This window comes from Natrix helvetica (genome assembly GCF_964273705.1).
Source record: "Natrix helvetica genome assembly, chromosome: 1".
NCBI lineage: Eukaryota > Metazoa > Chordata > Lepidosauria > Squamata > Natricidae > Natrix > Natrix helvetica.
In genome coordinates, this window is record NC_138548.1 from 55,790,285 (window position 1) to 55,932,162 (window position 141,878).

General features: G+C 40.1%; 1 protein-coding gene across 10 annotated transcripts; it reads right to left on the reverse strand.

Moving 5' to 3' along the window:
* Positions 1 to 23,370: 23,370 nt before the first annotated feature.
* Positions 23,371 to 78,017, reverse strand: GPATCH2L (G-patch domain containing 2 like). Of its 10 annotated transcripts, none has more exons than XM_081947971.1 (10): positions 77,840 to 78,017; positions 75,929 to 76,596; positions 64,755 to 64,819; positions 62,674 to 62,850; positions 61,957 to 62,036; positions 51,470 to 51,537; positions 49,668 to 49,722; positions 46,664 to 46,749; positions 35,376 to 35,473; positions 23,371 to 27,435 (listed from the first exon to the last, which is right to left on the reverse strand). In XM_081947971.1, exons 2-10 carry the CDS (start codon positions 76,585 to 76,587, stop codon positions 27,395 to 27,397), a joined length of 1,329 nt encoding a protein of 442 aa, XP_081804097.1. In that variant the 5' UTR covers positions 76,588 to 76,596; positions 77,840 to 78,017; the 3' UTR covers positions 23,371 to 27,394. The 10 variants fall into 10 exon arrangements, with proteins under 10 accessions (XP_081804097.1, XP_081804095.1, XP_081804093.1 ...); XM_081947969.1 differs by having other exon boundaries at positions 23,371 to 27,453; positions 77,840 to 78,016; XM_081947967.1 differs by having other exon boundaries at positions 23,371 to 27,456; positions 77,840 to 78,016.
* Positions 78,018 to 141,878: the final 63,861 nt, after the last annotated feature.

Here is a 141,878-nt window from a genome sequence, read left to right on the forward strand (position 1 = left end):
ACTCAGTCCAACCAAGATTGAGTGGTTGTGGATATTAAGAACGCTGGATCTGCATTTTCACATTCAAGGCTGGGGAGAAACCTGGGGCTCTTGAACTCACTTGATGAGTAGGTGGCAGGTGTGGATGGGAGGGCCTTAACACAACTCCACCTAGTTGAATTGGACTGAATTGAATTGGACTGAATCTCATTGCTTGTGTTTGGAAAGTGTCCAGGACAAATAATTTTAATTTGCGTAGCATTGAACATAAGATACAGGACTCTAAGCTGTGTGCTTCTTCTGATTACAAAGTTATCCCTCCCCCTCTTGTTTTCTCTCAAACACATCTCTAAGTCCAGCATGTTAAAGGTCACTGCAGGATCTACTGGGCCATCCCTGCGTCTAGATCACAATGTTAACCGATCGCCATTTATCTTTGTTAGTTTAGCAAGTGTTCTAGGGAAAGTATACCCTAAAGATCACATCTGTTGGGATAACCTATTGATTTCTATCACATTCCACCCAATTCCTATTTTATTCTTCTTGAAGCAGGGACAAAGATGAATTAAAAATAACTTCTACAGTCTGAGTTGTCAGAATGGAGGAATGTTGAAATCCACCCCTCCCCCACCTCAGGGAAACTATACAGCAGTCAATAGCTGATTCGTATAAAACCACAAACTGCCTGTTAAGAAGGGCCACAATTCAGAATAACATATAAAACCTCTGGAAGGAGCATTCCTGTACTTCTTTCAATATTTTACAGTTATAGCACAATCCACAGAAAATGTGTGTGTGTGTGTGTTAAGAGAGTCAGATTTTGCTGCATGTATTGTTGCTCTTTATCTATAAATCTTATTTCTAATACTGAATCACTAGTTTACTTGAATGTTGTATCTTTATGACTTTCAGTATAAATAAGATAGTAAAATCCTACCCAAGAGGCTGCCTTGAATGCTAGTCAGAAACTGTAGTTGTCACCTGTGTAGTGATGTGGGTAGATTGGCAAAAAATGCAATCACTTATTTTCTGAAATAATTCTATTTGTTGTTAGCCCATTTCCAAAAGCACGGTCTTCATGGTGCTGCTTTTGATCTCGTTACTTAATGTTACTTAAGCATAAACCAACTAAGCCCATCTCATTACTACTGAATATGATTTCTATTTGCAATTCTCAATGCAGCCTACACAAGCAAAGGGCCAAGTCATCTAATATAGGTCCTTGGACTTTATGGTTTATCATGCCACATTGATGGCGTTGTATTGTAGACATACACCACTTCTCACAATCTGTTTGATTAACAGAAAACCCACTTCAAACTGTTCCACCTACTTGCTAAGAAATACCATTGGGACTTCTTCTTGATTATCTTGTTTTGTTATTGTTAAGGCTATGAATAGAATAGAATAGAATAGAATAGAATAGAATAGAATAGAATAGAACAGAACAGAACAGAACAGAACAGAACAGAACAGAACAGAATTCTTTATTGGTCAAGTGTGATTGGGCACACAAGGAATTTGTCTTTGGTGCATATGCTCTCAGTGTACATAAAGAAAAATAAAATACATTCATCAAGAATCATAAGATACAACACTTAGTGATAGCCATAGGTTACTAATAAGCAATCAAATTATACTAGGAAATAAATAAAACAATATAAATTTTAAATGTACAAGCAACATGGTTATAGTCATAAGTGAGAAGAGATAGGTACTAGAAAGGAAGAGAAGAAGAATAGTAACACAGTCTTAGTAGGTAATATGACAGCGTTGTGGGAATTAGTTATTAAAATGAATAAGTCCTTAGTTTTCTCTTTGCCGTCACGCTGCCATTATAAAACATAACAAAAGAAATATGAATAGTCCTCATTTAGTGATTGCCCCAATTTGCGACCATTTGCAATTACAAGGCATTGTGCCTGCATTTGGGACAACTAAAGCCTGAAGTGGGAAACAGACTAAGATCTGTTCTGTTTCAGGCATCCTTTGCAGGAGGGATCTAATCAATTAATTAAGCTGAGCTTGTTAACTTGCCTTAAAGAGCCACTGTGATGCAGAGAATTGCAGCTCAGGAAGAGATCGCTCCTTTAAGCGATCTCTCCACCTGCAAGGGGGCAAAAGGGGGGAAAGAAAACGGATTAACCACAGGACACTGGATGAGAGAACTTTACCTGAATAAGACAGTAGCAACCAGCAATCTTCACAGCATCCCTCTCTGTTACATGGATCCCTTTGCAACCAAGTCAGTTAGTGAACATTTTACTGGAACAAATTGCAGTGGCTAAATAAGGACAACCCGTATTCTTTTAGAAATGCTGCTTGCCCTCAGAGAAAGCAATGGCTTCTCTATTAGCATGCCAGCCCGAAATGGGCCACAGCAACCATGGTTAGCTGGCTCCATAGAAATGGCCATTTCCCACATAGCGGGCATTCTATCATTTCTCTCCTTCTTTTGCTTACGTTTATTCTAAACAGCTCCTAATTTCATGTCCTTTTCTCACAAAGGAGAAACATCACCCCCTTGAGAATATTGATTGCTCTTTTTTGCATTGCTTCCAAGTCTGCCACAACACTGTTAAGGCTTGCTATAAACATAGACCCCGGGGGGCAGTGACTCCTTGGCTAAGATGCTGAGCTTGTTGATCAGAAGGTCGGTAGTTCAACAGCCGCATAACAGAGTGAGCTCCCGTTACTTGTCCCAGCTTCTGCCAACCTCGCAGTTCAAAAGGATGTAAAAATGCAAGTCGAAAAAATAGGAACCACTTTTGGTGGGAAGGTAACAGCATCCCGTGCGCCTTTGGCATTTAGTCATGCTGGCTACATGACCACGGAGACGTCTTTGGACAGCGCTGGCTCTTCGGCTTTGAAACGGAGATGAACACCACCCCCTAGAGTTGAGAACGACCAGCACATATGTGCAAGGAGAACCTTTACCTTTACCTTATAAACCAGGGGTGTCCAAACTTGGGAACTTTAAGACTTGTGGACTTCAACTCCCAGAATTCCCCAGCCAGCCATGCTGGCTGGGGAATTCTGGGAGTTGAAGTCCACAAGTCTTAAAGTTCCCAAGTTTGGACACCCCTGTTATAAACATAGACAACCCTAATCCTGGTGAAGTGCAGATAGAAGCATTTGAAAGAAAAGCTTTTCGTGTTGAAATACTTCCCAAGCTTTCCCCTTTTTTTACAACAGAGGAACGGGAAGACTTCAAATGGTGAAGACAGTGCTAAGAGTTAACTAGCGGTGGCCGCCAATGCTTATTTACAGGTGAGGAGAAAATGCTGAGAATATGCAGGAGGAAGAAGCCTTCTGGAGGAGTCGGCAGAGACCAATTGCAGCGGAGGTGAAGTGCTTTAATTCTGCGCTCCCTCCCCAACTCACCTCCGGTGGTTCTGCGGGCGATTACTCTGAAGCACCCAGCCGTACCAAAATCAATAAACAATTTCAACGCAGCCCTGGGAACTTTGCCACACTTAATAAAAGTCTCCAGTCACAGTTATGGCTTCATTTCACCTTAACGTCTTCTTTAACTGTCCCTTCTTTTCAAGATCAATTAGAGACATGTGCAAAGAGAATTAAACAAAAACAAAGCACAAGGTCAAATCAGCTGCTGGGATACACTCTCTCCTCCCACAACAATATACAATGAAGGAGAAGTATGAAAATCCGACAGGCCAGCACCCAGCACACAACTGACACACTAAATACACTTTCATGTAAAAGTACTGGTAGTAGATATACAGAGGTGAAGCAAAGTTAAGATTGCTAGAGTGACTAGATACAAACATGGGTGAGATCCTGGATGTTTTTGTGTATAAACATTGCTGGTATCTATGTTGTGGCCTGGGGATACTAGTATGTGGCACATTCCACAAATAAAAATTCCCTTTTTGTACACTCCAGTGAAAAGGAGTAAAGTACTTTTCTCCTTTGCTTAAAAACCAATGTTTCTAGATTTTGTGATGCAGTCATCCAATCATAGACTTTTACACCAAAGTTTAGATGCTGATTTTTTAACTTATGACCTTCCATTCCCCTCCCCTACATTACGTCTTTCTCCCTTCTAAAAAAAAATCCATCAAAGATGGAGAAAGTGGAATTGTCACACAAAGCCTTTTCAATAGTCAGGGCAGGAGTTCTCCCTCCGAAGCAGAACTTAAGGACAAAACAAAACTTTTTCCATGTAAAACTTCAGAATTTTCTGCAAAATTAAACTAAGGGAAATTCATTCTGGATACCATATATTGATTTTTTACTTTTTGAGATTGAGACTTTCTCTGTTGTCCCCCCCGCCCCCCGAAGTTTACTTCTTTTGTAATGAACTCACCCAGCCTGATGTATTGGGACCACAGTCCTGGGAATTCCCTCTCAGGTTTTATAGTTGGGAGGAAGGGAGGTGGCAGCCTTAATATTTACACCTGGATGACTACAGACTTCTGATGTTCTGGGCATTGCAAGAGTCCCCAACCAGCATGACACTAGTTGAGGATTGTAGAAGTCGATTTCTGCATATCTGCAAAGTTGAACTATGCTTACACCTATTCTCAATCCACATATTTTGAAAGATTTGAAGTCAGCGAAGGAGAAATCTCTAATTCTCACAATGGAGAAAGACATTTTTTAAACAAGAGACAGAGAGAAGAAATCTTAAAGAGCACAAACAAACATTTAAGTGGTTTTTGACTTTAAAACAAGGAAAGAGGGAACACAAAAATTTAAATATTGACATTAACATATACACAGGGCAGTTTTCTTAGCTGCTTTTGGAACCAGTATGCCTCACCACAATTCTTTGGCAAGGAAGACGATGTTGACATGCGGAGGCAAAATTACTTGCCAAAATGAATGTAATTTCTATTATGGCCCAACAAGTTTGAGGAAAAATTAGATTAAGAGTTACAGGTATTTCTCCAACTTCTATATAACTGTATATAGTACTGAGGCAATACATGACTTAATGCAGAGCTCTCCAACATTTCCAGCTTCAGGGGAGGGGATGGTTCGTGCAAGTGACTGGCAGGTGCACATGCATGCACAGAGCTCCGTTTCCACAAGTGGCATGCACCTGGACATGCAGGATGCGCATTCATGCATGTGCATGCTTGCTGGCCGTTTTCATGGCCTAGTTGAAAATCCCTCACGATCCACTAGTGGGCTGTGGTCCACGGGTTGGTGACCCCTGGCTTAATGTATAAACCAGAGGTGGTATTCAGAAGGTTCTGACCAGTTCTGGAGAACCAGTAGTGGAAATTTTGAGTAGTTTGGAGAACCGGTAAATACCACCTCTGACTGGCCCCGCCCCCATCTATTCTCTGCCTCCTGAGTCCCAGCTGATGGGGATTTTGCAGTAACCTTCCCCTGGAGAGGGGTGAGAATGGAGATTTTACAGTATCCTTCCCCTGTCACGCCCACAGAGCCAAGCCCACCAAGCCACGCCCACAGAACTGGTAGTTTAAAAAATTGAATCCCACCACTGATATAAACACACGGAGTTCAGACCTGTTGACAGATCTAAATTTTCTAGATGGATTTCCAAGGATTCCATAGAGACAGTGAGGTGGGTTGACACAGCCAGAGAAACAGGAAATCAAACCACACACAAACATGTGCAGCAGCAACATTGATTTTCAACCGTTACATTGTTTAACACTACTGTAGTAGTAAATTGAATGACGATACATTGCACATTGGCTTGAGAAAATCAGTAAATTGCAATTACTCATTCTGATGGTGGGAAAATGCTATTATTGTTGTTATTGTTGATATTAAAAATTTAATCTTCAATTTGATTCACAGTCTGGAACTGGTAAAAACAGTTGAATTCCTAACCAAGAATCTAACAGCTGTTATGGTAATGTCCAAGTATATAGGCAGTTTCAAGTAAGGTGGTTTTTTTTTGCAAAGTCAGAATATTCAGGTCTAATAAATTCAAAAATGCCATGTATCTAGGCAACCCTTTGGCTATTGCTCCTATTACTATTGGTACAACCATTGATTTCTTCCTCCACAGTCACTCAACTTCAATTTGCAAGTCACAATACTTTATTTTTTCTAGCGGTATCTCTTCAATTCATGCATCACCTGTTATTGCAGTATCAATTAACCACACTCCCCCCCCCCCAAGTGATGTCAGGTGTGTTGTGGGCCAGATGTCTGTCTGTTTGGATCTGAAAGTCTCACAGGATCTTGACTTGCTCATGTTCAAGAACTTTGTCAATTTGGTCTATGGAGATTCTCAGACTATAACTATTTTTAGGGATGAAATGAACTAAAGAGAAAGACATTTTCAATTTTATTTTGCTAGTCTTCTTTATCTGTCTCCTGGTAAGTGGGATCACTTCTACTGCCAATGATACAGAAGAGAAGGCAAAAAGAAAGAGAAAAAAATAATGGGTGTCCCTGTCTACTGCTCCACCTCCACATTCTCTGATGTGCCAAAATATACTCTGTAACATAAAACAGTTTCTCATCCTTCCTGTAATACAGTGCTTCTCAATCTCAATAAATTTTAAGGTGTCTGGACTTCAACTCCCAGAGTTCTCCAGCCAGTATGCTGGCTAGGAAATTCTGTTACTTGATGACCCCTCACTTTAAAGCTGCTCTGGTTGAGGAACCCTGCTGTAATATGATATATATTGCTCTTCGTTTGTATTATAATACTTGAATAAAAATAAAGTCTCTGACTCCTAGTAACTGTCAAGGCTGACTCGCAAAACTCGCAAATCACCTCTTTCTTCTCACAGCTTGACAAAAAAACTAAGGGAGGGGGGAGTGATATGATTGGATGTGGGAGAAGCCAGGAAGGAGAGAAGGAATCTACATGGTCTGTTGGAGCCTGAGAAAATCTTGCAACTCCAAGATCATGAGTTGAAGACTTTTGACAGGCGCAGGTTCTTTTCTCAAAATGAAATGCTTAACCTGGATTGGAGGACAGTGGACACAGGGTGGCTCAGGGGAAGGAAAAGGGGGTTTTATTCAGGGGTGGGCTTCAAAAATGTCAGCAACGGGTTCTCTGCTCAGTTGCTAGATGGGCGTGGGCATGTCCATAGTGGGCCTGGCCTAGTCGGCCTCCCGCACAACAGGAAGGGGGGCATTTTCATCTTCCCCAGGCTCCAGAGGCCTTCTGGGAGGCCCATTTTTCGCTCTCCCCAAGCCTACGCATGGGCCCTGCATTTATCTTGCATCCAAAATGAGCCGCGTGGAAACTCCTGGGAGGGGTGGGGGTAGCGGGGGCCATGGTGGGTGGGGCCATCCAGGGGTGGGATTTGGAGGTTCTCCGAACCAGCCATAACGTTAGCTACAGAGTCTCCCGAACCTGGGCGAACTCATAGCAGCCCATCTCTGGTTTCATTATACTGCACTTCATGCCAAAATCTCAGAACTAGCTTTGCTGCTTCTCTGCCTATATGATCTCTCAGTAAAATTTTACTCTTGGTAATAAAAAATGTCCCAGGAGTTTCTTTTGCTGTGCATGCCAGTGGGATGGTTGATAGTAACTTCAGGGATATATTTATATATCATTTTCTTAGCCGCAATATTATCTGGCAGACTTCATGTATTGGCAGTGATATGGAAATATTTTACCATTACCTCCTTCTAGAATGTTTTTTCAGATTTTCTGTGTTGTCTACAGCCCCTGGGATTTCCTGGCAGTCTCAAGTATTAATCAGATATGATTCTGCGTAATCCCCCCCCCCAGGACCACGTAAGGTCAACGTGATGTTGCCATATACTTTGACTTCTATTGTTTGAAGAAGTCCTTATTTCATGCAGTGAGTTTGGTCATCATTTTTACATTTATTATTTTTAATAACACCTTTGACTCATTTTTCTTCCAGAAGCTGAGAACAGCTTATACTTACACTTATGTCATTTATGGTATCCACGCAAATGTGTAAGACAGGTAGGCTAGTTTAAGCAGAAGGTTGGACATGGCATTAAGGAGGCATGGAATTGGGACACAGAAGGCAAGGAGGGAACTTGGAATTCTTTATTTTCTCCTACTTCCAAAGACCTCCTCCCCTAAAACTGGTATTTGCACTGAATAAAATCTGTTTGTTCAGCACTCCATTCTCTTTAAGTTATGTAAGCCACTTACATTTTTAATATCCATGCTAATTGCAAATATTTACATATCTATTTATTCACCTGCTAGTCAGTAACTAAGGCTCTTTGGGTGATTTATAATAAAATGTAAAATAATTAAAAAACAAATAGTCAAATAAACATTAAATCAAAAGCATCATGAATACAACATTGCTAAGCCATATAGGCTAGCTGGTAAAAAAAAAAATACACACCTCACCATCTTACATTGCTGCAAACTGGGGTTTGAAACATTGTCTTCTCAATCCACACATTAATTGAATGTGGTAGACATTCCAGATTCCAGAGATCAAAATACCCATAAAGAAGGTGCTACCCTTAGTTAAAGAGCTGTATGGAACCCAAGTAAGATGTTCCCAATACTTTTCCACATAGTTTAACAACAATTCAAAACGATTTCAAGGAGTTAGGACGGGAGCCCAATTATGACAGATGGAATGCTGTGAGGATAGGAAGAGATAAATGGAAGTGAAATGTTGGCTTAGGCATATATTACAGTGCATTTTCTCAGTAGCACTGTAAACTTCTGAGACAGAAGTGAGCTCAGTACCATATTTTTCGGAGTATAAGACGCACATTTTTCCCTCAAAAAAGGGGATGAAAATGTGGGTGTGTCTTATACACTGAATACAGCATTTTTGGACTACCAAAACCCCACCCACTTTGCAAAAATGGCCCTGCATAGCCTTTAGGAGGCTTCCAGAGTGCTCTTGGGGGCTGGGGAGGGCAAAAATGAGCAAAAAACGGGCCTTGTTTGCTCGTTTTTGCCCGCCCCACCCCCCAGGAGCACTGTACAAGCATCCTAAAGGCTATGCATACCCTTTTTTTGACGAAAAATGAGCCCATGTTCATGAAAAACGGCCCATTTTTGGGAGGTCTGGAGAGTGCAAAAACTTTTTTTTTAATTTGCCTCTTCAAAATCTTGGTGCGTCTTATACCCCGGTGCGTCTTATACTCCGAAAAATACGGTAATTATTCAGGCAAGTCCACAGTTCACACATACATCATCATCTTAAAGATATATTAACACAGTCTTTTACAATTATGTCACTGGTGAACTCCCCAATAGGTGGACACGGTTCCTGAGGTATCAATATATTCCGAAAACAGTCGGTAGTTAATATATATGAGGCATTTCCAAATTAAAGGGTTGTATGATTGAAATAAAGATGGTTCTTTCAGTAAAAGCAATGGTTTTCTCGTGTGCATTCTTTTACAAATTGTTGAAAACATGAAACAGAAACAAACAAACAGAAATCAACCCTTCAGTAAAATATTTCCAAGATTAACTCTGTAGGAAATTCTACAATGCCTCTATACTTTATGTGACCCAATCCAGTTTGTAGTAAACATATATGAATAAGAGTAAAGAGAAGAAAAACCCCCAAATATAGCTAAATGCAAAAATTAAAACAAAAACAAAATCTTAATTTTTTTAAAGTGTTATTCTATTGTGCTGGCAGCCAAGTAATATTTTTCAAAAGAAAACAGCAATTATAAAATATTAAATCGGAATCTGACATGATACAGAATAACAGCTTTTAACATCAAATTACTTTCTAGCACCGTATTTGGAAGAAACCATTTGACAAAATGTTCACTAGTAAATGGTCAGGACCTTTTCTTAATAGGTAATTCTCCCATAGTAGCCATTTTTCTGAATAGCCTATCATATGTGCCTATTGATTTCCCAAATTCCTATCCATACTCTAAAGCAGGAGTGTTAAACTCGGGCCCTCCCGAGCTCCGTTTTCACTGGCAGAGGCACTGAGGGCTGCTCCTTCACTGTTTCCAGGGCAGCCCCACGGGCCAGATCTAAGAACCCCATGGGCCAGATGTGGCCCATTGACCGGGGGCATGGCCATGAGGGGTGCAGCCAACCCGAGCTCCATGTTCTCTGACAGAGGGCTGCAGGAGGCCATCACGGCCAAAAATTGAATTCTGGCCTCCCCGAGGTCAAACCCAACCCTCAGTGAAATCGAGTTTGACACCCCTGCTCTAAACCAACTTTCATCAGTCTGTGGCCCCTTCAGATACTTCAACTTTTAACATTCTTATTGTACCTATAGTCAGTGATGGACAGATAGCAAGTTGACAGCACCATTCTAAATACCTTATGCATAAAGATTGGTTGCCAGAGAAGAAGGAGGCATGCACAGAAAATTCCAATCCCATCAGCAGCTTTGTCATAAGTGAAAGGGCAACTTTGACCAATCAGTTCAGAGCCTAGTTATATCCATAATGATATTGTCTCCACCTTTCCCTTTTCCTTCAGCATGAGATGAGAGATTGAACAGAACAAGTATCCAAGCTGTGATGGGAACGAGTCTCGCTTCATTGCAAATATACACGGTAAAAGTTCCCCTCACACATATGTGCTAGTCATTCCCAACTCTAGGGGGTGGTCATCTCCGTTTCAAAGCCAAAGAGCCAGCACTGTCTAAAGACATCTCTGTGGTTATGTGGCCGACAAGGCTAAACACCGAAGGCCCATAGAACATTGTTACCTTCCCACCAAAGGTGGTTCCTATTTTTCTACTTGCATTTTTACGTGCTTTCAAACTGCTAGGTTGGGAGAAGCTGTGAAAAGTAATGAGAGCTCACTCTGTTACGCAGTGCTAGGGATTTGAACCACTGAACTGCCGACCTTTCTGATCGACAAGCTCAGCATCTTAGCCACTGAACTACCATGTCCCTCCGCATGCATGCATGCATGCATGCATGCATGCATACACACACACACATACACACACACACACACACGTGTCTGTCTGTCTGTCTGTCTGTCTGTCCTGGTATGGCTGTGATGAATCTTTCCATTATTCATCTGTAATTGCTCCGCTGTTACCATTGCTTCCTGCTTTCTCTGCCATTCTCTCTTTTTTATGCAATGTAAATAAACAGGAAAAAAGGGCAATGATAAATGCTGAGAATGGGTGTCTTTAAAGAACCTGATCAGAACATAAGGAGATCATGGAAGGGGATGGGGGGATGAGGGGGGGAAAGCAAATTTATGAAAGAAAATACTTAATTCCTCTTAAGCACTCACTTCTAGTGTGAAGAGAGAGGAGGAAAATAATATTTATTCTGGAAGGAGGATTTAATTCACAATCAGTTGTGGATTTCCTTTCAAAGGCTGACGCACTTGAACAACTTTGCCTGCTCCTTCCTGGTATTTAAACACCAGTGGGATGTGATAATTCTTCATCCAGCAATTCACACTAACATTTCTGTCTGGATAAAAGTGTCCCAAAGACTGAACAGTGATGAAAACAGAGTGAATCGTAATACCTGGGAGAAAAGACATACATGTTGAAATGACTACATAATCCATCCCCGACCATTAACCAAACATTACATGTTCGGCAGTTACAAAGTGCCCATTTTCTATACTTATAACACAAAATGCTTTCATGGAATGAGAGTTGGGAACGATTCAGATCATTCAAGAAGGTCTGAGTTATTCTTATTTTATAAACACCAACCTCCCCCATGTCTTTTAGCCAGAGATGATGATGTGACCCAACAATATCTAGAAAGCCACAGGTGGGAAAAAACATGCAAGGAATGAAAGAAAGACCATAACTAGTATATTTGAAGTTGACCAATACAGCTTGGCTTCAGGGTGAGGATTGTTCTCACACCCAATACAGGCTAGTCACTTGAGTGGTGTGTATGCAATTCCTCTTTGTTCTATCTTCTTACAACTTGAATTGTTGCCTTCTGTTTCCTTCTGATAGTCATTGATCACCTTGCTTGGCTTTATGTGTTCTAACTGATACAAGAGTCAGAGTGCTAAATTAAGGGATTGAAACAGGCACAGGTATTGAGGCGTCCAACCTCAGCTACAGCAATTCACTGGCTCCCCCCCCCCCCGTCTCCTGATAGTGGGGAATAGAGTGAAAATGCTATGTATGCTTCTTTGAGCTTCTGAACAAAGAACTCAGAGAAACCAGATAGAGAAATGTTTATATCACATCCTTCTTTTGGAAGCCCAAAACAACATGCAGGGGAATATTCCTCGTTTTGCTCTCACAATAACAATCCTGTGAAATAATGAGAAATAGTGATTGGTCCAAAATTACAGAATGAGATATGGTTGGATAAAAACTTCATTGGTCCCTGTCTAGTATGTTAATTGTTGTATTACACTGACTTTTTCTCCTCTCCCAGTTTCTTCAATCTCCACTGCTTTAGCTTCCTCTTTGCTTGTGAACCCTGAAAAGCTTTGCCTTAAACTTCCTATTGGAATGGTCCATCCCTCCCACTACCGGCCAGCTCTTGTAACCCAGCCATTAGTTTTGTTTAGCTATATACACCTGTTGCGCTCATCCAAATCTCTTCTACTGTACTTCCTGTTAAAACTTTGCCTTCTGTTCTTGTTGCTGTCAGGGTTCCAAGTAACACCCCCAACCAAAGAAGACTCCCAGGGTTGAGTTTCCTCCAAGTTCCATTTTATTAGAGATGTCATATTGGCACATTTGGGAAAACCCGAATCTGAAAGTTTCAAGATTTCCCCCATCCAAGTGAAAGTTCAAGTCCCTGCCCAGCACCCACATGTCCATCACATGATCCAATCAGGCACCATCCAAAACTGGAGATGCCTCCCAGTCACCTCATCGCAGCTGCAGGGCAAGATGGCCTTGACTTTCTGAGAAATAATGTTATTTTGACTATATATCACCCCACTTTATATAATCCCCCCTCCCATTTTTTCCACAGTAGAAAATGTGGCAGGCCTGAAGGCCAAATGTAAAAGATGGCTTCCAGGTCTGACAGTTGCTTCTTTTAACTCGAATCTTCTCGGTTTCCTGCTACTGTTTCTGTAATGTCATTTAAATACCTCCTCAAATCTCTCTTTTTTGGAAGAGCTTTGGAAACAGTACAGCTTTGATTCCTACTACACTTTCCAAAACAAACATCATGTCACTGAAATAATGAAATCATCTTTTATTTCTATCCCATTCTCCTTCTCTGTTTTCTTGATGTTGATTTTTATACTGAGAACTTGGGTATGAAGCAGTACTGTTCCGTTCATGGAGAAATACTAATCATCATGCTGCCTAGTGACTCCCAGGTTTCAAGAAACCTGTTCTTGCTTCATGTTGTGCAGAACTATTACCACCCCATCGTGTTTTATTATTGTATGGATCTGCAGATTCTGAGTTCAGAATGTGTTTTTACTGCAAGCCTCCAAGAATCATGTTGAGATTGCCAGGTTGGCCAGTAATAATATTGCTGTTGTTTCAGAAGAAGTGTGAGTAAACTATATGTGAATGAATCTGTTTCACTTGGAACAAAAACTGAAATGGTGTTACTATTGGCAAATCAAATGTTTCTAGGACACATGTTCAAGAAACTGCTTTAGGATCTTAGCATTCACAGCAGCACTAATTCCTCTCAGCAGCTTTTTCCCTGAATCCCAGAACTTGAAAGAGAAAAATTGGTGTGCTGATAGAATGTGACCAATCAGCCTGCAGAAAGCACTTTGTTAAGTTGGAACATCCGTCTGTAAGGGGACCAAACCTAGCCTCCTGATACCAAGCCCCCATCTGTTCCACTAAATGAAGAAACATGACAAGCTTTTAACTCAAAGGGCTCTCCAGGAAGTTACATTGATTATTCCAAGTTAATGCTTCCCCAATCCATAACAGGAAAATGGGGAAAGGGAATAACAAGAGCAGTATCTGGCACCCAAGAAGGAAAATCCATTTGCTTTTGGTTCTTTTTTTGTCAAAATCATCTCTTCTCAGGATAAGCCCTCCCTCTAACTGCAAGAAAAAAAAACTTTTGCTATTTTTTCCATTAGAGGCCTAATGCGACAGTTATCTACTTTGAATATAACCCTAAACTTGGCAAACCCTTTCGATTACTATGTACTGTATATTTCAATACCCATTTGTAAATGGGTTGGCTGAAAAATCTTTACCAAAACAACAAAATGATATTCATGCTAACTTGAAAGGAAGGCTGCTGAAAAACAGCAGTGGTCCAAGCCATGTAAGTATTTTGCTGCAATATATTTCAGTAATTGTGCTGATAATCTGCCTCATTAGCTACTAGAGTATAAGGCACAGCTCATCTCAAGGGCTGTGTTAGAAGGAGCTGCAAATGCAGAAGGAAAAACATGGAAAAAAGCAGATAGATATCAAAGCTAGGAACCTTGAAGACAAGAGAAATGTTTCAGCACTCTGGACAGAGCCCAAGCAGCAACAGATTATGCCAGAGCTGCTAGGTCACAAGCAAGCACTTCCATTTTCCAGTAAATGGTACTAATAAAGGAGAATATCTGTAGCTTAGGGTTGAAATGAGGGGTCCTCGGTGCTCTCTGATCTTGCTTGGTTTTTTTGCAGATGTTTCATTAATGAAGGTAAGGAGTACAAAGCCTTAAAAGAGGCAGTCCTACACCTGGCCCCAAACACACTGCCATGCCTCCCTCTTGAATCAATCTAAGCTTATTAATACATTATTATATACATTTTTAAGAGCATACATTTGTTTGTTATTACAAGAAAATATGCAGCGTCAACTGTAAAACCTGAACTTAGTCCACAAAACCAAGAAAATACAAGAAGGAAAATAAACAACGCTCCCATCTTGACTCTCTTTGGTATGGGGGAGACAAGAGGAAACACAGTCAGGCTTTCAAGATGCTTACTATAAACTAATAGATTTCTAATATTTTGTGATGTGATCTATTTCCTAACCTGGCCTACCTTGAAGGGATGACTGCTAATGAGGTAGATATTAACTAGATGGCCTCTATTTCCTTTTATTTGCGTATCTGTGGTCCATTGCTATGTATTTAATTTGTATATTTTTATTGTTTTCATTATCATCTCCAGGCATCCACTTAATGAGTAAACATGACATGAAGTTTTATCAAACTATAAGGCTATATATCTCATTTGCATATTTTTATTGTTATATTACCACACACGAGTCAAAATAATCTCAAGAGGAATAAATTAACAATAATTAATTATCTGTAATAGAGTATTACTATGGTGCAGAACCTATATGAACCTTCCTGTCTTTTTCTGCCTATCATACATGAGAAGGCTCTCAAATGATTAACATACACCGGTCTAGGAAACAGAAGCGTGCACTGAATTTTTAAAGTGCAATCAGAAACTCAATTCACACATGAGCCACTTCGTACAATTTCTTCCTTTCCCCAATGTACACTTTAAGCCAAAGTTTTGCAATTTGCTAGCCAAATTAATATCACGATTATGTAGCTGCATTGCGAGGTAATATTTTAATGGGTTGTCTTCCTAATTAGTGCATTGTAGGAAACTGCTATGCAGCAATCTGGAAAACATGAACAAGAGGGAACATGTACAGATCTTGCTAGTTCTAATATAGTGGGAATTCCAATGTCTGAACTGTTATCTTGGTTGATTCCTGAGGAATCAAAAATGTTTTGAGCCTTGTGTTATTTAAATCTAAAGTTGATAAATATTGGTTTATTGCATGTATATGCTGCGGCAATCCAAATAGACATTTGGTAGTTATTTGAACACTTGAGGACTAATGCAAGCATAATTAATTTTTTTTCCATTTCTCCCTCCCAGAAACCTATCAATTCCACTTGACAGATCAATCATGTACCCTTATACCAAAACAGAAATGATTGCTTCACATTAAAAAGTTATGTCTAGGACAGTGGTGGGTTTTTAAAATTTTTAGAACCGCTTCTGTAGGTGTGGCCTGCTTTGTGGGAGTGGCTTGCCAGCCATGTGACCGGATGGGAGTGGCTTAGCAGTTAAATGACTGGGTGGGCGTGGCCAACTTGTAAAATGTGGTGAAACTCACTTAACAACGCTCTTGCTTAACAACCAAAATGTTGGCTCAGAAACTCTGGCATTTGAAGCACGCAAGTCATAAAGCTCAAGTTACAAGACCCTTGCACCCCTAACCCTTTAGAAAAAAAACCCAGGGGTGTTCAAACTTGACAGCTTTAAGACTTATGGATTTCAACTCCCAGAATTCCTCCTCGAGTTATGTTGGCTCAGGAACTCTGGCATTGAAGTGTGCAAGTCTTAAGCTGTCAAGCTGTCAAGAAAAAAACCCCAGGGATATTCAAACTTGACAGCTTTAAGACTTTAAGGTTTAGATAGGACTCTTAGAGGCAGGCAGGGCAATTGGTGAGCCAGCCAATCAGTGAGCGGCAAGCGTGGTGCGGACAGGTGGGGGGAGGGAGCTGGAACTGGTTCTAAACAGCACTGTAGATTTGTGGAACCTCTTCTATAGAAGAGGTTAGAACTGGTAGGAACCCACCCCTGGTCTAGGACCAGGAATGTTGAAAACAGTATTAAAGATAACAAAGTAGAGATTAAAAATATTCACACTTCTGTAAGCGAGGCCAGCTCCAAACAATTCAGTGTACACCCACTCCCTTGATCCCTGCTCAAGTGTATTCAGCATCAAACTCTGAAGGCTTGAAGATCACACATATGAATTGCCTCATATATAACCTTAGGACAATCATTTTAATTAGTCTGTTGAACTAGTTTCAACTTGCCTGATACATACAGTTCTAAATTATAACATTGTACAAATGATAACTTCACATCAAAACAAATTCTGCTGCAAAGAGATCTATGTCTGAAATGCCAATAAAATGTATTTCATCCTGTTCAAATTTAATATTGGAGTTGGTATGGGAAGCTGAAACATTAAGAGTAGTAATAAATGGGACGGAGGATCCAACATCGCAACAATACGGACGTGCGGTCTCGATGCTCCGAGACTGCAGCCGATACTTTTGCTGCTGGGTGGTCCAATCGGACCTAAACCGTCCCACAGAGCCGGGGAACAGGAAGAATACATCTTGCTGATCTCAGGGACATCGCAAATTCCCTGATCGATCCAAGAAAAGTTCTTCAAGCCGGCGACAAAAAGTCCAGCCACCAGGCTGATGAAGTCGGGGCGGCTCCAAAACGGAAGGATGCGGAAAGAGAAAGTGTTTCCAGCTGGTGAGGAATTTTTACCGTTTTAAAAGAGACTGCCTATAAAAAACTTTAAGTTAATTTAAATTTGAGAACAGAAGAAATAAGCGGTGGAATTAATCTTTGAATGGTTTTGGACAGTGGGTTATCTTACTTTTTAAATTTTATTTACATAGATGGAATTTATGCAAGCCTTTTAAAATGAATGGATTAAGTTTCTTCTTTTTTCATTATTATTTTTTGCAACCTATGGACTAAAATTCTCCTTCTTCATTACTGCATGTGTTTTTCCCTTTTTCTTCTCTATTTCATTCAAGAATTTGACTTTTTTTAAAACTTGGAATAAAAAAAGATACAAAGAGCAACAAAGAAAATTGTAACAACAGAGGGAAAAAACAACACTGCTTCTTGGAGGCTGGAGGTTTGTGTATTGGAAACAAAACACTTTTACTTTCCTCACTGATTATTCTGGCTTGGCACTTCAAGGTCTCACTGTTTTGTCTACAGAGTGTGATAAGAAGAACAGCATACAGATGTTCCTTTGAAGTATATCTTTAACCAGAGAAAAGTGAAAATAAGACCTTATTGTGAATTTATGCTTAATTTTGTAAAAACCTTCCAAGCCAGAGCAGCAGTGTTTGTCAGCTGGAAATAATGGCACAATCTCAACAGCAGAAAGAAACTTTAAGTTTGCAAAAGATATTGTTAGAAATTCAGAAATTATCAAACACGTTTGAGAGGATGGAAAAGAAGTTGGAAAATCTAGAACATCTAACAGTAAAATATGATGAAGAAGTTGGAGATGTTTATCAAATGAAAAAAGTGGAGGTTAGAGTCCTAAAAACCGAAGAGAAAAATGACTACAAAGAAATTAAATCTGCTGATATCTATGGTGATTTGTTTGTGTCTGGAAATGGAAAGAGTGGAATATGGAAAGAGGAATTAAATGGAGGGGAACTCTACCCCAGATGGCAAGATACAGAAGAAAAAATAAAAGAATTTATGGATTTAAAAGGAGAAATTTTGTTAGCAACATCGTTGAAAACACCACTGACGATTAAAGATAAACTAATTAAGGAAACAGAAGAAGGGCATCAGAATTACATGAGAGACTTAATAAGCAATGAGTTGCAAAGAGGAGTCCATACAAATTTGATTAAGGAGATGATTAGAGGACTGATACCACAAATGGCAGAAGATTTGAGATTGTTTTGCTACTGGAACGATACAGGTTGATAGATGAAAGGGTATAATCTAAAACTAGTTAAACTTAGTGAAATTTAGTGACAATAGATATAGTTAAATAAATCATTGATAATGATAATGTATACATATGTATTGCTATGATGAGTAATAATTGGATATGAATATTGAATGGTACCTATGAAAGGAAGATTAGAATTTTTTTGTTATATATAAAGGTTAATAAAAAAGAACTAAGTTAAATTTAGTTAAGTTTTGTTTATTAGGGGGAAATGTTATGATAAAGGACACAGTCAAATAAAGGAGGGATAATGATAACAACGTATATATATGCATGGGTACAACATAAGGAAAGTGGATGTAAATTGTAAACAGTGATTTGGAAAGGAGGATTCGAAATTTTTGTTACTAAATATTATGGATATTTAGCTAGAATAGGCCATAAGGATTCAGTGTTATTGGAGGATATTACAAGGATATTACAAATAGCAAATGAAATGCCAGTATGTGGTTATGTTTTAAATCTTGATATATTTTATGATGAAGGATGTTTAAACAATTATAGTCAAATGAAAATGGAGGTATGATGATGATAATATGTATAAATATATCTGAGTTAAAATACTTGAGTTAATATGAATTATGGTTGATGACTGTGGAAGAGATGCACGAAAGTCTTTTGTAACCAACTAATACACTTTCCATAGTATGTAAAGAAGGAGGATTCTTTGTGTTGTGTCTGTTTTGAAAATAAAAAATAAATATATAAAAAGAGTAGTAATAAATGAAATAAATCCATATCATGGTTAGCAGGAAACTTTTATTCAACATAAGCACATTACTCCTTTGAAAAGTATTTTCTAAGATAAACTTGCCAAACCACAAACATAGCATATTTTTAAAGTACTTGTACTAAATGAAGCTTATAAAGGCCTCAAGAATCCAGGACCTGTTGAAAACAAAATACACAGGCAAGCAGTTTCTATGTAGAACATAAGTAGAAGTTTTGCAGAGATTACAGTGAATTATCAAACTCCTATTGAAGTACCTTTTTTAATGTGGGCAAGAATCTCAACTCATTTAAATCCACGAAGTCCCAACTCTGGGTTACCAAACTTAAACAGAGATTACTCATGAGTAGTTCCATGGATTCTTCGTTCTCATCATGGTGGTATAAGCTATCTGTAGGGTTCAGACAAATGTAAAAAGGAACTTAAATAATTAACTTTGCTCTAAGGGGAGGGGAGGGGAATCCTTTACGCTGACAATCAACATCTTAGTGGGCTTAGTCTCCTACCACTAGGATACTAGTTTTCTATATAAAAATACAGAAATATGAGATAGATAAAGAGATTTTGATAGACAAAGTAGGCTCTCCATTTTGTAGTTTGAAGGAAAGACAACTTCTTTTGTGCATAGACCTTCATTTGAGGGTTTAATCCCATTGTCTCTCAACCTCATGTAATGACTACTCTGATGCATAGCATTACGTATCACCAACTTGAGCAGGATTTCAAAAATAATTGGATAATTACAAAGTGCAAGTAGTCCTCAACTTATAATGGTTCACTTAGTGACTGTTCAAAGTTACGACGGGACTGAAAAAAGTAATTGTGTCTGTTTTTCACACTTGCAACATCTCCATGGTAATGAGATCAAAATTCAGATGCTTGGCAACTGACTCATATTTTGTGACCTGACAAATAAAGTCAATGGGGAAGCCAGACTCAGTTAACAACTGTGTTACTAATTTAAGAACTGCAGTGATTCACTTAACAACTGTGGCAAGAAAGGTCATAACATGAGGCAAAATTCACTTAACAAACGTCTTAGCAAGTGAGCTCAAATTTTGAGCTCAGTTGTGGCTATAAATCAAGGACTATCTGTAAACATTCATGGATATGACATTCAAATAAATCATGTAGAAATCACAAAGCTTGACCATAGTACCTGCAGACCACTGTTCCCATGAGAAATGGTATTTTGGCACCATGAATCCATTTTTCTAAGCAAAATAGATGGAAGTATCATTAATATTGTTTTCCCCCCGAAAATAAGACCTCCAAAAATAAGGCTCCAAAATAAGTACGAGGGCTTATTTTAGTGGAAACACGATTTCAGGGTGATCAGCTCGGTTGGGCGCTCTGCCTCCTCAGCATGCACACAAGAGCCAGCAAGTGTGCGGGGATCAATGGAATCTGGCAGTAGCTGCACAAGAGCGGAAGGCGCCAAGAGAAGCAATGAGTCTCCCACATCCAGCCGCCGCTGCAGCCCATCGCCGCTCAGCTTTCCTGTGGCCCGCCCAGATACAATAATACAATAGTAGAGTTGGAAGGGACCTTGGAGGTCTTCTAGTCCAACCCCTTGCCTAGGCAGGAAACCCTATACCGTTTCAGGCAAATGGCTATCCAACATCTTCTTAAAGACTTCCAGTGTTGGGGCATTCACAACTTCTGGAGGCAAGCTGTTCCACTGATTAATTGTTCTAACTGTCAGGAAATTTATCTCAGTTCTAAGTTGCTTCTCTCCTTGATTAGTTTCCACCCATTGCTTCTTGTTCTCCCCTCAGGTGCCTTGGAAAATAGTTTGACTCCCTCATCTTTGTGGCAACCCCTGAGATATTGGGACACTGCTATCATGTCTCCCCTAGTCCTTCTTTCTCTTAAGCTAAACATGCCCAGTTCCTGCAACCGTTCTTCATATGTTCTAGTCTCCAGTCCCCTAATCATCTTTGTTGCTCTTCTCTGCACTCTTTCTAGAGTCTCCACATCTTTTTTACATCGTGGCGACCAGAACTGAATGCAGTATTCCAAGTGTGGCCTTACCAAGGCATTATAAAGTGGTATTAACACTTCACGTGATCTTGATTCTATCCCTGTTGATGCAGCCTAGAACTGTGTTGGCTTTTTTTGGCAGCTGCTGCACACTGCTGGCTCATATTTAAATGGTTGTCCACTAGGACTCCAAGATCCCTTTCACAGTTACTACTACTGAGCAAGGTATCACCTATACTGTACCTGTGCATTCCATTTTTGTTGCCTAAATGTAGAACCTTACTCTTTTCACCATTGAATTTCATTTTATTAGATAGTGCCCAATGTTCAAGTTTGTCAAGATCCTTCTGTATCTTAAGCCTATCTTCTGGAGTGTTGACTATTCCTGCCAGCTTGGTATCATCTGCCACCCTCCACCTCTGCTTCTGCCTGCTGATTGAACAGGTAGTCAACTCACTTCACCTGTGCTCACAATGCGAGACACCATTGGCCGCACGTGCTTGCTGCCTACACTGGTCACACTCATCCCCCTTCACTAGGGCTCATTTTTTGGGTAAGGCTTATATTAGACGCAAGCGTAAAAACAGGCTAGGGTTTATTTTGGGGGTAGGTCATATTTTCAGGGAAGCACGGTATTCTGCAGTGAGAGGCAGATGAGAAAAATCAGAGCAGCAGCAAATTAAACTGGTCAACTGCTTTTTAAAAAATGTATCAAGAAAGGGCTCCCTCTTGTCTTCTCTATCAAATAATGTTACTCACTGAGTGACTCTCCTGGGTAAGCTGCTATTTACAAAACATTTTACAGCATTATTTATGCAGAGGATGGAACAAAAGCCAAGAAGCAAGGAGCTTCAACCGAGATTTGCGTGGAGATTATTAGGATAATCAGCAGAAACGTTCAGTGCATCTAATCCTAATGCTCTGAACACCCCAGAGATATTCTGCAGAGGCTAGTCCCTAATTCATATAGAGGTAACAAGGGTTTCAGCCTGCATTTCTCCAGGAAAAAAAAAAGGGGGGGGGGTGTCTGTGGTTCCAATTGGAAATAATCTGTGTGCATCTGCAATAGCAAGCTGCATCCTTCGGGGGTAGAAAACACTGTAAACCGTGTCTGAGCTATTTCTTTTCAAGGTGAGTCACTTTAAATCACGTCCACATGGTTCTGCCCAGGGAATGGGCTATTTCATAGGTGTTGATTTTCCATGTGGGTTTTTTTACGTGCCATCAGGATATAATTAGGGCAACTAAAATAGGCCACACAGTGAAAGCCAAAGCCTTAGCAAGTACATACTTAAAGCCTTAGCAAGTAGACACAGTACTCACAGATCAGTCACTACATGCAGTTTTGAGCAGTTTTATGTGAGTGTTATGTCGTTCTAGGGGGAGAACCAATCTGATTTTCAGAATGTTTCTCACGTTTTTTTCTATTTACAGAGAACGACAAAGAAAAGCTCTGTTGGATCTAATGATTTGTTCATTCCCCACAATGAGTGTTTTATAAGCAAAATGACTTTCTCTTACATTTGCTCTACACAGAAATGTTCAGTACATCTTGCACTTTTCAGCTGTAGCTGAAGGCTCTGTAGAGTAAGATAAAGGTAAAAGTTCCCCTTGCACATATGTGCTAGTCGTTCCCGACTCTAGGGGGCAGTGCTCATATCTGTTTCAAAGCCAAAGAGCCGGCGCTGTCCAAAGACATCTCCGTGATCATGGGGCCGGGGTCACTAAATGCCGAAGGTGCATGGAACGCTGTTACCGTCCCACCAAAGTTGGTCCCTATTTTTCTACTTGCATTTTTACATGCTTTCGAACTGCTAGGTTGGCAGAAGCTGGGAAAAGTAATGGGAGTTCACTGTTACAAGGCACTAGGGATTCGAACCGCCAAACTGCTGATGACCTTTCTGATCGACATGCTCAGTGTCTTAGCCACTAAACCACCACATCCCTTCTGTAGAGTAAATTCGGGTACACATAGTACCAGCAACAGATTGAAGCCATCTAAGATAATGGTCAGCACTGTATTATCTGGCAGTAAATCCCATAAACTGTGTATTATGTTAAGCAGTTAGTTCCTTTTATATATTTCACTGTGTCTTGGGATGACCTTGTGTTATGTCTTCCACACCAGGCGTAATTTTGTACATCTCCATCATGAAATATATCATTTGTGTTAAACTTCCAGTACCTTAATCTAGAAAGAGACATCTGTGTACAGTATCAACTTTGCACAAGGTGCTGGAGAGACTCCCCCGTTCATTATCTGTAACCAGGCCTTAATTAAGTTGTTGCACACTTCTTTTAATGGGAGTTCTCTGATCCTGTAATTACTAATAATTAGATTTGGCACAAGGTCTAGTTTAAAACTCATTTATTCCATCACTGAAGTGTATTATTTATTGTTATTATTATTTAATTAAATTTGTAAGACACCAACTCCCAACAATCTAATAAGCAGCAATGCTTTACAGATGATAAGATTTCCGAATCACAGTAGTGTTTTAAAACTGAAATAAAAAGCATTGAAATACTGTAGATATAGAAACTCTAACTTGAAAGATCAGTAAATATGACATCAGAATGCAGCCACAGCTTAATACAGAACACTTAGAATTTGAAAGTGTCAGGGTCCTAGGAGTTCTGCACTCATATGATAATAGATATTCCAGGGTCCGCTGCTTTCTCTTTGTTGTACCATATATCACTTTATGTATTATAAAGAACTCCATAATACTGTAATCTAAAGTAAAATCTGACGGTTTGTTTTTATTCCAGTATCTTTTTCTTCTTAAAAAGACATACGTATATTTCTAATCCAAGATTTCAAATATATTCTGCATGGAATTCATAGGGCCCTATTTATATAGTGCGCTACTAAATAATTATCTTTCTACAAATATAGTAGCAGCTATGAGTGTAACTATCAAACATTCTTATGGAAAACCATTTTTCCAAAGATGAGTAGAAATAATACTTTTATTAAATTCTTAAGTAAAGTTAGTTAAAGCATAATAAAGAAAATCAATAGATCTAGGCTTATTTCTATATTCTTTGACTCTGTCAGCTCCAAATGTTTTTTTACAACTAACATGCAAAATAAAGTTGATATTTTGAAAGAACAGGGCAATAGTGATAACAAACTAATGAAACAGCAAACAGTGCCCTTGTATCAAACTGTATTGAAGTATATATATTATAAATCCCAATCTAATCTTATTTGAGAAATTTCAATTCTAAATCTGAGAACACAGAGAGTTTTACAAGATCTTCAGCATGTCTAAATGTGTAGTGTATATTATGCAGCATAGGATCTGAGGCACAGTGGAGCTTCCATTCAGTTCTATGAGAATTTATACAGGAGACAATAAAATGACTAATCTGGAAACAACAGTTATGATAGTGATTTCCCCCAAGGCCGCTCAAATCTTCACGAAGCATTCAAATAAATTGACTTGTGCATCCTTTATATATGATTAAAAGGGGCTTTTCTTGACAATCAATTTCGGAATGTATTAAGAGAATATAAGGAGTCTACTAATGAAGATCTGAGTCTGGGCTTGGGAAACATGGTTAGCATTAATGGCTTGGACACAGGGACAGCATCACTAACTATTTTAGTAAGGCATGCATGAACTGTGTATGTTACTGGATAAACCCATATCACCACATCTTGCAAAATCTATCAACAAAACCAGTGCTTGTTTGCATTCAAATATTTATATAGAATTAGTACATTTCTTATTTCTGTATGTAATTCTTTAATATTATCAATTGACATAACACATTACAAAAGCATATGAAACATACCAATCCTTTCTCTGTTCCTAAGCATCATTTCAACTGTTAGCAGAATACACCAAATGCCACAAGGGAAAATTACTGCCTACTTGCATTTCAAGATCCACCCAAGCCTGCAACCCCATTCACTCTGGTTTTTGTACCCTAATATATTGGGTGCAAATCAAATGTATTACTGTGGTGTCCTATTCAACACTCAATCATTTTCAACTTGTCAACATTAAATGCAGCAGATTTCTAACAGAGAAGGGCAGATGATTTAAGAAAGCACCAAAAGGCATATAATATAGTGTAGCAAAGCGTGCTGGACTGATTATAGGGACATCTAGTTGTCGGGCTCCTAAATATGAATCCTGATACCTGAAATGTGGACTATTTTGCAGTCCTGCTCACATTTGAAGACTCTTTACCACGACAGGGGCAACAGGGAAAAGCATACAAAATAAAAAATACGAACCAGTGAACAGTGCTTCAAAAAAAATAGCCATTCACCTATATAACTGTATATAAACACACATATACAAGTGATTCACAAAAGATTAACCACTTATATATGTGAAAAGAAATTTAAAAGCTTCTCCCATATTAAGCTCATCTGGAAAATACTGCAACTGTATTGTGTGCTACTTCAGAATAATGGGAAGCCATTCCTTTTAAACTTTTATATCTGTGTTATCACTTGTACCAACAGATATTCAGTTTAAATGAACATCCTTCTGAGAACTACAACAAAAGTTGAAGCCAAAATGTGGAACATTTTTAAAAGGTGGAAATCTCAATTGAGGATGGTTTTGCTGTTGTTAATTTTTTTATTTGTGTCTAGGAAACCAAGCAATATTTATGCAGCTGTGCTTAGGAGACTGTCAAGAGGAGTGATAGTCTGAGCTGGTTTTTACGTTCTATGCTAGGCAGAGATTGCAAAATATGAGAAGTCATGGTCATCAAGACAAACTCTTAAGTGAGGACCATGAAGGAGCCAGAGGGGTAGAAATCAACCGGGAAGGGGAGACAGGTGCAGCAATGGCTCAGCCCCTGTGAAAAGGCTCTAGAAGCCTGAAACAGAAATGGAAGTTGGTTAGTTGGCAGTGGGGTTTAGGGCAAACATAGCTGCTATGTTCCACAATGACCCAAATGCACCCCAGTTACTGTACTTAAAACTCTTTTAAAAACAGTTGTGTGCATGGGCTCCCAAAAGTTGAGGTCTCCAAACTACTTTATCTAAAAGGCTGTAATACAGCAACATACATTAGGGTAATACAGCAGTTGTCTATTAAAATATTATTTAAAGTATATCATGCTGGTCACCCATTTTCATTATCAATCATTTCAAAATACTACATATTTCAAAGTTTCTTGACATAGCAATTCAGCCCAGAAATTATCATTCTATTGGCTCTTCACAGGGAAAATAGAAAAGTGAGCTCAAAGAGGAAATGCATCTCATTTAAATCAAGTTTAGGACATTCCAGTGATTCTGGAAGAAAAAAAAATCAGAAAGGATCATTCTACATAAAGAACGACTGAAAAGGGATTGAACCAGCATACAGGTAGTCTTGGGGTTATAATGGCAATTGGGACTGGGTAGGGGAGTGCTGCAGGGTGGTGAAAGAGCGGGAGTGACATACTGGAGCAACTGGCAACCTTCCCTGCTGGCTTCCTTACATAAGGTAGGTTGGTAAATAGCAATTGCGTAACATGGTTCCCGGTGATGTTGCATCACGAGCCAGACACGCAGAAGCTCAGATCGCAAACATGGGACAAGAGTGGTACAATGGCCAAAACGTCTTGAGGACCAGTCGTATTTTCATTTTTTCAGTGCTGCCCGAACTCTGAACAATCACTGAATGAAGGGATATAACTGGAGGATTTCCTGTATTGTGCTTGATTCTTTTTCTAACAAGTCACTGTTAGAAAAGTAACTTTGCTGGTTGGGGAATTCTGAGACTTGAAGTCCGCCAGGCTTAAAGTTGCCAAGGTTGGAGACCTCTGCTCTGTAGCACTCAAATTACCCAATCCATACCAAACATCTACTGTGTTCCCTCCATTCAAATCATCCATGCTGGAGTGGCAGAGTCTGCTTCTTCAAAATACTGCAGTTAGAACATTTCCCTGTTTAATACAGAAATTCTAGTACAATGGATACATCCAAATATGAAGAGGTCAATAACAAAAGTAAGCATTTTCAATAAACGGTAACATTTTGCACATATCCACAATATTTGTTTGCTTTTGAGAACAAAGAAGCAAGTGTGCAATAACTACTTTGCACACCAATAGAAACATTACTAGTATAGAAATCTCAACACGGATTGCATCTGCATTTTTATACAAACATGATTTGCAAGATATATTGAGTAATCAAATAATATTGACATGTCACATAATAATACTTATTGCCAGTCAAGGCAACTGATTAAAAATTGTGATACACTCTCGAGTCCAACAGATTAAAAAACAGAACTAGTTGCCGATAGAAGAATGGCCTGCTTTTTAGTACCGCCTCATATGGCATTTTTTAAAAAGCTGTTGGGAGTGACCATGATGATTCTTTCGGATGGTGGATCGATTCTGGCTCCAGAGTCAGTTCTGGTGGGTCACAGGAGGATCGGGGCTTGATGTATCTATGTGGATAGATAAAGCTGCTAGAACACAACAATAAAGAGTGAAGAAAATACAGTGAAAAGTAATGCCAAACAGATAAAAAAATCTATCATTTTTAATATCAAGATTTATGTGCCAAACCCCATCATTTATTCATTTCTGTTGTTACTAATTAATTTCCTTTCAACCCTTAATTTCTTTTCAACCAGTCTGGGATGAGAGTGGAGGCAAACTACTAAAAAAAGTTTACGTTTCTGCAACAATATCTCATTACCTGCTTCATTTTTTAAAAAGAAATATATTTGCAAGCCACACTTCACTGATATATGTTTTGCTCTCTGATCAATATATTCTGTCCAGCCAGTCACTACACAAACATCATTTTGCCAGACTGCAAAATGCAAGAAGAAAAAAAATCAAGCCATTCACAGCTCCTATGAATTAACTCACTCTAGAATAGTGTTTCTCAACCTCTGTATGCAGCCAGGAGAATTCTGGGAGTTGAACTCCACACATCTTAAACTTGCAGAGTTGGGAAATGCTGCTCTACAGCTTTTGAAAATCACTTCTGAACTCACACTGGAGAGCTCTGCTAGTTACAGCAAGTCTTCCTGTTATTATACATTGCGGTAGTGAAACACACCAAGCAGACTTTTAGCTATACAATTTGGGATGAACACCATTTGAATGGTGTGGGAGTAAGAATGGATTTCCAGAGAAAAATTGCAGACTACAGGAACCAACAGCACTACTCAGGTGACCCTGAGGACAGAGATAAACCTCCAAGTGCTTCAACAACCCTCTAAAAGGATGTAGATGACCAGCTGTCTGTAAGGAGTATAAATCCTTCCATTCCACACCATCCAGCCAGAGTTGAAGAAGCTCTTGGATGAGAAGTGAAATGTCTTCAAAGAAAAAATAAGAAAGTCCAGTTGCCTCCTGAAAAAGCACCTTTTGGGACAACCATGACCTGGATGACTGAGAATATCTACAGACTTTTAGTCAAGCTGTTATTCCTGTTTTATGTATTAATATATCCAGGGTTGTGCTTGTTTTGTCCCCAGTTGAAAAAAACTGGATTTTGTAGCCAAAATAATCAACATTCTATGATGAAAACTGTGAGGAACTATCTATAGTCTTCTTTGCTCCAAAGATCATTCAAAAACATCTACTGCATGTAAATAAGCAGGATAAGTCCCTTGTTGAAACTACTTTACAAATAATAATAGGATTCAGACTAGGCCAATGTTGGTGAACCTTTTCGGCATCGAGTGCCAAAATGGGAGCGTGCGCACACGCACGGGGGGCACAACACTGGAAACCGGAAGACCAGCTCCCTGGCGCGCATGTGCAGGAGCGCCGGAAACCAGAAAAGCAGTTCCCCGGTACGCGCATGCACACACCAGGAAGCAGAGCTTCCAGTTTCTAGCGCACACAAAGACCAGCTGACCGGTGCGCATGTGCTCGCCAGAACCCAGAAGAGCAACGAGCAACAGCTGCCATGCCCAAAGAGATGGCTCTGCGTGCCACTTCCGGCATGCGCGCCATAGGTTCGCCATCATGGTTCTAGGCGGTGTGAAACAATTTGTCTGCCAAGAGAGTGACACAAGATGGAAGAAACTCTTCAGGCTGTTGGTGAGGCAGCCTAACCCGTGCTCAGTGCCTATCCATATCACAGGAAAAGGATCAAAGAGAGAGCCAGCAATGTATTTTTTTTAATCCATTGAGAAGAAAAGTCAAAGATAGGTCAAGATCATAAGATAGAGACAAAGGACCACTTATGAATTCAGTGTCTTCAAAATTACATCAATGAACAATGAACAAATACAAGCTCAACTCCAAGGTCTAATATTGCCAAGTACTTAGATAAACTATCATTCTGGGCCCCACCAGCTGACACTTCCTGGGTACAGTAGTACCCCAAAAATGTCCCTCTTGCTGTTCAGATAGGGCAAGCATAAACTGGGGAGAGACAGTTCTATAAGTAAACCAGTCCTAAGCTATGAAGGGCTTAGTCTATCTCTTTTGGCCAGATCCTTACAGCCTGATGGCTCCACCTTAAAGGCCAGAAAGCTGGATTGCTGGGAACTTTGGTCTCTACATGCTGAAGGTTAAAGTCAGGTGTACTTGTGATAAAGCCAAACACAAATTGATGGTGAAGGAGATAGCAGGCTTTGGGGGCACACATTTCTGGGACCTGGTCAGAAGAAGGCAAAAGTGTCACCTTGTCTAAAATCTGATCAGATGTGTAACAAATCCTTTATCAGATTTGAAGAAAGCCAGAGATGGGTGTGGGGATACCCACCAAATTATCTCTAGCCAAAAATTCTGTTCTCAAGATATTGAAGTGGGAGTGCCAATCTCTTATGCTGGGATCTTAATGATACATCAGTCATCTTGCTGCCCAGCAGACTTCCTCACCAGATTACTGCTCTCTGGACTGAAGTGGAAACACTGTCTTCTGATGAGGGACTTCAATCTCCTACTTTGGAGATTGGCTCCAGTAATATCTGGGAGTTCATGGCCTCCAGGACATTCATGAGTTTCTCTCATGCAATCTCAACGGGTTAATAAAGATGGATAGTCATACATTAAGACCTCAACAGCAGATCTGGTGATGGAGGAATTTTCTACTTCCCCAGGGCTATAGTCATTTATTTGAATGGATGGTTTTGTAGTGTTGTTGTTTTACAGGAAACCACTAAAAAAATGTCAGAAACTGGCAAAAGAATATCATGAATCATGGTCATGTGACCACAGAATGCGGCAACCAGTCATAAAGATAGCCAGACCATTTATGGGCCATAAAGCACTCATTCCATGGTCATCATAACTTCAAGTGGTTGTAAAATGACCCATCTTTAAGCAAGGATTACCTGTATCAAAGACATTTTAAAAAGGAAAAAAATACAGGTCCATATAAATAGTACACCATTATATTTAGTGAAGGTTTTAAAAGAGGGGATTGTAGATTGACGCTTTCCCTTCCACCATAGAAAGAGGGCAGCATCTTCAGTAGACTGACTATTACTATCTAAATTCAGTCAAAATTCAGCAAAACTTTCTATACATGGGGGAGGGGGAGGGCCTATGACAGAGGAAGATTTGTTGCTGCATGTTTAAGAAAGAAGCTAAATTCATCACAATGACAGGGCAGAGTGTTGGCAGAGATTTGAGCTATTTATTCTTTTAGGAAAATCCTATAAAGAATGACACGAGGAAGCCTCTATCTGCAGTCTTGTTCATCACGTTGGTGAGGAGTCTGATAACAGATGTATGCAGTAGCATGATTTAGTGCCGGGAGCTGGCCCCTGATGTGTATTAATACAGCAGCAAAGCGGAACGAGTTTCTCTTCATCACTCATCTCTATAAAAGAGGTGGAATCCGAGATGGCCTGATGTTAGGCAGAGCAAGCCCATTTGTTCTGCTGACTGATGGAGCCAGCTCAGGCTGTGTCCTTCACCTCTGTGGGGCACTCAGGTTGCATAAAGGAGTTCACTGAAGCAGGACCTGGTCAACAAGTGAGTTGAGAGCAATCGAGCTCAGACAGGGATCTGTGCTGAAGGAACATCCTTGCCTGTATAAACTCCCTGAACTGAAACCTGGGTCTGAATTCTGATTCATGTCCATCTTTTACTGAAGACACAAGAATTCATCAAAAGAGAACTGCATCCGCAGTGAAAGAAAGTCGCCGTTCATAAGCTAATTTGAGCAACTATCCTGAAAAAGAGAGAGAGAGAGAGAGAGAGAGAGAGAGAGAGAGAGAGAGAGAGAGAGAGAGAGAGAGAGAGAGAGAGAGAGAGAGAGAGAGAGAGAGAGAGAGAGAGAGAGAGAGAGAGAGAGAGAGAGAGAGAGAGAGAGAGAAGGAAGGATTGTCCAATATCTAGGGATGCTCATCACACAAAATACAGAAATGTATTTTGCTTTCTTGGAATAACAAAGCATTCCGTTACACTTTTTAAAAAAAGAGATTAACTTATGACCACCCACCCCCAAAAAGTCAGAAACCAAAAGAGATCTCCAAGTTAGTTTTTCACGTAGAGTTTATAAATTCTGTCTTGTCTCTTTTTCTTGCCTTGCCCTCTGCTCCAGTGATCTGTAACCGGATCTCTTTGCAGGGATTTAATACTGTTTGAATCTTGTCATTACATGCTTTTGGGAGATTAAATTAAATGTGAGGATTATAGTCAGATTTATCATCCATCCCTCTCATTTATTCATACACACTACTAACCAATAGTGGGCATCAGTAAAAACAAAACAAAAAAAGCAGAGTTTGCACATCAAAGCGATTTGGGGTAAAACATACTAAAAGTTATATTCTCTCTTTCTCTCTCTGTCTCTCCCTCCCTCCCCCCCTCTCTCCATCCACACACAGACACACACCTACACACAGTCAAATGTGAACTTCATAAAGAATGTATAAAGTGACTCCAAATTCTCTGTGAGGTCCCTACAACTGAAAATGTTTTTAATCTATACTTTTTACTCTATAAAGGCACTACGTCCACTTTCCCTTTTGATTTTTGTTTAGAACCCTTAGTTTGTGTTACTAGAGACTAAGATTAAAATGTCCATGGATTTTTGCATTTTTCAATTAGCTTTACTGATATTTTATTGTTTATCTCTGAAACTTACACCTCTATTCAACCTTTGATGCACCTAACTGTGAGATAACTGTAAATAGACCTACACTGGAACTGATGATAGTGGGTAAAGACCTTTTTTGATATGTTATTGTAACACATTCTACATCGGGCTGCCCTTGAAGAGCATTCAGGAAGTTTAACTGATGTAAAACTGATGTTAACTACAAGGGTAATAAAACATGCTGGCTCCCCTTTTTGGGAGAGGGGGCGGTCTAGAAATCCAAGAAATAAATAAAATAAATAAACATGGCACATGTAACACCACTACTCCGTGAGCTGCGCTGGCTGCTGGTGTGTTTCCAGGTGCAATTCAAGGTGCTGGTTGCCACCTTTAAAGTCCTACATGGCTTGGGACTGGGTTACCTGAAGGACTGTCTTTTCCAAGAATTTCTCCCCATCCAATCTGGTCCAACCCATTGGGAATGCTGCAGATTACATCAGCCAAAAGTGTCTATTGGCAATAACTAGAAGATGGACTTTGTACAACATTGTAATTGTACAACACTATACAATTACTGAAATAGCCATGATGGGGCAGTGATTAGAATGCAGTCTTGCAGGCTAATTCTGCTCACAACCAGGAGTTCAATCCTGACTGGCTCAAGGTTGACTCAACCTTCCATCCATCTGAGATCCATCAAATGCAGACCCAGATTATTGGGGGCAATATGCTGGCATTTGTAAACGGCTCGGAGAACGTTGTTAAAGCACTACAGAACAGTATACAAGTCTAAGTGCTATTGCTATAGCTACCACTTTTGGCTTATTTGGCCATCTCCTTGCTATAGCTTTAGAAAGTTATACAAAGATGCCTGTCTTGACAGGAATTTGACCACTAGTGATGATGGTCAAATTGGGGAGGGTTTTTCATTGTGGTTGGGGTAGATCTGATTTATGAGGTTCTGGTTTTATGGGGAGTGACAGGATATTTGGATTTTATGTTACGCATGATACTGTAAGCCATCTGACTCATTGTGATTGAGTGATATAAATCTAAGTAATATATGAATAAAACAAACTGCAGCAGGAAAGGTTTTACTTCATCTCCTCATAATGTCTTCCTTTCATGTAAGCTATACTCTTCAGAGGTAGTTTGGCATGATCAAAATATAATAGCCTCTGTATCATCATTTTTTGCCCTAAAAGCAGAAATCTTCAATTTACGTTAAATGTTAGGCATCTGTACTTTTCTTGGATTCCTTCAGACTCTCTCCCCTTCTCCATTCCTCAGCTGGTTTTGATGGTGGTTTGAATTTCACCAGCAGAATGATAAAATTAGATACAACATGAATACATATGAAGTTTAAGTCTATCCTCTGTCAGCCCTGGAGGCCATCTTTTCTTTGGACCTTTAGGACTGCCATATTTAGTGCCTGGGAAAATGGAAGGGGGGATTTGCAAGGAGTTGATGACACATAGCCATAACAACATTCTTTTCTCTGAGAGTCAAGGACATTCAGCCTGCACCTGGATACGATTGACTAGGGTGTCTCCAGTTCGGACAGTGGATTGATTGGATCATGTGATAGATATGTGGGTGCAGGGTATGGGTCTTTGACTTTCTTTTGGGTGCGGAAAACCCAGGAACTTTCAGATTTGGGACTTCCCAGATGTGCCAATATGACATCTCTAATAAAATGGATCTTTGAGGAATTGCTAGCCTTGGAGTCTTCTTTAGTTGGGGGTTTTACTTGGAACCCTGACATCCTCAGCCATGTAAATTCAATCAGCAACTTTGGATCAGTTGCTCTTTCTCAGCCCCTTGTCCAATTCAACACTATTATACTGACAATCCTTAACTTATGATAAATCATTTAATGACATTCAAATTAGGACAGCCTCAGAAAAAAATTACTTATGGCACATCCCAAAGTTATAACTGTCATACTACTCATACCCATAGTCATGTGATTACACTTTAGGTACTTGGCAAACACCTTGCATTTATGACTTATTGCAGCATCCTGCAATCACATGATTACATTTTGAGACTTTTTGAATTTTCTGTAGGCTCCTCTGCTTGTGTTCTGATGTCATGTGAAATCACATCATGCTATTAACAGAGTCCATGATTTATAAATCACAATGGCTGGCATTGCACAACATAGTTAACCAAAGTGAAAGAGATTGCATACAGTAACTGCGTACAATGTGTAAACCTGGCACAGATTTCTTGGCATGAATGGTATGTTTTGTGAGTAGAAAATCCAGCAAAAGTTTAAATACCCCTATATTAAACAAGTACCAAAAAAGTATATCTTCACTGGGAACAGATCTCTGCATTATAGAAATGATTATTTATTAATTTTTTCCGACCTATTCAAGTCATAGGGATAGCACTGCACAATATATTTAGGGTACTCCTGACTCCGAGTATTTTAAATCTAAGCTTCTCCTAAACACAGTAAGGACATTAACAAATGTATGTTATGTATGTTATTTTTATCTCAGTTATTTCAAAATATTTGCTCATTGATGGTAATATATTTCGTAATATAAAATGATTTTATTAAAATGGGTCTTTTTTTAAAAAAATAAGCACCATGCAAAATAAATTACAGGAGTCTAAATATGTGGAGGACACCAGATTGAGAAAGACTTGCCTAGATTCCCTTGGGATATCATCAAGTGTCCTGTACCAAGCACGTAAGAACTAGCACTGTACTTTCAAACACAATTATCATTTTGCCTACTCAGTATGATGCTCTTCAGTTAAAGTACCCAGATACTGACATTAAAAAGCCATATATATCCTATTTTTCTAAATCAAAATCTTTCTAAGGAACCACAATTGATGGCTGGATAGGGTAATAATGCAATCTTAAAGGAAAACAAATTTTGTGGGAAACAACACCACATTGTGCAGTCTGGCTGAATCATGTAAAATGAGTCAAGTTTCCATAAGTACACCTTATACATCTTTTACCATACAAAATAATTTGCTTCTGTGAGCTATAACATGCTACGAAGGCTCCAATTACTGCTGACATCTGCGTTTTCATCAGGCACTTCTCAAACATTGGCAAACCAATAGTTACTACCAAAAGGGCAGTTTCCAATATTAAATTTGGCATTTGTGTACAAAAAATGAAAACTTTATACAATATTGCCATAAGATGCCTGCTTTTTAATATGGTCAAAAACAGTTGAAAAGACAGATAATAATTAATAATAATAATTTATTAGATTTCTAGACCGCCCCCTCTCACAGTTTGATATCTTAAACTATGGGTTTTCTCGTGAATTTCAAATAATTTCTCCTCCAAACCTGCCACAGTCCATATATCACTAACAATGAAGAAAGTTTTACCTGAGTTGGGGCTGGAAAGTGAGGCTGTTGCCATGACTGGTTTGCGTTTTCTCTTGATGTCCCTTGAGCACGGTGGTCCCAGATGTATATTAGTCTGCCTAAAGAATGAATAAACTATACCAATTAGAAAAAGAAGCCAACAAGTATCACATTGATGGTCTTCTTTTAACAGGACATGCATCAGCCAGATAATTTTTAATTAGCATTTACCATGCACTATTTTTATAATACAAGAACAATTCTTTTTATTGATTGATTTGATTTATAGCCTGGTTCTCTACTGAGCAGTGAAGGCAGCGAACAAAATTTTACAAGTTTTTTTTTAAATGAAAAACATAGATGAAAGCTAACAATCTAATTGTGTGTATGGAGATTCTCAATCATCCAGGTCATTCAGCTCTCAGAGCTGAAGAAGTTTCTTGGATGAGAAGTGAAATGTCTTCAAAGAAAAAGTCCAGTTGCCTCTTGAAAAAGCACCTTTGGGATAACCATCTAATCATGCTAACAGTATACAGGATAGTAAAAGCCTGCAAAAGAAAGGGGACTTGACAGATATTCTACATTCCTGAGGGAGCAGGAACCAAAAGCAAGGGAATGTTTTCCATAGCACCCTTCCAAAGAGCAGAGATACTGTACATTTCCTATCCTATGAAAAAACAATTAATGAATTTTGTTAGAAAAGAAAACTAGATTGAATATTTATAAATTATCTGGCTTGGAAAATATTCTGAGAGAACGAGCCAGACATTGCAACGACACAACGTGCGGTCTCGATAGTCCGAGACCGCCGTTGATTCTTTTACCAGCTGCACGGTCCATATGGACCTAAACCGTCCCAGAGAGATCCTTGCTGGTCTCAGGGACACCGCAAAGTCCCTGATTGACCCAAGGGAAGTTCTCCAAGCCGGCGGTAAACAGACAGCCCCCAGGCTGACAAAGTCGGAGACGGCTCCAGAAAGAAGGCAGTGAAAGTGAGTCCAGCTGGTGAGATTTTTTTTTCTTTGAGAATGATTGCCCAAAGAAATTTTTTTAAAAAAGATAAATTAGTCCTTTAAGCAAAAGAACAAAGCGGCGAAATTTATCTTTATTGGACTGCCTTAGAAAGTTTTTTTTTCTTCCTCTTCTATATAACAGCATTTTGTGGATTGAAGTGATTGGAATGCTTCCCGTTTCTCCTAAGTGAATGAATTGATTTTTTTCTCCTAATCTGTGCTATCTTTATTTTTTGGCTGATCTAAAACTTTTTTTTTACTTTAATAATCCTTCCTCTTATTGTTTATTAAATTTTATTAAAGACACTTAGAGATTTTTGTTTTACTTAAGCTTGATACGAATAAGAGAAAGTTGAATCTGCCATTCGGAAGCCAGAACTTGGTTTTTTTCTCTTTTTGAAACAAAGTATCCTTTGCTCTATTTTCCCTGAGTTTGTTGACATTGCTAACTAGAGGGTTTGCAGCTTGTCTATAGAGACTGATAACGGCTGAAGGACACGGACTGTTTTCTTGCAGGTGTCTTTGTGGAATATTTTGGACAACGGAAGGGAAAGAAAGGAAAAGATAGAACCCTCTTTTTTTGAAAAAATTTAAAGGATCTTATGTTTAAGCAAATTTAAAACAAAAATATTTTTATACAGAAAAGAGATATTGAAGGCGAGAGTGGCAGTGGATTTTAAACTTTTTCTTTTCTTCTGGGAAATATGCATTCATATACAGATGAAGAAACCCTAAGTTACCAGGATTTTTTGGATGGAATTCTAAAGATATTGGAAGGATTTGAGAGGTTAGATAAGAAGTTAGATAAGATTATTGTCTGGCTCAATAAAAGATGAAGGGACTGGAGCCTCAAAAATTAAAGAAGGGAGTGAAGATAAAGAAGATAAGAGAAGATGGAGCACCTATGAGTGAACGTGGAAAGAAGGGAACATGGAAAAGTGAATCTGATTATTATATGCTTGATAATCTGGAGCTCTACCTCCCCCCCCCCCCCCCCGTCAAGATATGGATTTGATGATGGAATTAAGAAGAGAAACAGCTTTAGAAAGACATCGGATAATCAAAGACATGTTAATTTCAATACCAGTTCAAGGGCAACAAAACTATATGAGAGATCTTTCAAGCAAAAAAGTGAGGAGAGAAGTTTTTAAAAACTTTATAAAGAAGTTTATAAGAGAATTGACACAACAACTGGCTAAAGAGATAAGACAGTTTTGTTACTGGAAAGACACAGGCTGATGATGAAGGTTGATAACTCAAAATTTAGTTAACCTTTGGTGATTAATATGTAGGATTTCTTAGACAGTTTTAGAATGTTTTCTTTAAAATGTTTTTGTTCATTAATAATCCATTATGATAATAATAATAAAGAAGTAATAATCTCAATTAGTAAAAATAATTTGTATATAAACTGTAAATGGCGACCTGGGGAAAAGATTTATCAATTTCACTAATATATTTTTGTTTAGATTTTATTATAAAGAGGTAATTTTTCTTGGGCATGTATAAACTTTACTAACAAACTTCTGTTTAGACTTTATTATAAAGATGTAACTTTTCTTGGGTCGGAGGGGAGGAAATGTGATATAAATGACAAAAAATTTTTTTTCTGTTTTCTTTTCTTTAGATAACTATAATAACAATAAGAAAATGTTAATGGATAATGTTTAATGATTTTTTTAGGTCTTGGCATTGGTAAAAGCAATTAGATATAAGCCTTAGATAGTGAGTTGGGGAAAAAAGGAAATATGCTATAAAAGGGTAATTATTGGAGGTTTATAGGAATAGCTAATGAATGCCAGTAGGTGGTTGTGTCTTCAATTGCAAATGATTCTAGATAAAAGCATATTTAAATAATTATAGCTAAATGAGAATGATGGTACATTGATGGTAAAATACATAAAGATCTTCGATTTTAAAATGTAAATTAAAAATATGAAGGATGTATAGTAACGCACAAAATTTATTTGTAACCAATTGACATGCTTTCTACAAGATGTAATGAAGAATGTTTTTTGTGTTTTTTTAATTAAAACAATAAAAAAAATTCTAAAAAAAAATTCTTCCACATTTATGCTAAAGGTAACAAGGGGAAATCACATAAACTCAAAGAATGCAGAAGAGTTACATGTGTTTAACTTGAGATAAAGGGCTAGGACAAGGGCTTCACAAATGAAAAAGAAGAAATAGCCTTCACTAATCTATCTATTAGGATCAAACAGTAAGTAAATGATTGACAGAATTACAAAGTATTAGAAAAGACCAGACCCTTTCCTGGTGCAATTGCCTGACCCTTAGAAACTGCTATAGGGCAACATTAATCGAAATGATGTCCCGGTGTTTGGAGGCCGTACGGGTCTGGATGGATGGCAACCGACTAAAACTCAACCCTTCCAAGACGGAGTGGCTGTGGCTTCCGGCCCCCCGGTTCAACCAGGTGCTTCCATCTCTGGCCATTGGGGGCGTGCAACTAGCCCCCATGGAACAGGTGCGCAATTTGGGCGTCCTCCTAGATGCCCGGCTGTCCATGGATGACCATGTAACAGCCGTGGCAAGGGGGGCGTTCCATCAGGTCCGCCTGATGCGCCAATTGCGCCCCTTATTGGACCGGGATGCCCTACGCACAGTCACCCATGCGCTAGTGACGTCTCGCCTGGACTACTGCAATGCTCTCTACATGGGGCTTCCCTTGAGATGCACTCGGAGACTACAGTTGGTCCAGAACGCGGCCGCGCAGGTGATTATGGGGAGGACTAGATACTCCCCTGTAACACCTCTCCTGCGCGAGCTGCACTGGCTTCCTGTGGTCTACCGAGTGCGTTTCAAGGTTTTGATTATGATCTTTAAAGCGCTTCATGGCTCAGGACCTAGTTACATGCAGGATCGCATCCTGCCCCACACATCCCTACGACCAATTCACTCACACAGAGAGGGACTTCTCCGGGTGCCGTCCACCAAACAGTGTCGGGGGGCGACACCCAGGAGCAGAGCCTTCTCTGTGATGGGCCCAGCCCTGTGGAATGACCTCCCCCATGACATCAGGATTATTTCCGATCTCCGCTCCTTCCGTGTACAGTTGAAGACCCACCTTTTTCAACTATCTGGCCTGGCTCAACCGTAATTTTTTCGTTTTCCCCGACTGTCTTTTAAATTTTAAATTTTTATTGTATATTGGGTTTTATTATTGGGGTATGTAAATGGTTTTAATTGTCTAAATGTTGTAATTTATTACCTCCTCCGTACATGTATGTCTTTGTATATATGTATGTTTATGTGTTTGTACACATGTGTTATGTTTTATATGTTTCTAGTGTACGCCGCCCCGAGTCCTGCCTGGAAAGGGAGCGGCTAATAAATTCAATATTATTATTATTATTATTAAAGACTAATCCACAACAAATGCAGATTTAAAAATTTTGACAACGTTTATGGCACAATAAAGCAGCACATTCAAGCCTTTTTACTTCAAGAGACTCAAGTACTCATTCCCTTGTATTACAGCTGTGCTCCCCTTTTTAAACACATTGTACTCAATGTATATTGAGAGTGCAAATGAAAAAGCTAGATAGAAATCAATTTGTTTCACAAGTGGCTCCCTTACTCCACATATTAAGTTCTGTGATGCAAAAGGCAGTATGCAGAAGTTTTTAATTATGCTCCTTTGTGGTAATATAGAAGCATTTGCCCTATACATTTTCACTCTTAGACCAGATAATTATTATTCATGCCTGGTTTAGTCCTGACATGAAAAAATAAGACAGTACTATGAGTGATGGACATGTATATCCCTCTTAAACAAAACATTGATTTTGATGCCACTTATAGATTTATAGTAATCCTATTAAAAGCAATGGAGGAAAATAATCATAAACTCAGCTAATCTACTTTAAATAAGGTCATTCAATGCAGTGTGTTGCCTTCTTTTTAGGTGGCAAAATGATACTAAAGAAATCCTGGGAATATTGACATACAATTATATATTTAAAAAAAAAGGAAAGTGAAGTATAAATGTGGTTAGATGAGATAATGCTAAAAATACTTTGCTGAAAGGAAAAAAAAAGTAACCAGTGAAGTAAACATAGATACAGCAGGTTATAAATTGTGTAGCTATTTATTAATTGATTGATTGTTTTCTTTTTGGATAAAAAATCAAGAGTCTATTGATCTCCAACTTGGACTAACAACGTGTTCACTGTTTATTTCAAGCCTGCATTGCATTACAAAGAGAAACACAAGGCTTATTCCACTTCTGGCTTGCATCCCAAGTGTCCTCGGTATGACAGATTGTATCTCAAGTTTACAGTGTGGAAAATTAATGCACAGTCTCCAGCCTATGCTCTCTCACCTACTTTTACTATCCTCAAAATAATAACAGCAGCAATGGTTATTGACAACAAGCATAGTCTCAATTCAGATGTCCTGCTTTCAACTGTAAGGAAGGAACCTAGATGTTTAGCAGAGGAAGAATACAATAAAGCTGTCAACTTCAAACCGAACCTGGCAGAAGCTATTTTGTTGCTTTTCAGTTGCCACACAGTATTGTGGAGGGGAAGCAGGAATGCACTGCCAGACACAACACCGCTTTATCTCGTGGTACCCAAGGTCTTCTCCACAGGTGTCGTATGACAATGAAGAGGAGTGCCTAGGAAGCCCGCCAATGAACTTAATTGGACAATGTGACCTGTGACATTTGGGGAGGGGATCACTTACTATTTTAATTATACTGAAACTGTGGGAAATAATCAGAGTTGGTTTTACATTTAATTGTGCTAATATGATGTGCCCAATAAAGAAGTTCTTTGAGAGAGATCTGCATTTTGGAGTTCTGATTTGCTTGGGCTCGTTAGTAGGAACCTTGACAAAATCATTTCTATTAGATTTAAGCATATTTGGTCTACTAATACATGAGCTGAAGAGAAATGGAGATATCCACCATTGAACATGTTCACTGTTCTGATAATTAACTACATTCTTATGCTGCTCAAGAGAATTAGCACACTGCCAATTGCAGGAAAAACAAATAAAGCCTTAGCATTGGGGCAGAATATCAACATCTGTAAACAATAAGAATCATTTAGAAGTTATGTGATAATCACACAAAGTATTCCATTGGAAGCAACAAATAAATCCTTTCGTAATGAAATATTGAACTTGAGCAACAATAAGAGTTTTCAAACGATCCAAGATATACACCCTTTAAATCTACATACATACAAATGCATAGAAATGAAGGGTCTATAATTAACTCACAAACAAAAAGCAGAATGCTAGACATTACAAAAATAATTCTATCTTAATTTTATACCCGAAAGTACCCAAAGCAGAATTGAAATATTTTAAATTTGAATTATATGAATTGTACTACAAAAAGGTATAATACAGACTAACTGGTTGTCTTTTAAACAACGTATTTACGTAGCTATCTTCATGGAAAGGAACCATTAAGAAGAAATACTTCCTATCAAGGGTATTGGATTGACAGTATTCAGCTCAGCTATTGCTGTTGTACACACTGCATCCACAGCAGGCAGCATAAAAGGTACCTTCTCTAAGCCTTGAGGTACCACCTGGGGCTATTTCTGATCCTTCAAAGGTCAAAGTTAATAGTGAGAACAGAGCTCTTCTGCCTCTTTGAAATGACACCAGATAGCTGAACAACCATGTCTGATCTGCACACTGCACATAGAAACCAGTGTTCATCCAATCAATTCAATAATCACATATCTGTATCGAGGAAATCACTCATTATACAGCATGGACAAGTGCCCAGGTATAAAATTACATCCAATTCAAAAGCTTGTCTACTCCAGAATGGCAAATAAAATGACAGTGAAATAAGAATTCCACCTTTTTCCTCCTGCCCCTTAACTCAGCCATATAAAGCTAATAATCAAAATGTATGGGTAATTAATTAACAATTACCCATGTGATTAATTCCCTCCATCTTTACAGCATGTATCATAGTACTACCATCTAAAAGACCTACCTGCAGGGACAAGTGAAGAATTTTAGAGTGGCTAAAAAAATAGTATCTTCCTTTAGACCAAAGACATTTTCTGGAATACTGAAAAATACTTAATGTCTGACTCAGTACAAAAGTAATTGTCCCAGGGATTCATTTCATTGCCTACACTGACAGAGCCAAATGTTCATAATATCTTCACCTACCGTGCATTCAACTGACCATCCAATGAGTCCAAAATTGTACTTTTCTCTATTTTTTAGGTAAAGGATCTCAACAGGCATGGACTTTGCTTGGGAATTTATCATTAAGCATGGTATTTTTTTAATTATTATTTATTACATTTCTATGGCCATCTAGCTCACAAAAATTACTCTGGATGACATACAACAATTTATGAAAACAATGAATTTATAAAAAAAAACAATCATTATTAAAATTACAAGACAGTATTTACTTAAATATAAAAACCAAATGGCCCAGGAGGGAGTGAACATCAGCCACAGTGAGGGAGCCATCTAAACATTTCACTGGTCCTTTGGGATTCCCATAGCCAGGTCTTAATGGACTTCCTGAACACTAACAGGGATGGCGCTAACCTCATTTCTCCTGAATTAGAGCTTTAGCACAGGAGTCCCCAACCTCCAGTCCGAGGACCATCATCAGTCCTCAGCATGCCAGAAACGGGGCGGTGCAAACAAGCAACTTCCTATCAATGGGATGCAGGCAGCATGTAAAATCACGCTCCCTCCAGTCCATGGAAACACCTCTCTTCATGGAACCAGTCCCTGGTGCCCAAAGGTTGGGGGGTGGGGGGGACACTGCTTTAGCACGCTACTTGTGTAAAGGAAAGCTGTAATCATCCTCAAAAGGGGGCATTCCATTATTAGACAATACTCAGTATCATGGGGAGGGGAGAAAATCAAGTCTGCTCTCACAATGCGGTTCACATATTTCAAAACCAAAAAATAATGCAAAGAAAAGTGCTCAGTGCCAACTTCTTCATGTTTTCTACTGCAGAGCACAGTCAAAACAGAAGATATGATAGGCAAGCATGATTAGTAAATGCTTTGTGCCCTTAAAGAGCAGCAATTACAGGCATGTGAAGAGAAGGAAAAGAAGCCCCTGAGATGCTCTTCGTCACATCCCTCCCGAGAGGCAGCAGGCCATTAAAATTCCATGATGTAGAATCAAAAACAGCCTGGGAACAGCCAGGAGGCAATACAGCAAATTAATATACCAGCCATCTCCAGGGAAAGAGACGAAAAAAATGCAGAAAACTCTCTTCACGTTGGAAAATAAAATTATACTACTAATGATAACAGCCACCAAACACACAGACACAGAGTACTTCTAATGATGGGTGTGGAATTCCCAGTGCTGCTTCTAATGCTTTGAGAGAAGTCTCAACACATCACAGACAGAAATCTAGAAAAGAAATCTTGCTATAGTACAATTTATACAGTCTTTTAACTGCATCTTCCAAGGAAACCTCAACAAAGCCATCTCCTTGACACTAAAGAGCTCCTCCTTGCACACTTGTGGCCTCATATGCAACACTCTAGCTGGCGGCTCTGTTTAAATGAAGCAGTGGGTTACCAGGTAATCACTACGCTGCCAAAATAAACTGAATCATAAACCATCTGAGAGGCAAAGAAAATATGGGCTATGATACAAGGATCCCTCCCTCCAGGATCTGCTTGACAGCAGTACTTTCAATATTATAATATATCTGCAAAGGCAGACAGCAAAAAAAAAATGGCAGCCTATAAAAATAAGAGAAACAGATTGGTAAAATAGAATGGGATAGAGAACTGCAACCAAAACTAACTGTGATTTCTGATAATTATTTATTCATGTTTCTTTCATTTAGTGGAAGTGGAAAATCATTTACTTATTTAACTGAGAAAGACTATGCTAAATATAGTGTTATGGGGGGGGGCTGAATATTTTGTACTTTTAATTCTTACAAGAAAGATTAATAGAAATAGAATATAGTACATGAAGTGATAAGTAAGATGCAACAAATTTGGAGACTGAAATTTGGTTAATAGAGTCCATTAAGAGTTACCAGAGATAACATCATCTTTATTTTTATCTTAATCAAGTAAACTACCGCATTTTTTGGAGTATAAGATGCACCCTTTTCCCTCAAAAAAGAGGCTGAAAATCTGGGTGTGTCTTATACACTGATTACAGCATTTTTTGCCTCCCAAAATCCCGCCCCTTTCACCAAAATGGCCGTGCAGGGCATGGATAGCCTCTAGGAAACTTTTAGAGAGCTCCTGGGGACTGGGGAGGGCAGAAATAAGCAAAAAACGCCCTGTTATTTACTCAATTTTAACACCCCCCCCAACCCCAGGAGCATTCTATAAGCTTCCTAAAGGCTATCCATGCCCTTTTTTGCTCGTTTTTGCCCCCCCCCCCCGCCCTCGCTCCCCGGAGCACTTTGGAAGCCTCCTAAAAGCTATCCATGCCTTTTGGGGGGGGGGGGGGAAACGGGCCATTTTTGTTTGCAGAGGTTTGCAGAGTGCAAAAACTTTTTTTTTAATTTGCCTCTTCAAAATCTTGGTGTGTCTTATACTCCGAAAAATACGGTAACTTTATATTCTTTCCTTTTCTAGCATCTTGATCTTTAGTCCCTTCAACTAATGTCCTAGAACTTGATTTCTTTTCATTAATAGGAAAATTGTCCAGGTCACTCTCTGGATTTCTTACTTGTCTATCCCTTTTAATCATTAAGACATCAGCAGGTTTCTTTTGTATATTCTGTGTAGTATCTTTTTCAATGTCATTCTTGTAGTCTGCTCTTTTTAAATCCACTTTCAAATCAATCGTAAGCTTGTCAGATAAAAGTTGTTTCTCTTACATAACAAATGTTAAGCATAATCTATCTATATCTTAAAATTACGTTCTGGGTCCAATGTTCAAAAATATCCTACAATATGTCCAATGTTAAAATGTTTTTCTTCATTGTGTATTTGTAAATCAAATTTAAGTGATATTCTCATTTACCAGTAATTGTAAACTTTAGTTGCTCCTAGTTTCCTCTAGTGTCCAATTTTAAGTCTAATCTCATGGTTTTTTAAATTCAAAACAAAGGCATTTTCCCACGGGAAAGATTCTTATAATCAATTCCTAATTTTTTTTTTCAAATTTATCTGCAGCCTCATTCCATTTGTAATTGTCTAAAATCAAAGTTTTAACAATACTTTTGCTGTTTATTTAAAAATAAAAACCTAAGCCCATATATTTGAAACTTATTTTCCTATGGACTGAAGAAAACTCACCTAGTACTGAAAGGCTTGTCAATCCAAAGGTTCCTAATAAGTGAAAAGCAGTTAAACAAGTAATTTCTAAAAGTGACCAGAAAAGGAGGTATATGAAACTAGTGTCTTTTTATTGGTGCCAAAAGTGTTTTGAACAAGATGGCTATTTCCTCATCTCGCAGATCTCTAAACTGGCCAGGCACTGCTGTCTTGCAGTCTCCTCATGAGCAGCAACTGTCTGGAGTACTTCTGGGTGATCTCAAGTCCTCTCCTTGTCTGAAAAGGAATTATGAAGAGCCGGTCTACTTGCTGGCTTTTCATTCCATATGGTCATCACCTCCATTTTTCATGGAACCATTTTTTCCCTGCCATTTCTTCCCCAAAAGTCATACTGCAGGTCTTATAAAGTAAAACTAATTCTTGAATCTTATTGCTTCTTCCCTATCCCTTGGTTTTTGTAACATCTTGTCAACTGAACATTCTTTAAAACTGTACGCATTTTGATCAAATAATTATTATAAATATTTGGTTGGTCCTAACAAAGGTACACCCATTGGTGTTTTCTCCCCAGAGCAGGGGTATCAAACATGTGGCCTGCGGGCTGGATTGGCCTGTGATAGTTGTCCCGCGGGACCATCCCAGAGACAGCGAGGGACCAGCCAGTGCCGTCCCAGACCCAGCCCACCCCTGCCCATCCAGTCAGCCATGATTACTAGACCCACCCCAGCTCCAAAAGAGGAAACTAAATCCTGATATGGCCCACGATGGGATCGAGATTGACACCCCTGCCATACAATAATGGCTATGAATATTATAGTGTTTCATTATAGTGAGTACTTTTAATGATTTCTTATATTAAGCTCTTTTACTTTTATAAAATTCTTGTTAATCCTGTATTTACTTTCATGATTATTATTCATCTTGGACATCCACCCAAGATTCTCTTTAGAAATGGCAGAAATGAAATTTTGGACAAATATATTGTATGTTTTCAGACTTATATATTCCAAAACTGACCAAAAAAAGTATCATTCTATCTGATGTGAAAACAAAGCATGTGATTACCTCGCTGAGCAGCGTGCTGGTGAGCATCTTCGGTGTGAAGCATCAGAAAGAACATCCAAGGAATACAGTGGAGATAATGGACTGAACTATAAATTTAAAACACAGGCAGTTAATAACATGCCGAGTTATATTATCTGAAAAAAAGATGCTTTGAATTCAATCCTACACAATGTATGACAATTTTTGGTATCATCCAGTATAGGGAACTCTGAGCCCACATCTACCAACTGTATGTCTAACACACCAGCCCAAATTGAGAACCAGTTGAGGACCAAATGTTTTTCTCCTCTTTTAAGATACATCAGGATTTGGGATTTATTTTCACAACCCAGATCTCCAAGATATCTCCAAAATATTGGAAAATATTATTTACCGTATTTTTCGGAGTATAAGATGCACCAGAGTATAAGACGCACCCAGGTTTTGAAGAGGCAATTTTTTTAAAAAAAGGAGGTAGGTAGATAGAGGGATAGAGAGGGAGAGAAAGAGAGAGAGAAATACAGTAGGTATGTAGGGAGAGAGAGAGAGAGAGTAGTGAGGTAGGTAGGTAGGTAGATAAAGGGATAGAGAGAGAGAGAGAGAGAGAGAGAGAGAAATAGAGAGAGAGAGAGAAATACGGTAGGTAGGTAGGGAGAGGGAGAGAGGGTGTAGGTAGGTAGGGAGAGGGATAGGGAGAGAGAAATAGAAAGAGAGAGAGAGAAAGAGAGAAATACAGTAGATAGGGAGGGAGGGAGGGAGTAGTTAGGTACGTAAGTAGATAGATGGGGAGTGAGAGAGAAATACAGTAGATAGGTAGGGAGAGAGAGAGAGTAGGTAGGTAGGTAGATGTTTCCAGGTGCATTTATCCATGTGCTGGAGAAGGAAATCGCTGACAATCTGCAGCACCTAAGACTTTGTTTCTGCTGGCACAGCACTTGATCAATGTAATTTTCATCAATAAGTTAAAGAGCTTTCCAAAAGGAAAAAAAAGTTTTTGCACTCTGCAAAGCTCCCAAAAATGGCCCGTTTTTCACAAAAATGGGCATGTTTTTTTTTAAAAAGCCTTAACAGCCTTGGGGGGGGGGGCTTGCAGGGTGCTTGGGGGGGGAGAAGTAAGCAAAAAATGCCCCGTTTTTCACGAAAACAGGCCTGGTTTTTTTTTTCAAAAAAATTGCATGCATAGCCTTATGGAGGCTTATAGAGTGCTGCTGAGGGCTGGGGGGGGCAAAAAAAATTCTGCCCTCCCGAGCCCCCAGGAGCTCTCTGAAAGCCTCCCTAAGGGTATGCATGGCCATTTTTGTGAAGGGGCGGGGCTTAGGGAGCCAAAAAATGTTGTATTCGATGTATAAGATGCACCCAGATTTTCAGCCTCTTTTTTGAGGAAAAAAGGTGTGTCTTATACTCTGAAAATACGGTATTTGGCTATAAAGCCTATTCTCATTTGTACATGGTGTCTTATGTATCTGTTAACAACCCCTGACAGCTTGGAAACTGTCATAAATGCCTCTTTAATATTACAAACAGAACATTGGCATAGTGACATAACAGAACAGCAGAAGCTGTTATTAAGAATGACATAAGGAACCGAATGTATTAGCTTTACCAGCAGAATAAATTATTTATCAGAAACAATTGAGAAGGCATACTCTATTTATTATTCATTTATTGTATATGAGCTATTGGAATACCAAAACTTATTCACAGATAGGTTTTCTTCTTGAATACAAGGCAGTGACCGAAGTTCTTTTAAAAGCTGTGAGCTGTTCAAGCATTAAGCAAAGTGGCACAGCCCTCCTTAGAGAAGAGTCAATAGAGTAGCATATTCTTGTATGTTAAAAACTTTTCTCTGTGTGTATATTAGAAGCAGGTTACCTTAGATATTTCTATCTGTTAAGTCAAATTTGCATATTCATTTGGAGATTTCAAGATGGGAAATCATTCAAATATGCAATTCCCAACTGCCTTGCTTAATTTTTAGATCAACTCAATCTTCAGAAATGCTTTCTGACAAAAGACAGTGATGAAAAACAATCTGCAATAGAACAAGATCACATTACGAACTCCATCTTCATTAGTCCTGCAAATTTTAATGTTAACGCCTTTTTCTATCTCCTTCCTAATTAACTCTGTCAACATTTAACTTCTTTCAGGAAAAAAAAATCCTTGTTTTAACTTTGAAGACAACGTTCTTCAATTATTGCAAGATCTAGCAAGGAAGCATAAATTGTAACAAAAGCAACTACAAAACTAAATGCTCAAGACTACTATAATTAAATAATCCCATTAAATTAGATTATTTGATCACAGATTCTAACATCCAAACATACGGTAAAGAGGACAATTCCCACAGATTCATAAAGGGACCCTCCTTTCTTTTGCATCTGTCTTTCTTTCTCTATCTAGAAAGTACAAATTCATCCAAAAAAGGTCTGCTAGCAGTATCTGACTTTCAACAGTCCTGGGTATGTAAAACAAAAGTGAGTTCGGAAAAAGAGTAGTTGGTGAAATTTTAATATTATTTAGAGTGAAACAAAACAGAGGTTCGTACTGAACAGGGACAAGCACTTTTGATTCAAAACTGAAAATGAGAGCTGCTTTTCCATTAAAAGATGAAATGAGACTTCATTTTACTAGCATAAGTGGTAGATGAACTAATCTACACACTCAGAAATTAAACACTTACACAGGCATAATTTCATCGATATTTCAACATCAGTGGGCATCAATGTTAAACACTGTATGTTTATAAAGCAATATTGTAACTAAAATTCCCGTTTTTCTGCTTCGCAATTGTATGTAAGTAGGGATTAGCATGATTGAAAATGTAGCTATAAAATATGGTAAGAGAGTGAAAAATTAGGAGGCTGCATAGAGACTGAAAAGTCATCAATACAGAAGAATTGACAGAAACATGCAAATAACATCTGCAGCTACAAAGAAAAATGTAGAAAGCTAACATTCTGGGGTTCTATTTAGTACAAGGAGCCGTAGTGGTATGCTGGACCCAAAAATGGGGCTGCCTTACCTCTTGGACCCAGGCTGCAATGTGGAAGAAATTGGAAGCCAGCACTTTGTTCTTTCTAGAGAGATAGAAATCAAATGAGAGAATATACAAAGTAGAGCCAGCTTACCTGGTTGCGATCTCTCATTCCCATTGATGGCAACCAGAAACTAAAGAGAGATGGAGTTGAACGGAGCAGGAGAATAAAGTTGTGAAGAAATGAAGAAACAAAAAAAAATTGATGCATAAAGAAGAAGAGAAAAAGATTAAACATCCATGTTAGGCAGATTTGCTAAAGTTAGTTACAAGACAATAGGAATTAATCTAAATATTAATGGAAGGCAGAAAATTCAATCCAATAGAGCACATCCACAGGAAGCCACATTATCTTTAACACTCATCCAAGATGAGGGCATTAGGGTATTACAAATACTCTAATTTCCTTTCAGAAAGGGAAATTTCAGTATATCACCCATCAAAAATATATGATTAGGATGATCTAAAGCCAGGAAAATATAATTTCAAAAATGCTGAATTTTTTACTGCTAGAGTATCTTTTTTATTACAACTAAGTGGCTATACTATTTAGCATCGATATCCCTTTTGTTTGTTTGTGTTGGGATTTTGTATTTTTTATATATGCACATTTAAAAAGACTAAAGTATATGATTCAACTAATGGGGAGTAGTCCAATAGCCATAATTAAAAGGAGGGGGGGAGGAATAGCGTGTCAATAAAGAAGGGCAAATACGTTATCACTTCTTCAAGCGGCAGCTCCCGATTGTTTGTTTAAATTCCGAGATTGCCTGATTTCACAACAACTCTGGATAGCTTACCAATGAAAAGAAAACAGCCTATATCTAAGAAAAAGAATCCAACTGATTCGAAGGCAGAATCAAAAACTAAAGGGACTCAACCACATCTTAATCCAAGTCTTGGGAAGATAATCAGGTCTTTAAAAACCTGCAGAAAAGCTAAAGGATTAGGATAGTGTGGATACAAGGGGGAACTTCTTTGTGGGGTAACGGGAGCTATCGCCAAGAAGGCATGTCTCCTAGGTCCTGCAACATGACACTGCTTAACCAATAGGACCCAGAGTGTAACCTCACTAGCTGATCTCACTGAAGAGGCAAGATACAAGTGATCCCTCAAGGAGCCAGGCCATATGACATGAAGAGGCAATAGCCAGCATCTTGAATTGCCAACTGACAGCCAGTGCAGCTCAAAAGCAACAGGGACACGTGTGTAGACCGCAACACACATTACTACATATCACTGCACTGCAATCTGGGTCACTTTAGCTTCTGAGAGGTTTTGAAGGACAGTCCCATGTACCAGACATTACAGTGGCCCAATCAAGAGTAAAAAAGATATGAGTGGCTGCCTGAAGGGCTTTCTGGAAGAACCTATGTAAAGGCCTTCTTGGCCACAGTTGCCACCTTCTTTTTGACAAACAAATTGGAGTGGGTGGGGTAGTCAAACAAACACAGCCATTGTTTGCTGAAATATGTTGAAACAATTTCCTTCAGCAATCCTATAAAGTGAAAAACAAATCTAATTCTTTATTATGAGAAGCACCCATAGGATCTGATGCTTTCACATATCCAGGCACTGCTATGATATACATATAAAGGGTTTGGAGCTTGCAGTGTGCTACTGCTTTCATTATTTTCCCCCCTTCCCCAACACTCCCTATGGATGCCTCCATGGACAGACTTTCATATTTGGTCTATGACATAAATTATAATAAACTTAAACTAATGAATATTTGCTTCCTGCCCAACCCCCAAGTCCTAGGTCTTTATCTACTGTGCCCAGATGCTTACTCTTTTTGGCAGGAATCACCAATGATGTGGCTAATCCTCTCAGAACCCATTGCATTCATGATGGTCTCCTGAAACACAAAGTAAGAGGGGGAAAGACTAAGGCTAAAACTACACTGACTCATTGACTGAAACCTAAGTCAGCCTCAACTAACTACAAGTAGAGTGGGGGTAGAAGTGCTGTTTTGATCCAAAAAGAGCATGCAAGACTCCTTGGGCAGCAGAAGAAGAACAGGCGAGAGGAAGGAAAAGTGTGCATAAAATGGTATAGGCTTTTGTGGGGTAAGAAACCATTTTCAGCTTTTTTAGTATCAGAGCACAGTTTTAAAATGACTGCCACAAAAATGGCATTAAAGATATAAAACAATTGCCATAAATATGGCATTTTAAAAAACGAATTCAATTAAGACAATAACATTGTTTTCCTCCAATCCAATCCCACAAAAAAAACCTACATACATAGCAAAAATAAGGTTCTATGACTTCTTTCTGGGAAGAAAACAAAGGCCATAAGGCTTGCTTCAGCACCACCCACCTGAAGGGAGGAATAGCAAAACTGTCGCATATTAAAATGAGGCAACAGCAGTAGCAAGAATGAAGGTCCAAGGGTAGAAGAGCTACAAAAGCTGTACCTTCCTCTGTCAAGCCCCGCAAAGCTGGCAAACTCAAGAAACAAGAATCACTTGGTCTCTGGAAAGATCAATGTTGCTAACCGGGTGATATAATAGAATCATGAAAGCCTACCAGATAAATTATCTTGCGCAATTTATACCTAGCATAAGTAAAGCACAGCTGCTTTGTGTCTTTCTTAAGCTTCTCCACTCTCCTGAGTTGAGGTGTCTCTTTTTGCAACTCCATCCTTCACTTCTCAGGGTCTGTTGGACATTCCATCCCATTCTCTTCCAAACAGATGTGCTAAGTTGGCCAGCAAATTTGAGGCTGCAGTCATAACGGATAGTTTTAAGATACTATTTATTTCCTGAGCCAAAGGGAGTAATCATCTACTTCCTTGAATTTCCACGAACCAAGGCATGGTAAATTAGAGAAGGAAAAGGAAGAGGGACACTCAAGAGGTACTTCAGAAGAAAACTGCTAGCACCCATATTACTGAGTATATTACATAATATTTTTCAACCAAAATCTGATACAAAATTGGATGTAACAAGAAGCGAGGTTCAAGATGCAAACCGCATTCATCCATGTGTCCTCTTCCATATAACATGGCCTTCAATCCTAACACTAAATATGATTGTGGTTGGCTCAATTTTATCTTCTCTTGGTTGCTTTTTACTTGATTTCTGCTTTGAGAATGGAACCAGACTCGAATGCAACATGATCCCTTCCTACTCTATGATTCTATATAGTTTGAATTTCAGACAATCTTACTTTCCAAATCACAGTCTTCCTTTACAAACCAATTCTACATTCATACTTACATAGTATGAAATCCACCTCTGAGAAATTAAAGAATATAGTGAAACAATCTTATAAGTTAACTGTCAGGCTCAATGGAATCATTTTATCTAAAGCATACAGAGAGAGATGGTTTGATGTAGTGATTAAGAAACCAGGTCATCATGAGTTCTAGCCCTGCTTTAGCATGAAGCCAGATAGTGACTTTGAGCTAATTATTATTTCTTGGGAAGAAGGTGGCAATGGCAAACTAAAAAAAATTGCCAAGAAAATTGTAGATAAGCTACAACCACAAAAACTACTAAAAACATCACAACACAATCACTGCTTTGCAGTGGCGTAGCGTGGGTTGTCAGCACCCAGGGCAAGTAATTTGCGCCCCCTAACCCGAGGGTGGCCCGACTGCAGCTGCCCCTGGGTCGGCATCAGTCAAGTGAGGCTCTCCATGCTGGCCTCCTGCCTTCCTCCCGAGGAGGAGCTCGACAGGGCAGCGGGAAAAGGCTCGACTGAAGGGAAGCAGGTGCCGCGGGGGTGGGAGGCGCACCGGGGGCTTCGGGAAGGCGCCGGCTCCCCGGGGCGCTCCAGGCAGAGCAGGAGGACGCGGTGGCGTTGCAGCGGCGGGCAGACGGAGGGCAGCGCCGCTCTCCTTCGGCTCCCGCGGGGGCGGCGCGGCGGGTCTTGCCGGCTCCGCTGGGCGGTGCGCAGGAGGGCCCTGGGCGGGCTGGGGAGCTTAGTTCGCGGGCCAAGCCGGGCGCGGAAAGAGGCGGCCACAGTCTGACAAAGGACGGCGCGGGGCGAGTCAGGGCGCCCCCCCAGATGTTGCGCCCGGTGCGGCCGGGCCCCCCTGCACCCCCCACGCTACGCCACTGCTGCTTTGTTTAAGTTGGATCAAGGAGCAACACCTTAGTGATATCAAAAAATTAAGGAGATCGAATCCTGGTTAGTATTTAGATGAGAGATCCCAGCAAATCCCAGGACTGAAGGTTAACTAGGAACATGGGAAAAAGCAGAAGGCAGGAAAAACCCACTTCTATATTCCACCAAGAAAATTATGTAAACATACCTACTGTAGATAGCCATCAAGATTCCAGCTCAGCTCAATGGTGTCTTAATTAATATTATTCTGCTTATAGATAATAGTCCCAAGATAATAATAATGCCTCAGCTTGAATCTGATTGACTTTGAGTGGTCTGAGAATAGGCAATCTCAAGACCACACAAAAAGCTCAACCGCAACCTGGTTGAAAAATACAATCTTTGAACTTTCTCCTGGAAGTTTGTACCATTGAATTCAATGGAACTTACTTGAAAAATAGTATTACAATGCTGTATAATTATCTAGATTGCAAGGATAATATTCCCTACAAGGACCTGGTTTCCAACTTTGCTAAAAAAAAAATATGAAACAGCAAGGATTTTAGAATGTCTGAATTGTAATTTATTTCTACTGAGATTGGCATAAAAACTACGCTTATTCTATGTACTTCATATAAAATGAGCCATTTTCTGTCATGTTTGTCAGGCTCCTTGTCCTGTGTTCCAAGCTAAGATTAAATCTCAATAACAATTCATCTGTGGTATATTTAACTATAGCTGAAATAATCTGACAGACTGACAGATATACATTTTTTTCTTATTCTACCTCTGTTGTTAAATAATGCAGTCACTAAGTGAGAAATCATGATCAGGAATTTTCTCTTCTCAATCCACTTCCCTTTGAAATGTTCACTCCTGTGCTGTTTCACACCTTCTGCCTTTGTTTGCCTCCTAATTCTCATTCCCATGATTAGCAAGATGAGAATTATTTTTTGTATTTACATTCACTGGAGAGGGAGGACGGAGTCCTTGAGCTAGACCACATTCAGCAACTATTCACATTTATGATGATAACAGAAGATCAGAGTTGAAAGTGGCCTTAGAGGTCTTCTAGTCCATCCATGATGCTGAATGAATGGTGATTACAACCAGCCCTCATAGTGCTGGCAGTCCCACACCCCTGCCATCTCTATTTATGGCCCTCCCTGCCAGCTTCCTCAGAAAGGGAAGGTCGCGCGTCATTGGAATAAGTTTCTACTACCCATGAACTTTCCCCCAGCCCCTCTGAGATTGAGCTGCACAACCAATTGCATATCATGACGCCTTCTTCCCAATGTGCACCATACCTCCACACATTCTCCCTAACACACCCTCTCACACACACTTTCTGCACTGTACCTCTTGTGCACTCCCTCACGCCCTCCCTGACCCATGACTCTCGCATATCGTCATCCCATCCCTGACCCACACCATACCATCAGGCACACTCTGTGACCCTGCCCCATACAAGTGCACATTGTACTGTCTTGTAATTTCTTCCTCTCAAAGCTCTCCGTTTTACTGTGGGGAGGGGGGAGATAAATAAGCAATTTCTATAAGCAATCTTTCCTGTGTATGACCCATTTTTTTCTTTTCTCCCTCTCACAAAAAAAGATGCATTTATTTTTATTTTGCTTGTGTTATTTTTATAAATAACTCAAAGCAGTGAACATACGTAAGACCCCTTCCTTTTCCTCTTTTCCCCACAATAACATCCCTATAAGGTGAGTAGGGCTGAGAGAGAGTGGCTGGCTCAAAGTCACCCAGCTTGCTTTCATGCCTAAGGTAGGACTCGCAGCCTCCTAGTTTCCAGCCTGATGCAGATTGGAGAGACACACAATGAGGAATACACCAAGTTGTTTGTTAGCAGGTTCACAACTCCCAGCCCTGAGAACGCCACAGCATTTCTTTCAATGTGTATTCTCCATTGTATGCCTGCTTACTTTCTTGTAAAAGCAACAGAAAAACAAAGGATGTGTAACTGATTGTAATCAAATCGCTGAGTAATGTTGCAAAGGTCATAAATGCAAATATTGGTTGCATACAGTTATTTTTTTCAGCACACAATTTATCCCAATCCTAATTCTTTTTTTTCTTTTTTTTTTTTTTGTAATAAAATTTTATTGGTTTTTCAAAATTTATAGGGAAAAGGGTAAATGGACAGGTATACAAATTTTGGCAGTTGCAAAATGTGAGAGGCACCCCTCCCTCCATACCCATAGTATACATTTATATATAATGCATTAGTATATAATTGATTACAATCAGCATATTAGTTCTATTATTAAATTCAATCAAATTAAACAATTCAATATAAAATCCTAATATAATTCCATTTTCACTTTCGGTCAATTTATAATAATATGATTTTCTTATTTATTTCTGTGATCTGAGTCTTCTTGCTATTGCCCCATCTCCCTCCACTGGCAGAGCTCTGGCCCCTCCCGTGTCCTGCGTGTCCGTTGTAGTGTCTGGTGGTTTCTCTAGGAGTGTTTTATTTTTTTCCATAAAGGCCTGCGCCTCTATGGGTGAATTAATTCTGATTCTTGTCTCCTCCCAGAATATCAGCATACCTTCAGGCATCAACCATCTAAACCACACCCCTTTCTGGTATAATTTATTCGCTAATTGCGAATAATTTTTTCTTTTTTCTCTAATCTTCTTAGGGATCTGCTTCAGAATGGTTATCTCCATATCATGATATGTCAATGCTTGCCCCCTTTGTACACCCAGAATCTCATCTCTTGTGCTTTTTCTAAGGAATTTAATGTGAACCTCCCTGGGTACATTGTGTGTTCTAGCGTAAGCTGAGTTCACTCTATAAACCAGGTCTATATCCCACCCCATCTGTTGTTTTTCTTTGTGTATGTAGTCAGCCAGAATGTTTGTCATGATGTCCCTTATATTTTCCCCATCTTCTTCTATAACATTTTGAAATCTAAGATAATAGGACATTCTCTCAAATTCTAATTTCATCTGTTGGATGTCAAGATCTTTGTTCCCTTTCTGCACAGCTTCCACCCCCCCCTCACCTCCTCCACCCCCCCCTTCCACAAGATCCAGTCTCTGTGAGTTCTTATAAATTTGGGCTTGATTTTCTTTAATTTCATCTTTCATTTCCCTTAGCTGTTTCTTGATTTCCTCCTGGCCCTGTAGAATTTGTTGAAGCATTTGTTGAAAGTCCATCTCTGTAGTCTTATGTTGCATCAATTCTGTTATCTTTGACTGTGTGGCTGGACTGGATGTTGCGGATGTTGGAGCAGAAGTGGCAAAGCCAGGTTTTCCAGGAGGGGGTCTTTTAGATGCCATCCTTTATAACGTTAGAAGTTCAGTCCAAATATGAAGTAAGCAGTTAGAAAAGAAGGGTAGCCAGGTGAATCCGGGAGCAGAAGAACCAGGCAGAAGAGAGTCTCTCCAATAAGTCTGGCAATAGATAGAAAATTTCCCCTAGAAGGTTGAAAAAATACCAATCCACAAGAGATTCCTCTGGGAGACACGGAGACAAAGACCGGAAGCCTGAGTTTTAAAGGTGGAGTCAGGTTTCAGAGTTCATAAAGACAACGGAAGTGTGCCATCTTGCCCTGCCAGTTTTGGGCACAGAGGCGTAACGAAGTTTTAAAAAGTTCCAAAAGTCCTCAAATCATTGTAATATGTAGGATTAAATTGAAAAGAAAATCATCTCAGCCTAAGTGAGGCTTCATTCGTTGGCTCTCCCCCCTCCTCCTTCCCCGGGGGCTGAGAGCAAAATTGTTTCTCGCCGCTTGTCCAAGGGGGGGGGAAAAACCCCCCTCCCTCCAGCCGCACCTCTAAAATGCTCCGAAAGTTATTTTAAAGTTTTAAAAGCTGAGTAAATCTTCATGCAAAGTAAGGGATGAAGAGAGAAGCAACCTCACCGCACCGCAGCTGCTTCCTTCAATTGTAGCATTCTCCAGTCGGCTTATAGCGAGGCGCGAGGCGTAGGAACGCGAAGCGCCCTCCGAGCTTGCTCCCCGGTGCCTTGGGCGCGCGAGAGAGCTCCCGCCGGCTACCGCCGCTGCAGGAGTCCTCCGCGATGCCGCCCCTCCGGCAGGACCCCTCTGCGGGGTGTCCTGTGCCCCCCAAGGAGTGGGGAAGCCCACCGGGGAGCCGGATCGGGCAAAGAGCTGTCCGTCGCCGCCGCCGCCGGAACCGGAACTCCCAATCCTAATTCTGAATGATCATTGAATGAGGGAGACAATAAGAAAGGACTATCTATATTTTCTATTCCAGTCAAGGAATCAAGATGGGAACATTTACGACCATTATTGGGCTATGGATTATATGAAAGTTAGGGGGAGAAGATTACCATCAACTATATACCAATAATTTCTATTCATCGTATTATTAAAGTACACAAAAATTGAACACATTGTTTTAAATGGTAAAGTCTTCCTTCTAATTTTAGACCTCGTGTTAGAGACAAATTGAACCTTATTTAGTCATTTTCCAATGACAATTACCCCGCTGTGTGTATCAGCCTTAGAGAAAGCATCCATTAGAATATGTTATCAAATAAAAAACTGAAATGGATTCTAATGACGTATTTAGCATCATATTATTCCCCCAAGGGAAAGATGAAAATTGAAGAGCTTTGTTTGCATTTTTTAAAAAGAAGATGCACATACAGGGCTATTCAGATCCTAACCTTGTTAATTACAATTAAGTACTTTGAATTACCGTATTTTTCAGAGTATAAGACGCACCTTAGTTTTTGGGGAGGAAAATAATAAGAAGAAAAAAATCTGCCTCTGCCTACCAGCATCCATGGTATTCAGCTGACGCATGGTAACAAGGTCAGCCAATGAATAGGCATAGCAACTAAGTCAGCCAATGAGGGCTAGTTGGATTCTGAAATTTTCTGTATGAGCAAGAAGGAGACAGGAAGGAGCCTGGCTTAGCTGAGAACTGAAAGTGAAACTGCTTGTGTTTTGCTTGTATTTACTGCTACTTGGAAAACCTGCTTTTGGTAATGTATTATATATTATTATTATTTTGAATCCTGCTGAATCAGTTACTGTGCTTTCTGATTGTGATTGCTGCTGCAAACTCTGACCAGCCAGGTCAGCTTCAGCACTTATTGCAGCCTGATTCAGCACAGCTGATTGGCAGGTGGATTGGACTGCGGGAATACTCCCAATCAGCTGTTCCAGGTTGCAGGGATTGCCACAAACCATTGCTGCCTCCATGCCTTGCGTTTTTGGTATCTGATGGGGGTGAGTGGGACTACATTTGGTGTATAAGACGCATCCAAATTTTCACCCTCTTTTTGAGGGGGGAAAGGTGCGTCTTATACTCCGGAAAATATGGTAACTGCAGGATTCTCATATGAAAGCTCATTAGCTTATTCTTAGCTGTATATATTATATATCTTAACAGTATTGTATCAAAGACTAGGTCCAAGACTAAGAAACAAAAATACTTAAACAAATATCTCCTTTAATTGGAACATGATTCCTAGACAATTATCAGCCATTTCTGCTACAAGGCTATTCTATTTTCAGCAATTTCTTACAACCAACAGTTCCATAAAAGTTTTTCCTTCAATTGGCCTGAAAGATATGTAATACCATACTTGCAGCAATAGTTCTTAAAACTGGGGTTAATTATTCCCAAAGTGGTAGTTTGTGCATATCCTGGAAATAACGGAGCAATTTGTAACTGCTTCTTTGAGTCTTAACTTTGGGACTGCCACTGCCAAGACCCTTATGTAAAACAATAGTTTGCTTTTTGTGGTGGCAATGATGTATTCAAGACCAGGAAAAAGGGAAATTGGGTCAAACCATTTCAGAACCATTGTGCAAGAAAATAAAGTAACATTTATATTCATATACTGTAGCGTGTATTGTTGTATATATTCATATGGGTTCTATATAAATAAACTGCCTGAAAACTAGGATTTCATGATCAATAAAAATGTGAGTTGGTGTCCAGAAACACAAAACACCATCAAATGAAAGGCTTGTGTGAAGGCAACAGCAGGGATGAAAGATGAGCTATTTGTTACAGTAGAGAAATTATTAACTTAAACTGCCGTAATGTTTAAATTTACAGTTTATTACTGTGTAAATTACAAGCGATACTTTGGGTAATTAGCAGCTTGCTGGCAGGGAGCTTTGAATGAAACTCATTATTTATTATTACAATTTAGAAGCGAAGAGAGGAGGGGAAGCAGTGACCTCCACTGCAAATGACATAGATCCCTTTAAGGTGATGAAGATGAATTAAACAAGTAAATATTATTTTTCTCATTAGAGGAAGCTTTAAAAATTCTAGGACCCTAGGCCTTTTTACCAGTGGTCTAATAGTCCTTGCCCAAGACATAATATTCACTATAATTGAAAACATATCTCAACTCTTTAACTTGATACGGTAAGTAGAGAAAGGGCTTGAAGAATTTGTTGAAGATGGAAGAAACACATTAAAATAAAACAGCAGCCATTCACACCTTAAGCCAGTGTTTCTCAAATAGTGGGGCGCGCCCCCCAGGGGGGGCGCGAGGCTCCATAAAGGGGGGCACGAAGGCTCCCTTTCCACACTTTGCCTCCTTCAAGCTCCGTGCTCGCTGGAGGAAAAGGGCGTGGGGGGGGGGGTATTTCCGAGTTCCAAAAGCAGAAAACCTTTCAAATGTCTCTCCCACCACCTCTTTTTCACGCGCGCGCTCACACTTTGCCTTCTTCAAGCTCCGTGCTCACTGGAGGAAAAGGGGAGTGGGGGCGTATTTCCGAGTTCCGAAAGCAGAAAACCTTTCAAATGTCTCTCCCACCACCTCTTTTTCGCGCGCGCGCACACACACAGGAAAAGCAGACAAGCAGGAGAGAGAAGAAAGAAGGCAGGAAGGCAGAAGGAAGGGAAGGATGGAACTGGAAGGGAGGCAGGAAGGAAGGGAAGGAGGGGAAGAGGGAGTAAGGATAGACAAGCAAGAGGGAAAGAGGAAAGAAAGCAGGAGGGCAGAAGGGAGGTGGAAGGAAGGAAAGAAAAGCAGACACGCTGGAGGGAAAGAGGAAAGAAGGCAAGCAGGCAGGAAGGAGGCAGAAGGAAGGAGGGAAGGATGGAACTGGAAGGGAGGCAGGGAAGGAAGGGTAGGAGGAAGGGAGGGTGGAAGGAAGGATAGACAAGTAAGAGGGAAAGAGGAAAGAAAGCATCTGAATGTACTAAACACGAGTCTTCAAGTTTGGACACCCCTGGATTATATCATATCATTGCAGTTGTAATTGGATTTGGAACAATAATTGTTATAGACAAATGATACTATTTACAGTCGCGCAGGGGGCGCGAAATGTTTTCTTCTTCCTAGGGGGGGCATGACAGAAAATAATTGAGAAGCACTGCCTTAAGCTAATTAACTGATGAGTCAAATGTTTTTAACACATAAGATTTTTCTTTCTAGGCTCAAATGAAATTCCTAAAATAGCAATAGCACTTAGACTTATATACCACTTCATGGTGCTTTACAGCCCACTCTAAGCGGTTTACAGAGTCAGCATGTTGCCCTCAACAATCTGGATTTTCATTTTACCGACCTCAAAAGGATGGAAGGCTGAGTCAATCTTGAGCTGATGAAACTCGAACTGCTGAACTGCTGGCAGCTAAGGGTCAGCAGAATTAGCCTCCAATATTGCAGTCTAACCATTGTGCCACCACGTCTCTTAAATATAACTGCACATAGAGTCTAACTATCTTTACACATGCTTGCAAATTAAGCTCCCCAAAAAACTTTCTGCTTAAAATATGGGAGATTGGGATTGCAGAATTCCAGCTTCACACACAAAAGGATTCCAAGGATGGTAAGAAATGCTTGGAAATATATATTTCATAAAGAATGAAATGACTTGCAAATGACAGGCACAACTCTTGGCATTTAAATCTACTGTAATACAAGAACCACACTAATATGTCAATCAATATTTATTTCCTCCATCCCAACTCAAAACAGCTTTCCTCATCTCAGGTACCTCTCCTTGGTACCAACATTCTTTCTCCTATTTGCAGATTTTTACTGCACACATATTTAGTCAGCCTCCTTTTCATAACAATGTATTATTTTCCCATTTTTAAAAAATTATCAAGACATTTATACATAACTACAGTTTGTATATGAATACACAGCTGAAACTGTTAGAATGAACCACAGGGCACATTTCACCAATTGGTATATTTCTTGACATTATGTGCTAAACAAATTATCATTCCCTATAAAGCAATACCTTGCTAACCAGCCTTCTGCGGCCCTTCCTAAGACAGCGGGTAGCAACACTGGGAAGACGGTTCAAGCGAGGGTAGAATCCTGAAAAGAAAGAAGAGTATAATGAAGAAACGTGAAAGAAATGCAAACAGAATCAGATGGAATAAGGAACAAGAATCTAGATCAGCTTCTGATTTCCAGGTCCTGTTCTATGGAGTTTAACACATATTACAAACTAGGGTAAGAATGCACCGTATATTGCAGTGTCTTCTTTTCACAATAGTGTTTTATAGAGGGCAGGGGTGTCAAACTGGTGGCCTGCAGGCTGGATGCGTCACATGTATGCCAAGCCCACCACAGTTCCACGAAAGGGGAAAACGTCACAATACGTCACGTGACAGCAACGTGATGCTGTGAGTTTGACACCTGTGGTATAGGGTCTATTTCATTGTTAAACAAATTCTTTATGTAATTTGGACCCAATTCCTTATGGTCAAAGAACTGAAATTAATTAAGGTACACAAAACAGAATCAGAACATATTGCTATTGCATCAATTCATATTTATGCAAATTCATATTGGTTTCTATGATCTATGATCCCTAGTTTCTACATTACACTATAATCCAAGCTCCAATTTCATTCTCACCTATACTCTGAAAGTTGCACATGCCTATCACGTATCTGATTTGAGCTACAGTATAGCCACAACCTGCAAGTATTCACATAAAGAATTTCACCTCTTGTAACAGGCCGAGAGGGCAGAAGGAATGTTGGCTCTGAGATTTTTTCAAGGCTCGAATCCATTCGTTCCATATCAGATGGGCGGTCAGGTCCCCACTTGGGCAAAAAGTTGGGGACTGTGAAACCTGAGACACATTCACCCTCATAGAACCAATCACTCTGTTCATCATCACCTAGGAAGGAAATAAAAAGCTATTCAAATATATTCTTACGGTGAATCTCCTTATACACTAAAAAATCAGAACCACTGAACAGGCAAAAGTTATGAACCTGTGAGTAGAGGACAATTTAAAGATAGTCACAACCTTTTTAAATAAAATCTTACAGGTTTGGACAGGCAAAGTAGGAGCACTGTCAAAACTCACTCAGGGATCTACCAGCTGCAGTATGCGCAGGCAATCTGGGAGCACCTTTGACTTCTTTTAATGTAAAGAGGCAAAGCTGGAGGGCTGTCAAAACGTAGCCTGGCCTTTGCTCTTTTGCCTACAGTTGCATTCCACAAATTTTGACACCTTTTGTGATATATCAATTAAAATAGTTAAAAACAGTACATTTATTTCTTAGCCAGACTTGACATCAATGAAATCATTTATTCATAGAAGATTCACCCAAATTCATTAATCGTTTTAGGGGACTGGTTTATCACAAAGTTTAGAACCACTCTTCTAAGATAAATCTATCCCTAAATTCATACATGACAACCAAGTCTTAAATTATAATAATAGGTCCTGCATCTTGATGTCTCTATAGTTATCTATAGACATCTCCATCTCCCACTCAAATGAAGCCATAAGTATCTTTACATAACTCCTTGCCATTCTTAGAAGAAACAACTTATTTAATAATATGTCAGTGCCTTTTTAGGCCATTTTAAATCTTTTTACATTATTACAGGAACAGTAAAGCTACAAGCTCCCCTCCCTCCCCCCCCAATATTACTGAAGTACAACTCACAGCAACCCTCTTCTTTTTAGTTGGGTCTGTTGAGCCTTACAGTTCAGCAAAACATGAATGGCTACAACATGTTTATCTTTGCTTTAATAAATCGCATGGGATGTAAAACGGAGACAGCCTTGCTACAAGTGATCACTGAAATCCACATTATTTTTTAAGGCATAATGCTATAGCATCACAACACAGATCAAAAATACAGTTTTATACCATCAGGCAGATGTGCAACTGCTAGAGCTGTAAAATAATTGCAACAAGCAAAAATCCCCACAAAACTCCAAAGCCTGCAGAGTAATTAGGCCCGAAGTTAAGGAATCCTCTCAGCGGCGATCTGCAGTGAGAGCAGGCTGCGTGGCAAAGGCAAAAGCCCGGGAGAAAATTGCGCCAATTTTTGAAATCCAAAATGGCGGCCGCGCGTGTTTTTCGCGCCTGGAGCGACCCCGGGGGAGAAATTGGAAGCCTAATGCCTCCCTGGGGTCCCTAACTGCCTACCTGACCCCAGTCTGGTCGTTGGGAGATTCCAAACGACCCCCCCGAGGAGCGGCTGCGATCGTGGAAAACAAAGGCAAGCCACGCTGCAGGCACCCTGCCTCGCGCGTCTCAGTCTTTTATTTAAAGAGACAGGAGGAAGAAAATAACAAACGCTAAGGAATTGTCTAACTATACTCAAAAAAACAAAAAAAGAGCTACACTATGCTATCTAGAGGGTCCAGTTTGCTGCACAAGGACTGGAGCACCCCAAAAAGCGTCCTGTAGGGCGACTGAGTTTTTTAAAACTGAGCCTCTGAGGAGAGCAAGGGGCGGAGCTACAAGAAATTCGAACTCAGTCCTTGGGCAGCAAGCTGAAGTTAACCCGTGCTTGGACACTCCAAGCAGCGCCTAGGAGAATGTCTTGTTAGAGCTCAAGGAAGAACCAGAATTCAGCCTCAAAATAATACTTTAAATTTTCCTTCTTTTCTTCTCCTATACAGATTGATCACAATTACCTGTGCCTGATATCAATTTTATTTTAATGTAAGCCAATTAGTGTACATTTAAAGTGACAATAAAGTTATTTTCAGTCTGTCTGATTTATCATTCAAAGCCCCAAATTATAGAAGAAATAGGGACATGAAACTATTCTTACCTTGGCGACCTTCATCATTGGTGAAAAGGCCAGTGTCACTGCTGCTGCAAACACTGCTGGTTTCACTGGAAAGGGAAAACAAAGAATTAAGTATATATGCATTACATATAGACTTTTTTCTAAGACTAAATCTCTCACTGCACAGAACTTTCTCACAAACCTCCAGCACAACAAATAATAGTGGCATTGCTTTATTCATCTCAACACTTTGATTAATCCTGATATGGGTACCTCAGAAAACTGGATGGGTGAATATAAAATATATGGAATGAAAAATAAGTTAGGAAAATATGGAATAATCTAAAAAAGGGACTAAAGAAAAAAATACATGAATTAATATCATTGATTTTTAGACATAGTCCTTGACTTATGACCAGAACTGGGCAACGAATTTCTATCACTAAGGAATACGGCTGTAAAGTGCAATGTCATGTGGCTGGGTTGCTTAGCAACTGCAATCCCAGCAGCCCCAGTTGGAGTCATAACTCAGGACATTCAGGTAAGGAGAAAGGGGAGGGAATCCCAGCTGCCACACAGCAACAATTTCTGGGAGGCCAGAGACCACAAAGGCAGTGCAATGGCCATACCGTCAGGGACTGATCATAAGTCCCTTTGTTCGGCACCGGTATAGCTTTAAATAGTCATTGAATAGATATTCATAAGTTGAGGACTACCTATATACATCACACATGGTTGGAAAACAGAAATACACTGGTCCAGACTTTTCCCCTCTCCCGGCATAGCAATACAATCTTCTGGAAAATAAAACATTAGAAGCTCTGCAGTCTGCTATCTCTCCCATATTTAAAAAAATCTCCGAAATAGTTAAGTTGCTGGTAAAGTATTTTGCAGAGAAAAGGGGCACCCCACATACAAATTAGCAGAGAAAAACACAGCAGGCAGCAGAGAAGGGACGGGAGAACCAGTATGTAGACACATCAAATGAAAACATCAAGAGCTACTCTTCAGGGTGCTATGTGCTTTTATGACATTTGATGCAACATTTGTATATAGGTCCCTTGCCCTCAAAGGCTAAAAGTAAAGATAACGGTTTCCCTGTCCAGTTGTATCTGACTCTAGGGCACAGTGCTCATCTCTGTTTCTTGCCTGAGAGAGCCAGCATTGTCCAAAGACATTTTCATTTACCTTCCCACTAAAGTGGTACCTATTTATCTACTCACATTTGCATGCTTTTGAACTAGTAGGCGGGCAGGGGACTCAAAGGCTATGTTGAACAACATGAAGTTTTAGTTTGACGTCCGGTTGTACTTCCGGTATCTTCGGAAGCCTGATCTGCTCTATGGTCAGCTCTGACCTCTCCCTGTTGGAGGGTCCAAATTCAGACCATAGCCACCCTGAAGGGGTGGTGAAATAAAGGGGGACTGCCTGGCAGGTAGAGGAGAGCCACATCTCTCCTCCCTGACTTGGAAAGCCCCCTCATCTGAAGACGAGGAGCAGCAGCAGCCAAAATGGCCGTCATGAAGCCAGGGACAGCCTGAATAACCAAGACTGTGCTGGAGTGGAGAAAGTGAATGGAGTGTGATCTGGGTGAGAAAATATTTTTTTATTGGAAGCTGACCCCATAAATCTAAGGGGGAAGCATATTTAAAGCTATTTGTTGAAGCTGCAAATGGGCACACAGGAAAAATACCAGAGAATTGAAGAAGGAAAAAACCTGCTTTTTAATAATAAATAGAAACTTGATTCCTCAAAGCTAAAAGATGTGGTATTGAGAGCATTTTAAAATGCTGAAATTAGTCCCAAATTTCTCTTTACTAACATTGCTCAATTATTGGATTTATAATTTAAAAATAATTCAAATTGGAACTGTTAACAATATCAGAGAGAGGCTGAAGCAGACAGAAGCGAGACCGCCATCTGCTGACAAAAAGGGAGATATGCAAGCTTGGAAATAACTATTCAAAAAGACTGGAAATATCTGTTGAACACAGACCTACTCTAAGACCACTAGAAATTTGATTATTAACTAAGGACTTCAGTTAAGAGCCCCTGAACATCATTGAATATAATTGAACATATAAAGTAATTTGAAGAGGCGTGGATAACCTCCTGGTGAATTAAAATTGTTTGGACTGACTATTGATGAGACATTTAAAATTGTGACTTGGAAGTTTGACTTTTTGAATTAATGAACTCTGGACAGTGGACTAAAAAAGAGATTGACTAAACACAGATGCAACATAAGATGGAAGTGAGGAGAACCTAAACAGAATGAAGCTTTGACCGTATACTATAAACCAAAAATTGGGAAATTTAATACAAATAATAACAGACAATGATCACAATGAAGAAAGAATGGAGCTACCAGAAGGGAAAAGCAGAGAGAAATCAGCAAGAAGAAGATAACAAGGAGATATTGCCAAAACGAATAGTGATTAAGGAACTAAAAAAAAGAGGGAAATAATGTAAAAGACATTATGGGAGAAACATGAAGAGAACTGGGAAAAGAGATAGGAGGTAGAATGGATAGTTCTGGAATTAGATCATGGGAAAGGGTAGAGTTGGGAGAAAAAGTTAGATTGCATAGTCAAAAAGAAGGAATAAAAGACATAAGGGACAAATATGGGAGGAAAACTAAAAAGAAAATAAGATTAAAGGTTTGGATGCGGGTAAGAGATGAAGGATAAGGGAAAATAGAATAAAAGAATATTTTATGAATATATTTCAATAATGTGTATTAATATCAGAACTATACAGGATGGATTATTATAGCAGTGTGATAGATATCAGGATAAAATTTTAATATAAATGGATATGAAGAATTGGAAAAATAGATTTTGAATGACTGCACTACTAAATATGTATAAAAATATGAACAACAGTGGAAGGTTAGAACTTAACAATGGGCAAAATTTAGGGAAATATATAAATATATATATTAATCTAAACATGTGTATTAATAGTAGAATTATATGGATTCTACTATCCATATAATAGAAAGAAAGAAAGGAAAGAGTTTGAATAGGAATACCCTAAATGTATAAATGATTGTGATTGATACTAAAACTGTATAAGGATATATTGAATAATGGAAGAATGAAGGATGGAACTTTGATTTAACTAAGGAAATATGAACAACAAAATAGGTGGAAAACATGGCTTTGAATTATTATAGCAATATGAAAGGGGGGGAGTTAAAATAGGGATAGAAAATAGGGGGGGGATAATAATTATATATTAATATGTTAAGATACACAGAAGGACAGAAATATGGTTCAGAAATGAAGGGTGATAATAAAAGGCATGTATAAATAATATGAAATAATGGAAATGAAATGTAATATTTAGGAATAATATTATGTTTATGGGTACTGAAAAGTACGTTACCCAATTACCACACCATTCATGCATTGATATGTGTAAAGAATATAAAAAATAAAAATTTGATTAAAAAAAAACATGAAGTTTTAGTTCACCATAGATAATGCTGAAGTTAAGAACAAGTTCTATTCCTAACTCTTTGTTTTACCCCAAATCTGTACATAAGTCAGAACTCAAATGCTTTCAGGGACTGCTGAAAACAAACTGCACATTAAAGAAATGCACAACTTCAACAGTTTGTCTGCTCAAGCAAGAAGAACCACGTCTGCCATTTTTAGTAAGAGGCAGTGTGTTCTTACCTAAGGGTTGTCCTTAAGTCAGACATTTTTAACCCAGAGACTGCCTTCATTAAAAATATTAGGAACAGCATATTAAAAGGAGAATCAACATGGCAGAAAATGATGCCAAGCTGGAAGCCTGGGTGGGAAAAGATTGCCACATAACAAGATAAAGCTGGTGTAAAAATAGACTTCAAGTGAGCATTCTAGAGATACAGCCAAGCTGCCAAACATCATCTCACTGACTGCAGCTCACCTGACATTAAAGTTTTTATGAGGAGACAGAAACGTGATGAAGAATATAACGTTTAGCCAATCATATGGGTGACTATAGAAATAGAGGAATTTAAGCTATTTAAAACTTTGGTGCTGCCTTCCAGAGCAGGAAGCCTTTAGTCATTTTGACGGTGTGCATATGCCTTAGAGAAGTGATGGCTTAACCTTTTTTGGCCCCCGTGCCAAAAGCGGGGGGTCATGCGCGAGCATGCCACACCCATAATGCAATGCAAGGGACCATCCCCCAACGCACATGTGACCAGCGCCACCACCACCACCCCGCTTTAGGTGCGGTTTTTTAGCCCTCCCAGGCTCCAGAGGCTTTCTAGGAGCCTGGTGAGAGCAAAAACACCCTCCCCCGGAAGTCCTCTGGAAGCTTCAGGAGCTTTCCTGAAGACCCCGGAGGGCAAAAAATGGACCTACGGGGAACCCGGAAGTTCGGGAATGGTGACAAACCGGAAGTCACTTCCAGGAAGCCTCTGGAGGTGAAAAACGGCCTCAAAAGAAGGGTGAAGTCAGGAGCTGACAGGGCAATGTCTCATGTGTCATAGATTGGCCATCACGGCTTTAGAGTCATATTGACCCCTGACCACTGTCTGGACAAATCTCCACAGTTTTCTTGGCAAGAGTTTTGAAGCAATTTGCCATTGCTTTCTTCCTAGGGCGAAAAGAGAGGGATCAGCCTAGTCATCCAGTTGCTTTTGTGCCTAAAGCAGGATTAGAATCATAGTCTCATAATTTCTAACATATCTTAACCATTATACCAAGTGGGCCCTTTTTAGTAAATTACATCCAGTTAGTAACTATAGTTTCCATGAGCCATCCAAGACAATTCCAGTTACAACAGACAGAAAGTAAGCAACAATTCTTTAAGTTTTTCATCATTGTACAATGAACATATAAAGAACATACCTAAAAAATAATTGTAAGGAATAATCATATACCAGTATTGTTTGTACAAAATAACATATATCTATTAGTGGATAATAAGAGAAAATGAGCACAACTAATTGGGCATCTACACAGATGAATAAATGATGAAATGAGGCACATTGTAAAAGCAAAGACCATATTACAAATTTTCTCAACCTCACAATTATTTTGTTACTTTTATTAATGAAACTGCTTCAACTTAGTATTTCTTAACTTTGGCAATGCTTAAGATGTGTGAACTTCAACTCCCATAATTCTTCAGCCAATTGAAGCTTACATATCTTAAAATTATCAAGGTTAAGAAACATTAGTTTAACTGCCAGACATCAGATTTTTAACTAGAATAAAGGGACACAAACAAATAAAGGGACTGCAAAAAGTATAGATCTCCCTGGATGATACATGCATCTCAAATCAAGAGTCAGCATTCCAAATACTTGGATAATTATTTATGTACTAATTATTATGGTATATTGTCAGCTTCATATTTTGTAAATAAAAACAAAGCAAGAAAATTAGGTTCCCTTGAATTTCTTTAAACAAAAGAACACACTCCAGCATTCCTTCTGTTTTTAGGCTGTCCTTACAAACACCAAATGTATCTGACAATTTGAGGATCAAGTATGTATGATAGCATGCAATTATATTTACTTATCTGGGGTATCTTTGTCAGTGCCATTAGAAAGATACTAAGAGATGCCATAATAATCAGTTCCTGCAACCATCTGTATCTCAGAATTAAATGGTTATGTTCAAAAATAAAAGCATAGGGTCTCCCTTTCAATTACAGAAAAATACAAACATTAATAAGGATTGGAGACTTAACACATCATTTGCTCATTATTTTCTCGTTAAAGAAACATTTATTGCAGCTTTAGAGACCAAAGCCACAGAGTGCATTACAGGTAGTCCTCGACTTACAACAGAGAAAGATAATTGGTAGTTTACTTCCTTCTATCCAGGAAGCACTGCTTGAGCAGAGTCCACAGCATTGTCTGGGACACTATATATCCTCTTCACAACTTGTTTTCCTTGTTACTTTCTGGGAGGAGGCTTCTAGATTCAGTCAGTTTTGTTCCATATAGCATCAAACTTGTGAACTCTCAAGTTTCCTCTTTCCACTATATGTTCAAAATGGACAGTGGGATAGTGATATACTGTATTTTTCGGAGTATAAGACACACCGGAGTATAAGACGCACCAAGGTTTTGAAGAGGCAAAAAAAGTTTTTGCACTCTGCAAACCTCCCAAAAACGGCCCATTTTTCGCAAAAACAGGCCCGTTTGTTTTTTTTTCAAAAAAAGGGCATATATAGCCCTTAGGAGGCTTATAGAGTGCTCCTGGGGGGGGGGGCAAAAACAAGCAAAAATAAAGGGCCCGTTTTTCGCGAAATCAGGAGCGTTGTTCATCAAAAAAAGGGCATGGATAGCCTTATGGAGGTTTATAGAGTACTCATGGGGGGCAAAATTGAGCAAAAAATGGGTCATTTTTTGCTCATTTCTGCCCTCCCCAGCCCCCAGGAGCTCTCTAAAAGTCTCCATAAGGCTATGCACGGCCATTTTGGTGAAAGGGATGGGGTTTCAGGAGGCAAAAAATGCTGTATTCAGTGTATCAGCCTCTTTTTTGAGGGAAAAAGGTGTGTTTTATACTCCGGAATATACGTGTGTGTGTGTGTGTGTGTGTGTGTGTGTGTGTGTGTGTGTAGAGATATAGAGTGTCCTGCTTGGTTGGGGGGGTTGGACTAGATGATTTACAAGGTTCCTTCCACTTCTTAATCTGTAATCTCTATATGTGCAGGTATATATTCATGTATGTATATAGAATGTGTATATGTGTTTGGGTAGATATATACTTTCTCTTGAGAACAAGCAATAGAATTTCATTTTTACCATGGTCCAGTGTGCTCATAGTAAAAAAAATGACAATAAAGTTATCTTATTTTATCTATCTTATCTTAATTTATACAATTATTTAACTGTTAAATGTAAACTCCCAGTGTTTCTTGTTCCCATTTCTCAATAAAAGATGTGAGCAAAACAAAATGGTAACATGTTCTCTTATAAATAAATTCTACAAGCCTTAAGTAGATAGGAGGTAGCAAGACAAGACAGTGTTAGGTAATTGGCAACCAAATTTAGGGTCTAAGGGCCTGTGGTTTTGACATGTATTTGCTTTGGAAGTACTACCAAATCCTCAAATAGAATGAAACAAAAATAGCAGTGTGACTAAGCCTCATTTCTCACTTTTCTCACCCAAATGATCATACAAACTAGGTTATTTTTACATTAAATTCTTACTGGAAAGTTCACAGTTCCTTAGTACAGGCCATACAGCCAGTAAGCATTGATTAATGACCTCCAGTTACAAAGAAGGCCACTTGCCTTAACCAGAAAATAATGAATGCTATTGATCCAACAAGCTACTGCTATAGAGTTATTGATCACCCAATCTTTGGTTAAAACGGTCTTCATTTAGCAATTGCACAATTGCCAACACCTGGACCAAAGCACGCCTGTAATTAAATAGTTCGGAAGAGTTAAAGTGAGAGGTGATGGACAGATCTCAGCTCTCCCGCATTCAGTTATGCTTCTGAGCTATTGTATGTGTCAAGAAGAGTATTGATTTTCTATAAAAATAAGAAAACAAGAGGCACAGAGGGGGTGCAGAAGGTCAGGCTGGGCTGAAGAAGGAGGGGGAGGCTAAACACTTCATCTCTGTCACTTGCCCTGTCACCAAACAGGCGAGCATTCATACTTCTTTACCCAAGTTCTAAAGTAGCCACTTCAGCTTATACTCTTTACATCTGAGGAAAAAGAAAATAAGCTAAAAAAAACCAAGATGCAAGTTAATGGTTTGTCTCATATTTGACATAGTACAAAACATATAAACCCATAGGAATAACGTACATGAATACATCCAAACTATCTGTGTCATAAATGTGGGTGTATGCATAATTTTGTATTTATTTATTTAGTTAGTTAGTTAGTTAGCTAGTTAGTTATGGTTATGTAATGTATATTGGAAGTGGTGACCCCTTGAGAGCTGTATGAAACAAAATTTCATTTTAATGTATGCCAATTAGTGTACATTCAAAGTGACAAGGAAGTTATTATTCTATTCCACTGGTATCAAACTCACGGCGCCACATTACCATCATGTGACGTTTTGTGACCTTTTTCCCCTTTGAGGAGCTGGGTGGGCGTGGCCTGCACATGACACATCCGGCCCAAGGACCGCCAGTTTGACACCCCTGTTCTATTCTATTCAACAAAATGCTATTCATAATCTTGGCTATACTTTTCCTACTGGTCCCTCCAAGGTATAACTGACAACTATATAAACTTTATAAGTGGAACTGTTTTAGACTACTAAAATGCCTACTTCACTAAAGTATTATAGAACAGTGACATGCAATCAGGTGAGGCAGGGGAGGCACAGCCTCACCACTGTCATCATGAAAAGAAAAAAAATCTAAAAGGAAAAAGGCAAGAGCTGAGGTCAGGCTGAGCTAGTTGCTGCCTCACCGTGGATGACTCTGCTTAACTGTTTAAAAAAGCCTCTAAAAAAGCACCCTCTACTACAGGCAGGAGAACTGCATGCCTCATCTAGTCTGACTTTAGGTGTTTTATGATCACTCGAGCAGAGTTAAGCAAGGGTTAAAAGCCTAAAAATTCCTGACATAGTTGAGGCACGCAGTTCTCCTGCCTCATAGTAGAGGGCGCTCGCTTGGGCGGGGCTTCTTCAGAGGACCGGGGGCAAGAGCAGAGTTGAAATCCTCTCTGAAACAGCTGGAAAAGGTACCTGTGGGTCGGAGGGAGGGGGAGGAATTCAAACTTCATCCTCCTGGTGCGGGGCTTTGGGCAAAGGCTGGAGGGAAGGACTCTGGCTCGCTTGTGCTCTCCCCGGGGTGTAGTTTGATTGCAGGCAGAGCCACGTTGCCTTTTCAAACCTGTAATCAGTGAAGCTGGGCTGGATCCTTCCGGGGCTGGGGGAAAGTGTGTGTGCTCCAGTATGGCTCTTTGACTGGCTTCCTGCCTCTTCCTGTGGTCTCCTCACTGGTGCTCTTCCCTCCAATCCGTGTGTGTGTGTGTGTGTGTGTGTGTTTGAGAGAGAGGGAGTGAGAGAGAGGGAAGGGAGTAGGAGATAGTCCAATCCAACTTCTCTATGTGTGTGTGTATGTGTGTATGTGTGTGTGTGTGTGTTTGAGAGAGGGGGGAGGGAGGGAGAGAGGGAGGGAGGAAGGAGGGGAAGGGAGAAGAAAAAGAAAACGAAAGAAGGAAACTTCTTTCGCAAAGGAGAAAAACAAATGCTGTCGCTTTAAATTGGAACTGAGCATGCCTGGCTGTGGAATTCTGGGAGTTGAAGTCCACAAGTCTAAAAAAATTTGAAACCCACCACTGTGTCAGTGCCTCACCAGCCATAAACCTCACCGCACGTCACTGTTATAGAATGACACCTCTTGAACGCTGTGGACTTATGATTTTGATTAAGGGTGCAGAGGAATTAGGCTGGATATCTCTGTTCATTTAACAGAATTCAAAAAAAGCCTTACTTCAACTAATCTCTTCCTGACTGCTTCTGGGTTACTAAATCTAGCATTCTTCTGAATATAGAAAAGACCAACATGTAATTCAGGACTGAATCATTACGTATACTGCCCAACCAGTGCTGTCCACCTTATTTGACCTCTTACTGTCAGAAAAAATTGAAAGCTTCTGCTTTCCTAATAGTTCCCTGAACAGGAAAGGAAAACAACACACTATAATCCATACATGGCAAAAATAAATAAAATGAAAAGCACATACAAAGGGAAAAGATGGATAAATGATATGATTTTAATTAAACTCAAAATGATGAAAGAAAATATAAAGCAATTCTTGTACTATTTATTTGTATAAAGGATTAACAGTGAATTTAAGTTCCTTTACAGGATGTAATGATCAGTAGATTATTCTCTTTACCCAGAAATTGTTTAAATATGGTACTAGTATGTTCTTCCTGAACTATTATTTCTAATACATATTGAAAACCAATCATTAAAATCAATTCAAAGATTAACTCAATGTGACAATCCTTTTATATAATTCTATCAATTCAAAATTCATCCTATAAGCCATAGAAAACACTTCTACTCCTCAGTATCCTAATGACTCCCCTCTTTTTAGTTCTATCAAAAATTCTTACTTTATTTAAATATCAAATGTATAAACTATTAAGAAAGGTATTTTACTCATCGTATCTGACTACAATATCATACTATTCACATATTCAATCAAAATGTAATAAAATATTTTTGAAATAGATCAGCATTCAATGAAGTCTGAATAAAAGTGTAGCCAAATAAATTTTCTTAACTACACTCAGATAACACTCCCCGAGGTTACTCCAAAGATACTACAATATCTTCCAAGACCTTAGGAACTAAGGACGTAACGGAAGAACCAGTTGGGCCTCTTCTAAACAAATTTGTTTCATTCTAAGTCTCAATCAATTGCTCACATCTTTTATAACTGATGACAAGGAACTGTTCAATTAAAAATAGCACCTCATTGGCGGTAAATGGTTTCAGAGAATGCATGCAGGACCATTTCATCTCTCAATCTTCCTACAAGTGAAGAAATTTCACTTGCAAGGATGCTTGAAGTAGGCCAACAATTACATGAACCTTGACTTAATATTACAAGTTGCTAAACTCCACCTAGAACACGGGAGTCAAACTCATGCTGTCATGGAGTCGTCCCATGACGTATCGTGACATTTTTCCCCTTCACTAAACTGGGCATGGGGATCCGGCCCATGGGTCACAAGTTTCACACCCCTGATCTAGAACATATTATTCAAAACCAAATGCAATTCATCTAAAATGAAGGTGCAAGTTATATGCCTAGAGAATTACCAGCAATGGAAAGTATTATATATTCTCATTCAACATCATTTAATTAGGCTGTAATGTTTAGTGTTCTACTCAATCATTAGCATGAATTATACCATTTCAACTGATACTTGTTTCACAAAAATCAAAATAGCAGCATTCCTCTTGGAACATGTTCATGTCAACGTCATCCATTTATTTTCAGAAAATAAATAATATTTAAAATAATGCTGACTAAAGACTAAACAATCACATTTTATTCTTTTCTTAAACAAACACCGGAAATTAGTCTCACACAAAATGCTGGTCTATACAAGTACACCCTGCAAAACAGCCTTCCATAAATTATCTGAGAAGACTGGATCGAATTAGTGTAGTTCAAAAGGGAACTACCTAAAGGGAAGAGACCCTGCTTGTGAAGAAACAAAGTAAAATATTAGAACCTCATATAAGAGAAGGCATAGACATCTCACCATTCTGACATGTTTTCATCAGAACCCTGTTTCTGTTCATCTGCTTCACATTCCATCCTTTCATTCCTTCCCCCTTTGCTGAGGAAGGCCCTGGTCTCTGCTGACTCACAGAGTCCCCGGCCAGTTGATGTCCAGGGAGCATTCTCCTTCCAACGGGACAGGCGCTGCTTTTTAGCTGATTTGAATCTGCAACCCTTCTCATAAGTCCATTCCGATACTCGGAGCTTCTGCTGAAGGCTAGCTGCCACTTCGGATGTCACACGCTTAACTTTTCGACGGCGCCTTAAGGGTCGACAAGGTGCATTCTCAGTGAAGGAGTCTGATTCATGCCATGAGTGTTGCTTATTCTTGAGAGCTGTGCTGAGAGTTGGATGTTTGGCTACTGCCATGTCATCAGAGTCGCTAAAGTAAGCCGTTAGCACTTCCCGGCAGTCCTCCACAACTTCTTCTAGGCTGGATTCTGAAGCCCCACTATAGCAGCAAGCATGTTCTGCTTGGTGTGTAAGGTCTGAACGCCGCTTGCGTCCCCGTCTCTTACGAAGCTGCTGCCGCCGCTGCTGCCTTGGACTCAGAGTCATTTCTTCCCATAATTCATCCAGCTTGTTTTGTTCAGAGGTCTGCTCAAGAGCTGAGGCCAAATCATGTACTAGCTCATCCATCAGCAATGTCTACCAAAGTAAAAAGGACACAATTAAATCAGCCATTTTGCATGTCATTACAATGATAGAATTTATTTCCAAGTGACATAATATATTTTTCAAAAACTTACTTTGGGTTAGCTTTGCTTTTTAAAGAAGGAAAGAATAAAAGGAAGAAGATATAGTTATTCTAATATTGTGTTACTATTTACAGTACTATCTTAATAGTTAATACAGGTGTTAACATGGCCTCTGTAACATATACTTTAATGACTTCTTTTTATAGAGAAAAGAAACTTAAAAGAAAAACAAATGCTGATCCTGAAGATAAGAGAAGGTCTTCTGCTCAGTCTTTTTGAGGTGATGGAGACCTGTGAGAATGGCTGTAACATCCACCGCAGACTAATAACCCAAATTCTGTGTGTTCCATTTCTGCCGAATGTCACGTAGATGTAATATACAACCGTAATACCTATCTGTTTATAAGTGTCTCTCACGCTAAACTATTTTACAGCATCAAAAAAGGCATTGGCCTAAAATCCATGATGTAACCATGGGAAGAAAACAACAATAATGGAAGGGACCATGTGTAAAACAGGCAATGTAGATAAACGGAAATGAGTTATATTACAAGGGGAAAGTGATAACTTAATACAATAGCACCTAATTCCTCTAAGAACAAGCATCTTCCTGTTCTATATCCATTCTAACCTTGCCAGATTGAGAGAGAATAGTTTTAAGGAAATGGAAACGATATTTCCTTTCTGTAATCAGACCTATTATCCAACTGGTGTCCGAATTAGCTATCTTATAAAAAGATCGTCGCTGTAATAAAAGCGACTCTCCCAATTCTATTTATTACACCGCCAGAGGCTGTTGCAAAACAAGCAAGCTTGGCCGAAACTGGGGGAAACCGGTTCTAGACAGCGCCGAGAGGGTAAACAAATGTCGATCTAGTCCACCCACCCGCCATCTCCTCTCCCAACACACTGGGGGAGGCATTGGTCATCACCTGCTGTTGCTGGAGAGCACTAGCCGAAAGGACCGAACGCTCTTCTGCCACCGGACAACAAGGATCTTTCGTCCGATCCAGCGGGGCGCTTCTTCTACTCCGAACCCCCCCCCCCGACTCTCTCACATATAAATCTCCCCCCCTCCCGGCGCCACCGCTGTTTTCTTGAGCTGCTGACCCTCCCAAAACACGGGTGTCCCCCCACTCCCACTGCCCCGGAGAGTGAAAGGCCTCCTCGACCCACCCCGGCAGTTCTCCCACCTTTCGTTTCCGCGGCTAGGCCACCGCCGCTCGGCATCGGACGCTCCCCGCTTCACGCATCGGCCAACTCACTCGGCTCCCGCGACAACCTCCCCAACTCCTTCGCTACCGCCGCCTCTCTAGGCCTTCCCGTCTCGGCGCGGAGGCAGCTCCAAAAAAAAAAAAAAAACAGCTTCCGGTCCTGGGAGGGGAGGAGGCATGCCGTCAATTTCCTGAAACAATGACGTAACTGCTCGCCTCTGTACCAAGGGCTGGGAGGGTCTCTCGGGCTCTCTCGTGCCGCGCTCGGAACGAGGCGAGGCAAGGCTAAGCTGAGCGCGCGGGCGGGCGGGAGGTCGAGGGAGGGAGGATGCTGCTCCGCCGGCACGGCGACTTTTTCCCTGCTAGGGGAGGACTCTCGCTTGACCACTCCGCTTCTCAGGAACTGCTGAACCCAGCGGGATTTACATTTGAGAAACGGCGATTCTTAATAAGCGAGACCAACACTCGGGCTTTCCGTGGGGAAGCCAAACCGAGGAAGCCTTAGCAGTCGCACATCCGGAAAGGGGAGCTTTCTCTTCTCCCGGAAGGCGCCTTCGTGATCTCCCAAGAACTGACGCTCCACCATCGTTTCTGAAAAACACCCGTAGCCCGCCTTTGCCCCTGACAGTATTGCATGCTGTCCGATTGTGGCGCTCCTTTCAGAGTTATTGAAGTGACACGTGTATTTGTGCTGAGAAATGCCCGTGCCCTCAACCTGAAGGGTGTTGCAGACACAAAAGCCACTCGCTTTATCGTTGTGTTTTTGCGCTTCAGACTCATGTCACTCCTCTAGATACCGAGCAATCTCTAGTTTAGGCACTAAATAACCAGAGCAACTTGGCTTCAGTAGGTGCTGTCTATCCCCCCCTTTAAGTGATGATGGCTATTTACTCCTGAGTTGTTTTACTGTATCCCACTGTAAACACCCTAGGAGTAGGCAATAGTAAATCACTTACTTAAGACTGCCAAAAGCAATAAAAAAGCACCCTATTGGATGCATTTGGCCTTGAAGCCTTCAGGTATCCAATCATTTTTTATCTATTACAGATGGATCATTCTCCAGTGAAATATATTCATACATGATGCTCTTTTTTAGGTAGGACTTAAGTATACAGCTAAGTATTATCTATCAATACCAGAGTGTTTATTTTAAGTAACTCACATTTTCATGTAGTACGTGCACATTTCATTTGTATTTTTTTCTCCAATCAGAAAAAAGGACTTTTCAATTAGATTGCTGCCTCCTTAAACCATAGATGAAGCTGGTGTGATACTGTAATGAAATGACTATCTTAGGGACAATTCAAGTCCCTTCATGAAATTCAGTGGGTGACCATAGCTCTCAGTCATTTTGCCACTCTGTCTTGATAAATTGAAATTTGAAATGTTGATTTTAGATCACACATAAATCCTAGGAGTCTCTGAATTAATCCAGAATACAACTAGGAGTACCCCTCTAAACATGGTTTCGGAAAATAAAAGAATTTATCTACACATATTCCCAGTAGCCTGTTTTATCAAATGTTAAAGACAAGACCTCACAAGTTTTTAATATTTAGATATAAACACTGAGATTTTAATTGAAAATGTCTGACATCTTGCAGAATCTTGGTTTTAGATGACCTTAACATTGTGTAATAACTTGAGATGTTGAGGATAAGATTGCCAAAATAATACAAAATGTTGTAGTCACACAATGTTTTAGCTATTACGATTCATTATTTTTGTCCGGTGTCTGAAAAAATTACCATGTTCTGTTCTCGCCATTTTAGTCAGCACATGTTAAGTTTCTATGGGCGTATTTACAGTACAAAGTTGCATTAACATTTGTGTCCATAATTAAGTGTTCAGACTCCCTGAAGTTCTGGCCATGTTCATATGAAATATTCATCCAATTATTTTTACCACGATTTACTCAGTCTGGGTCTGAGCTTGCACAAAACAATGAATCAGGCTAAGGCCATACAATATTCTAAAATAAAGTGCAGTTTAATAATCATGATTCATTCTGTCATACAAATACAGCCACTATAAGATAGGACAGAGTTTGCTACTTTTAATTCTTTAACAACGTTTAATTAAATTCGCCTTATTGGAGAGATGGACGACATACAAATTTAATAAATAAAATCAGCCCATTATTTCCTAGAACATCGATCAGATTTCCATATGGGAAATTAATCTGATGTTACACTTCTTTGGAGTAGATATTCAGATATCTTCTTTTAAAAATTATTTGTTATTTATTGACATCTAAATGAGTATATTTTTCTGGAGATTATTAAGGTTATAAGATGTCCATGGGGAAAAATGCCAATTCAGTGGCCATTTCTAAAGAGTCCAATGCATGTTGGATAAAGGAGTTATAAAGATTTGTAGTGATGGTAAAGGACAACGCAGCCCTATCATTGGCATGAAGAGTGACTATTCACATTTTGGTACTAATTACATTACACTAATTAAGCTTGAGCACTCAGAGCTGTGCATCCTGGGCCTTTGGAATATCTCTGCTGTTGTCAAAGGGGGCTCTCAACAGCTGAAGGGAGAGCATCTTGCTTGGTATGTTATGTTTTATGTTCCTGTTAAAATCTGCCTACTAAAGGTATTAATAAAGCTTGCATTCTCCTGATTCACTAGTTTCATTGTCTCTGAATCCTCAAAGAACCAATTGTCTGGCACCTGGCCACTGCCTGACTCTTGGCAAAACATTATTATGCTTCTAAACTTCATATCACCTACCTGATTTATTGTTGTGTACATTCACTTGCTTCAGGATATGAAACTCTTATTTATAAAATTACCAGTGAGAAGTTCACTAACCTCAAGCCTTTATATAAATTAAGTAACATTTCTCCATATTGAAATTATGTCATGCATGTATTGATTAATTTAAAATTTATACTTTCTATTGGAATTTACCTTTCATTCTTGGCAAGTTATTCATGAAAGTTGTTGCCTTCTTATCATGACTAAGATTCACTTACAAAATAAGCGCTGTTTTTGTTTTGAGTTGCTACTCTGCATGTGTTTGTGTTTATCTTGCACGCACAAGAAAAAAATCTCTTACATTAATAGGGCTAATTTTGTCTATATTGGGTATGAGTCTACCCATAAGGAAATAGTGTTAATTTTTTTTTTAAAGTCATGTTCAGAAAATGTCCATTTAGGTATATGTTATAAATCTGGGATTGCACATATTATTCTTTATTATTTATTTGTTTAATATTTTTATATACTGCTAGCCATTCAGCAGTCATACAGTTCCACTAATAAGTAAATATAAATAAGGCAGTGGCTTTCAGGAAATCCAATTATATCCAATGTGCATACAAGGAAACTAAATGAGCATTTAGCCACCAGTCTTTCCTCCTGCTTCAGGCTGTTTGCTTAATTTTAATTGCTTGAAGTGTCACATGAAATCATGCATATATCATTAATGAATCAAGTTAATTGTAAAATAGGGAATTTGTAAAAGTGTAAAATTACTCCTAAATAAAGATCCTTAGTGATGTCTTTGGGCTGTGGAATACTAACTTATAATTGAAATTTGAAGGTGTTTTTTTTTTCAAAGCTCATTTTTTAGCATATTAAGTACATTTGATTGAATGCAGTGATAGCACTCCCACCCCTCTGCTACAATTTCATGATTAATATCTCACACAGTACGATAGCTTCTCCACAAACTTCTGTTTCTCTTATAAAAATAAAGATAAAGGTTTCCCCTGTCAGTCATGTCCAACTCTACAAGGCAGTGCTTATCACATTTGATGATCACTTATTCACAGCCATAGAGCCAATTTTGACTGAAGACGCTTTTGTGGTCATGTGGCTGGCATGACTATATGCAAAGGTGCATGGAATGCTGTTAACTTCCCACCAAAGTGGTATCCATTTATCTACTTGTATTTACATGCTTTTGCTAGGTTGGCAGGAGCGGGAGCAAGTAATGACACTCACTCTGTTATGTAGTACTTAGATCTTGAACTGCCAAACCTCTGCTCAACAAGCCCAGCATCTTAACCGCTTGGCCGCCATCCCTGCGTAACATAGTTATACTCGTATTTTTTTTCTGCTCTTATGCCTAGCTATACTTCCTTCTTGCACAACAATACTTTCAATTCCTCTTTTATCTATAAACATTTGATCAAATCCATTCAGATTATCTGAAATGTCAAATAAATTGAGTTTTGAACATTCTCTTCTGCTTTATTCACCAGTTCAACATTCTAGTCACTCAGAGTCATGACTGATGGGTGGCCATACAAATTGAAATAAAATTTAAAAATATCTGCTTTAGCATTCTTCTTTATGAACCTTCTGTTAACTTTTAATCCATAGAACAGTAGCAAGCAATATCAATTCTTGTTAAGAGTGGAGGATGGTTAACAATATATATGAGGCATTACATCAATCTTTTTTGTTAAATATTAAAACACAACTTTTCATTCATCTACTAATTTGGGAGTATTAGTCAAATAAAATAATCAGATTGGCTTAACAGGTTTTGTTTAAAAATCCACATTAGGGTTTCAGGTCTGTATTTGTATCAGCTTGTTACTCTCTTTTATACTGTATTAGGTGATGACCCGGCATTGCCCGGTTATTTATAAACGTTGAAGCATTTGTCTGACAGGAAGCCATTGAGAGGGGCCTTTCGTCTCCCTGCTCCCATGCCCATCATCCCTGCCCTCTGCATTACCCCTACTCCAATGCCAATCATCCCTGCCCTCTCCCTTCCCGCTCCCATGCGCTCCTCTTTCCTGCCCTGTCTAAGATCCTGGCACTTCCTAGGCCTACTGTGTGAAGTAGGCCTAGGCTTTAAAGGCATACTGTGTGAAGGAGCATGCTCAATCAAAGGCCTCTGTACTGGCCTAATCAGGCTCCTTTTGTTTTGTAGGCCTACTGTGTGAGGGAGGCCTAGGCCTGAGTTGGGGTGAAGGATGATCCTGGAACACAGGCCGAAGCTGTTTCCTGTGAGATTGGGCTGCCGCCGTGAGGTGGGGGTGGGTGATCTGCTAAGGCTATAGCATGCTAAATCAAAGGCCTCTGTACTGGCCTAATCAGGCTCCCTTCCTCCTCCCATGGTATTACGAACAATTGCCACTCTAGAGTGCCGCACTTGCTCTCCTTAAAGGCCCAGGCTTTCCAGAGTTATGCTGGAACACACACACACAAACACACACCAGGGGTGTCTTACCCCCCACAGTGTTTGTCTCCGGAGGATATGTACCATTTCATCAAAATTGCTCAAGGCGTTCCAGAGTTATGCTGGAACAAACAGACAGACAGACAGACAGACAGACAGACAGACAGACAGACAGACAGACAGAGTCCATTGGTCTTCTGGTTTGGCTTCACATGTTAATATACAATGTGTTCAGGTTTACACAAAGAGATTGCCTGTTTCATAAGAACAGAAATTCATATAGGAATAAATACTGGCTTACTGCAGAGCAGCAAATGCCTAGAGGTTGTTTTAATGGTTGCATAACATTTCAGAGATGTTGTTTCAATCTTTCACGTTGTATTCTTCAGCAGTGCATCAGATAAATATGAAATGATGCATTATTAAACTTTCAACAAAATAATGTATTTGAAAATGAAATCTTGATTCAGGATAAATCCAAACAGTAGCATTGTTTTTTGCATTAAACTTTTTTTCCCCATTAAGGATATCTCCAAAATAGCTACGGTACTCGCACCCCAATTTTTGTGGTGATGGTTGCTTTTGTTATATTCCATTTTTCTGCAAAAAGGGCACTTGTGAGTTACAACTTTAAAAAAAAGAAATTGAAAAGTTAAAATCATTAACTAATTCAAAATCAAAATGACTGGATTACAGAAACTCCTTAATGAAATAAAAAGCATTAAATATATACTTAGTTATTCATAATTCAACTTTTAATATTTGTTAGATTAACTAATGGAATGTACCAATAGCAACCTTGGTTTACCTCAGTATTATAAAAGATAAGTGTTACCTAAAGATAATACTCTAATGTCACACACTTTTAGGAATCATGGCTGGACTCACATTTTACATTAATTCATAATTCATTTTTTTTAATATTTCACAATGGCAGGTTTCACTCACCTTACTAATTAGAAAATAAGCCACATTCAGTCTGTTTTCTGTCTGTATCAACAGTTTATCTAATATTGTGTAGTCTTTGGCAATACCTTCGTTCTTCCTATCCTGTGCATACCTTGATTGTATCTGTAGATAAGACCACCATTCTACTTGTATTCCTTGTGATGTCAATTCTGCTCTAGTTTTGATCTCCCCCTGCCTGTTCAATAGCTCTTTATATGTGACTATAGTTTCCATGTTAATTAAATTTGGGTGTATGTATGCTTCCATCGTAGATAGCCAAATAGGTGTTTTAGTATAGTGGTCATGTTTAATTTTATTCCATATGATTAACAGAGATTGTCTAATGTAATGTCTACTAAAATATTTGTGTGCAGATCCTTTTTCATACCAGAGGAAGGCATGCCAGCCTGCTTGGAGGTCATGACCTTCCAATTTGAGTAATCTTTTATTTCTCAGCATTCTCAGCATTTCTCAGTGCTGTATAGATTTTTGTTGGAATATAAACTAAAGGAAGAACATGTCAAAGAAAACATGGTCGCCTGGGCGAAAAATTTCGGTTACAATGTGGAATTGGCTAAGTGGGAAAAACTCTGGATACTTAATCAGAAATTAACATTGGCTACAGCGTATAAAGAAAATCTTTACAAGATGTTCTACAGATGGCATCTCCCGCCAGCACGGCTATCTAAAATGTTCAAAAATTTGGCCCCAAATTGCTGGAAGTGTAAAAAAACACCATATGTGGTGGACGTGCAATGAGGCAAAAAAATATTGGAAAATGATCCAATCATGGTTAGAACAAATGGTGGGAGAACAAATTATGTTTAAACCAGAAACCTTTCTCCTAGGCATAATACCGGAGGGGTTTAAGAAAGATACACTCTATCTAATTATACATATACTGACTGCAGCGTGCATAACCTATGCACAGCATTGGAAAAAAGAAAATACACCATCAGAGCTAGATATAATCAGAAAAGTGTTGGCCTGTGCAGAAGCAGATAGGCTCACTTTGGAACTTAAAAATAAAGGGGAATCAGAATATTTTGAGGTATGGAATAGATTTTATGACTGGTATAAGTTAAGATGACAAGACTGGAATAAACGTATATATGGCGATCGAACAGAAGGACAGACAATGTATTAAGTAGAATAACTGTTAATGGTTGAAACTAGCTGTACATAATGTGAATATTTGATCACCCTGACCCCGCAGCATTGCATTGTTTTAAATGTAAAAACAATAAATATATATATATATAAAAAGAAAATAAGCCACATTATGACTTAGCATGAAGTATATACCAAACTGAGTATCTAGGAAGATACATGTTTAAATTAACGAATGAATTCATTTAGATTGCCAGGGGATTTCTACTTTTAATACAAACAGATTATGTTACATAGACGTGTCACATCAGAAAATACCCCAACATATGCTGATTTCTCATGTTTTTAATTAACATTAAATTTTAGAACTGCATATTTGTCACTGCTGTTAAATATAGTTCTTCAGATACTAAAAGAAAAGTAGATATAAAATATGTAATTTCCTCCGATATCTTTTGGTCTAAATTATTTTACTAATTTTCCATTGCTTCCTGTCTTTTTTCTTTTACATTTTTCTTATCTGTGCTTTCTCAACCCTGTTTATTTCCTGTACATCATGTATTTAACTTACATTTACTGAGCCACAGAACTTGTGGTATGCTCTCTGACCAATGCAGAATAAAGTGTAACTATTACTCCATTGATTTGAATTAATCTAAATAACAGAAGGCTACTGGAAAACAGTAATATCTGAAGTGCTGTCACAGGGAAGTGTAGAACTTGGGATTTATACAATACAATACAATAGTAGAGTTGGGAGGGACCTTGGAGGTCTTCTAGTCCAACCCCCTGCCTAGGCAGGAAACCCTATACTGTTTCAGACAAATAGCTATCCAACATCTTCTTAAAGACTTCCAGTGTTGGGGCATTCACAACTTCTGGAGGCAAGGTGTTCCACTGATTAATTGTTCTAACTGTCAGGAAATTTCTCCTCAGTTCTAAGTTGCTTCTCTCCTTGATTAGTTTCCACCCATTGCTTCTTGTTCTACCCTCAGGTGCCTTGGAGAATAGTTTGACTCCCTCTTCTTTGTGGCAACCCCTGAGATATTGGAACACTGCTATCATGTCTCCCCTAGTCCTTCTTTCTCTTAAGCTAAACATACCCAGTTCCTGCAACCGTTCTTCATGTTTTAGTCTCCAGTCCCATAATCATCTTTGTTGCTCTTCTCTGCTAGAGTCTCCACATTGAGTCTCTTATTCTCTACAGCTCCTCAAGATAGGACAAGAACCTACAGGTAGAAGCTCTAAATAAGGACATTCAAAGTAAAAATAAAAAGGAATTTCCTAACCATGATACCCATTAAGCAGTAGAATAGCCTACCTCTTGTGCAGGCTCCATCACTATATTTTCAAACAAAAGCTGGTCAGCCATTTTCTTGGAATGGTATGAGGATTCCTGCCTTGGACAGAATGTTGGACTAGAAGACCTTTAAGATCCTTATAACCCAATGGTTCCATGATTCAATCCTCTCTAATTTCTAATTTTTTTAATCTATTCAATTTCCCCGTAATTTCAGCTTGAAATTCTATATTTTTCTACCATATGCTCAAAGCTTTCTAAATAAAATGTTCATGTTCAGTTTTCATACTTAAATATTATTCCTTGCCATTTTAAAACATTTAACTGCATGATTTTCAATTGAATGTCAGTTGAATAAGATTTCTTCCTTTCCCTGTAACTCAGTTGTGAATTAGACAAAACATCTCCTCAGTGATATTTAGCTTTACATTTCCCACTTGCATAGATATGCACCATCACTATGTCACAAATAACTCTTAACAAGGTAACTTTCTACTATCCCAAAGGTGCTTTTTTAAAAAGGCAACTGGACCTTGTTTCAGTTCAGTTGAGAACTGAAGAAGCTTCTTGGATGAGAAGGGAAATATTCAAGGAAAAACAAAGTCCAGTTGCCCTTTGGGGGAAAATGCACCTTTGATACAATAGTGACCTGGATGACTGAAAATCTCCATAAACATTTAGCTCTGCACTTTGGGATGAAGACTCTCATAACTGTCTACTACTCCTTTACATAGAGACATCCTTGCTTTATTTCTGCTTTGCACTAGTTTTGTAAAAAAAAAAGGGAGGGAAAGAGCTTGAATCCATTTTATTTAAAAAGGTATAAAGATTCTCACAGGCTAATTGAGCCTCATCTTTGCATAACTTTTTCATAATTGTAATGAAAGTATCTATAAATGAAGAGTGTAGATATGTTTTAAGGCTGCACAACCACTTTTATCTTATTGTTAGACACAGCTTTCCTCCGGGAGCTTCAAGTAGAGTACATAGAACTCCTTCTTCCAGTTTTTCTCCTGTCAGCAACAAAGTGAGGCTACCCAGGGAAGTTTTGTGACTGAGGGCAGGCATCAACTTGGGTACCCTCAGTCCTAGTCCAACCTTTAGCGCTATTCCACTCTGACCATCATTTATTTCAGTATTCTTGCTTCGCTTGTTAGAATCTTGAATATTTTATATTTAAACTGATTTTCCTCAATAATCATTGAAGCTTACCAGATTAGAGTTTGAAGAAGTAACAATTATGAATCATTGCTGTTGAAAAAAAAAGAGCAGGAGAGATGGATCAGGAAATATATAGAAGAAAGAAAAAAAAGAGCAGGTCCTATGTTTCCTTAGTTAGCAAATTATGTAAGTATCCTGTTTAAGAACATCCACATATTTGGAAAGTTTTCCTCTTGTGAGCTGGACAAATAAATTGTACTCATATCTGGAAACCAAGTCTTTGACCCCAACTTTGTCTGTAGAAAAAATATTTAGCTTCTCTTTCAATTATACTTATTATATTGACTGATCTTTATACATGGTTGTGAAACCTGAGAATGTTAAATTTCCATAATAACAATAAAAGTCTGGCTAATGGAAATTGCAATATCTGGAGATAGTGGAGAAGAGCAAGAATTGGAGAAAATAACAAAATATAAAGACTTGCAAATAGAAGTAGAATGACTGTGGCAAAAGAAAGCAAAAATAAGTAACAATAGTAATTGGGTGCAATTCCAAAATATCTGAACTACCACTTGAAGATGCACCATCAGTCAATTACAAAAGGCAGTTTTACCTGGAATAGCCTACAGGTAGTCCTTTCTTAATGACTGGTTATTTTATGACCAAAATTATGAGGACCATAGAATAGGTGTTTATGGCCCATAAATGGTGACACTGCCCTCCCTTATAGTAATAATAATAATATATTTATTTATCAAGTAGCATAGGTGGGCTTGGAATGTTGTAAGTACACCAGACTGTTGGATGAGGAGGATGAAACATTGGAAGAATATCTGAAGGACAATGAAGAAGGAAAGTGACAGTAAGCCTTCTCACCATGAAAAGAGACATGGCAAAGCAAAATATTACATGGATAGCACATTAAAAAAATCCTAGCAGGCAAAGTAGATAGCAAAGAGACCTAATAATGGTTCTGAGTCGGAAAATTGAAAAAAGAGACAGTTTGACTAATTATGGCTGCAGGAGACCAAGCCTTAAGAATAAATGCATACAGACCCAGAATTGAGTAGACAGTAAAGGACTGCAAATGCCGCCTCTGCAAAGAAGCTGAAGAAACAGTGGCCACTTGGTTAGCAGCTGCAAGAAGATCTCATAGATTGACTACAAATATTGGCATGACTATGTGCAATAGTGCATTGGAGCAACTGCAAAAATACCATTAGCCTGGAAGCATGAACTGATAGGACTGCAAAATAGATAAAGTAATAGAAATAATTCTGAATTCTTTACAAATCAACCTGGCACCGGCCACATAACATCCCACACTTAACAATTATTGATAAGAAAGAAAGAAAAAGTCTGGATAGTGGACATGGCAGTCCTTGGAGACAGTAGAATGCAAGAGAAAAAAATGGAGAAGATAATAAAATACAAAGACCCACAAATAGAAATAGAATGCCAGTTGCAAAGGAAAGCAAGAGTACTACTAATAGCAATAGGTGCACCTTGAGGACAATCCCAAAATATCTGGAGCACCATTTGAACACAATCACAATTGACAAAATCACCATCAATCAATTGCAAACATTTACTTTGAAAAGCTTACATGCTCCAAGGACACCTTTAACACCATCAAACAACAATATCTGCCTATCCCAGGTCTTTGGAAAGGATTCAGGTCTTTGGAAAGGCTTCAATAAGTGGATAAAAATTCCAAATTAAATTTAAACATCTGGCTGACTCTCTGATGAACTTTAATAATAATAATTTAGATGGGATCCAGCAAAAGCTTAGAAGACAAAATCTCCAGTTCTAGTGACCGACCTAGATTGGACCCTGCGATAATAATTTGTGTTTGTGCTAAATTGGAAGCCATTTTTTCTTTTCATTTGGTGTATGCAAGTTACCATATAAATAAAATGAAGGGGATAATTTACAAGAATATACCATCTTCTTGATTTTCCTCAGCTATGGTCCAACTTTTATTAGGGGTGCTTTACTCTCCCTCAACTATCGCTCTGGAAAGAGGCCTGCTGCTTCTCCGCTAACCCTTTCAGGGGTTAAAGAACAATATAGACGGGACAAGAGACAAAGAGAGGAATAAAGTCAAAAAATGTGCCGTGAAGCTTCTCCCAGCAAAATGCAGAGAAAGTCATTTCCAACTTCTTTCATCTCAGAGATGAAGCTACTAAATAAAAGGGCAGTGCAGAACACAAGGGCTTTTAATCTGTCTCATCTCCTTCATAATAACTGCAAATTTTCCCTGGGCTCCTGGGAGTGAGCCTCTTTCCTCTGTCTTTGCCTTATCTCCCCCCTCCATATTTCACAACCAGCTCAGCTCCTCTCTCTTAGCTGCCCCCGGCCTGCTCTCTGCAAGGCCTGTGGGAGCCACCAGCTCCTCGGGCCTCATTGTTCCTGGCTTGGGAGGAAGCTCCGAGAGGGAATTGAAGGCAAGTCAAAGGGAAACGGCATCATTGCTGCTTCATTAATAGGAGCCTTTCAGCAGCAAACATATCAGAGCGAGGTCTTTTCAGAGGCAGTAATTAGCAATTTGGAGCCTTCCCCCCTCAGGAGATGCAGCTGGGATCTAACGAGCAGCAAGCGGGAGCAGCACTCGCCTCCTTTTACACTCCATATTTATTGTTTTTCATTTTCTCCATCTTCTTCCTATTGTCCAGACTCCTCCTCGTTACCAGATAAGGCCCTTTTATTAATCACTCTCTTTTAATTCTTCATTAATGATAATAACTTTCTCTGGTACAGGAGAAGAGTTAATCTTTCCTTGGTATTGGGAAGGACAGAGAAGGAAGGAAGGAAGGAAGGAAGGAAGGAAGGAAGGAAGGAAGGAAGGAAGGAAGGAAGGAAGGAGCAGACATTGGGCAAAGTAACAACTGTACTCTTCTTCAACTTCCTGAAGAAGTTTCATGATGATACTTTGGAATTTGGAGGGTCAGAAACTCTTAACGCAGCTCTGAGGCTTAGTGACATATTTATAGACTTCAACCACTTCAGCCATGAGTGGCTCCTGAGGAGAAAGGTGTCATGTGAAGGGAAAGGAGGAGAAAGCATTTGAGAGAACTCATATTCAACCAGCACCAGCAAAACTCTGGCAGACTCTCCAGGTAGATTGAAACTGACCCCTGACACACAATCTGAGCAAAGCCAGCTGCTATCTCCGCATTAAAACCAGTTGCTATTCTCCTTCATTAAAGAGCTTTGCAACACCCTCACAAGCATGGCACAACATAGGCAACTTCTCCTTCCCTCCCTGGCTGATTGAGTACTAAAATCCAGAGTAGCTATCCTGCTGCCTGTGGGAACCAACTGACTGGAACTCAACCAAGAATAAGGATTTCCCCAGATACCCACTTCTAATGTTGCTAGATTCAGTTTCTCAAAAATGATTCTCCTCAACCCTGAGGCCACTTCTGTTTAAAACCCTACAAAGGACCACCTACAGGGGAACCCCTCTCAGCTCCATTGTGAAGCTATCTGGCTAGCTTCTTCCTCAGCTTATCAGGATTTGTAAGCAGAAAGGTATTGAGTTGCCTTTTTTATGCCTTAGGCATATGCTATTCATCCTTTCCATTTAAGGTAGATCAAAGGGACCTATGTATTGGCCTCTGCCATGGCCAAGCTCCATGAAGGCTAGAAAAAGCTGTAGCAAGGAAGAAGAAAGAGCTGAGCTGCAGCAGGACAGAGTTGCTGCTGGGAGGGGCAGAGAGGAGTTTGACAATCTCTTCCGAATTATAAACATATCCTCTTTAAATACATTTCTAAGGATAACATTTGTATTACGGTGTCCTGTGGTTGCTGATAGGGCCCCCACTTATCGCCTTGGTCTCTCCTCTTTTCTCTAGACTCTGCTGGGAAAGGTTCCTATCTGGATCAGCACTGGCAATCCTCCACTAGGCAATTGTTCCAGTCCCAGGGAAAAATTAATTTCTGCCTATCGTTAATTGAGAGAATTGTGTGAAAAACAGGGAGGGGGTAGAGAAGGAGGGAGATCGTGTTATTAACAGTGTCCCTTTCATAACCAAATACCCTGATTTCCATCAGCAAGATGAGAGACTCATTACAGCAGGAAGGTGATTAAAGAACTTGAAGGAGCTATCAGGCTGAGCAGCAGAATGCTGAGGAATCTGGGGAGGACCAGCTATTTCACCTCATAGCTGACTTGTCCTATCCCTTGTCCAGCTGACCACCAGAGCTACAGGATTACTTAGAAGTCATAGCTCACTTCTGGCTTTGGAAACCTTATGATTATTATTGTGAGGATAGTGTTTCTGAAAGAAATCTCAGACTAGTGGAGAAAAGCAGCCTTAGAAGCAGAAAAATTGTTTCTAATTCATGGTTTTTTTTAAAAAAAAGTCAACTTACCCAGCTGGATCACGTTTGGATCACAATTTATTTCTGTGATCCAAACTTCTGTAGGAGTTCCCAAGATTACAAACACCATATTCCTACCCACTACTTCAATTTAAAGGTTGAAGGTGCTGGGTTCAGTCCTGTTCCTTTTCTTCATACGTACCACATAGAGCCCTAGTGAGCCTTTGTCCTAAAACAGGTACCTATAACTTGCCTATGTTAGGTTCTGAAACCTAACACATGCCATATAGGAAGCATGGCATTTCAACCTTTCTCTCTATGTCTGTGTTACTTGTGAATCAATGCATTCTATCTGAAGTAGATTTTGAATCTTCTACCTTTTCATATATTGATTTTTTTAATCATGCAAGGAAGTCTGTCATTCATCACTATAGCTGTTATGGCTTTCTTTCCAAATTCTTCTCTTTTTTTTTCTCATGACTTTGGGAATGGGAATGAGGATTATTTTGTTTACAAATATGAAAATGACAGGTAGTAAATTTCCCCAGCACTATCTTTATTTTTCATTTTTAAAAATGTATGTGGTATCAAAATGTAATAAAAATAAAAATTTGAAATTATTAAGAGTTTTCATCTAATTCACAGATGTTTGACGATGGGATTTTTCCCAACTACCTCAGACTCATTGGAGACCAAAGGGATGAAGCTAATACCAAAAGAAAAAGAATACGAAAGTAAGTGTCAGTATCCACCACAACAGGAGATTTGTAATCTTCAAAAGGTTATTTTAATCTTCTAATTGCAGACCTGTCCTTCAAAGAAGAGCAGGCAGAGCTGGGAGTTAAACAAGTCCAGCCCCCCAGGGTTCGGGGGGGGGGGGGGCTGAATTCCATCGACCCTTATCAGATTCAGATTCAGATTTGAAACTTAATTGATTCTTGTGTATAGGCATGAGTAATAAATACTTCTGAATTGGAATTTAACATGTGGTCCTCATCCTTTGTGCCTGACATTAATGTAGTCAACTCCCAAAACATAGGCTAGCATTGGACCTGCAGGCTGGAGCAGCAGCTGACAATACTGTGAAAGACACACTCCTCTGGCACCAGGACAGCTTAAAAACTGAGGTGGGAAATATGTCAGCAACAATGTTCCAGTTGGTCATGTCAACTAAGGAGATAGCCCTTTTAAAGCAATATTTGGACTCTAACTTATAGAAGGGCTTTATTAGACCTTTGAACCTCAGCAATAACCATTTTTGTCCCCCCCAAAAAATAAAACCTAGGCAGTGCAAACCCAAAACTCATTTAAGGAATGCTATGAGTACTTAATTGCATTTGATACCAGGTATGGCAACTTTGAGTATACTTTAATTCTGTATGGATTGGTCAGCTATGGAACGATGTTTTCCAGATTTATGAATCTATTTTTTTTCTGATGTCACTGCTAAATTTGTAGTGCTTTTTCTGAATGATCTATTCTGAAGATGAATTTCAGCACAATCACCATGTTGGGCAGTCCTGAGTTGACAGAAAGAAAATCATCTCTTTGCTAAGATAGAGAAATGTGCTTTCGACTTGAAACTGCTAGATTTTTTTTTGCCTACCACATTTCCACAGTTCCATCTACACATGACCCCAATAACCCCAGGCGTTTTTACAACCTGCAGAGCTATGCTATAAGTTTACTTTTTGTATAAAACACAGAATTACAGAAAATTAGATAAATAAAGGAAGTTCTCAACTTATGACAATTGACCCAAAATTTATGTTGCTGAGACAGTTGTTAAGTGCAGTTTGTCCCATTTTATGACTATTCTTGCCACAATTGTTAAGTGAATCACTGCAGTTGTTAAGTGAGAAACATGGATGTTAAATGAATCTGACTTCTCCATTAATTTTGCTTGTCAGAAGATCGTAAAGGGTGATCACATGACCCTGGGATCGTCATAAATATGAGTAAGTTGCCAAACATCTGACTTTTGATCAAATGACCATAGGGATGCTGCAATGGTCATAAGTGTGAAAAACAGTCATAAGTCTCTTTTTTTAGTGCCACTGTAACTTTGAACAGTCACTAAATGAACTGTTGTAAGTCAAGGACTGTCTGTATTTAATCACAACTGAGGTTAAGGAAAGTTACAAGTGAAAATGAAGTGACACAGTATCAGGAGAAGCCAGCGTAAAAATAATATTTATGAAATTGAAAACCCACATTTCAGTCCAGTGGTAATAAAAGTTTTTGGCATAATTGTCTGACTGAGACTAAATTGACTAAATTGTCTGGTCTACTTAAGAAAGAAACAAAATAGAGCAGCTATACTGCTAAAGGAGATGAAGTAGTTAGATAAAAATATTTGGGATTACAGTCTTCCTTTTAATATCTATTTTTTTCTAATCATCCAAACCATAATCATAAATTCATTTTGTGCTTATACAAAAATTCCATAATAGGTTTCCAATGAGTAATAAATGTAGATACAGAATGGCTCTTTCTTTAACCAAATAAGCCAGTTCGGCCATCTCAGAAAATTCTATCATCTTAACCAACCATTTCTCTGTTGCAGACATTGTCAAATCTTACTATCTTTATGCATACAATAATCTTGCTGTGCTTATTACTGTACAAAAACAAAGTTCCATGGATTTTTTCCAACGGTCTGCCCTTCAGTCCCAAGAGGAAGATTTCTGGTCTCAATTGTATATTAATTTTTAAAATACTCTGGATCAGTGTACATATTTGAATACAATTTTTTTTAGCTTTTCATGTGTTCACCAAGCATAAATGACCTTTCTTCTGAGTCCCATTTCCAACATAAAACTGAATTTTATACATTCTAGACAATTTATCTGGTGTCATATATCAATGATATACTAGTAATTTCTAGTAATTCTTCTTTGCTCTGAAACTCAATGAACAAAGTGAGAAATCCCAACCTAAACAAGAAGACTATACCAAAATAAAACTCAATAAGGTTAAATGACCCCATACATGAACATAAAGAAAAATTCGATACACCCAAATTGAACACAATAAGGAACAGCTTCCATAAAAAACAACTCTACATATGCACCTAAAAAGCAAGACCGATGGAAACATGTCACTTTTAGATGAAAACAACAACCAAGAGCAAAGCCCCTACTATCTATCATAGCCCACTCCAATGAAGCCCTTCTGGAACTGAACAATAGCTTTCATATCCTCCCCCTGGAAGAAAATATGCAGACCCCCCCACAAAAGAGCATTCATCAATAGTTTCTAAAAAAGAGGCACAACCCAACATTCCTGTGACAAGAAGAAAAGTATCCCAGACTTCCCTAAGAAAAAAAAGGTGATAGGAGATTAATTTTTTAGGAGAACAGAAACTATAATCTGAAAACTAGGCAATCAATCTAGGGAGGTATATAGTCTCCCCGGAGCAAAAATCCAAAATGTAAATTGAGTGCCTTACTAAAATAATCAAGCCCACATATTACTACCCCTTTCTTCTCCTAGATGTGGGGACCAATGACGCAACAATGAATCTGAAAACAAAAACAAACTATTATGAACAGAATTAGGAGCACAAGTAGTGTTTTCATCTGTACTTCCAACAAAAGTCCAACATCCAATGAGGTAGCAAAGAATTTTAGAAACAAACCACTGGCTTAAAAACTTCATCAACAGAACTTCAGCTTCCTAGACCATGCTTTGCATTACATACCTGACAGGCTATTGGCAAGGAGTGGACTGCACCTCATAAGAACTGGAAATATTATATTCAGAAAATGACTGGCTCGTCTTATCAAAAATTTGATAACTAAACCAAATTTGATAATTAAACTAAAATTGAGGGGGAAGGGGAGCAATCTTCATGAGTTTTAGAACCAAATTTCAAGCAAAAACCACTAGATAACCAATCACTTGAGAAGGTAGAGAGTAACAAAAAAGAAAAATGAAGTAGAGAGTGATGGAAGGGATGGAAATTCCAACTACAATATAGGAGTTATAAGAAACATACCCAAGACCCATAAAGGACTCAAATGCCTACACATTAATGCTCAAAGTTTAGGAAACAAACAGGGTGAACTTGAAGCATTAGTACATGAAGGAAGATATGATATAGTTGCCATTACTGAAACTTGGTGGGATGAAACACATGAATGGAATGTACTGTTGGAAGGATTCAAAATAACTATTCAAAAGAAATAGACTGAATGAAAGAGGAGGTTGAGTTGCATTATATATAAAAGATCACTGCATCTTTACAAAAAAAGAACAATAACCGAGGATGAAAACCTCTTAGAATCCATATGGGTCAATATAAAGGGGGAAATGACATTGCTACAGGTGCATACTACAGGCCACCCAACCTAGCAGAATAAATAGAAGAACTCTTTGCTAATTAATTAATTAATTACACTCACATTTGCAAACTGGTAGCAAAGGTAAGTTGATTTCACCCCTGGTATAGGGTCTCACGCTTAAGCAGGGGATTGGACTAGAAGACCTCCAAGGTCCCTTCCAGATCTATTCTGATTGATTGATATCATTGTATAAGTTTTCTTTAAGATTATAATAATATAATTTTTATTATATATAATTTTTTAAACTTTTCAGTTTTTAGGGAATTCTTCTCTGATAAAATGAAGAACAATAATTTGCAGTACTAGCACAAGCTGGGTACACATTAGGTTTCCGCTGAAATGTCTCTTTAAGAAATAGAGATTTATTTATCCAGTAGATTTTGCCTCCAGCCAAGCTGCTGTATTTAGTTTACTTATTTATTAAATTTATTGGCCATCCATCTTAACACAAAGTAACACTGGGTGGCTTATAATATTAAACTATCTTAGACTAATTTATTTAAGAAGGCAGAAATATCACAGGCCATAGTTTAAAACTTACCTGAGATTAGCCTCATAAAGAAAATTGCTTGAGATCTGAGGAAGTAGCTCAGAAGAAAAAGAAATTTTTTAAAAAATCACTGGGGAAGCAACCAAGCATCATTTTTCCAGTTTGGACAAAGCAATTCTTTTAACTCAATCAAATGTAAAAAGAATTGCTCTGAACCACAGAGGACTGAAAGTCCTCAGGTCCACCCTGAGGTTCTACTGACTCAATAAATCACTTTACAGGTAGTCCTCGACTAACAACAGGTTGCTTAGTAATGTTGAGAGTTGCAACAGATCCCCAGTTTTATGATCTGGTTTGAAAGTTACAACAGCCATGCTTCCCCACCCTTGACCACATTTTGGGAATATGGCAGCTGGCCAGCTTTTACAGCCATGTTCAGTGTCCCTGAACCACATAACCATGACTTGTTTTGCTGTTTACTTTTTGTTTCTGGCAAAAAACAAACCAGCAAAAAACAACACTGGGTTTACTTAATGACTGCAATTGCAACACAAAAATAAATAACATAATATAGGTCTGGTCACATATTTACCCACTTCATGACTATCACCCACTATAATTGTCTGGCTCAGTTAATGTTGTAAGACAAGGACTACCTGTGATTTCTGCAGCAAAACCATTGTCTTTTATCGCCAAAGCTAAAGCAACATCTTAATCCCAGTTGTCTGTAAGTAAAACTCCCTACTAAGGGCCTTTCCCCAGTCCTGAGTTGAAATGCTATCCGTCTATTCTTGAACTGGCTGAAAACTAAGCCACCGTATGCTCTTCCCATTGCCAATTCCTACCCTGCCCCCGCTTCTTTTTGAAATAAAGTCACTTGATTTATTTCCAAGATAATGATTGACAAAGCTTACCAGATTTTATGCATCTGTAAGGTTAACCTTGAAATAAGGAGGGTGACTTAGGCAAACTCATTCATGGTTTTGGGTCAAAATTAAAGCAAGATCATGAGGACCCATCAGAAAATAAATGTTACCCGCATATTTTTCTATTGTGGTTGGTGCATCTGCCTCAAAAGATGTACATTTAATGTATTTATGTAATTTAACATAACTATTGATAGTTTTTAGATGGGAAATCTATGGTTTTTAAGGCTTGCAGACAATTCGTAAAAACTTTCAATGCTGGCTCGCTTAGCTGAAGCTATTAGTATTGTAGTTAGCACATTGCTTCCCTTTACATGTTTTTCGTTTTAATTTTGCTCCTTTTCGTTCTGTCAAATTATGTATTCATAATTTAGGGAGCTTGGATTTATCAGATCATTTAGATTCTAATCGTTGCCAAGGCTTGTGATAGAAACATAAAACTGCTCCGAAACTATGGAAATCGTTTGACACCGCCCCCCCCCCCCCGCCTCGAGGCGGCAAACTGTAATCCTCAGGTCAGCCCAGTTAACTCGAGGGGATCTACTTCTGTGTAAATGCGCCGGCATCCACTTCGGATCGGAACCGCCGGACTGAAAAGAGAGCCGGCGAGCTTCGCCCTTCGATTGCTTTCATGAACCCTCCGCAGAAGAAGACGCTCGAAAAGAAGAAACGCCAAAAGAAAAGTGCAGAACGACACCAATTGCAGGGAGGGGAAGATTCAGGGAGGGAGAGGAAGCCGGGATGATGGGAACGGGGGTTATGGGCGGGACGGGAGGTGGGGGGGGGGGGGGTAGGGCAAGTCCGAGGCACTCGGTTAGCGGCCTCCGAGCAATCTCCATTCCCCGCAGCACTTTCGCTGGGGAGAAAAAAATAAAAAAGGAATGATGGAGAAGGGGAGAGAGTCAGACAAGTTTAATGATGTGTGTTCAAAGCTCAGATTGGAAAAATGACAGAGAAAAGCAGCCTGTTTCAGCTCTAATAAATTGTTCTTTGCTGTAAGAGGCGCCTGTCGCGGCATTAATACAGGGCCCTAATACACGGGTCAGGGTTAAGTAATTTTCTCCGGCAACTTAAGCGAATAATGAAGCTGGCAGCGGCTGCTGGTGCGCTGGGCGAGATGGCCCCGACCGCGCCGGCACTTTGTCTTCATTTATTATGCCAGCTCTCATGATTTGGGTACCGGCTGCGGCGACGGGAAGCCTCCACCGAGGAGATATCGCTTCATTTCGGCAAGGTAATGAAAGCCGAGATGGGGGGAGGATAAACCAATTTGCTGGCTGACACGGGAAGGAGTGATTTGCGGACCTGCGAGGGGGAGGAGGCTGGAGTCCACGGGAGCGGCGAAGCCCAAGGCTAAGCCGAGGGCGGGGGCTGCGCCACTAGCCCGCGCGGAGACAATGGCACCCCGGGCAAGGCAAGAGACGGAGTCCCCGGAGGAATCCATGTCGTTGGAACCTGCGAGGCATGTGACACAGGCAGTGTCTTGCTGGACCTGGGCTGGCCGATGAAGGAGCGCCTGGGAGCCCCGGGGAGGGAGGTGATGGCACTGGAAACAGGAAGGCGTTCTAGGTGTGGAAAAGAGGGGAGACTGTCCCTGAGCACGTGCAGAATGCATTTTGCTCCAAGCTTAGAGAGCTCAGGTAGCATTTAGCAGATCTCCAAAAGCAAATCCATCCAGACGTTTGGGTAGTACTTGCAGGGGGGATCATCCGGGTTTGTAGAATAAGTATCAAAGTGGAAAAAAAGAAAAAGAAATCAGTTCCTTTCCCACTGCCAGGGAAATGGTCCATCAGTGGGCCCAACAAGAGATGACCTTGACTTAAGAGGGTCACCTTTACTGCAATTCTGTAACACCTTGGTCTTTGATCAAGACATAAGGTTTAGCTAGAAGGAGACACTGGGTACATTTTCTTGGAGGTGGGAGAGCCAGGACGTGTGGCTTAGGCTGTGATAGACAACATCCATTTAAGCTAGAAAGTGTAATTTCAAAGACAGATTTGTACTTCTGTGTGTGCTCCACTACCTCTCAACATACTTCTTCAGGGAGACAGGGAACCTGGTGTTTTGGGTTAAACCTAGAGCCAGCCAGTCTGGCGTAAATGTTAAAGCATCAGTTAGAAACCGGGATATTGTGAGTTCTAGTCCCACTTTGGGCAGGAAGACAGCAGGGGGACATTGGGCCAGTCACTTTCTCTCATCCCTAGGAAGGACGCAATGGTAAACCACTTCTGAAAAACCTTGCCAAGAAAACTGAAGAGTTTTCCAGCCAGTCTGTGAGAATCAGGCATTATTGAATGAGGGGGGGGGGCGGGCAGAGGAAACCTAGAGCATTTTAGTACACAGAGGTTTGTGGGCAAAAAGTTCCTTTGCAACCCATACCTTTCTTATTACGTATTATGTCAATGTATTTGTTCCCAGTTTTCTGTTTTTGAAGTCTTTGCCTGAAATCTAAAATAAATGCAATAAATGATAATGGTGGTGATCTAAATCATTGGAATAATTCTTCACATTATTTTACTTTGGCTGCCTTGAATGAAAAATTGTGATCCATCTGATCATTTCAAACACTGATTATATTTCAGATAGGAACCCTTCCATCTGTGCATCTTGGTTTGTGCGCTCTCTCTCTCTCTCTCTCTCTCTCTCTCTCTCTCTCACACACACACACACACACACACACACACACACACACACACGGGGAGGGAGGAAGGGAGAGAGAGCGAGCCGGTTATATATGTTGGATTACAACAAGTCGGAACAGCCTATGTTGTTCAGTCTTAAAGTGCACCAACCTCAGAGTTCCTTATAAATTTAGGAGGACATTTGATTGTGAGACAAGACATAAAGATCAAGAAGCCAAAGGCAAGAGTCTCTTTTGAGAGAGAGTCTCTTTTGAGAGAGGGGCGGTCTAGAAATCCAATAAAGTTAAGTTAAGTTAAGATGAATTTATAACGAACTGGTATATTTATAAAGCACTTAACCAATTTATCCGTTAGAATAAAAATTGAAAATTTTATATTTAATATATACCCATCTAAACTATCCAGCTTAAAGAAGTAAAGGGCATAGAGAAGGGACAAACTACCTCTTTGTTCAGCTATTATATATTACAGTTGAACATCCTTTAAATATGACACAGAAGAAATCCTTCAGACTTCGTAAAAACACAAGTCCACTACCATTCATTAAAGCAGTCTGGTGTTTTTCAGTCTACTGGATAAGTCTGAAAAGAAAGGTGGTATCTCTTTAAGACATATATATCAGGCTACTTGAAAATATAGCAAGCAGGGATTATATTCAGATGAGGTCCAAAGTGCTTCCTCCAATTCATCCAAAGTGTTTACCTACTGCAATAGGGAGGAAGCACCTTGTCCCTTCACACTAAGTAGCAAAGTGTCTTGACACCATCCTTCCAAAGACTCAAATGTACTTCTTCAAATTATAAAACCATATTTCTAAAGTTTTGTCATTATCTGACTGACAATACATAGTTAAAGTGTATTGCAATATTCTTAAATCAGCTGAAATAGGAATTAAAATGGTAAATCAGCATAGCACTCAATATAACCAGATTCCATACTGTATCAGAAAGCTTTCAGTTAAAATTCTAGTTGTGCTGGAAATACCGATTTCCCAATCTTTATCAGACAAGCAGCCACTGAGAGTATGTTTTAATGACCTCACTCCTCTTTACCAAATTAAAACAAATCAAAACTGATAAAATAGTAATAGTAGAGAAACACTGGAGCACAGTGATTTTGCAAAATGCCACATTGTAGAATACAATGTGTTGCTCAATATTGTACAAAGAATGTACAAAGAAAAGTTAAGGTAGTACCAGAGAAAAGCTTATTATAAAAATGTTTACGGTCAACATCTACTTAAAGTTAATGAACATAGGTGCTTTTAAATATTGGCTTCATGTTAATACGTATGACTTTCGGATTGCTGATCTTATTTACAAAACGTGAAATTTTTGCAGCATTGTTGCACCCAGTTTCTTCAGTGAAACACTTCACCAAATAAGGCTGAAAGCTAAATGCAAGAGCCAATCCCCTCACCTGGCCCACTAACACCTCACTTTGGTTAAAGAATTAGAGGTTTAGCACTACAGTCTCTGGAGGAGCAGGCCAATTTCACACTAATCTTCTCCATGAAGGGAAAAAGCGTCGGAAGCGAGAATCACTTCAAAGAGAAGTTAATGCCGAGAAATGGAGACATAAAAAAAGAGCTGCTTTGGGTTTCAAATGAATGAACACAGCTGGATTAAGAGATCAGGCTGTTCAAAGCTTGTTACACTGGCTTTGGTACCAGGATTTAGCCAGCAGGGAACACCCTGATCAGGTGGTGGCTTTAACAAAAGGGAGAAGATTTGTAACTGAGGAATTTGGGAAAATAGTGGTTGCTTTCCCACCTTTGATTTTTCTCTTTTAATAAATATCAACAACTGGCAGGGCTGTGCTTATACAAAAGCATAATATTAGGTTTATGGAGTCTGTTTAGAAGCAGCGATCTTTTCCATTAACTATGTCACTCAGTGTTCCCCAACAAGGTGCTATCTAGAGGTGTGAGGCCTACAATGCTTAGCAGCTCCAGTCCATGTGCTAGCTGGGAATCTGAAAGCTGCCATTCCAAAACATTTGAAAGAAACTTAGTTGCAAAAACTTGATTGTACAGTAAGAACATCAACAAGTTCTCATCTTCATAGATTGGAACTGAGGAAATTCCCTTTAGGAAATGCATTCTTTCTTTTTCCTTCCTTCTTTCTTTCCCTCCTTCCTTCTTTTTTTCTTTCTCTCTTTTTTTCTCTAAAAAAGAATACATTTAACTTAGAAGAAATCAAAAATTCTGTATGAAGGTAAAGTTTCAGAGCAGGTATAATAAAACCATCATTTTATGTTTCTTTTTGTTTTTTTCTTTATCTTTTGTTTCTAGTCAACAAGCCGTAGAGATCTATTTACTATCTAAAGAACAACCAGGAGCATTCAAATGCAGGCACAAACATGGCCAAAGAGTACTACGGTAGTGTTTTTGAAGGGTGAAGGATGAAATCCAGTGATTAGAGAGAGGAAAACAATATAGTGAAGAGTTGGGAAAAAGAACACTCCCCAAAGTTACATATTTTGTGAAGTGAAACCCCACCTGCAAATCAAATAATGGACTGTGTCATAATGATTCCAGCTGTATAAAAATCTAACTAAATATAAATCAGATGATCTCCCTGCACACCTAAATCTGCTGCTTGAGGCAGGCAGCCTGGAGGACAGAGGTTTTCAGGATATAAAGCCTGAACATGTAGGCAAAAGGGCAAATGCAAAAACAGGCCCAGGGCTCGTGGCTGTTGTCTCCACATTAAGTGGTACTCAAATGAGTGCTGTCACGCCCCCTTTCAGGGGAACTGACAGGTGTAAATCCCAGGATGAATGAACATGCTGAGCCCTATAAAGCCAGTGTCTCTCCACGCATCTCTGCTCTGATTGACTTCTCGTCTTGCAGGGGCTGACTATTGGTTCCTCGCTGCGTCCAATTCCAAGTGTGATTTAGTTTAGAGATGAGAGGTGACAGTTAACATTGGTACTCGTCAGTGTAGATCAGACACAGTCACGCTGTCTTCCCTTCACCTGGAGTCTTATGCCTCCATTCTTTGAAGCCTCCTTCCCCCCCCTCCACGCTTTCTCAGTAGCTCTTCCGTAGACCTCTTCTCTGCCTGTTCTTAGGCAATCCTTATCTAAACCCTTTCTTGATTTATCTTCACAATTCCCCTTCCCCCATCTGCACTCCATCCACATCAACACTTTCTGTGTCTGTGGTCACCCCAAAAATATTTATCTTGCCATAATTAAGAACAACTTTTTTGTTCATGTTCTCTCCCAGATTTAAGCCAAAAACCATCTGCTACGTAATAGTTTTGACTCATGGATGTATTCATGCATTGTCCATCTTTTATGATATAATTTGTCCAATTTTAGTCAGTTGTGGCCTATGTGCAATTCAGACATTCCCCATTGAACCTGAAGACTGGAGATATTAATGGTCTTGCACCAATTACATGACACTATATATTTTGTCTTTAATTGGATATATAATAAGCAGTTAAGTACAAATATAAAAAATATGCAGGTACAGCCCACTTATTATAAAGAGTTTTCAAATTACATCATTTTAGTTACTATTCTTATTAATAATAGCCCATAAATTCATTCATATAACTTTATACATCAGAATGTCGCCAGCTAGTGCAGGTGACTGTTACATCAGCTGAAGATGGGTAAGCATTGGCCATTGACCCACCCCCTTGCTTTTCAAGTAAGAGCCGTACATCCAGGAGGTCCCTGAAATCATGGACTAGGTCCATAAATGGGATGTAATTCTGAAAAGAACAATATTCAGGATGATGTTTTCAAAATATCAGAATATTTAAACAGACAGCCAGCACTTTCCTCTGGTTTTATTTACTTTGTTTTTAATTATATTAATGACTTTACATGGCTTTTAATTGTTTTATTTAAATTGTATACACCACCCAGTCACATACCTGAGATAGGCAGCTATATAGATTAGATTAATGAATAAAATAAACTCAGTCTTACAAGAATTGAATTGGAGATTGTTTCTCCCCATCAGTCTCCAAGTAGTAATTCAAGATGTCTACAGTATCTCAGCTTGATCTGCAACTGTGATGCATAATTGAGTATCATTCTTATAGTAAGCACACATCATTCCAAATTGACCTGTCGCCTCTCCCAACAATTCCATTTAAATGTTAAGCATCATGAGTGAGAGAACTAAGACCTGTGCACGACGCCACATTAAAGTAACCATCAACGCAACCAATTCTCTCTCTCTCTCTCTCTCACACACACACACACACACACACACACACACACAGACACACACACACTGGTGGGAATTATGCACGTTAGAGTGGAAACATGAAAGAAGAGAATCCCCAGCCTCAGATCATTGCAAGTGGCAGAGAAGAAAATCACAGTCAATGTTACTGAGAGGGCTAGCAGGACAATAGAGGAGCAATGCACGCATTCGGGTTTGAACCAGAGGTGGGTTGCTGCCGGTTCGGCCTGGAATCTGGATCAGGCGAACCGGTAGTAGCCCGAACCGGCAGTAAAAAAATTAGCAACCCACCTCTGGTTTGAACTAAAGTCACCCACAAAAAAAAGTGAAAGCTTTTTTATGTTCCATACCCAGGAATGTAACACAACTGAAAGTGATCCAAATAATTCATGTCTTCTAGACTCCTCTAATCCATATATAGCTGATTTGCAACTGATTCTCAATTGTCTCCCTCCAAAGAGGAGAAAAGAAACTGATCTGAACTTTACCGATGTGGCAGGATTGAAAGATTCCCTCTTCGCTGCTGCTTCTTTTTTAAAACAACGCAGGACTAATTCCTCCCTCCATCAGACATTTACTGCCTTAAGAATTCATCCTCACACCCCCTGCCTGGATGCCCAAAAGAGATATGTAACTCACATGAAGAAAGTTAGCACCCCCTCCTTTCCTAGAAGAACAAAATATTTTGAGAAATATGAAAAAGGCACGATAAAATATTTCCCCTAGAAGAGAAATAAAAATCCTAAGGGAGACAGAAACTCAGAGCCCCAGCTCTCTGCCCCCAAGTAGATACTAAGCCGAGGCCATCTTTTTGAAATGCAGGTTTGGTAATCCATTAGTCCCTGCAGCAAAATCTGAACAAAGGTAGGGTTAGCCCTACCTCAGCCACAATAGGAATTGCCCAACAAGCCCCTTCATTGCATCAGCCAAGCTTCAACCAAGCTTAGCTCAGACAAACTTCTAGAATTTGAACATGGCCCCATGGGAGTCTGACAACAGCCAATAGAATACATCATCTTGCACAGGAACAGGAAGCTCAAGTGCAGATCCCAAGAGAAGGTATTAATACCCCACCCCTCTCAACTCTATGTGGTCAGCTACCCAGAATCATTTGTGCTTGGTGGTTCTGCTTCATCAGTAAATGGATCCTCTTTCCAATCAGCCTCCAGCCTCCATTTGGTCTCCAGTGCCTATCTCCTGGCTTGGACCTGGACCTGGATATTTTTTTCCAACACACATATGGCAGCACATACTGTAGAGGACCTTCTGCACTTCTTCAGATTTTACAGACATAGTATTTCAGATACCGTGGTTAGATAGAGTCTGCATGTAGAGACTGCAATAGCGCCACTTTATACTGTGCTTCCTCACCCACCAAAATGTGTATGTGTGATAAAGTTATTCTAGAACATAAGCTACAGGTGAGTGCCTCCCGAACAAGCAGGGATTGATGGAAAACAAAATGAATCATTATTGCTGTAGACAATTGCAGATGAAAGGCGACCAGATTGATTTGCTGCTCCACTGGGAAGGAGCCAAAATATGTTGAGTCTAGCTTTTTGAAGGGAAGGGCAAAAGATAAAAACTTCATTGAAAGCCACACTAAATCTGTCTCCTCAATTATGACCCCCCCCCCCTTTGTGCGTCTGTGTGCATCTGTGGCCCACTTAACATAGCCCTTGTCAAATCTTTCTGCTACTTTAAGAGGCATTGAGGAGCTTGCCTTTCATGCAGGAAGTTTGAGGTATGAGGAACTGCATATGCAGGAATTCTGGAGGGCAAAAATATGGAAGTGGTGATCCCAAGCCACCTGAAATGGAGATGATGAAGGAATATAGGCAAATTCTGCAAGACCGTTCAATCCTCTTACTGATGAGAGACAATGCTAGAGATTTTTTTTTAGGATTTGGTTCACATGTTCAGATGTAGCTACTCAAGACTGGATGCAAAGAAAATGACATAAACATTTTTTTTTAAATTGGAAGGGATTTTAATTGGATTTCCGAAACTTGGAAATAAACAGATACCCAATCTGAGATTACAAGATTGAAAGCTGTTCCAATAAAAGAAAATACGTGGAGTCCTTGGTGCACTCTGAGCTTAGCTGTTTGCTTGCAGGCATTCTGTTAACTAGACTAGCTGACATCTTCAGTACTAGAAGGGAATGGCTTGGACATCTCACAGAGATGAGTGGATATTTTATCTACTCCCCATTATGTTGGCTCCAGAAAACCAAACATTTAATAATAGAAGAAGGTGAGAAGATGATTCCCTTTTTGTCACAGCACCGTACATCCACAGACCCAAAATTAGTGGAAAAATCTATGGCAATATACAACATACCCCCAACTGAAATTGACCAAAAGCAATCTGAAGCCAAAGAATATGACAGTTTGGCCTTTGGATTGGCAAAGATGAGACACTGACTGAGAAGGGCCCTGCAAGAATATGCAGATTCTCTGTATTTAATGGCCCATGAAACACCCCCCCCCCCCATTCCAACATCTGCCTGTGATGACAATCCTATATGTCCATCATCATGTTGCTCAGGTCTCCCATCACCACCACAGCATCCACTCTAAACCCCTGGATCCATTCATTATGACATTTGTCAAAATACAATGTTTTAAGTAGCTGTGCAATCCCCACTAACCCATCTGTTATTTGCCCAGAGTATTTGGGAAGCCTAGAGAGTTCATAAATCAATAAATATCAAGGAGAAAGGAATTGATACATAAATATTAATTATTTTTAGAAGCAAAGCTTTTCCCCAGATAAACATTTGGATTACCTTTGGGAACTCTAGGAAAGAAATGTTATCCTATATAAAATTTCCAACATATTAGAAAAACGAAAAAAGCATGAATAAATCTTTAATCCTGAAAATATCCATTTTGGAACAAAAGGACTCACTTCACTTCCCATAATTGCTTTTGTTCTTATATTAAAAATCATGTATATTTATCATGTACAGCTGTGTGCATATGAAGATGAGACCTATACCTTGGTTGACTCAGACTTTCATCCTTCCAAGGTCGGTAAAATGAGGACAATATGTTGACTTTGAAAACTGCTTAGAGCAGTTTGTAAAACCCTGTGAAGAGATATATAAGTCTAAGTGTTAAGTGCTATCGCTATACCTCAGAAGAGACATTTGAAGTCATATGAATTTGATAACATGGAAAATTTCACTCTGAAAAACAGCCTCTAATTGCTGAAGAGTAGAGGACAGTATAAAAAATACATACCCTATTTTCTGTATCATGATGCAGAATGTTTCCAAGCTCAGGAATGTAGCATTATATTTCCTCCTTGTCAGTATATTTCCTTCTTCCTTGTCAGTGACAAAATACTTGTTCCATGTTATGTTAAGAAGCTCTAGTTGGAACAACAGACCTTGTTTGGGTTACCCCAGTAGCATGACAGAATAGAGAAGTTACACTATCCTGTACCTGACCTCCCAGATATAGGCTGTACTCAGAGCTGATCATTTGAGGATAGGAAGAAGGCTGAGACAAATGGATCGGGATTGGTTGGTTGTTATTTTTTTCACACAGACAGTGTCTCTCATTAGAAGTGGGGGAAGAAGAGTTTGAAACAGGGGTGGGCTGCTGCAGGTTCCCATGGGTTCGGGTCATCCTCTAGCTAAGGATCTGCCCAGTTCGGTAAACCAGCAAATCCTAGAGTGTCCTAGAATGTCACTCCTAGAGTGTCTCCGGAGACCTTTGCCCTCCTGGAGCCTCAAGGAAAACTTCCGGAGCCTGGGTAGGGTGAAAAATGGGCCTCCCAGAAGTTCCAGAAGCCCATTTCCGGCTTCCGGAACCCAGGAGAGGCCATTTTCGCCCTCCCGGAGGCTCGCAGAAAGCCTCTGGAGCCCGGGGAAGGTGAAAATGCCCCCTCTGCCATGGTGCAGAAGGCCGACTAGGCCATGTCCACTATGTTCATGCCCTTCCAGCAACCAGGCAGCGAACCCCATTGCTAAAATTTTTGAAGCCCACCCCTGGTTTGAAACGTGCTAAGGAGCTGGCAGAAAGAGAATTGCACGGGAGTCAGAGAAGAGGAAAGAAGCAAGCCTGGAATTAGATAGTGTCAGATTGCTACAGAGCTGCAGGTTCCTGGATGGTTGCGACTCACTAAAGATGAGTCAGCATAGAGGTCACTGCAGGGGAGGAAGATGGCAGGATGTGTGATCCGCCTTCCCAGCACAGATTCTGGAGGGGGAGGTTTTATTCTTCTCAGCCACGAAAAGTTGCCAGTTTAAGTTTTAACTAAACCCCTTAACTCTTTGGTAATTTACTAATAACTACACACTTAGCCATAAGTTAAAACAGACACATTGACACAGTAGCAGAAGTATTATTATTATTGCTGGCAGGGAGATAGTTAACCTCAGCTGAGTAAAGCAATTAGGCTATAAATCAATTTGTCACATTCCACTCTGTTCTGATGCCAGAAGCAGGATGGGAGAGGAGATCGGTTTGTATGCTTTAGCTGAATGCCTCTTGCATTGTTAGCCTTGCATGGCGGAAAGAGAAATTAAACCGTTTCTAGCTTTGAAATGTAAAAATAGGAGAAATTCTGGACAGATTCACAAGGTCCGTGCATACTAGGCTTTGTCTAGGTAAAGAACCTCTCACAAGCACACACATAAATTTGGTTTTAATGATCTTTTAATTATTGTATAGTTTAATTTAAGAATATCTGTAGTTAACCTTCAACAAAAGTGCTGCCTATGAGTCGATCTGATTGACTCTATTACATAATTATGGGCAACATTTATGGTCCGTTACCCACAATATGAGTTGAACTGCCACTCCCCAAGTTAGGATAACTGTATGTGATTGTTGCCAAAATGACAACAATCTGGACCTTTGGACAGGAGGTTATATATGTTTCAGCATCTACCAATTTTTGCTACATTAATGCGTTACGATTATAAATACGTGGGACGTGGTGTCTCAGTGGCTAAGACGCTGAGCTTGTCGATCAGAAGGTCGGCAGTTCAGCGGTTCGAATCCCTAGCACTGCATAATGGAGTGAGCTCCCATTACTTGTCCCAGCTTCTGCCAACCTAGCAGTTCGAAAGCATGCAAAAAATGCAAGTAGAAAAATAGGAACCATCTTTGGTGGGAAGTTAACAACATTCGGAGTGTCTTCGGCAGTTAGTCATGCCAGCCACATGACCACGTAGACATCTTCGGACAGCGCTGGCTCTTCGGCTTAGAAACAGAAATGAGCACTGCCCCCTAGACTCGGGAACGACTAGCACGTATGTGCAAGGGGAACCTTTACCTTTATTATAAATACAATGATACAATTTTAGCCAATAGTAGCAAGAGGAAAAAGAATATACCACCATCTAAGATTTTGGGAGGCATATATCTATACTAAATATCTGTGAATGAGAAATAACAAGCAGTATTGCAAAACAGTTTATCTTCTAGTTTCGAAAGCCTCTAGCCTGAAGTAATAAGCAGTGTTTCAAAATTAGGAATTTGGGCTGGACCAGTCTGGAAAAGAGAAGACTGAGAGGAAACATCGGAGTCCAGGTATATAATAGGCTGGAGCGGAATCTTCAGCCAAGTGAATCCCAAGCCTCAATCCTTAGAATTTTGTATGTTTGAAGCTATTATCGGCATCACAATTTCCCTTGCAATCAAAAGAGGACTTGGAGATATGCAAAGTGAAAGTGGCTAAGCATCAGATTGAAAGGGGGGGGGGGTCTCACAGGAAACCAGGGGGATCAATTAAAGCTACAAGATTGCCAACATGGAATAGGTCATTTCAGGCTACTACACTGACTGCAGAATTAGAGGAAAACTCCCATTCCAGAGCATCACACCTGAAGCCATCTGACTGCGGAGGGCAAAAAGATACAAGTCACGGTGCACAGATATGTGCTCAGAAAATGATTACTAGGCCACCCATGTGCTGGGTCATGGTGGCTGTCTGAATATGTCCTTAACTGTAAACAAAACATTGGGTAACATTGCACAGCACTTTTATTTTTAAATAAAGTATATTGCGCTATGTAGCGTAATAGACGATATTGTGGCTTTTTGCAATTAATTTATATTCTGTTTTTAAAAGAATGTGCAGTGCAGTGGTGCATCAGGTAGCAATGGAAGTACCTAAAGGCAGTGCACTGATTCTTATGAACACCACATTTAGGTTTCCCTGTTATAAATCCTGACTGAAGATCTGGACTGGATCTGCAATAATATATATATTAGCCAAGAGAAACCCATCTCCTCCCCCCAAAATAGCCCCTCATCTTTGTCCTGTTAGCATGACCATAGCAAAGCTTTGCATTTGGTTGTTCTTTCTCTCCCCCCCAAAGGATTGCTCTGCTCTGCATCTTCTCTAACATGTTTCTCCATAAATTCATTCTACAATCTGATAGCCTTCAGCTGTATTAGACCAACTCCACTGTCATCCTCAGTTTGTCACAGAAGCACTATATGATATGTCAACTCACAAAGGGCATCTATCACCAGAAATCCATTTATAACAATCAAATATATTATCTTGGGGGAGGGGGGGAGAATTACAATAATTTATTTCCTGAGCAGAATTCCTTGGTTTATATTCCATTTCTTGAATTATACCAGGATAGAGAAGAGAGAGAAAGAGACAGGAGAGAGAGGGAGGGAGGGAGAATATTTTATAATCCCACTCTTCCCAGTTTTGCCCTTATTCAAAGTAGATCCTTTAGAAATCCCCCCATCCCCCCCCCCAATTCCTGTGGTCATATTCTTCACTGTTGAAGCTTTGCATTTGGAATTCCCATCCCAGGATAAGCCCAAATTGTAACATGTAAATTTTTAAGATACCAAATGCATCATTTTTAATAAGAACTATAGATTCTTGTGGCTAGATATCAATCTCACAGTGTGATCAGGTGATGCTTTTGTTTTCCAAACTGCTGGCTTTGTCTAACAATGTATTTGGATGTTTCAGTACTTCATCCAAGGCCAAAGTACAAATTACTCGGCAGCTGTTACTTTGGTATATTCCAGGTGAGACATACTGAGTATATGTGGGTTGGAAATTCTGGATGTTAACAGTACCAACACATCCAGAGGGCCTGTAATTTAGAAAACCTGCTTAGCCACTTTTGCAGACATACGTACAGAACTGTACACTAGTGCAGGGGGTCTCCAACCTTGACAACTTTAAGCCTGGGGGACTTCAAGCTGGCTGAGGAATTCTGGGGGCTGCTGCAGTCCGCCAGGCTTATAGTTGTCAAGGTTGGAGACCCTTGCACTAGTGTACAGTGTATAGAAGAGTACAGCACTGTAGTATAAAGCATTATTAACATACTACAATGCTCACATTTCAATCCCATTTTCTAACAACATGGAACTTCATTCATATTCTTAGTAGCCTGATCTTGGAAAAATCCCTCTTTTTCTCTGGCTTCTTTGAATAAGTTGAGAAGGTTCTGGTGACAGATGATGGAACTTTCAACCACAAGGCTATTGTGAGGAATACAATCATCATACAAACGGCACTGATCACTTGATTTCAAGCTAGATCGGTTTAAAAATGAGCTTTGGGCTACCAAGACATGAGTGATCCAAGGTAATAGAAAACTTTCTGGATGTTGCAGTTGATCTTGATGGACCCTTTTTATGGCCACTTAAAGAAACAAACTCTTGTGCAATGCTTAAAAACTTATACATTATAGCACCCGCACAAAACATCGGAGATAAGTGTACTCTTTGAAGTATTTTCTGTTAACCACTATGCTTGCTGGTGGGAAGTGGGGGAACCATTTCCTTGCCCTATTTCCTCCATCCGAACCTTCTTCCCCACCCCCAGCCAATGTGTGCTGATCCATTAAAGCCCCAGCAGTATGTCACAGGGCTGATAATTACATTCCACACTCCCATCATGCCGTCTGCTGCTGACCTCTCACCCCCTTCTCTTTTAATCACTCCTTGGCATCACTCACTCTGACAGAGCAGCAGCACAGTCCATGTGACCTGTCAGACTGGGGACATGACTTATAGGGCTTGGCCAGTGGACAAAGGGAAGGGAGATAGGCAGCATAAATCTCGGGGGCAAATAAAAGAAAGTGAACGGGTGCCGTGGCAGGGCCTGCGTTAGCAGATTCTCAGCTTCTTGTTATTCCCCTTAGAGTTATGATGATGAGGAAGTGGCCTAGAGTGACGTGCACTGGTCCCCATCAACCTTGCACATCCTACAAAGACATGGCTTAATATCATGCATGGCTGCCAAGGGCCCCAGGAAGGAAGGTTGGAGCCAGTAGAAAGAACCATAGCAGTTTTAGGAGAGAGAGAGAGAAAAGTCAGGTCCTAGAAGAGTTTTCCATCAAGAGGTCTGAAAAATAAACATGGCAAGAAACTAAGGCCTGGGAGTCCCAGTTTTCAGCTTTTTACTACACTGCAGTGACGTGCAGTCAGGGGAGGCAGGGGAGGCAGAGCGGCTTGGTTTAGCCTCCCTGGACCTCTCAGCAGCAGCCCCAAGTGTGCCGATCTCGCCATTTTTTGCATCGGGCGAGCCCGGGATCCTTGCAAGGGGAATGGGACCATGTGTGCAGGCGGCTCCTTAATGCCAGCCTCAGATCAGCGCAGCCGCGGTCCCCTTCATGTTGGCTTAGGAAGGAGGGGAATGGGACCACGTGTGCAGGGGAAGAGGATTGCAGCTGTGCTAATCTGAGGCTGTCCCTAGCCTCAAAAAGAGCCAACTACGCGCTCCAGACATCCTGCTACGAGACTACCAGGGGAACCGAGTCCCCATCGTGGGCCAAGGCACGTTCCAGATCCGTTTGAAGGACATCGTAGCCCAGCTGCCCGTGACCAACGCCAGCGCACCGTTACAGAACCTTCTAGGACTGGATTGGTTTGAATCCTTGGGGCTAGAAGTCACCGGAATCAACGCCGTGGAGAACAGCAGCGCCGAGCAGATTTTTAAGGAGTTCGAGGATGTGTTCAGCCCCGGTCTTGGTAAGTATGTGGGTAAACCAATCTCATTCAATTTAGACCCCAAAGTGGCGCCAATCCGACTTAAACCGAGACGAGTGCCTTTTGCACTCCGCCCAAAAATAGATAAGGAGATAGATAAGTTAGTGGAGCAGGGCATCCTTGAGCCGGTGGATCACGCGCGCTGGGAAACTCCCATTGTGACCCCAGTCAAGCCAGACGGATCAGTCCGCATCTGCGCGGACTATAAATGCACAATTAATGTCGCGCTACAACAAAGCGCATATCCTGTGCCAGTAGTACAACACCTATTGCATTCATTGGGGCCAGGAAAGATATTTGCTAAGTTAGACATGGCACAAGCTTACCAGCAGTTGCCCGTGGATAGCGCCACAGCGGAGGCCCAGACTATAGTGACGCATAGAGGAGCATTCAAATGCAACCGGCTACAATTCGGCATGAGTATTGCTCCAGGTCTGTTCCAGAGCGTCATGGAACGGCTGTTGCAAGGGATACCGGGAGTCGTCCCCTATTTCGACGACATCTTGGTATCCGCTGCAAACGAGGAGCAACTATTAAAAAGAGTCAGAACTGTTTTGGCCCGAATCAGAGAGAAGGGCCTCCGCCTTAAAAAGGAAAAATGCCAAATTAACGTCCCTAGCGTAGAATTCCTGGGATATAGAATCGATGGTCAGGGAATACACCCCACTTCAAAGAAAATTAAGGCGATCCAGGACGCCCCCACACCACGAAATCAGACCGAGTTGCAGGCCTTCCTCGGACTACTTAACTTCTACAGCGTTTTTCTGAGACAGAAGGTGACCGTTGCTGAGCCATTACATCGTCTACTCCAGAGGAACGCACCATGGAAATGGGGACGATCCGAAGCAGCAGCTTTTGCCGCAGTAAAGCGCCTGCTCACCACTGACTCGCTGTTAGTCCAATACAGCCAGACACTGCCGCTGGTATTAACCTGCGACGCATCACCCTTTGGGGTTGGCGCAGTCCTTAGCCACAGGATGCCAAACGGGAACGAAGCACCCATCGCGTTCTACTCTAGAACTCTTTCATCGGCCAAGAGGAACTACAGCCAGATGGACAGGGAAGCGTTAGCTGCTGTAGCTGGAGTAAAATGTTTCCATGAATACCTTTACGGCCGCGATTTTGAACTAATTACAGATCACAAACCGCTGTTGGGACTTTTGGCGGGAAACCGCCCCACTCCCGTCTCCCTTTCTCCACGCATGACCAGGTGGACTGTTTTCCTGGCTGCGTACTCATACAAGTTAATTCATCGACCGGGCTCCACTTTAGGACACACAGACGCACTCAGCCATTGCCCATTACCGGACCTCTTGCCAGACCCCACTCCCGAAGTACCGGTGCTGCTCACTGACTGTTTGGACTCAGGACCGGTTTCTTCCTGCGACGTTGCAAGGTTCTCCTCTAAAGATAATATAATAAAGCAAGTGCAAACTTGGGTTTGGAGGGGGTGGCCGAAAGGAAACGTGAGCCCGGAATTCAAAGTGTTTTGGTCAAAACGGGATGAACTCTCAGTGTTACAAGGTTGTTTATTGTGGGGGGATCGAGTTGTTATTCCTTATGCGTTACGTAGAAATGTGTTAGATGCATTACATGTTGGTCATCCGGGAATTGTTAGGATGAAGGCGTTAGCAAGAAGTTACGTTTGGTGGCCAAACATGGACAAAGAGATAGAGGAATGGGTGGCCACTTGCGATCCATGCCAGGAATCGAGACCAGCACCCCCGGAAGCGCCCGCCACAGAATGGGAAAAGCCTAAAGCACCCTGGTCGAGAATACACATCGATTTCGCAGGGCCAGTTCAAGGTCAGACCTTCCTCATAGTTGTGGATGCATACTCCAAATGGCTAGAAGTAGTCCTAATGACTTCAACCACGGCAGAGGCAGTCATTAAGGTTCTACGGTGACTTTTCGCCACTCACGGCCTGCCCGACCTCCTGGTTTCCGATAACGGGCCCCAGTTCACGGCCATGCAATTCGAAACGTATTTAGCTGGTCAGGGGATTCGGCATGCCCTCGTCGCGCCATTCCATCCGGCATCAAACGGACAGGCGGAAAGAATGGTGCGATCTGCAAAAGAGGCCCTCGCTAGGATGGGTCCAGGTGATTGGCAAACACGCATTGACCATTACCTATTAATCTAACACATTACCCCCAGCGCAACGACGGGTAGGAGCCCCGCTGAGCTACTCATGGGCCGCCGTCTACGGTCTCACCTGGACCGTCTTCACCCAAATTACTCTGCCACAGCACCCCCAGACTCCACAAGCAAAATTCGGAGTTTTAGCATAGGGGATTCGGTATACGCCCACAACTATGCAGGGGGGACATTGTGGATGCCGGCAAAGGTCATTGGCATCACGGGTCCACGATCGTATCTGTTAGAACTGGAAGATGGGCGGAACTGGAAAAGGCACATCGATCAACTTTGGGGTCGTCTGGCGCACTCAGATTTACGAACCGAGAACGAGAGCTACCTGCCAATGCAAAGTCAGCCACTCGAGAGCCCCAACACAGAGAACTACGACACCTGCGAGCCCAGAACAGAACAAGAGGTCGAGCGCGAAACGGAACAACCCCCAAGCAACGAAAGCGAGCAGATCCCCGAACGCCAAAGCAACGAAAGCCTGCAAACGCCCGGAAACAAAACACAGAAAGCAACCGATCCTGCAACTACTTCTGACCAACCCGAACTGCGACGCTCCACCCGAGTAAGGCAAACACCAACGTATCTTAAGGACTATATTACTAACCGCAACGTTCCGTCTAGGAGGGGAGGGGTGTTAGATATTAACATATATCGTAGCAAGTCTCCTCTCTGGTCCGCTGCTACAGCGGGAAACAGGTATCATTCTGATTGGTCGAGGGGCGTACCCAATTCCTATAAAAGGGGAACCCTCCGACCACAGAGCAAGCTGGATCACTATTACTACTAATAAAGAGCTGATAAGTCACTTCGTGTCCGCTGTCTGTTCTCTCGTTGCCCAGATCTAACACTATCCACTTCCTCTTCTACTTTTCTTCTTCTTCTTTTTCAATCTTTTCTCCTATACACCCACATTTTTGTAAGCTAAGGACCTGGATGAGGCGACGATGTGCATAGATCAGGGGTGTCCAAACTTGGGAACTTTAAGACTTGTGGACTTCAACTCCCAGAATTCTGGGAGTTGAAGTCCACAAGTCTTAAAGTTCCCAAGTTTGGACACCCCTGGCATAGATGTTGACACATCCCTGTGTTTCAGTTAACGAACACCTGTAAGTCAGCATGGATGCTTGTAGCCTCCATGAGGGGAGGAATGAATGGATGTATGAATGAATGAATGAATGAATGAATGAATGAATGAATGAATGAGCCTATCTCCTCTTAAGTTTCTGGGGCTGTAAACTTTTATAGCCTTCTGAGAGAAAGCATGCACTTAGCTTTAGGGAAATGGGGTGGGAATTGTTTCCGCCTAGCTGCAGATGCTTTTCCCAAATACAGACAGCAAGCCCAAAATCATTGCCTCACAGCATGTATAAATGTGATTTCTGAATTAATTCAATTGATTCAATTTTCTAAATCATTTTATAAGGCTGAATGTGTGTCTTGAACAAGGCAGATATCAGAGCTGAATTTTCAAATAGAGGAGAGGCGAGCAGAGCAGAACAGAACAGAACAGAACAGAAAAGTTTTGGTTGCCACAATGTAAAAAAGGATTTTGATACTCCAGAAAGAGTACAGAGAAGAGAAACAAAGATTATTACGGGACTGGAGGCTAAAACATATAAAGAACAATAGCTGGAATTGGATGTCTCTAGTTTAATGAAAAGTAGCACTAGGAGTGACATGATAGCAGTGTTCCAATATTTAAGGAATATGCCACAAAAAGGGGGGTCAACCTATCCCCCAAAGCACCTGAAAGCTGGACAGGAAGCAATGGATGGAAACTAATCAAGAACAGAACTAAGCTAGAACTAATGAGAAATTTCCTGACAGAACAATTAATCAGTGGAATATCTTACCTCCAGAAGTTGTGAATGCCCCAACACTGGAAGTCTTTAAGAAGAGATTGGACAACGACTTGTCTAAAATTGTATTTCCCATCTGAGCAGGGGGTTAGACTAGAAAACCTCCAAGGTCTCTTCCAACTCTGTTATTTTCTTAGAAGAGCAGAGCAGAATCATAGGATTGGAAGGGACCTTGGAGGTCTCCTAGTCTAACCCCCTGCCCAAGGCATGAGACCTTCTCATCAACAGGTTCTTCAGCTCAAATGCAATGAATGCCAAATCAAGCTTGCAATTTTGCAATTGGATGTTAAGGTAACTCAAAGCATTTTAATGACTTCTGGTTCAATTATTTCTTTTTCCTCCTCTGCCAGGCCTTTTGTAAGGCTAATACATTAATGCTTTGGAATGATGCTACGTGCCCCTCAATTATTTTCTATTTAGGTAGCTATTTAAAAGGTGTGGTAGGTGATTTGATGATATCACAAATGGTAGTCGCCAGAACATGGGTTCAAATTCAGCATGATGTAGATGTTTCCCACACCTCTAATTCTTGGATCTCTTCTTCTCACAATGAAAAGAAACAACTAAACCCCCAAATGACAATACCTGCTGTTCATTTGGTCCTGAAACTAATAATAGGAATGTTGTGCTGGCTGGTAATTACAGCAAGTGAATACACAGAGGTACATTAATCAGCACAGAGACTCTTTGAGAAAGAGTTCAATACCCAGGATTAAGGTAAAGTATCACTTTTTGCATCCATCAGCTATCAGAAAGAGGAAGGAAGGCAGGAAGGAAGGAAGGAAGGAAGGAAGGAAGGAAGGAAGGAAGGAAGGAAGGAAGGAAGGAGTGGTGGGATTAAAAAAAATACTACTGGTTCTATGGGCGTGGCTTGGTGGATGTGGTGTGGCTTGGTGGTTGTGGTGTGGCTTGTTGAATGTGGCAGGAGAAGGATACTGTAAAATCTCCATTCCCTCCCCACTCCAGGGGAAGGTTACTGCAAAATCCCCATTTCCTCCCGATCAGCTGGGACTCGGGAGGCAGAGAATAGATGGGAGCGGGGCCAATCAGAGGTGGTATTTACCGGTTCTCCAAACTACTCAAAATTTACGCTACCGGTTCCCTAGATCTGATCAGAACCTGCTGAATACCACCTCTGAAAGGAAGGAAGGAAGGAAGGAAGGAAGGAAGGAAGGAAGGAGGGAGGGAGGGAGGGAGGTTCAAGATTTGTGTGTGCTAATTTACAGTATATGTATAAATCCAAATTTAGAAACAATTGTTTTGACTGAAATAATTTATCTTACTATAGTGAGGAAGACTGTAATGAGATGGCCTGTCTGATAAACCAGTGGCTAAAGAGTTGATAGGTAATGTCAGGAGTTCCCGTTCTCCTTTCATAGGGTTTTAAATTGGACCTTGGGCAAGACAGCTCTTCAGACTAAGGGAAGGGTATACACTACCTGCTCAGAAGGTAACCCTGCATTCTCCTTCAGCTTGATGCTTTTTATAGCAAGGTGAGTCCCCTGACCCTCCATAGGTCCTCTTAGTCAGCTCTCAACCCTGACCCGCTGCAGGGGCCCAGCCTTTCAGAGAACAGAACAGGCTGGCGTTCCTGGCCTCCCTCCCGCATCTGCCATTTAACGATGATGGAAGTTGCTGTCACCACACAGCGACAGTAATAAACACTCTTCTTAATAACACAGGGTGTCCCTCTTATGAAAATGAATAGACTTCCGCAGCCGTGTTGGACTGCCTGTCTTGCAGTCTATGGGGGCCCGCAGCTCTCAAGCAGAGCCGTTTATCTACCATAATTACTAGCACAACACAGCAGCTCACCTTCTGTACCATGGTTCGTGATGGCATTGATTGCTCCAGACTGATAGAATAAGCAAGTCGGCACCTTGTATTGAAAGACAGGCACATAACAGGCCTGAATGGACAAACAGGAAGGAAACATGGAGATTAACGTAGGAGCACAAGTCCCCATTATTTATGAATGGCAGCCTTGATCTGTCATGGATCTTAGGAGTAAAAAAGTCAGATTCACTTTCTTTCAAGCATAGTTTGTTTTTAACTTAATTCCTTCCTATGATCTGTGCTTCCTGCTTCCTCTCTCCATTTAGATGCTTTTTTCCCTAACTTAGTATTTGCATGACAGTAATAAACAAGGTATCTTATCTATTTTTTTGTTTGTTTTAGCAATAAGAATGAATATTTTTGTGCACCAACTGAGTACAAGCGGAGCAAATGAGAACACAAAGCTATTAATAATAACATTAATTCAACGATTGCACACAAGATCTAAAATTCAAGTGTTTGGGGCTTAAAAATAAACTTACTCTTTGAAAATGTTGATTATTAACATTATGCGACTATTATGGTTCTTGCAGGAAATGGTGATTTTAGATGGAAATATGAACATAATTTCTGGATTGTGCTTTTCAATACTCCAATGCTTAATTTTTCAATATTAGGAATATCACACAAAACCAGGCAGGAAATATAAGAAAAATAAAAGGAGGAAAGAGAATCTCTCTAGCTCTTCAGGTGCATTTTTCTGATGCTTAAGCTTTCTCTTTAAGTTCATTTGATCCCTCTGGAAGTGTTGCTCTGGGTTCCTGGAAAACTGTGACTTAGAGAAACAACTCTTCCAGAAAATAATAAATAAAAAAAATATTTTTCAGAAAAATAAAAATTCTATCAGTATTAACACTTCCTACTGAAGTAATAAATGTAATACGGCTTTGACTGCTCCAAATAGGAATAAAAGGAAGGTGGTAATATTTCTTTTCATAATAAAGCATACTGACTATCTCTGAAGGTTACTGGAATTGTTGCTTTTCTTCAGCCAGATTTTGAAACAAGCTCCATAGAAGGGTATTGCTTCTTCTTTGTGCTATGTGTTGAAGCCGCGGCTATAGACCTACCTGTCTGGGAGCCTCAATTTGGCTTCTGCAATGGGCTGGATTGAGTGGCCCAACCAACCAATTTCAACTTTATCCGTCTCCGATTCTATGACATCAACATTTTTTTCATTTATGCTATGCCACAATCTGATTCCTTCTGAAGGTAACTATTGGAAGGGGAATGTTCCAGATTGTCATAATGCTGATAATTAAATATTTTCTTGGAAATTATCCAAATTTCTGGTTCTAGAAAACTTGCCATTTCCTCCCATTGCACAGAATTATATTTTCTCTCTTCTACCTGTTATTGTTAAAGGGAGGTTATCCCATCTATAGAATACAATGAGCAGAAATTGGTTAACTATTTTGGACTTTAGATGAAAAATCGGCCACTGATTTATAACCATTTTTCCATAGTTTTATAAATGTTTTTAACATTTTTAAACCTTTTAGGGACGATAGGCAGAACAGAAATTCAATAGAATAAAATAAAAATAAACTAGCTAGATAGTTAAATTATCAGACAATGATTTCTGTTCATATCAACCTAGAAAAGTCTTTCTGATTTCATTGCAATATGGATGGATGTATATGTGGGTTACAAACATTGATTAATTACCAGCCATCAAATCCTATCAACAGCTAGATTACAAATACAGAATGTTTAGTACCTTTAGAATTTAGTTTCATGGTTTTTTGGTTTATTTTACAAAGAAAAGGGTAAAGGAAAGTCTAACGTGAGTTTTCCTGTTTCAAAAGCAGGCAGAAAACATTCTGATGATAGCTGTAATAGCTTCTTTTCCTCCCTTCCCCTCCATTCTGCCGTTTGCATCTTTGGAGTCTCCAGCTTCATTCCCATCCCTCTTGGAGTTGACACATTTCATACTGGACTCCTCAATCTTCCCCATTAGGAGAGATTGCAGGTTGAAGGGACAGACATAGGCACCTGTCACAGCTGCTGCATATCACCTCCCAGCCCAAGCAATGGCCTCATCTTGTTCAATCTATCACCCCAGCTACCTGCCACACTCACTGTCATCCAAGTGCTGTGAGGTTCCCTTGAGAGCTTCCAAGGATCTGCAAACAACTCTCTCCTCTTTGCTCTTAGATTGATCCTCTCCAGCCTTATGGCAGGTGGGATAGATTGATGAGAGTGAGGGATTCAGGGGTGACTGAAGAAATTGCTGACTAGCTGGCACAAAATATGGTGGCACAACAATGACAATATTATGCAGGAAAGACAACATGAGAAAACATGGTGCGTTAGGACACTATTTTAGTACCCATAAACTCTAGCCTGGGGTTTCTTTCCAGCAGGAAGAGTGAAGGTCTTTCCTCAGTAATCCTCCTGCACCTGGACTGTTTAATTTCCGTATCTTTTTGCAATCCTGTTACATCCTTTATGTACCTGGTTTTAAACCATAATAAAGCATTGTTGAATATTAGCCTTATCTAAGAGGATTGCAATTGAGAGTTTCATTTAAAAAAAAAAAAACCTTTCCTAACAAAATTGATCAACTGAGCATAAAAACCACATTCCTGATATATTTCTTCATCTCAATGCTAGTTTAGACTTTGCAGTGTTAGGTTTTTCTTTCTTTCCTTAGTGTACATCATTTTACAAATTCATTGACACACGCAATTATCCTCTTGTTGTCCACCTACCAATTTGGTTTCTTTTAAAGCTCTGTAAAATCTGTTGGGCACGTGCCCTCCTAAATATTTTGATATTATTTACAAATGTTCATGCCTAACTCTTAGACAAGTGATTTTCATTTCATCTTCATTTCGGGTTGTTGAAAGTGGAGAGTGGTGTTAAGCACCAATCGAAGACTTGATGGGACACTTTGGCAAATGTTGCTTCACAGCAGCACCGTAAGATCTCATCTGCCTATAACAAAGGAAGAGATAGGCTTGCTAATGGAAATTCGTGTTGCTAGAGGGATCAGTCTGTGTTGCTGTTAGCTCTCCTGTCTATCCTGAATTTCTTAGAAGGGATTTATAGATTATTTTTAACTCGGTGAAATCAAATACGATTTCTTCTCAATGGATGAGTTCAACTGAAATAGAGTTGTTTAGTAGCCTTGGAATCCAGCATTAAAATTGTGCAGTCATGCAGATGGAGTTGTTATACTCTTCGTCAGTCATGGTGCACAGAATATCTGTTAAGTTTCCATACTTATATCTACATGTTTCATTGAACAATGCTAGAAGTAATGACTGAGCACTGGTCTCAAATCCTTCTGCATTCTGAGGGCTAAGGAAAGGCTGTCTATCTGCATTCTTAAGGCAGTATCTCAGTACTGCATTCCACAGGTAAGAAATCAGATAAGAAACAAGTATGCAGGTAACCTCTTGTTCCCCTCAAAAGATGAGGTGATCTTGGGAAAGTCCATAGCAATAGCACACCAAAGGTAAGCCATGGAACAGGGCATGCTCTATCACAGTGATGGCGAACCTTTTCGGCACTGAGTGCCCAAACCGGAACATACATGTACATGCATGCATGTGTGCGCACCAGAGTGCCGGAAACCCGAAGACCAGCTGGCCGGCGCACGCATGGCGTTTTTCAGGCTGTTTTCAGGCCATTTTTGGGGTCGTTTTCAAGCTGTTTTTTGTTCTGTTTCCGGGCCCGAAACCTGCCTGAAAATGGCCCCAAAATGGTCTGTTTCTGACTGTTTTTGAGGCTGTTTTCAGGCACTCCTGTGCCCATGAAGACCAGCTGGCCAGCACGCGGAAACCAGAAGAGTAGCTGGCAACAGCACCCACGACTGCAGAAAGGGTTCTGCGCGCCACCATCACAGCCCTATCAGTTCCGTAGCTGCCAGTGCTTTGAGTCACAGAAATAGACCCCCTCCCTGCTGCCAAAGTGAGTTGGATTCCTGCTCTTGAAAAAGCTGTGAGCTGTCAGGCGCTCAATAAAGAAGTTATTGAGAGCAAGTGTATTTTTCTCCTTTTGCCCTCCAGACAAGAACTCAGTGGCCAACAGAGACCTCTAGTGATGCTGGAGGGAAGCTGCTTCCTCTTTCCTCCAAGTTCTTTTAGAAACTGCACTGTGCAAAAAGCACAATTTAGCACTGGGATTTTAATTTCTGCACAAGGAAATGAGACTGGAAAGATCCTTAACATAACTCAATATCTCATTCGAAGTTACGGTTTCCCGATTGCTTTGGAACTACTTCCAGAGTTCACAGTTGCTCTTTTTTTAAAAAAAGAGTATTGATCTATTTTCATATTACTTAAGCCCTTCACTACCATGCAAACTAATTTTTGTGGAACTTAAGTAGCCTAAGAAGAACATAAGGCTGGATGACTGTTGTCAAATTATAATGCAAGATCTTTTTTGTAAGTGCATATCTGAAACTACTCAAGGCATTCAAATCTGGATTCAAATGTGTATTATCTTATATAGTTGAATAAAACTGATAGCTGCTGTATAAATAAGTAAGTTTCATCAGAGCAGGATATTTAAAGAACTATAACTGTGGATTCCTTGGGCATATTTGAAGACTCCATGCCACAAATGGCTGTGCTTAAGTATAAACTTTAGTTTCCTACACATGATAGTCAGCAGAAGTTTCAGAATTGCTTCTGACCACAGTGCTACCCCTGGAAATTACCCTGGCCTATCTAATTACAATAGATAGTTGTAAGAACATGGGGAGAACCATAAAAATTCAACCAGTGGTCAGAAGCTTCTGCGGGAGTGTGGGATAGGAAAAAAACTCAAGATGGTGGCAGTCATGTTCTATTATTTCACTTGTGAAGCACACACTTGAGATTTTGCCACCTACATACACACTTTGACATTCTACCTCAGGGGTGTCCAAACTTGGCAACTTTAAGACTTGTGGACTTCAACTCCCAGAATTCCCCAGCCAGCAGGGAAAGCTGGCTGGGGAATTCTGGGAGTTGAAGTCCACAAGTCTTAAAGTTGCCAAGTTTGAACACCCCTGTTCTACCTGAACTCGTTTATGTTTAAATGACATTGATAATAAAATAAAGGTGCTAATCAGTCTTGATTATTTTTTTAAAAGTCTAGTAAGTCCAGCATACCTGTGCTGACCTTGGTGCTGATGTCAGGCATACATCCCAGGGCTAGCATCATCAATTATTCTCTGGGTGCTTGGATGGCTTCCAGTTCCAGAGTCAAGGCTTTACCAGACCACTGCAGCTACTGTGCATTGAACATGCTGATGTACTTAAGGCATCCCCATTTCTCAGGAATTTGATAGATCTTAAGATATGCTGCAAACAGCAAACTTCAGATCTGCAAAATCTGTATCCCCCTCCCCCTCCACCCTCACAATTGATTAAATAACTACCCGTTTAAGAAGAGGTTTTGGCTATCATAAAGCTGCTTCATACAGAGATCTAGTGCTGGTTATCTGTAAGAATAACAAGGTAACATTGACAAAGGTATGCAGGAATTTCTACCAAGGTAAAGGGGATAAAACACTTTTTTAAAGTCCAGAACAACAGGATAATGTTGGGAAACTGCAGGTCAATGCCTCCCTTCATCAGGGAAAGAGAAGTAGCTATAGCACAAACTGACGTGCAAAATTCTGATGCAGACAATCTCAATAAAAGTAGCTTTAGCCTTCTCATGGAGTTGATTTCCTGGCTTAGTCTCGCTTATGATATAAATTAAAAATTATTTATTTATAGGTGATTCTTTTTTAGATCATTTCCAGATAGTGTGACATCTTTGTCATGCACCTACATGATTACATTCTAAGTGTAATGTACTACCAGTCGATTATGAAAATTGTATGCATACCTTCACGTTGGTGTTGATTCCTGGCGACTACCTGGAGAAGTCCCTGCTGTTTTCTTGACTTTGTTTTTCCGTTTGCCATTGTTTCCTTTCTAGAGCTAAGAGAGAGCGACTGGCCCAAAGTTACCTAAATGGCTTCGTACCTAAGGCAGGACTAGAACTCACAGTCTCCTGTTATTTTTTTTACCTGATGCCTTAACCACTATACCAAACTGGCTCTGATTATGAAAAAATAATCTTTATTTAACAAAGTATCAGTATTATGCCCAGATAGTATAAAATAGGTATTTTTAAACAGATGTAACAACAAACTCCTCTATGCTTATGTTCTCTCCCAAGAATAGCAAGTGTTTGGCAAATTATATATACATATACATATACACATACATACACACACACACACACACACACACACTTTTCCTTCTGGACATCACTAGTATCACAAGACGTCACTAATAGCGTAAATGTATTACTTCCTGTGCAAACTTATTGACCAGCAAAGCACTTAATGCTTAACAATTTATTTATCTGGTGCAGAAGTTTGAGCCCCTCTCTCCCCTATGACCACCACTGCTACTGTTGCCCCCTCTACCTCTACTTGCCATCTGGCCATTCATTTGGAAATTGCTTCACTTGACCGCTAGCTGACCACAGCTGCCCTGTTTTCTCCCTCCTGCCACAGCTTCCTCTGCACGCTCCCAGCTCACCTCCGGCACTTTATGCTGAATATGCAAATTTCCCCCCAGCCAGCTGGCATCTGCTGCCCAGAAACACATGTTCACAAGCCCACCGGACTGCTGGGGAAAGAAAGGGGCACCCTCTGCACCCAGATATGATGGCTGTGAAAAGGAAGTGACTTTGGCACACTATTATGCAGAAAAACAGATGGGAGCAAACAAAGATCCGAGGCGAGAATGAGGGCAGCTTGTGTGGGTGCATGTGTGCTTGTCTGTACACATGCAAACTTACAGCTTTTTGGGCTTTGCCTATTGTGTGTGAATTAAGCGTCCCCCTATCTGTTTTTTGAAAGGGGTGAGAACAATCTCGTTGAGAATAGTCACAGGCCATTGGTGAAAAATGTGATTCTTTCCAAAACCAGTAAGAGGCTTAAGACAAACACTGACCTTTTGAAGCATGATTTAGGTTTCTATTACTTTTCCCTACATTTGTGTGAAGAACAAGGATTTATAGACTTTGAGTTTTACAATATAATCTGCCCATTTAGAATAGCAATGGGCAACTACTTGGAACAAAAACGCACAGAAATTAATGTAGGGTAAATGCATTTTAAAAAATAGCGGGGAGGAATTTCCCAATGCCTCCTTGAACTGCTGGCCCCACTTACTCCCATGATTTCGTTCCAATTCTTTTGGTTATGACCTGCCCTACACAGCCCTTATTCCCATTTTCCATTTAAATCCCTACTATAGAAGAAGAGCTGAAAGAGCCACTGAACCAGAGGTGGTATTCAGCAGGTTCTGACCAGCTATGGAGAACTGGTAGCCGAAATTTTTAGTAGTTTGAGAACCACTAAATACCACCTCTGGCTAGCCCCATCCCCATTTATTCTCTGCCTCCCGAGTCCCAGCTGATCGGGAGGAAATGGGGATTTTGCAGTAACCTTTCCCTGGAGTGGGGAGGGAATGGAGAATGTTACAGTAACTTTCCCATGCCATGTCCAACCGAGCCACGCCCACCAAGCCACGCCCACCGAATCGATAGTAAAAAAAATTTGAATCCCACCACTGCACTGAACGCTTTATATTTAGATGAAGAGAGGAGGTGTTTTTCTTTCTGATTGGAGGCAAGAGGTATGAAATCCAAAACCTTCGATCACGTCTACAGGAAGAGACCTGGGAAACTGGACAAGAGGAAATAGAAGCTGGAGGGAAGCAGAGGGGTGGCCCTTTCAAGGTCTGGTTTGATTCAGTTGTGCGTTATGTCAGGGGTGTCCAAACTTGGGAACTTTAAGACTTGTGGACTTCAACTCCCAGAATTCCCCAGCCAGCATGGCTGGCTGGGGAATTCTGGGAGTTGAAGTCCACAAGTCTTAAAGTTCCCAAGTTTGGACACCCCTGCGTTATGTGGTAGAGATTCAGTTATGAACCCATATTGCTAATCAATCTCTTTAGCTAATACAGATAGTCCTTAACCTACAACCTACACTAAACAATCTGTTTAGTGGCTGTTCAAAGTAACAACGGCACTGAAAAAAGTAACTTATGATCATTTTCACCATTTATCACCATTGCAGCATCCCCATAGTCACATGATCAAAATTCAGATGGTCGGCAACTGCTTGATATTCATGATACTTTCAGTGTCCCAGGGTGTTTTTGTGTCCTTCTGACAAGCAAAGTCAATGGAGAATCCAGATTCAATTGACAACTGTCAATAAGTTACTAACTTATCAACCACAGTGATTCACTTAACAACTGTGGCAAGAAAGGTCATAAAATGGGTAAAAATTAATTTAACAACTGTCTCACTCCATCAGATTGTGGTATTCTGAAGCTACAGCTATAGCAAGCTGATGAGCAAGCTAACTTAAAGCATGTGCACAGAGATAACCTCTGAGGTCATACTTCTCAAACTGCGTCATGGCAAAATTTGCTCCGTTGTGGCGGGAAATTAGAATAATTTTTCACTGCTCAAGGTAAAATTCCCTTGAGTTGACTTCAGTTCCTAATGAGTATATAGACACATAAGTGTAACAGTCTTGGCAGCAACATGGAAGCCTGTAGGGTGCTATTTATAGGCGAAATGACTTCCAAATAATGCCATGTGAGGCAATGAATATATGCTGACTTGCCAGCATAGAAACAACATCAGCACATATTCACTGTTCCACACAGCATTCCTTGGAAGCTGTTTCACCTGTATGGAAGTGGTCTGCCATTGCCTGCTTCTGAAAGACAGAGATGGAGACGGATCGGACCCTGCTTAATCTCTTAAATTAGGACAGGTTTGATTAGCTGCTGTTTCCTAGCTAGGTACTGAAGTTTACAGATAGTCCTCAGCTTATTACCTGTTCTGGAAGCTTCAGGGCTGCCATATTTAGTGGCTGGGAAAACGGGAGGAGGATTAAAAGGAGTGGTGGAGGATTAGCCATAACAACATCCCTTTCTCTGGGAATCAAGGGCATTTGGCCTGCACCTGGATAGGAGTGACTAGGGGTTTTCTCCAGTTGGGACGGTGAATTGATTGGACCACGTGATGGACTTTTTGGGTGCAGGAGATGGATCTTTGACTTTCTTTTGGGTGGGGAAAACCCAAAACTCTCAGATTCGGGTTTTCCCAGATGTGCCAATATGACATCTTTAATAAAATGGAGCTTTGAGGAATCTCAAGCCTCGGAGTCGACTTTCGTTGAGGGTGTTGCTTGGAACCCTGTCACATTCGTTTAATGACCATTCAAAGTTACAATGGTACTGAAAAAAATTACTTATGCCTGGTCCTCACACTTGCAACCATCTCAGCATCTCCACAATCACATGAGAAAATTTGAGTGCTTGGCAATCAACATGTATTTATGACCATTGCAGCCTCTAAGGTCATGTGATCACCATTTGAAGCCATCTCAGGGGGATTCGAACAAGCAAAGCCAATAGGGGAAGCTGGATTTGCTGAAAGACCGCAGCAAAAAAAAAAAAAGATTGTAAAATTAGGGTGCAACTTATTTAATAATCTCATTGTTTGGCTGAACATTCCAGTCTCCGTTGTGGTCATAAATTGGGGACTACTTGTACTGGTTGTCAAAACACTGAAAATTTTCATATTTAACACTTAAAACCTTCATTTAAAAGCTTTAAAGCAGTGGGTCTCAACCTTCCTAATGCAGTTTAATGCAGTCCCTCATGTTGTGGTGACCCCCAACCCTAAGATTATTTTATGTTTTCCGTATTTTTTTGAAAATATGTGTTTTCCGATGGTCTTAGGCGACCCCTGTGAAAGGGTTGTTCGATCCCCAAAGGGGTCCCAACCCACAGGTTGAGAACCGCTGCTTTAAAGGGAAGAAATAAGGAGAGTTTTTAAAGAATACTTTTAAAGAATAATAAGCAATTCTGGATGTTTTCCTTCCATTATAGAAATTACAGCTTGGCTGACATAATATGAAGGCAGTGGGAGGTACATTAAAAGGTTTCAAAGGTTATAGGTTGCCTTCTGATTGTGAAGAAAAGGGGGGCATTAGTACAAGGTATAAAAATATATGTTTCTTGTCCTTGTCACTTCTTACACTATCTATTGCCATTCATTATAGCCATCCAGGCATTGCCTTGACCATCCAAGTTCTTATTCAAAAATGGGCATATATGTTTGAAATGATCCTTCAGCCATCTAATCATGCAAACTCGCAAGCTCTAGAAGAGCAGGGTCCATAAAAGCTGGAGAGAGAGAGAGAGAAAGTGAGAGAGAGAATATTTCTATTGTAATTTCAATTACAAGCGCCTGTGTCATCTGGAATGACCTCTGCTTCTCAGACTGAGTCAGAGCCTTCAGGAAAAGAACATGTTTTGGAGTTCAGCAAGCCTCTCATTGTAGAGTACAACTCAGGCACGATTCCTTCTTCGCAGCCCCCCCCCTTGCTTCTCACCAGGGGAACTGTAGCAGATCCAAGCGTTGTCCCACCTCCCAGATGAAAAGAGAGCTCCCTTTTCAGGCCTCTCTCTTTTCCTCAGAAGAGGCTGTGAGGCAAGGGAGATGCAGACTGAGTTGCTGCAGCTCATGTCTCCTCTCCCTTTGTACGTACCTCCTGGAACGATTATTAAACGCAAATTACAGAAAGAGGTGACCCAAATGATCTTTATTTCTTCTTTCAACAAGTGCTACCCGCAGGGTCCTGATTCTAAATTCTGTTTCAATTATAGCTGCCATTAAAACAGAAAACAAAACAGAAACCTAGCCACTTGTCTCTGCAATTACCAAAAGCAGAATCAGGAGCCCCGTGGCACACACGAAGCTGGCATCTTTTCTGTCGGCGTGGAAACTTCCCGTTTGCCAAGATTAAAGATAGAAACAGAGGCACTGCCACACTACGGTTCATTCATATTATAAATGAAGTGCAGAGCACATCACTGCATTAACCTCCTTCAGCGCTATGTTCTCAGAGGTGTAGCTCAGAGGAACTGATGGCTCCCACACTGTTTTGCACATAGGTTCCTCCACCTAAAACACTGATGTGTCATAGGAGAAACACCTTTGACTTTTCTTAGCCTACAGACTTATTCCCCCATCCCAGAGGGATTGGTTCCTTACAAGACAAGTGTTAAGACAAGTCACATTCCTTACTTGTCTGTCAAACATTTTTCCCTAGCTTAAGGAATCTACGATTCAGGTAGTTCTTGATTAACAACAGCAATTATGACTGGAATTAAACAATGTCATCATAAAGCAGGTCCTAGTAATTCTGGTTGCCATAATTAAATGAATCCCACAACATCATATGTGACGTCATGTGGTCACTGCTTCCCCACTGATTTTGCTTGCCAGAAACCAGCAGTGAAGGTCACAAATAGCAGCCATGTGAAGGTGGGAGGGAGTCTGCAACAACATAACTGCTAGCTGGATGCTGGTCACCAAGTGCCCAGATCATAATCATGGGATTTCAGGGATGCTGTGATGGCCAGAACTTTGAGAACCAGTCGTAAGTACCACTCATTCAGCTCCATTGTAAGTTTCGAGGGTCACTGAGCAAAAGTAAACATTAAGTGTGGACCACCTATTTGCTCCTGCTGATGAACCTTAGAGGAACATGAATAGTCTGAAGGAAGGTTCAAAAGAATGATATTATACATGCTTGGTAACATATTTTTTTCCACTATTTACATGTAGATCATGTTTCGGAACTAAAAACCAAATAATTATGTTGGTTCATTTTGTTTTATTTTGTTTTAATGATTAGACGAAAGGACTCTGAGTATCAACAATGTGTGGGTTTGTTGGCCTCTGCAAATGGTATGGAAACCTAGGAGTGACCTCTTAGTGAGAAGTTGATAAGTAGAACAAGGCAGGAACATTCAAAGCAACTGCTCAGGAAACAGTAAAATGCCTGATCAAAGGCTCACTTTAAGAAACTCCCCACATGGTTTGAACATGCAAATGCACCCAGAGAGTGGCAGAGTGGCTCCAAGCCTTTTAGCTCTGGGACCTCTCTCTTCTACTCTGGAAAGCATCATGCTTAGAAATGGTGGTTTGCATGTAAATAATTAAGAAGAAGGTTAAGAAAAAGGTCTGGAATATTTCAAAGACAATTCCTTAGAAGTCCTATCACTACAATCCAGGAAAACTACACACTACATTAACTACATTACATTAGTTATTACATTATGAATTCTATTCTAGTCTATTCATTATGAACTGCTTTTCCACATTCTTTATATATGCTTTATTTATTTTAATAGATTTGTCCACATCCTTTTTGCCCTAATAATGAGGTTAAAAAAAACATCTCAACATAAGCATTTTATATTCTTCATCTTAAGAGAAGCATTGGTGGCACCCATTTCTGCAAAACCCAGCTGAAACATAAAACCACAGTGAAGAAACAAAGAAGAACTGCATAAATCTCTACTGAAATTCCGCACCCACTCTTTCCAGCATGTCTGCTTGGATTCTGGCCCTTTCAATAAACCCACATATTTTTGTATTGCAATTTAAGAACCAGTCGCTGATACTATGCAATCTTGTTCTGCAGCCAAGAAGTAGCTTGGGCCTAACTGGATTAGTCTTGCAGGACTACAAGCTCTGAATTTGAGCACCACTATGGACTAGGGTCCATGAGGGTTCTTGGCTCCTGCTAGAAACTGTGGTGAAGAAGGCCTCCTTCAGCCCTATTCCGGCTTCCGACTGTCAACTTGAAGTAGGTGAACAAGGAAGATTTATGGCCATGGTTCCTGAGCAATACATGAACAGTTTGTCACACTGAACTCTGGCACCTTGTCCTACCTATGTTGTGTGTATTTTATTGGTGTTGAACAAGAAGAGGCTGGAGCAGAAGGAGACTGGAGAAAAGCCACTCAGGTGAAAAATGAACCAAGTCAAACGGGATTGAGAAAGAGAGATATGTAGGGGGAGGAGGTGGAAAGGGCCAGAATATAAAACACAAGATAAATGTCTTTATTGGCGGCAAGGATAGGGAGCGTTGGATCGGCAGACAAGACGGAAAATAGAGATGTGGCCTGTGATGGGATCCACTAATGGAAAAAAGAAATCCTTATTTAGCAAAGCCAGAAGTTGTGGAGAAGCCATGGCAGAGCTACACGAAAAACTCGTGTCGCAGATTAGCCTGGTGGGAGCTTAAGCAAAACCTCTCATCAAGCCACATTCCCCGTGGGAGGTGCTCCCCCTATCATCAAGGAGGGCGGGAGAACAGAAGGTCTTTTTAAAATCTCACATGCCTCCCATCTCCCAAATGCTGAAGCTTCCAAGGCAAAAAGGAGGAGGGGAGGAAAACAACAAATAAACTGCCTTTATTGGCGAGGCAGATCCTGAGATTTTCTGTTAGGAACAAGAAAGGAAAGAGGGAAGGAGGGAGGGAGACGGAGGCTTGCTTTGTGCTGGCAACAAGCCACTGAAGGTGCATTTTTAATTAAATTTATACAAAATGTGTCAGTTTTATCTCTGTATTTCAAACCTGACTCTTTTCTATCAAAGTAAAGTATTGATCTTCAGTACCCTGAAGCTACCTGACTGAATTAAACAGAATAAATAGAAGGAGGACTGCAAGGGCTTAGAAACAACTGCAGAGACAGAGAGGCGCATGTTTAATGGCTCTGCAGTCATTTGCTGCAATTAAAAAACAAAACCATTTAGAGGAGCTGTTAACACCTTGAAGTCTGAAAAATTCTCACTTCAAAAAAAAAAAATCCCCCCAAACAGCTCACAGGCAAAACATTTTAATTGCTATAAAAACTTCTAGCCACAGCCACTTGCTGGTGCATATGCGCACAGCCGAGAGAGGCAGGCAGATGAAGCCTAAAACAAGTAATCTTTGCAATCTGCAGAACCAACAGGAAGCAAAAAGTATTGTTTTCCTGATGCAGTAGAAGAAAAATAATGGGGTTCAAGAAATGATAACCCATGTGCACAAAAGACTTAGTGATCATACTACAATGTGGGAGGTCATCATATGCTTACAACTGAACAGGCATGCATTTAGTCCCTAATAATGTCAAAATCCCCTCCCTCCCTATGCACACAGATAGACATTCCCTTGTACAGAGACTTCAATGCCAGCCTAGGGATTCACCCAAGCCAACGTCCATTCCACACACGCATGTGCTTTGCTCAATGCTGTCATTTTCAACACAGTAACTTAAATGTATGAATAGCCTTTCTGAATGGGGCAAAATAATACTTAGGGATCCAGTATAATTTGCAAAATGGCTGTCCTCTCATATACACCATAACCCCTTCCCTCGTGTAGAAATTACAGGAATCATAAGGAAGAAAAGTATCTGTTTTAACTTTCAAAGCATGTGAATGCCCTAAAAGAATATCACGCTAGATAGGGTGGCCTTTCCATTGTGCCTCCCTAAAACAATGTACACTTATTGCTACATCTGTCAGACCAAAAAAAAAAATGAAACGTAAAAGAATGAATAACATCCTTTGGCTATTTTGTAATTTTTGCTTGAGTGTTATAAAAGATTATGTCCATGTCACGGTTTACTTAAAGAGTACAGAATATTCTCAAAGATGTCTCCCTACAATTTTTTTCTTTGTACAGTCATAGATTATCATCTCAGTCAACTTCTCTTGCATGTTCACTCTGAACAAAAAAAGGCAAGAAAATGGCTTTATTTTTTTAAATTTTTATTAGCTTATGATATAAAACCCAAAATACAAAAAACAAATAATAGGAAAAATAGGGAAGGGGAAGCGAAGAGGGTAGAAAAGAAGTGAAAAAGAAAGAAAAGGCATTGACTTCGGACTCCCTTTGGTACAGTAAAATAAGATAGTAACATCAAAACTCAACTTTTTAGTTTTACATAATAGTATAAACTAGCCATTTCTGTATCAAGAAATCTATCTAACTGGTAAAAAATGGCGTACATTTTTGTCTCCAAGATTGCATGTTGTGTTTTAGCGATGTCAGCCCCGCCTCCCACGTGTGCTTCTATGATGGTGTGCTCTTCTTCCCATTTTTAGTTTTCTGCTCTGCCTAGGGCATGGGTGTCAAACTCGCTGCATCACGTTGCCATCACGTGAAATATCGCAAGTCTTTTTCCCTTCGCGGAGCTGGGGTGGATGTGGCCTGCGCATGATGCATCCAGCCTGCCGGCCACCAGTTCGACACCTCTGTCCTAGAGAGAGCCAGTTTGGTGTAGTGGTTAAGACACCAGGCTAGAATCTGGGAAACCATAAGTTTTTCTTCCTCTAGGTGGGCTATTCACTCTCCCTCGCCCCTCTGTAAGAGGCAGTAGAAACCACTTCTGGAAAGCCTCCCAAGAAAGCTGCAGGGATCATCCAAGTACAAGTAGTCCTCGACTTACAACAGTTCATTTAATAACCACTGAAAGTTACAACAACACTGAAAAAAGGAACTTATGACTGTTTTTCACACTTACAACAAAAAGGAAAAGATGGCTTCCTGGTCTGACACATTGCAGCCTCCCTTTGGTCACATGATCAAAATTTGGACACTTGACAACTAGTTCATATTTATTCAGGTCATTTTGACCTTCTGACAAGCAAAGTCAATGGGAAGCGAGATTCACTTAGCAACCCTGTGACTAACTTAAGAACTGCAAGAAAGGTCCTAAAATGGGGGTAAAACTCACTTAACAAATGTCTCACTTAGCAACAGAAATGTTGGGCGCAATTGTAATTGTAAGCTGAGGAGGACTTGTAGTCACCAGGAGACGAAACATAGACTTGCAGGCAGGTGCGTGCACACAGACAGAAACACACCTGTGCCTAGGCACAAGGAACGCATGGGGCCTCTAAGAAATGCTGCCTTGGGGATTATTTCAAAGACAGAGGAGTCATTATCCAACGAATAGTAGAGTACGTTACCACAGCCATATATGCCTGGCATTGTCTCTGAGCTGGTACTACGTCTGAATATTGTGAAAGTTGCAAAGTACCTCTGAAGATCCTGGGAAAAATCTCAGCCCCTAGTTAAGGTTCTGCTTTCCCTATCCCACTGTGGGCTACTTGGCTTTGAAATAATACTGCTTAAAGTTGATACCATGTTGACAGGATAGCAGTGTTCCAATATCTCAGGGGTTGCCACAAAGAAGAGGTAGTCAAACTATGCTCCAAGGCACCTGAGGGTAGAACAAGAAGCAATGGGTGGAAACTAATCAAGGAGAGAAGCAACTTAGAACTGAGGAGAAATTTCCTGACAGTTAGAACAATTAATCAGTGGAATAGAAGTTGCCTCCAGAAGTTGTGAATGCCCCAACACTGGAAGTCTTTAAGATGTTGGATAGCCATTTGTCTGGAATGGTATAGGGTTTCCTGCCTAGTCAGGGGGTTGGACTAGAAGACCTACAAGGTTCCTTCCAACTCTGCTATTGTATTGTATTATTGAATTATATCCCAGAAATTATAATTTATTGATAACAAAGTCAATATACTATTTATAGTAAATAAATACATATAGAATAACTATAAAGAGATTTTTGCTTTGTTGGAAAGAAATTACTACCCCAGTCTTTTAAAAAAACTTGATTTTAAAAAGTCTCTTGCCCTTTAAATTGACCCTTTATCAACACAATAAAAAGAATCATCAACACGATTTTGTGTAGCCTCTTACTGAGTGGCCATTGCATACCTATACCTTTATGTATGTACCTGTATCTGTGGGTGGGTGGGGTTTTTTCCCCCTATTCATTTTGGTTTTTACCCACAGTGTGTTCATATTAGTATCCTGTAGATTTTTCTCCTCTGTATAGTATAGCAATAAAAATAAATAATTCAATTTTACTTTTGAAACTCATCTTATTTAATAAATGCTATTTTGTATTTTATTGTGTTCATGTATTTTAATTTACACCATATACACGTGTGTGTGTGTGTGTGTACACACAGAGCATGAGAGACTATGCCTACTAGAAAAAATGCACAGTAATTAAGTATTAGAAAAGCTCCCCTTGCTTGTGTGCAAGCTGTAAATGGCATTGTAGAAGACCCTATTAATCTGTAGGTAAACTGATTGCATGCAGGATTCTCACATGAATATGGCTGACCACACACAAGAGGTCTGATCCTAGTCAGAAACCTCTGGGAGGGGGGGCCTCTAGCAGCAACAACCACGTGACTGAAGTTGCCATCTTGACTTTTTTGACCCCTCTCTAAAATGCCCGGATCAAATGGCAACTATCAAGATGACCTCTACTGTCAGGCTGCGGAAGATTATCTAACCTAGCGCCTGCTGATCATTTCCTATCTATCAGGAGAAGCCATCAGCTTTTTCTTCACACAAGGAAGAGGGCAGGGCAGACTAGATTTCTTTTAATTAAAAGAAAAAGGATCAGATTCATTTCAGATAAGGAGCAGGATTAAAACAAGAGGGAAAGAATTGACAAGAGGCAGCTGTCAGCACTCTAACCAATCCAGAGTGATAATTAATAATGATAAGCAGAATAATAAAGGGATAATTAAGTGGTCTTGAAAATAACAGGAGATGGGCCTTGATAAAGGTCATTCAAAAGACTTATAGGGAGAACTTGGGGCAAACAGAGGGGAGCTAAATGGAGATTTGAAAGGAGAGAAGGAATTGTGTTGGTTGGCTCTATTTGTCATTGTTATCAAAATAAGCTTTGCTTCTGAGATGATAGCAACATTTTTTGCCAAAATTCTTTCTATTGGGGCTGCTATTAAAGGCATAGGAGCAGTGCCAACTCAACGCTATTTGTAGCCCCCAAACAATTGAGCTTCAGAGTGCTCACTTGCAAAGTATAGGGGGAGGGGGGTTTATACAGTGTTTTTAGTGTAGAGAATTCCTTGATGCAATGCAACTCCATAGATTACATTAATGCAGACAAAGCTGCAAGCAGAAATTGCAAACCCATATATTTGCAGCTAATTAATCAAGCAGGATTTCAGAGTCTATAAGTGGCAACACACCTTGGCTCTTTGGCAAACTTCCTGCACAATGTAGTCATGAGCAAAAATATTAAAGAGTTGAAAACTTCGAATCACTCACCAACTCTTAGTTTCAAGTGTGAAGTTGATGAAGAATTTATATTATCCTTCTTGGTATTCTGAAGGGATAACTCAAGAACAACAAACTCAGGATTGGTACTTCATGTACTTTATTCCTTAAACCTCTGTAGTTTTACCTTTCCCAGCCAGAATTCCCAGGAATTCAACTTTCGGAATTTGCAGCATAATTTCCTATGGGATTCTGGGAAGGTACCCCAATTCAGAAGACTGAGCCCCTCCTAATCTGGGTTGTGGGAAACAATATTTACCAAATACAACATCCTATGATTTTCCCAATAATTAAAGAGGTATTTCTGCAGTATAGAAAACCAATTCAATAGCCAGCTCTTTTTCTAACTCACACATTGAGCTCCAGGGCATTTTAGATGCAGCAGGCACCATACCTGCTCTCCTGCCCAGCCAATGAAAACAGGCTCCTCGCCAAGCCAGAGAAGAATAAAGGAAGGCAAAAGTTTGCCTCTTGCTCTTTTGCCCTGTGATCCTGCCATTGCAGGCCACAGCAACAGATGCTGAGAGCATATGCCATGAATTAATTCTGTTTTCCCTGAAACCCTCCAGCTTGAGGAATTGGCATAGTCTTTCCAAGTTATTAACATAGTAGCTCCACTGATCTCTAATCCCTTTGTCTCATTTAATAAAGTGGCCTTTTTTGGAGCTTGCAGGTGGCAAGAGACGTTATTATTAAAGTTGTTTAGAAAATCTCCCTGATGTTTTTACCCTCAATTAGCAGATTTCTTAGAGATTTATTGTTGTAGTGCATTAAGTAGCATGCACCACATTCTTTCCATGTATTGCCATTTAGATTTAAAAGGACAATTTTAATACAGAAAATTATGAACAATATATTGGAGAATTGTGTACAAAGGGTTGTCACAAAAAAGCTTCAATGCAACCCAGAAAAATTACATTTAAAAATTGGGCTCTATAGTTGTCAACAGATGCAGTTAGTTTCCAGAGAAATCCCTTAGAAATCGGTGTTTGTTGTGCAACTCTGTCTCACCTGTGACACCTGGATACATTCCAGCACACAGCTGAGAATTTATTTATTTTCATTGTTTCCATTAGATTATATAACAATCATGCACAGCTCATTTTGGAACATCAAGTTATTTGAAACAGGAAGTAATCAGTTCCTAGCCACATTCCAAAAGGTATAAATAAAAGTAGGACTTAAAAGAAGTCCCACAAAGAGAGGGAAATAAATTGGATAAATCAACTCTCTTGTTCCTACTATTATTTATTTTATTTTATTTCTTTGGATTTCTAAACCGCCCCCTCTCCCAAAAAGGGACTCGGGGTGGTGTACAGTCAGATAAAATGCAGATAAAATACATGAATAACAATATAAATAATATAAAAACAATTAAATACTAAACATTTAGATGGAGGAGATAAGACTGTACAAGAAATAAATATGCTATGGAAACCCTAAAAAACATCCCCAATTAAAATACCCAAACCCAATTAAAATATATCCCCGGGAGGCAAAACTAAGAGAGTGCCAGGCCAGCTGATTGAAACAGGTGAGTCTTTAATTTTTGACGGAAGGAGCGGAGGTCGGTGGTGGTTCTGATGTCGGGGGGGAGGTCATTCCAGAGGGTTGGGCCCATCACAGAGAAGGACCTACTCCTAGGTGTCGCCCGCTGGCATTGCCTAGTGGACGGCACCAGGAGGAGTCCCTCCCTGTGTGAGCGGATTGGTCGTAGGGACGTGTGTGGTAGGATGCGATCCTGCAGATAACTAGGTCCTATGCCATGGAGCGTTTTAAAGATGGTAATCAATACCTTGAAACGCACCCGAAAGGCCACAGGCAGCCAGTGCAGCTCGCGCAGGAGGGGTGTTACGTGGGAGTATCGTGTACTCCCCATGATGACCCGCGCGGCTGCGTTCTGAACTAGCTGCAGTCTCCGGATGCGTCCCAAGGGAAGCCCCATGTAGAGGGCATTGCAGTAGTCCAGGCGAGACGTCACCAGCGCATGAGTGACTGTGCGCAGGGCACTCCGGTCCAGTAGGGGGCGCAATTGGCGCACCAGGCGGACCTGGTGGAACGCCCCCCCTTGCCACGGCTGCCACATGGTCCTCCATTGATTTGCATAATTTGCATAATTTGCATTATGAATGTTGAACTCATATTTTACATATTTTTTACTGAGATAATTGCTTATAATTGACATGGAGGCAAAACTGTATCTTTTTGGAATAAATAAGGCTGGCTTTCTTACACCAAATCAAAACCATTGATCTAACTCCGGTCGGCAACTGGCAGCCCTCAAGCTTCTTGTACTCAAAAGTCCTTTTTTGTGCTCCCCCAAATCTCCCCTAACAAAATGTCAGTTTTCGGCAGCAACATATTTTTTTCTGTTCTGATTGCTGGCTGCAAATAGTCTATCCCGCAGTGGTGCTTCAGAATTTCAGGAAAGAGTTTTTTCAACTTTGCTATGCTGAATTTGGGCCTACAGTATTTATACACCTTTGTTTAACAAAACATTAAGCATTTATGGCCTGGGAGGGTAGAATAGTAGGATGTTTTCTGTTCCTCTCTCTGTCAAACCAAAGATAAGCATGCTCCTAGTCCTTTTCCTTAAACCTTGCCACCTTGGAGTTAGGCAGTGTGCTGTTTCTGTGGTAATGCCTGCCCTATGGAACACTCTTTATCTCTGAAATTTGGCAGGCCTCTACCCTCCTAGCTTTCTGCACTGAAAACGTGGCTTCCCCCCAAGCAAGCACTGCATAGAATGGGGTACCTGCATATTGGAAGCTTGATTTGGTGCCAGGTCTTGAATATTCTGGATTTCCCCAGCATTCCTTCTCCTATTGTTCTTATCAGTTCAATTGTCTTAAGGAGGTCAGAATAGCTCCATGGTGTCTTTTCATTCCATTTGGAAGCATCCATACACTTAGAACAAAATAATTCTAAGCCCAGGAAGCAGAGTATAACCATTGTTCTATAAAACCATTGTTCTTTTACATACAGAATTACTGTTTTCTCCTAAGCTTTATTTCAGTGGTATAATTTTGTCAGAGGGAGTCCTTTGGTGCTACTATTGTTGCAGTAACACGTAAGAAAAATCCTTGCTGATCTGTTGCAAATTACTACGACTCTTAGTAAGAGTCTCAGATATATCTGCTCCATCATGCTCTTTCTTCTTTTCTCTGTTGTAGTTGATTGAAATAAAGTGAGAAAGATTAACAAAGTGACAAAATCAAGTCAAAGGAAGTTACTGGATTCAATAGATGAATGCAACTGAAAAATATGCTTCGCATATCCTTTGTGAAGTTCCTACTTAGGATTCTCTGTTTTCCTGTTCCTTCCTTGGCTCAAGCCTGTGTCCTTGAAAAAATGTCTAAGAAATTGAGTGAAATAGCTCCTTTTCCTGATTCAATTTCAATTGCCCAGGTATGGGAGATCTTTTGTTTTCAGACTGAAATGAAATATGTGTGTGCATCAGAAGGGAAAATCTGCATAGCTGGAAATATAGGCCATGTAGTCTAAGGAGATTTAGAGTCCACTGCATCAACCGAGCCCAGAGGCAAGATCCCTTCAGGTTTTGGAACACAAAAGCAAACAACAGCAACACAAAGACACAGGACGCAACTAGAGAAAAGAACAGGTCCAAATTTGACCCTAACATCAAAGACAGAAAGCATCCTTCCCTTCTAAGTCCCACAGCTTGCAATTAAAAAGTGAAATACTGTACACATTTTCTTTCTGTGTTTTCAGGTACTATTGCCTGCTAAATTTAAGCATCATAGGTCAAATTATATGTTTCATTAAATCCCTACATGAACAGAAAAATATACAATCTATATATGGTACAAAATTAAACACAACTTCCTGCAAAGTTTAAAACATATAAGTTCAAAATTTTAAAAATAGTTAACATGGCAAGTGCAGAACTTTAGACACCCATTTTGGAAGCGCTTTGGACTGAAGAAACAAATATTGAACTGTTTGCCAAGAGATACTTGGAGAAAAAAAGACAAAGCTTTGAAGAGCATCTTAACAACAAGTTAAGTAGTAATTCCCATATCGGTTCCCAATTCACAGACAGTATACTGATGGTGGTGATGATTCTATGCAGACATTTCATGTTTGCAAGAGATATATGAATATTTCTGAGAGGAATTCTACAAATGGAGCTGCAAGTGTGAGTGCTTGCTGTTGTGCAAATGGAGCTTCAAGAGCAAGTGCCTGCCACTCTTGCAAATGGGAGCTTTGAGTGCAATCGCAAACACCTGCCGCTCACACAAATGGAGCTGCATGCGCACGGGTTCCAAACAAGCCGCGAGCCAAGGTTGAGAACCCCTGGTATACGGTACACCCCTGGTATTCTTTTTTGAGCAGAGGGTTAGAGGAGACGACTTCCAAAGTCCCTTCCAACTCTGTTATGTAAGCAATCCAACTTTATTGCTTTATATTAGAACGTGACTGCTATTCCCCCCCCCCCAATTTACATTTGTGTATGTGTGCATGCGTGCCTATGCAGTTATTGATTCTATCCTGCACGACACTCAGTTTCTCATATGGCCTCATGGGAAAATTAATTGCCCAGTCCTATTCTAAAGGAATCAG

Bases quoted from the DNA above. Each gene is read 5' to 3' on its own strand.
- GPATCH2L (XM_081947967.1), bottom strand. From the start codon at position 76,587: ATGGATGAGCTAGTACATGATTTGGCCTCAGCTCTTGAGCAGACCTCT. The intron at 62,851-64,754 runs GTAAGAATAGTT...TTTCCTTCCTAG, and splicing joins CAATGATGAAGGTCGCCAAG to GTGATGATGAACAGAGTGAT. The intron at 49,723-51,469 runs GTAAGCATCTGG...CTATCTCTCTAG, and splicing joins GGTGATTCCTGCCAAAAAGA to AAAGAACAAAGTGCTGGCTT.